General features: G+C 31.9%; 2 protein-coding genes across 2 annotated transcripts; both read left to right on the top strand.

The window, feature by feature from the left end:
- The first annotated feature begins 7,993 nt into the window (after positions 1-7,993).
- Positions 7,994-93,838, top strand: LOC148277852 (ras-related protein Rab-37-like). Its single transcript, XM_088232287.1, has 6 exons — positions 7,994-8,129; positions 60,126-60,500; positions 66,450-66,560; positions 73,134-73,242; positions 80,228-80,338; positions 92,112-93,838. Exons 2-6 carry the CDS (start codon positions 60,339-60,341, stop codon positions 92,381-92,383), a joined length of 765 nt encoding a protein of 254 aa, XP_088088413.1. The 5' UTR covers positions 7,994-8,129; positions 60,126-60,338; the 3' UTR covers positions 92,384-93,838.
- Positions 93,839-105,361: 11,523 nt separating this feature from the next.
- Positions 105,362-118,556, top strand: LOC148277851 (uncharacterized). Its single transcript, XM_088232288.1, has 5 exons — positions 105,362-105,705; positions 106,323-106,466; positions 106,805-106,891; positions 109,336-109,422; positions 113,794-118,556. Exons 1-5 carry the CDS (start codon positions 105,547-105,549, stop codon positions 118,021-118,023), a joined length of 4,707 nt encoding a protein of 1,568 aa, XP_088088414.1. The 5' UTR covers positions 105,362-105,546; the 3' UTR covers positions 118,024-118,556.
- Positions 118,557-128,112: the final 9,556 nt, after the last annotated feature.

Here is a 128,112-nt window from a genome sequence, read left to right as displayed (position 1 = left end):
TCTGATTGGGACTCTTAAGATAATTTTTTATCAAAGCTTTTTGTGCAATTATTATTTGTTTGATCAATGTGTCATTTGCACACCCCCCTCCAATTATTTCATATTCTAAAACCGATTGACTTATTGCGTAATATATTTTTATAAGTTCTTTTAGACTAATTATATTTCTTATTGCTTTAAAAAAGTAAATTGGTTTTTTCAATTTATTTTTAACAAGTTTGACTTGATTATTTCTTCTTAAATTCCCATCTATATAAATGCTTAAATATTTCATTAAATCTATTCTATCCAACGATTTACAATTACATTAAATGTTTGGAATTTGGTTATTGTTATTACAGCTGTGAATAGTTAAGGAAATATTTGAATTAAATAAAGTTTTATTATTATTTTTTTATTAAATAAAAACCGAGCTTTGAATTGTACGAAATTTAATACAAAACTCACAAAGTTACCAGCCTAGGAAAAACGATAACTCAGCGGGTGAAAAATACAGAAAGGCACAAAATAATTTTTAAAATCACTCTTTGATCATATTAATAAAAACACAACATGTTACAGGTATCTAGAATAAACCAATATTAGGTGCATAAACTAAATCAAAATAGTTATAAAAAATAATACTTAGTTACTCATAGGGTTCGTCGGAGGAGATAAGGCAGGGTGGGTTTAAAAAATATATTTATTGAGAATATTGAAAGCAGAAGAGAAGAATTATGGAATATTATATTATTAATTTCAGCTTTTGATATTTTTTTAAGTTTTTTTCCTAAATCATTAATCAGTTTTTTTCGTAAAATTTCAATTTAATTTTATTATTTGTATTCATGTATATTGTGATTTATGAATTCGAAGAAGTTATAACAAGAAAGCTTTTGTGTTAACTCGTGTGTGGCAAAAAATACAAAGTATTTTACTTATTTTATGTAAAAAAATATTATTCCACAATATAAATACCGAAACAATAAATAATTTACCTTTTGATCAAATTATAATGTGAAGATATATAAGTTTAATATGTTTGTTGACAATGGGGTGGTTATGCAGTTTCTACCCCCTTTTACGTATATAATATAACAAGGGGGATGATCCTTATTCCTGTCAAACATTCTCCTTTGTACAATATTGGGTTCTATGTCGTACTTAGTTTAACATACGAAGTAATAGTATCGAAGGTATTGGAGTGTAATACGCAATTATTGTAATTACATTTTGATAGGTTATGTTGTAAAATGTCTTATGTTTGCATAGCTTTATAAAAAACCAATTAGCAAAAACAAACATGTTCGTTAATACTGAGAATAATTTAAACATTTCTTATTGCATTAATAATTTTAATAACTAAAACACACCTTATTCTTGATCTTAGTGGTAGGGGTCAGTGCTATGCAAGCTCTTGACGTCACTGCGACCTGTGAAGATCTCTTGTGACGGGTCCCCGTGAATAGTTTTCGCCCTCAAAGTTCAGGTCTCAACTGTGTGGAAGGCCAGAGTTTACGTTTTGCTCAATCTCCCCCTCCAAGCCCAGATCCGTGAAGTATCGGGCTATTATACACCATCTTTGTTAAATTGTTAATAACTTGTCATAACAACAATTTGTCAAAACAATAAGCTGTCATAATAATAATTTGTCCTTTATGTTAGTCGTCATAACAATAATTTGTCATAACTTCAAATTATTTTTTTTTTGTTAAAACTGTTATTTGTCATAAAAATAATTTTTCGTAACTGTTAGTCATTGTAACAATAAAATTTGTCGTCATGAAAATTGACGTAAATATTAGTCGTTATGACAATAAATCTTGTTAATAATTCATCGTCATAAGGATGCGTCTCGCTAACTAATAAGCTATTGACATTAATGTTTTTTACATAAACATTTACAATTTTAAAATACAGTAAATAATCAACAGTTTTTTTGCATGTTTTCAAAATTTCTTTCATTGTGCAATGTAATTTATTTTTTATAATTATCATTTCTCCATTCGTACCCGATGGTGCGCAGGGCACCCCATTGGCGTTTCAATCGAGGCGAATTTAGATCCCTTTTTTTATATGTGTTTAGTTAGAGTATTTATTTATAAAATACAACCGCCATTAAAACAAATATTTTGCCTCAATTTTGCGAGAAACTGAACCCAGGACATCTAGAAAGAAAAAAAATAAAAACGCGCAAACACTACATAACAGGGTGAAGTTATCTCCACCCGATTTCATTCATAAGGATTTATCTGAGACTCGTCATGGGTTCAAAAGTACTCTAGCAGGGTTCTGGTTATATTTCACATACAGAACTGTATTCTTCACAGAAACAGACAGCTTATGTACTTACATATTATGCGTAGGTGCATACATACATAAAAAATTAAATATTTTTTACTTCAGCTCAATTGGGCGGGTAGCCGCATCAATTCAGCTCAATAAAGTAATAAATACCCTTAGAGTTATAATACGCCACTTGCTAAAGAGTCACCCATTTTGACAAAAACTATTCTACGATTGTCAACCACGAAATTAACTACAGTTTACAGCGATAGAACGGGCCGTAGGTACTCGGGCCAAGAATAGCAGGGGCACACCGAAACCTTCCGTTAAACGTTTTTTGTTTAACTAAAAACCAAACCAAAAATTTGGAACTGTTTTGTTCTATGAAATAGAGCTTAAGGGCTTCTCTAGAGAATTATTACTACAATCAGCCGTATAACCAGTACAAAGTAGCTAGAAATAAGAATAAAAAATAAGCAAAATTTTAATTTTTTATTTATTTATTAACCTTTACAGATTATTACATTCATTTTACAAAAATAGTATAACATTTTTATTCATCGTGTCGTTGATAATAATATTTTTTACGTCTTTTGAAAACTTTGTCTGAGTCTTTTGTTTAGTTTTTTCTGGTAGTTAAATTGAATAATTTCAGTCCCTGATTTATTAGTCTCGATTGTCCTTGTCTTGTTTTGAAATGTTGTATGTTATATTTAGAAAATACTTAAATTTTAACATTGAGGAGAAAAACAAAAAGGATTTAAAAATATTAAAATTAAAACGTAAAGTACGTAATAAGTATAATAATAGGTAAATATCAAGTTTTTTTTATTAATAGAGGTCTATGAAATACTGTCCAGTAAAAAAAAAAGTACTTTTTAATAGCATAAAAAATACTTTTAAATTTGTAATTTTGAATTCCCGCAAAAACTGTCATTTCATTGGCCACGCCCCTAATACGTGACGATTTATGTTTATTTGCTCCTGGCTATTGAAATTTTTGTAGAACAATATCACAAATCATGACTTCACAACAACCAAGGCCAAACACGTCGTATTTTTCTAGCAAAGTGTTTTTATTAAATTTATTTTTTACATTGATGTATGAAAACATTTCTCCTCAATATCCATATTGATTTTGAAAATACAATTAATTATTCTTAATCCATTTTATATATTTTTAATGGTATTCGTAATATGTGATACTTTCCTATTGTGTACTAAATAATAATTTGAGTTTATCCAAATGTTTGCGGTCGTGGTTTTAGATTTCATCCCTAGGCAGTCATATATTTATTTGAATCAATGTTTCCGATATCAGTAAATGGTTAAATACTAATATTTACTTACAATAATTAAAATGTTTTACCACAAAGTTAATGCTTTGAACAGAAATAAAATATAATAATTTATTTATTCATTAACGGTTCAGTGAAAAAATAATCACAGTTGTGAACAAAGTACAATGGAACACATCATAAAAAAATGGTTTTATTAAACAATAATTAAAATTAAACAAATCAATGATAATTAAATAAAAAACATCACAAAGGTAAAAAAATAACGTAACATCAGTTTACATGCTATTATAACAAAAATAGGAAGAATGGTAAATATTATATAGTGTATAAGTTGGCCACTTTAATAAAAAAATGACGGGACAAAAACCCTGTTAATGCCTAAGTTCCATATCCCCTTCATAAAGAGATTGAAATTTTTCTTCTTCATATATAGTACATGTTTTTGTAAAATTCTAAACATATCTACTTTTACACATCTAGTAAATGTTATCACTGTAACTCTCCAAAAAAGAGACTAACTCTTGTGCTTGGAGAGTGACTCACACTGTTTTAGTTGTTTATTTATAAGAGTTTATATAATTTTAAATACGAGTACATGAAAAAGAATAATAAAAATAAAAACATAGAATATATAAAGAAAAAACATAAAACAATAATACATTCATACTAGTTAAAATTTAATGTTGCTTTTACACAAGTTCAAAAAAATTCTTTAGATTAACTTTAAATTTATTTATTGATATATTATTTTTGATAGTTTTTAGTTCATTGGGAAGATTATTATAATTTTTTACACCTTTGAATACAAAGCTATTTTGACCATGAATTGTATGGAATTTAGGAATTTTTATATTATGTTGGTATCTGAGTGACTTATTCATCTCATATTCTTTTATTTGTTCATTTTTATATATTTGTACAATAGAATTTATTTTATAAATAGTGTCTACTGTGTAAACCTTAAATATTTTATATGGACTTTCCGTATTCAATGTTGAGGGTTTCTTTAAAATTACTTTAATAGTTAATCTTTGTACTATTTTTAGAGGGTTTAATATATTGATACAAATAAGATAAAAATATATATGTCTTAGTGTTAATCGACTTTGATTAACTTATCATTTGTTCATTTATTAAATGCTTCATTTATTTCTCTCATAAATTCGAATGAGGTCCATCTCAAATATGTTTGCAAAATTTATACACCCGTATTTTATTTATGTCGAAATGGTTGGCATTATAATCAAAATTAAATTTTGATGGTAAAAACGGGATCAAAATGTATTTATTGTTTACCGTACGCTTTTGTTTTTCAGAAATGTGAAATTTTGTTTTGAATAAATTTATCGTTGGTTGACACAAGGAAATGAATGAAGCAAAATCAAAAATTAATGTCATTTTACTAAGATACTCATTTTTTATCCATCAATTCATGCTATTAATTTTTTTATTTGATTATAAATTCTTTTACACTTCGTGTCAACCGATTTTTCCCTAATTAAAAATTTTATTAACGCTTTCAGACCCGAAGTTTATTTAAATATACACGAATTTTATAATTTCTTTACTACGTACCTTAGAAAATTAAAAAGCGGCGAGTTTACTATGTGATTATTGGTAAACTTGATTTAAAAATATTGTTTTACTGCATCAGTTGGTATTCGGCATAACATAGTAAAGTTCGTTTCCAGTTTGACAACTGGCTTGTTTGTTTTGGAGCAAATTTCTGTCGTCCTTAAATTATATTTAAGGCAATATTAATGTACAATTTAGAAAAATTGAACTCATTTGATCGAACTAATTTCAAATTTTCTCATTTTATTTGTGTATTTCTCAAATGTTTTTTGGCATTTCTTCAATTGACTTTATTCTTTTGAACATAAAGCAATTCTGGGACATATATATATATATATTTTGATTATTTATATTGCGCCGTTTTTGTGAAAATCACCTCGAGGGCGCTGTACAATAAATAAATATCCCACCACGTCTTGCAGCGACAGAGCAAATGAACGGTTGGGATTCTTGTTCCTCGTCTCCAATTATGATATACAGATTACAGCACGTCTTGCAGCCACAGAGCGCATAGACAATAAGAAATCTTATATCTCATAAACTTAGTTTGTTTATTATCAGTTTAAGACCCAGTTTTTATTGAAATGAGTGTTAAATAATTTATTTTAATTTTTAAATACAAGTACAAAAAAGTTCATACATAATAAAAAAAATATTTTATATCCGCTGAAATAATTTCAGTTCTAAAAGATTTGACACAAGTATCTATCGTATTCTTCCATAAAACTTTTTCTACAAGTTGAGTCAGTCGTTACAATTTTTTTTAATAATGTGTATAAATAAACAATGAATAAAAACAATATTTTGGGTATATCTACATCATTGTAGACAGTTTTTAGATTTTACATCCTAAGGTATGGGTATTTTTTCAGTACGATATAATTACAAAAATTAATGAAAATCAAACATTATATTATTCATATTTAAAGCATTAACTTTGTCTCCAAACATTTTACTAAATGTTATTAAATATTTGTAAATAACCACTTACCGACTTTTCTATGTCTACCGGTCTCGAGACGTACCCATCTCTTCGTCAGGACACCAAGTAAACAAACATGAAAAACCCACTAAACACCTTCACCATAGTTGTTGCACAAAAATATAAACCTAACACGACACGCATTTTAACAAGCACATGCACTGATTAGGACAAACATGAAATACTTTGAAAAAATAATTCTGAGATTTCTAATAATGCTTTACTAACTCAATGGAGAATGTTAAGATTGCGGTGTGAAGTTAGTATAATTGAAATCTGTTTTTGCAAGATTTAGAGTCAATTTTGAATTACGGTATTATTTAGGTAGATAGATTTTTATGTATAGTTTGTTATGGCATCAAGAACTAATTTTCTGTTTTTGGTGAAGATTTTAAAGTTTGCTTCTAATACCCTCATATATTATGATTTATTTTGCACCAGCAGCTCAATCGCAAATAACTATCGACGTGCTTAAAAACATGCCAAGCAATTGAGCGATCACAATGAACAATAATGAACATGCTTAAGTTGTCGCAGTCATAAGTCAACGCGTGTGTAATTTCTAAGTCAACGCTCGTGTCAGTTTGTTTTTTGTTTTCCTCGTAAATAAATATAGTTCATTGGTAAAAAATGGCGTTTATTATAAAAAAATATCCAATATTTTTATATATTTTTTATTTTTATTTATTTAGGAAAAACAACAGTTGTTATATAAAAATACAAAATAAAAAAAATAGTTCATACATCCAGTTAAAGTTTTTCACAAATATATTGAGAGAACATGTTGCACAGTAAAGAGAAAAATAATATATTATCTAAGACATGAGAAAAAAAAAGAGCTCGTAAGATGGTTAAGGGATGAGGAAATAGAGTGGAGGAATGGAGGAGTGGAGGAGAGGGATTTTCATAATATAGTTGACTAATTCAAAATTTTGATATTATAATAAAATAAACATAATTAAAGGAACATAAACTTTTTACACACTGACAAATGTTTCATATATTGCGTTTGCAAAATAGTAAGGAGTATCTAATACAAAAAAGTGAAAATTTAATTACAACTACTATGGCGACAGCTTTTCTTGATATTTGGCTTACCAACCGCCGCCTAAATGCAATAAATAGCATAATAAATCATAAATCAATAAATAAAAAAGGCAGTTTTGGTATATTTTCCATAGTTACACCGGTGAAATTCAAATATGTGATTGCGCAGCAGAATTATACGTCCCGAAACGTAAATATTTTGACATTTAAAATGAGGTGTTCACGGATGTTCCATTGTGATCGCGAATACGATAAACTACCACGGTGAGAAATTGTTATCACGTCGCTTATTAGCACGTCGATAGTTATTTGTGATTGAGCTACAGGACATATTTGTACCGTCAGTGAGCAAAGGGTTAAACGCTATTTCAGGAACTAAGCAATAAACATTTTAATCTTATTGGGAATCAAACCTAAAACCTCAAGCGTGGTAAATAAACGTGCTTAGCACCGACCAAGAGTTGATTAATTTAATTTCATCCCTTAAAAATAGTTTAATACTGTATTTAGAGTAAATTTTATATGTTTTTTTTAATGGTTGAAATTTTGTAATATATTTTTCGTATTATATTAACACTTAATGATTTTTTAAATATTATTTTCTCAAGCAAATTTTGATACATATACACAAGACCTACAAAATATATCACAAATCCTAGGACTCATAATGAAATTTAATCAAAATGTTTCGTCATCATATAAATCTTTATTCAACAAGTATGAAGATTTTTCTCCCCCTTTCAGCAAAGTGGTTTCGTTTTGTCAGACTGATGGGGTGTATTTATCTTGTATAGCCAGTATCGAGAGCTTGTGGCCATCCATCAGTCTCGTCCGCGCTTTTCCCGCGCTCGGTCTTATGTTCGAAATTCGAATTTCGGAATTTTCCGTTGCACATCGAGTTGTTACATTCGGTGGCAAATTTAAATTCAGTGCTTAATATGTGGAAATTTAAATAAAAGGTAAAGAAAAAAAAATCATATAAAATAATGATATTACGAAATTTAATAAAGGCTTGTTAGAATTCGGATAAATGTTAAATTATCGTAAAATTATTGCCGAATAAAATTTAATTACAATTTTGATTTACAATTATAAAATTGGGAATGTCAAAAAGAAAATTAAACGTATCAATAACTCTTTATTTATTGTTTATTGGCTGCATACCTATACTACAATTTCTTGTTTAATTTTCCTTTGTTATTTTTTTAATTTCTGCTGATTTTATGTACGTATATTTTCTTCACTTTTGTACAGGTGATTGTTATTTTGTTTTATTCTAATGGTGTATTTCATTATTTCATACTTTGTTAAAGGCGTAAGCCGTCAAAATAAATAAATGAATAAACATTTTATCGTTATCGTAGAACGACGGCTGCGTCCTTTACGACTGAACTGCACGAAAAAACGAACCAGTTCGACATATATTCGACGTTTTATTGATATTTGACGAAAATCGAGACGATAAAAATTAGTCAGAAAATTGCACTAAGAAATAAACAGGACAATGACATAACATTAAAAAAATATGCTGGCATACACAAATATAATACCAGAAAACAACAACATTACCACATTAAATATGAAAAGACAAACGTTGGGCAGTCAAAAAACTATACAATGGACTTAAACGTTTTTTTAAATAACAAATAAAAAATCAAGAAAGAGCCAAACAGTATCAACAATATTTTGAGTCTATTTTAATTGACCTGGATTCAACCCCCATAGGAATTATTAATATTAACATATTACATAAAAAAGGAAGAGCTTTTTATAGAAAGGAATATAGTTTAGGTATTTACAGGGCTCTTGATCTGTCATTAGCTGGTTCAAGTGACCACTTTACACACGGTGTAATATTCACCATTCTGCGTATTTTTTAATTTTTCTCTCTCAATATCAACAATGATTAATAATAATATGAGGTGACCTCAACGGAGTTGCCCGTGCTAAGGACACTTAACAATATACCATTTTTTATATTTTATCATGTGAATACACAAAGAAAACTATTTGGTTTTGTATATTGTATATATACAGAGTGAAATAACGAAATGTTCAGACAGTTTTAAACACAACGTCTTTATGTTCATATTTAATTTATGAATACCTTTACTATTTATATTATAAATCGCACAATAAAGAACAAAAACATAACATACGTACGTTTGTGGAACAGTTGATTCAATATTGGTTTGGGCTAATGAGATAAATCCATTTTACTTATATCCAGCTCTACCATCCATTTTTTATAGCCCTTTTGAATGTGTTCTCGTTATTAATTGTTTTAATACCTATGTTCCTTAACTTCTTCCATTTGTTGATTTTTATGAAGTGAAAAAGCTGAAAACTTTATTGATGTTAGTGAAATTCTGACCGCATTATTTCAATTATAGAAATTCAAACAGAGGCTGAATGGTAAATGTTACACAGTGTGTAAAGTTCCAACTTAAACCAGCCAATGACAGGTCGTAAGTTCTGTAAATTCCTAGACTTCTATATTCCCTTCAATAGACTGTTCTTCATCTCCGTTGTAATATATTAAAAAGCTTTATTTTCCAGATTTTCAAAAAAACCTAATATATATAACTAACCCAAATATCAAAGGATATTTTTTTGTACTTGTCGAGTTATGAAATAAATTGTGAAAAAAGAATCAACGACTATCTGTTGAAAAAAGTCACATGCGTCGTAGTTCTACGATCATGGGGATTTGTGTATTTAAGCTGTTTATTCTAGTTTTACCTTATTTAAAAAGACATATTTATAGCAGCAAACAAACTTTAAAATAATCATCATAATAGTGATACAAAAATTAATGCGCAGTGTATTATGATAATTTGTATTACATGAACGCAAGATGGTGAGTCTTACTTTTCAGGTGTCAGTCCAGGGACAACAAAATATTACAGTGTAAAAATAAATATTCCTTGTCAACCTTGTCAATAACTCAACCCGAGACCCACAGCTTGGTAGGCTTACGGGCCAACCTTAAGACCACGAGGCGGATATCCATTTAGTATATAGATGAACCAATTTATATGCATAACGTTTTTAAGAAGGCAGTATGGTAGAAATATGAATGTTCAAACATAGGCACAATCGTAAATGCTACCCCGTGTGTAAAGTGACGACTCAAACCAGTCTTGAGTCGTCCATTAACACGAAATAACTAGTTTTAAAAATTCATTTACAAGCGGTGATGTAACATCATGTTACCTCAAGCAAAAGGCAGAATATTTTGAAGTTAAGACTTTTGAAAAAAAGAAAACACAGAAAAAAACTTTTCAATAATTCCTTTTCCGTAACTTATAGATATTTATTTATTTAACACTTTATTTACATATACAATATAAATACATATAAGGGCGGGCATATTGCCTTAAGGCAATTTCTTCCCACCTACCTAAACCGTTCAGTTTGGGAAAATTACAAGTACATGGACAAAAACTGAATCTTAAAATTATATACAAAAATGGAAACAAAAATTAACAAAAAAAAAAACTATTAACACTATAATTTGAAGATAGGAGAGGAGATGGGAAGGAAAGAAAATGGAGAGAACCACTTAAATATTTAGATAGTGACATGAAGTAAATAAAGTTAGCTTATTCCACAGTTGAGCAGCTACAACTGCGAAAGAGGAGGCAAGACAATTAGAGCGGTGAAAGGGTATTTAAGGGGTTTTCTCGTTACTAGAAAGAAGAGATAGTCCGTGTTGGGATAGAGGTTGGAAGAGCTCTCTAAGGTTCTAAATTCACCAACAAGCTACAAAAAGTGGCTTGGTGGGATTTTAGTTTTAGTAAAAATATAACAAGTGATTTTTTTTTTAAATTGTAAAAATGTATAATTATCCTATTAAAAAAAAAAAAAGAAGGTAAACAGCCAAAGTGGGATTATTAAAAATATTGTAAAGATGTGATAGAATGTGAATGTTTTTTCTATGGCTGATACTGAGCCAGTGTAGTTGCGTGCAATATTCGTTTATGAGGTCAAATTTGCGAAGATTAAATATAAAACGTTGCAATCGTTCCAACTTATCCAGCAATTCAGAGTCAACATCTGAATAACATACATCTGCATAGCCAAGAAGTGGAAGAAGTAAGCTCTGGACTAATGTTTTCTTAACATTAATTGGCAAGAAATTCTGTAATCTTTTAAGTGAGTGCAAACTGCTATAAAGTTTACAACTAACGTCGTTAATCTGATCGTGCCGCCCTAAATGCTTATTATGATAATACCCAAGTTTTTTGAGTGAAGTCATGAATGGAATTTCTGTGCCATCTATTTCGATAAAACAGGAGGTGTAGGAAAATTCACTTTTAAATGCATTTTTTACCATCTACTTGTAGAATTTGAGTTTTTGTTGGATTCATGAGAAGTCCATTTATAGCGAAATATATTAAAAATCATGAATACGCCAGTCATATAACTAGCGTGCACACTCGCTTACAGCCACTAACCGACTAATTGAACGAATTTGCTCTTTTTTTTGTTTTTATTTTTATTTGTTTATTTTTTCATACATATATTATTTACATAGAAATATAATTCCAAAAATACGCATTAGAAAAATACACCTTAAAATTTAGCTATTACATGAATTGGAAAAAATGCTCACAAAGACTTCAGCGTCTGAGCGTGGGCCTCTTCTTTTTGAACTATTAAAAAGTTTGTAGCACATACTCGTATATATGGTATGACATGACTATGAAAAGAGAAGAAAAGAAAAATAAAATATAAACCAAATTAACATATGCTGATATTACGAAAATATGATTTATTTGCAGTAAGCATTTTTTTTTTTTTTTAAGAATGTGTTTATGTTTAACTTAACATAAACACCGGCCACAGAACAGCGTATCTGTCTTACTTGTAATAAGTTCTATTCTCATGCGTTTTCTTATAAGGGAAAACATGTTTTTTTAGTATTGGCACCACTTTCATTCGTATAATTATTCTTTGCGTAGCGAGGATAAATATTTTTTGTATTAAAATCCAGCATACGCATACAAATTTTACTTTCCAAATCAGATGTAAAAACGTCAATTTGAAGATTACAAAACATACAACTTCATCAATTAAAAAAATAAGAGAGATATATCATGTCTCGTATCCTACGTAGACTCGTCCACACAAGAGTTAAAGGTTATCAAATGTACATAAAAATATTCAATTGATTTCGTACTGCCACCTGATGCGTAACACTGATCACCTTACCTAATCCACAGGTATCACGAGTGATCGATACGCTGCAATTACAGTATGCACCACTGGCTGTGGATAGAGAAATAGTTATGATGATGGTTTTAAATATAGATTTAATTAATACAACTTAAAAAAAAATACAAATAATTTTATATCACTACGAGTATTGTTTATCGTGTACAACAAGGTCCCTTTGCATACCATACCACATATATGTAGTATGTAAAAAAGGATAAAAATAAAATATTTTCATTATAAATATGGTTCGTTGCATGTTACACTATCTTAATTTTATCAACTTAATATAATACTGTACTTCCAATTAACAATTTGTTCAAATGCGGTTTGCGGTTAGACATTTTTTTTAAAATCAGTTATCACAGCATAGTTTCATTTTTCACATCAATTTTAAATTGTATTACTAAAATATTGTATTTGTTTAACGAGGCAGTTCAGAGCTACGAGACTTTGAATAAAAAATGTTTTCTTGCACACGGTAAAAATTAGAACATTTAATTTTACAACGAAGTTTCTTGAAAATGTATGAAAAAATTGAAAAAATGATTTTCATAAAAACGAACTACTTTGAACAACGTCACTAGTTCTCTGAAATCAACTGATGACTTGGAATAGTGTTGTGATACATTTTCGGTTAGCAGCAAGCCAACTCACCGATCAGGACAAATCACCGTAGATAACTTCAATCTCTAGGCAATGAGTACCAGGACGTTGGTGACTCATTTCACATGAAATTTAGTACATATAGAACGGCTCTTCTTCTTTATTTCATTGGTAATAGTTCTAGGTAACTATTTGTTACTATTGTTAAGAATTGTTTTAAACTTCTTTATTGGTGTTTTATTTTCTTTTTTCGTTTCTTTTCTTGAAATAATTTATAAGTACAAAATATTTCTCTTCATCATTTTTTTTACATCATTATATATTTTTATACATAAAAATATACTATTTACCTAAGTATTAGTTTTAAATAATAATACATATATTTTTTTATGTTTTTCAAAATTGTTTTCTTAGTTTTTTTTTTAACTGGTTCAAAGTATTTCTAATACCAAATTATATTTTTTTTCCGATAATTCTATAACTGGTAATATTTTATTCTTTTATATAGTTTATCTTTTTTAGACTTTCTTAATTTGTTAATAAATTTTTTTTTTAAGGCTCTGTATTACTTATGCTTACATTAATGTATGTTTATTGTAATTGTAACTAATATGTAAAAGGCATAAAGTGCCGTTTATTTTAATAAAATAAAATAACTTTTGACGTCACAGGCGTAACTACAAAATCACCAAACTTTAAAAAATTATAGCGCTGATAATACTTTACATAGAAATATATCTTTGGCTTGGTGTGCTAGTCTATTGAATGTTAAAAAAATATGATAAAACCACTGAACTTCCTCAACGTGTGTAGAACTGGGTTTTTTTCCCGTGGTGGCGTTGCGAATGAACGGATCAACACAATGTTCCGGAGGTGCAAGCCTCACTCTACCACAACTTGATTCTCATTTTTCTAGTGCACGGTATTTAAACTGTTAGGATTTGGTCACAACATTGAAATAATTAGGTAAAAAATAAGAAAGAAAATAATTTATTTTTTATAAAAAAAAATAATCGCCTTATGATAGTGTAAACCTTACCTTTCAACTTGGTATAAAGTTACGCCCAGACATAGTGGCAGAATATGAATGAGAATACCAACCTTATTACAGTGGTAGAATAAAAATCGTATTCCCATCTTTATGATACCACTATGCCTAGGCGTAACTTTTTACCAGGTTTATAAGTAAGGCCCTGTAAATAATCACCTTAGTATATTATTGAGGTTGTAGTTTGTTTTTCAAATTAAAAAAATGACTTTTACAGTTTTCATCGATAATTTGTTAGGCTGTGCTATAGATGCTATGGAGACACCATTCAACACAGAAGTAAAAAAAAACTTTTCTGATTGAAATATGCTCAACATTTTTCGCCTCGTAATGCAATGGCAATGTAATCTGAAACATAAGATTGATCATCTTGCCTTTATGTTTTAAGTAATTAAGGACGGCAATTGTAGTATCAAATAGTGCCCTATGCACCACTAGGCGAGGGATAGGGATATTATGATGATGAATGTAATAGTTAGTGAGTTTGAATACCGGTTAAGGGCCAGTTACTTAAACAAGTAAGGATTAAGAAAGTTTAAAATGAAATAATTATTATGTAAATTTTATATTTGAAGCACTAACTTTGTGGTTATATTATTATGTTCTTGTCAAAATGGACGCGTTAATGAATGATTAAAAAAAGGAAAATAAGACAACTTACATTGAACATTTTGATAAATACGCAATAATTTTAAACTATTTTTTTTCTGGTGAAACGGACCCTAAGTAAATTAAAATAAATTGCTACCCTTCGTTTTAATTCTCAAAGCGCCCGCTTAACCACCGACAGTCATGTATTCTAAATTTCAATGCAATAGGGTATTTTCACGTTTTTTTTTTATTTTGCAAAAAAATTGAAAAAAAAATTACGATGGTAACTGTACAGTTTTTATTTTTTTATGTCCACGCGTTAATGTTTCAGAGCGGTTTAAAAACGTATACTTTGAATTGGCGCCAAAACGAACATTCGGATGCCGTATGGGCTTGTGACGTCACGCGTTACGAATTTGACTGACCGTTCAAACAAATTCATACGAATTTGTATAGCCTACGTGTTGTTTTTGTTGTAATTGGTTGTTTTAACTAGTTAACGCGCATAAAATGTCTTTAGTTATAAGATACAAGTACTGTTTAATTCCGATGTGCACAAACACTACAGTGAAGACGCAAAATAAAGCTTTTTTCGCCATTCCTAGTACCTAATGAAAAAATGCAGAAAAAATGGTTTAACGCATTTGAACGTTATGAAACGAGATGTTAAAAAAAACAAACCACTATTCTTTTTTCCGTAGGTCTTGTTCAGTACGAAATACTATATTTTATGGTGTAGACTGTAGACTATAAACATTTACTAACAGTAGGTACTGAAATTAGCACTTATAAAGCTTGACAGGTACTACAATACTAAAATAGTTTATTTTTTTAACGTTATTGTTTATATTTGTATTATATTTCTGTACTTATGTTACTTAGTTTAATTTGTGGAACTGTTGGTTTTCTATATGAATAAAAAATAAAATTACAAAAAAATTGCTGTATGAAAACCTACCTTATTTATTTGTGAAATTTATTGCATTTACAAAATGGCAACTGACCTTGAGATGCTGGACAGTCTTCACACTTGCAGGAATCTATTATTTCCTAGACTTCATCGCAAATCAACGTCACCGAGTACGATTTGGTTCTAACTTTAAGTTCTGCTGGGGTGACTCGACCTTTTACCATTCAAATATCACCCGTCCGTTTTACTTGAATGTAATCTATGGCACTGTCTCCGTAATTTACCCTAGCTGATATATTCAGTAAATCATATTTAATAAAAAAAGGCACTAACACACACTCGAGCAACAGAGATGTTTACAAGAAATGGTATTTTATGGATTATGTTGTGTCAAAGTCACGTTACTTCCCTTTTGCATTAAATGTACGCTAAACAATATATTTATAGTACATGCAAATAATACAACTATTTGAATGAATACATTCTGGAAGCAAACATTATATATTTGCTTACCTTACGGCCTTTACATTTCTATACTCGAACTTAAAAAGTTTGAATTGGATGAGAAAAAAATACCCATCATGATTATATCTATTTTGGGCAAGTTATTGGACTTTCCTTGTAAAAAAACAATTTTAGTCATAATGCTATGGATGTTTATAAATGAAAACAAAAAAAAAACAAAGGAAAAGACGAAATTTAACTAGAAAAAACAAATAAAAAGCGTATCTCAGTATAGGATTTGAGTGAACGTAGGATATATAAGTCACGCGTGACGTCATCAACCCTTTTGGCCAGTTACGGGCCGTTTTATTTCTATCAAACTTTAAATAGGAAATTATAAATGAAAACATTCGTTTCAGATTTTGATAGTTATATGGTTCGAATCGTAAAAATATTCTTTAAATACTGAATACATTAAAAATCATATCCCCAGTTTATGAAAATACCCTATTCAATTTCAATTTTCAATTTCAATGAATTTAGTCATATAGGTATATTTACATCACAAAATAGAGTTTCTTAATTCATACGTATAGAAATGACAAAAATAAAAATTCATTTAAATTCGATGTAAATAAAAATAACACAAGGGTATACATAATATATTGAGAATAATATGTTTGAAAAGTCAGAAAAATTTGTAAGAAAAATTTCAGACACGTAAAAAATGTCAATGTCCAAAGTAATATTGTTCAACATAGAGATAGCCCTTTTAACAGGCATAACCATTGTCAGGCTGATCCTGTATATTGGAATGTGGAACAGTCATAGTGTCCATGCGGCTTGACTGCGCAATCATCTCCCACCCACTATCAAACATATTTCTACAATAGCTCCGTTTAAATCAAGCCCGAAGAAACATCTTCATACTCTTTCTTAATCTCTCCTCTTTTCCTCTCACTTTATTCCTCCTTTCCCATTGAATTTTATTGATATTTCCTATTGATATTAAATATTTTATCTAAACGTATTGCTTGGCCTACGTTTTTTTCCGTTTATTTTTTTTTTCGTGTATTCATTTTGAAGCTAAAATAAAATAAAATAATTTTATTAGTAGGTTGCGAGAAATTGCTATTTCGCAATAAGCCCATCAATGTATTAAAAGTAAAATAATCCATCAATAAAACTCAACCATTTTTTTATGAATGTCGAGAAGTTGAATTTCCTGATTTATAAGGGGTTTCAATAAAATTATAATTCTATTTTACTGAAAAATCTTGTTTCTTTTGACGTCCTGAATTATTTAAAACAGACAAAGAGATCCTTACTCTTCAAAACCCAAGATTCTTTCGAGACACCTTTTCTCAAAACCCAGTATTTTGCTGTTTTGGACCCTGGCGAGGTGCAACAATTCTCACCCATAAAGGAGAATAGGTGTTATGCAGGCGTTATACAGGCGGCATTTGGTTTTCACTGAGTAATATCACTGAGGGCATACATCATACAATTTAGAAACTATTTGTTGGAAATCCTTCTTGCTCCCTATTAAAGAATTGCATCGCTAGCGTAGGTACAACATTCTGTTGACCACAATTTATTAAATCTCTTTCATGCAGTTGTCCACGGATAAATTAAAAAATCAAGATTTAGATTTATGCATTAAAATATTGTTGATTAGCTTATAAAATTCTGTATGCTGCATTTTTGATTTTTTTTTCAAAAAAAATAAATATTTGCGTTATTACGATTTACAGAAAAATTTAAATTTTGGGGCCATTTTCAAGGAGTTGCAAATAACTTACTATTAGAAAATAAGAATTGTGAAGAGTGAAGTTCGAACCGCGGGCCATAGACCCGTGAATTCACAACAGTAGCCACGAGACCACAATCCAACAAATAAAAATAAGACATTTATATAAATGTTCTATTTTTGATCGACACTCGCAAACTCGCGCGCAACTTCGGGTATTTCAAAATAAGTCATATTATTTTTAAATTTCGCTTTAGAAATTCGAAGTTTGAAATAACATAAAAAACACCTTTCCCCCCCCCACCCTTTGTTACTGGTCGGATTAAACTCCTCCGAGCAGATATAGCGTGATGTGCTCTATTGACGGGTTTAATTAAAATGTATCAAAGGGAGTTTTAGCTTTATCAAAAGGAATGGAAAATTACATTTTTTAAATCCGTTTAATATGTCCATGCGGTTGAATGAGCGATGTTCGTTTTTATGTTTTCAATTAGGAAGTTCAGTTCAGTTCAAGATATAAAAAATGATTTTTACGAGGGTGAATCGTCGAAGTTTCTTAAAAATGTATATTTTTTTCTAAATAAATAACTACTTTGAACTACGTCCCTACTTTTTCCAAATCATCCAATGATAAATTGTTGCGATAGATTTTCGGTTTACGGAAACCAATTCGCCAAACAGCAGAACTTACCCAAAAGAGCTTGTGACGTCACGCTAAGTAATTTCGATATATTTTGTTTTTTTGCTTAGTTTGATAGTCTGTTAATAACTTCCACATTGTTTTAAAGAAATTGGGAATGAAAATAATAATGTATGAGTACTTTACAGGTGGGTTGCAGTTTTTTTGAGTAATAACGCCACCACGTATTATTCGTCGTTTTTGATAACGTTTCGGACAGAATTTCAGTGCCCCTGCTGATTTATTAAAATGCTCAAATATTATTTTGCGTTTTTTTAATCCGCATTCCATAAAAAATAATTAAAATATTAGCATTTAAGAAGTCCACCTCGTGGTGTAACGGTCAGGGCATTTGCCTACCACGCAAGAGGTCTTAGTTTCGATTCCCGACATGGTTGACGTGAAATATTTATTTAAAAAAATGTTTTTACACTGGAATATTTCATAATCTTTGGCGTTGGCACCTAAAACGTAAGAATGACAAAAATAATTTTTCGTTTAATGTGATGCATGTTTAAAATGCACCTATTTCCGTTCGATAAATTGTTACTTATTTAGATTGATACGAGTGTCGCAATATTGTTCCGATGGCAATGCATTGTTAAAATATATAAGGTAGATCTAGGTGGTGTGAGTTCCCAATGGATTTATACTCGTAGAGTCCTCGCAAATCATAATTTCCGCTCTGTTTGACAATACGAAACTCATCAAATACAATACTCTCTCAGCCTCGTGGAGAAAAGCAATATTGTTAATTGAGTCACCCATTTCCAAAGTTCATCTTGTCTATCTAGCTTTGTTTTAAGATATTCACAAAAAACGTTTATGTACCTCTGTATTATATATATATACATATTAGGGTGTCCCAGACTATGAGGGCAATTTTTTTTTTACAGATTGAGACACGCATACCCTCTTATTTAGTCCCATTTGACCTTAATAACTGAAATAATAAATATTATTGAAATCGGATAGCGATAACCCGTGCCAACTTGATGTCAAACTTTGAATATAAAAGTTTGTATGGAAACCATAGGGGAATATTTTAACTTAATATTTATTTTTATTTCATTTCATTTTTTTTTTTTTCATTTCATTTTTTTTTGCACCACAACAGGCCAGGAAGCCCAATAACAGTGGTGAATTACATTACAGAACAACCAGGCTTGAGAAAAATCACATTTTTAATTTTTGTGTTCTCACCGGGAATCGAACCCGGATTCTTCCGTGCGTGAGTCAAGCGTCTTGACCACTACACCTCGGAGGCTGCCTTTTTTGTAAATAAAACAATGGTACTTTGATTATGGTATCATATTTATTATATATTATACATATTAATTATTTAAAGGACATTAGTAATTAAAATTTATTTTTAAAGTTTGTTTTTTACAGTCAGGAAATACTTTTCTGTGTTCTTGTACGCAATGTAATAAATATTGTTTTTGTTCCTCGTCCGCTGTGATTAAGCCATGAAAGTCTTGCATCAACTTAACAGCTCTTTTAGCCGTATCATTAACTGCTTTCAGTGACTGCACCTTCATTTAAGCGTGTTGAAACGAAGCATTAACAGGCCACGAAGTAGGACACTCCATGAGAAAACTGTCATCAATTTTGAGTCGCCTGAAAAAGGATCTGCTGTTCATGGAAACAAAGTCATCGATGTTTTTTTCGAAAAGAGGCTCGCTAAGTTCTTCTCTCGATGGAATGTAGCGTTTATTGTGGCCCGATGGATTTTCTTTGGCCAAATTAGCAACTATTTTTACCTTACTTTCTTGGTTAATATCATAGTCAAATAGAGACAAGATAGACACTTCGTCTGCTAAATACCACAAATGCTGGCAAAACTTCTGTAAAGCCGCTTTTGATATGGTTTTGTCGACCATTTCGTATGCCTTCACCTAACTGCCCTAACCTCAAAAAAGATGGTACAATTTGAAATATGGATAAGATGGGTTTTGGAAATGGGTGACTTAATGGTATCATTAGGTTATTAAAAAATGAGAAAATTGAAGAAAAAAAAAACGATGAAACCAGCTTTTGCCTCTTCTCAAGAAAACTTCGCTTATTCTAATTTGATTTATTTCGAATACAAACAGTTGTACAGGTTATAATTTTATGCTAAGGGATTAATAAATAAACATTTAATAATAATAGCAGGGCCTGCCATCCAATTATATGTAAAAACTAATTGTAAAAAAAACGAAGAGATGGTATAAACAATAAAAAAAAATGATTAGAGGTCAAAACAATGTTCTTGACATAAATGAAAATAAAATGAATAAGAACAAAACAAATTTATTCGAATTATAAAACGATCATCGTCATTATTTCATTTATTGCACCGGATGATAAATAGTGCACTACGTTGGCTTAACAATCTATCGCAGCTTATCTTTATATTTTTCGCAACGCAAAGGTCATCATCGTTCCCTTTCCGCACTCAATTGTGCAAAGGGCACTGCATTTGTACGCTAACCGCAGATAATCCACATCATTTTTGTTACAAGAAGGTTATATGATCAGTCTTACGCCTTCGGTGCCAGGATTTTATGACAACCTGTTTAGAAATCAAACCCGAGACCTTTTGCTTGGTAGGCAAATGCGCTGACAATTAGACCACGAGGCGAACGTAAAAGTAATAATAATAAACATAGTAAAAAGTCGTAAGTATTACGCTTCAGGTGGATTGTTAACAGAAATTTACGGATTACAAAATTCAAGGTAGGCATGCGCTGATCTCCGCGCCACAAAGTGGACATATGTAATATGTTACTTTTATCATTGTGGAATTGTCACATTAAGGCAGTAGGGGTGGGTTATGTATTTCTATGGGTTTTTTGGTAAGGGTTGCTCTAATCAAGTTACCGCTGGCGTCCAATTAGTTCCGGTACATTAGGGGTTGGAAAAACCTTTTGTTTGTGACGAGCAGTGGGGGAGGGGTGCAAATTCTCCTTTGATAGTATTTAATAGATAGAAACCGGACACACTAGTTTGAATTTATTTTTTCAAAGTCATATGAGGTTTTCGTGAAAATAAGTAGTCATTGAGGTACAATATTTGTTTGTATAATTAAGTATTCACATAAGGTGATGATATATTATGATTGTTCTTATTCCTTAAATACAGAACGCTTGTTTAGTTATATAATGTCAGTAATTATGTATGTACGTTAATCATTATATTTTTGGAACTTTTACATTATTTTTATATGACTGTTTTTTTTCTTATTTTTTTTATTTAAATTTATTTTATTTACTTTATTTTTATTACTATATATATTTATAAACGTTTTTTTCATTTATTTTATTTGCAACTTTTAGGTGCCTAAAATTTTTTAATTTTTAAATCGCCTTTATTTTGATACCCATAATTACTTTTTCAATAGCTTACATCACTGTGAAAAATTTATATTTACTGTTTTCACAATTTTAGTTAATATTTATTTTTATTTTCAGTATGCAATATTTGTAAAAACTGTTGTTTTTTCTTAAATAAATAAACAAATTGTTAAAATTACTTATATAGCGCTATTTTTTTAATAGATACATAGCCCAATGTCGATGATGTGATATAATGCAATATTAAATCGAATTTGACTTAGAAAAACTTTTCACACTATTCAATAAAAATGTGTTTAAACAGCGAGCTATGGAGCGAGGATGCTGCAGATTAGTCTTACAGATAAAGTAAGAAATACAAAGAACACGTGAAATCAAACATTTAGTTTTTCATTTAGAACATTATTGCGACCTTGAGCATTACCGAAAACACTTAATTGGGTTGAATTAACTAAGCCGTATTAGTTTTATTTCCGTTTTTGAAGCAGTTTTATACACCATTTGACATCGGTGTGGCCATTATATAAAGCAAAGTGTGTTCGCATTAAAAAAAAAAAAAAATATTCAAATTAATCACTCTCTAGTGGGTAGAGAAGATCCAGAATCCACGACTAGAATGTATAGCGTATTTTAGATCATGATGGTTTTTTTTTTTAATCTCTCTGTTGAGATATTCACGTTATTTTTTTATCACAAAATAATAGAATGCTTCACTCTTTAATTAAGTGTTTTAGTTCATGATTAAGTTGGTGAATTTATTTATTCATCGTCTATTTATGAATAAACCTTTAATTGTCATGATATAATTTCAGCAAAAAATCTCAGAAGACAAACTCAAACATTCATAATAAATTAAATGTCATAAATATTAATTCCGAATTAATTCCAGGAAAATCATAATTTTCAGGAACTGAAAAAAGGTACAAGTAAATATAAAAATTAAACAGTCTACAGAATTTTTTTAACGGAATAAAAAAGATTTCGAGACAAATTTTGCCCGCGTACTTTTAATTCTGTATGTACTGCCATTTCAATTTAAAAATGTTAGAAACACGGCATTTTTTAAAATGGAAGCTAACAGTATTATTAAAGCAAAGTTCACAGATATTTTGTACCCTTGTTCCCGTCCAGTGTGCCACAAGTCTAGTACTCTTAGATTTGATTAGATCAATATAAAAGAATTGATTCAATATAAGTTCATCTTCTTTTGCATATATAATTCATCTGTACGTGTGATATCACTGAACTTCTCCTAAAGGGCTTAACCGATTTACGTGCGGTTTTCCGAGAAATATAGATCTTTGCACTGTGCGTGTTCGTAGATATTAAAATCTTCAATCTAATATGTAAAAAATAAGTAAGGAGGATAAATGTTTTATTCATCGTTCTACCAGGGTTGCATTCGAGGAGGAATGCATTTACAAATAAATGGAAAGATGTTAGTTTTTTGTGTTTAAAAAAAGTTTGTTTTTGAATGTTTACAAACACCATGTGTTTTTTGTGGATATCAATCAGATTCTTTCCTTAAATTCCTTATAATTTCTACCCATTTATTTATTTTAACCGGATTTTTAGAAATAGTAAAATAATATTAAATTCACTGCATTTTTGCCTACATAAGTACACCCCTTTCTTGGTTAGAAGACCGGAGTTTGATGTTGATGTTGATGATGCGAAAAGAATGCCATATTTCTTATTTATGGCAGTCGTGACGAATTGTAAAAAATTATGGATAAATATCATATTCGAGTGCCATTATGAACTCCGTATGAGGTAGGTAATGAACTTTTTAGTTATAGCAGTTTGACACAACTAAACCACTGGGTTGTAAAATTATTAGTGTATTTTTATGAAATGAATTCATTTTTAAACATGATGCTTATGATTATTGGCCCAATGAATGTTTTTTTTTCATTTAAAACTAAAAAACATATTTTTAGAATTAACTTTATATAGGCAATAACTATTTCGAAATACATTAGTTCCAATTTGAATTCCAAAATAATTAATTTGCCCAATAAACGGTGAGGTCTCAGGAATATTTCAGCCCCCTCCTTATGTGTGAAGTAAGGGTTAAAAGTGCGATTAACTTGTTACTTAACTCCATTCCAAATATTTGATTTGATTTATGATCAAAGATAGAGTAGACCAAATGATTTTAAGTGGTGTGGATCATATTTGAAAATCTGATTGAAATTTTTATAAATGAAAGAATTGTTGTATGTAGTTGGCGGGCTTATTATTAGATGGCCATTTCTACCGACCAACAAATAAATTAATTTTGATAAAATAATTGACGTATTTTTCATATTTTTAATACGTACCCACGTAAAAAAAAGCAAATAAAATAGATACTGAAATGCAACTAGCTATATGTGTATATAAAAACATGTTTTTTAAAGTGAAGTTGAGTTTTTAATATTTACCCAAATAGTTTAAATTTCTCATACTTAAAGTCATAAATAACTTGAGCCCAAAAAACGGAATTAAGTTGTGTAGAGTAGGATTTAGATTATTTTATAAACATAAACGGCAAATCTGCCTTTTACAAACATTTATAATATTAACATATTTGGCTTAATATATTTTTTTATTTTTTTAAACATGAATTACCTTATACCCAAGATTTATATTTAAAAAAAATCAAACCAAAAATTATACAAGATTTATATTTAAAAAATTAACCTTAAAATTATACAGCATATTCAGTAGAAAGTTTAAATAATAAAACATTCTACAGTAAAACAACAAGAAAATCATAAGTACTGTTTCACACAACTAGGCAAAGTGAACAAAAAACTGTATTTACATATATTATGAAATGCATGAATAAATAAATATAATTACTATTCACCATCTTTGAAAAAGTTCAAAAGGTTTGTTCTATAGGAACAATACCCAACACTAAATTTATCAGAAACGTGAGAATAACTATTTCCGAGTTCATGAAGTCTATTTAATACGGCATTACAAGTATACACTGTCCGTGAATTGTTGCTACAAAACGGTGGCCTACAATTTAAACCTTAAACCTGCACCAAAACTCGGTTCTGTATAAAATCAAACCAATAATATAAAATATAAAACTTACAAAAAATGACTTAATGATTTATTTGGTTAGTTCATTACATCTTAAAAACAAATCTTCTTATTGTTGTATAAAAAAATAAAAACCACGGTTAATATCAAAAATTTTCCAGAACATTGGAAATAATAAATGAAGAGCTTTGTCTTCCCATCGTTTCTTTAATTATCGAACATTATAAGATTGAAAATAGAAAATACACCCTATTTTATTAACCAGAAATAATTTGATATCGCTTCCCAAGGGTTGAGGTTTTTTGAGAAAGGAATGTTTGATGATGCGAAATATCTTTTTTAACATTGAATTTATAGCTGGAGGCAATTATGGGTTTTAAAACCTATTCTGGGGTTTGAGAGGCGAAGTTTGATACCAATAACAAGAGATTGAATTAACAAACACAAATTGTAGCAAAAATAATTAAGTGGTAATGATTTGCTGTGAAGTTCTATGTAAAATCAGAATTTGCGATTAATTTTGAAATTGTATATTATTTAACATAGATCATATCGATGAAGATCACTATTGGTATAAATACATAAATATGTATGTACATTTTGTGTGGCTTTGGTAGGATTATTTTGAGTGACAGGTTATTCTTTGTAACGTTTTTCTCTCTCTCTCTCTTCAACCCGTGCCTTTTGTCTGAGGATGGTGACCACGCCTGACTCCAGGCGAGGTTCACCTGTGAACTGTCTCTTTCCATCTGGAACTGTCTTGTGGTGTTCTGTAGGCATTTGTCAGTGATAATCCTGATAATTCAGTGACAGAGCCACTCCATCTTGTCGGTTGACGTCCACGCGACCTTGTCCCTTCGACACTTCTCAGGAGGATAGTTTTCTTCAAACTATCAGAGTTCCCCCGAAAATATCTCCAAAGAACTCGGGGATTATTTCCTCACACATGGATGTTAGTATTTCTCCTCTGACTAGTTCCTGAGGTATTTATATGTTTGTACATCTGGCTGTCCACGGAATCCGCAGTATTCGCCTCAAACACGATATTTCGAAAGATTCTTTTCAGATTCTGTCTCACCATCCACATCGTACATGAATACTGGGAAAACCAAGGCTTTTACCAGTCTATTTACAGTGTTAATGGTTAAACTGCGATTCTGCCAAATCTTCACCAGCCGACTCATAGCACTTTCGGCAATACCAACACGTCTATGTATTTCACCTTCACACCCACCACCATCGCTGATGAGAGAACCTAGATATATAAAATGGTTGACTCTTTCAAAGTTATGTAACAAAGATAATGGTGCTACTTTATTATCTTAATCTATGATCATTAACTTAATTTTGTTCATATTCATTGAGAGTCCCAGGTCGGAACTAGCAGCATTTATTCGGAATTTTGATTACTCCAAACAACAGAAATAAATTTTGATGCCCGAAGGGGCTATATTTCTTGATGTCCGAGATCCTGAAGGGCCGATAAAACGAAATCTGGAGGGCTGAATTTTTTATCATGTAACAGTCGGCGATAGCCTGCTAGTGTATCAATAACAGTTAAAGTTGCTATATCATTAAATGATTATTTTTTAATTAAAACCCATTTTTATTTTTTCTTCTTTATGTTTTTTCATTATTTTTATAATATGATACTTTATAAATAAACTTAATATTTTCTTATCTTTTCAATTTAAAATACACAACTAGTAAATTTGTAGGTACCTACTACCTACTCTATTTTATCAAATATTTACAAACATTCTACGAGTATATAACAATTTTGAATTGGGTTGTAGTCGGGGTTTGCACCCCGCTCCATCCTTATTTGGTTCCGATTTTCTAATAGCGAGTTACTTACAACTCCTTGAAAATGTCCCCCAATATTGAAAGAACACAAATATCTGCTTTTTAAAAAAAATGTTTAATGAAAACAATTCCATTTTACGTTTTGGAAATAACGTTATTTTACATTCTTCTATATACAAATTTTAATAAAAAAAAACATTTTCATGCATTTCAGTCATCGCTTTATATTGTAAAAAAAATATTTATATAGTGGTTGTAGTTCTATATAATTCTCACGGACTCACATATAAATATTAAGATATATCGTAAGAACGCAAATACTCGTTTATTTACATATAAATACGTACCATACATATATAAAACAACAGGTTTTTAAATTAAAAAAATACTTCTTTGGGGATATATAAAACCTTTTCATAAATTTTCCATCCCTTCGTAATGTTTTCTAGGAAATATTTTTTATGGGTCTAAGATATTTTATTTTCTAGAAGTGGGGATCGGAGATGATTTGAAAGGTTCTGTTTTTCACTTCCGTGAAAGGGTAGTTTAAGGTTGATCTAGGGGTCAATGGAGCACCTTTTAATCGTGGACAGCATTTAAACTACTCTGAGCCAATGTGAAAATCACTTGGCCTGTACAAAATATATTGCTTTAAGAGTTTTAAAAAAAATGTTAGGTGAATAATTTAAAAGCTATGCCATCGATATTTTACACGTTTGGACTAAAAAAAATAATACTAATTATTGATTATATGACATTTCAAATGCGGTGGAGATTCAATTAAGGAGGAATATATGAAAAAACAGGCATTAATTGTCACATTCCTGTTATTCGTCGATTTGAGATGAATCCTAATTTACTTTATATTATTATTTATTTATTTACTTTAAAGAAACAAACAGTCAACAATAATATCATAACATTTAAAAAAAAATACGGTTTAAAGACAGACCAGCGAAGTTTCTAAATAAAAATCATACATATTATTAAATTGTGTTACAACAAACGGATGTGTTTATGTGTATTTGTATGAGAGTAAGTGTAGATGTGTGTTTATGTGTATTAGTGTGGGAATAAGTGTTCAGGTATGTGTAAGTGTGAGCATCATTAAACAGTAAGTGGGGTTGTATCGCAGCCAGAAATAATAAGTCTTAATTTATTTTTATATAAATTGAGGGGCATGTAAAATATATCAATAGATGAAAAAAAAGCATTATGGTTAGAGCAAGAATATTAGTTATAATTTACATAGTCATAATTTACTATTATTGTTTATTGTATATTAAATAAATATACAAAATAAAATCAATGCACTTAATATTCAGTGGTTTCTTTAAATTTTTTTTATTAGTTAATAGACTATCAAACTAACCCAAAATAGAATAAATAAATTGTGTCTTATTATCAGCGCTGTGATTTTTTTTATAGTTTTGTAGTTTTGAAAATACTCCGCCAAGTCATAAGTTCTAGCCTGTAAGTTCTGTCGATTAGTGAGTTGGGTTCCCGAAAACTGGAAATCTATTACAACTCTCTATCATTGGTTTATTCGGAAGAACTTGTGACGTAGCTCAAAGCAGTTTATTTTTATTTATTTTTTTCGTACAGTTTCGAGATGCTTCACTAAACATTTTTTGTCATATCCAATTTCCCGTTGCACTACATTTCTTTATTGACGGTCGTAAAATGTTATACATACTTCCATATTCAATGTAAATCAGTATATTTCGATGAATGGCAAAGTTGTTTCATGTCGGAGCTAGAGCCGTCCAAAAACCCAAAAAAATGCTCAGTTTTATCTGCCGTCTTGGGGCGTACGGTATACAAACCCTATCCTCTTTACAAAAACTTATTAAATGTTTGAACGCACTGTATATCTAATATACACGGTGATTCAGGGCCAGACCGCAAAAATTCAAAGGAACATTCCTCATGTTGAACTTTAAGATAATAAACTTTTTCCAGAAATTCATTTTTTTAAATGATTTTTTTTTGTGATCTGAAAATGTAGTTAATCCTTAATTTGTCAAACAAGTATCCCTTCCACAAACCCCTACCCCTCCCCTACACAGCCGCTTTCCTTGTCCGCGTCTGGTGCGTATCGCTCCGGTGGTCGAATGCGTTATTTATCTGAATTATTTTTGTAGGGGAGGGGTAGTGGTTTGTAGGTGTTAATATATTTATTGATTTATTTGACACTTTATTTACATATACATAATAAAACAAAGATTATGAGTCCAGCAGGACGAGACATTTTCAATAACGATAGTAAAATTGAAGTGGTTGATGAATATATTTATCTAGGACGCAAAGTCAAACTTGATAAAGATAACCAGATAGCGGAGTTACTAAAATAATTAGGGCTAAGTTTGGCTGCTTTCGGCAAACTTAAATACATTTTTGAAAATACACAACTCCCTATATGCTTGAAAAGATAAGTATATGAATCGTGCATATTGCCGATGACAACATACGGACTAGAAACCATGTCTATAACACAAAAAAGGAGCCAGAAAGTAAAATGCACGCAACGATCCATGGAAAGACAGATGGTCGGTGTTTGTCTAAGAGACAAAATAAGAAATGAAGAAATAAGGCGCTGAACCGGAGTCATGGATTTTTATTATTATTATGGATAACTTATATAGCGTCATTTTAGTAATAAAATACCTCAAGGGCGCTTTACATAGTGATTCTATTGTTAAATTAATTTAATTGAAGCTTTTGAATTTGTAATTAAATTAAAACAATTTATTTTGTTATCACGTGCTACGGATTTATTCAAATGATTTAGAGAACAAGTGGGTTTTAAGTTTTTTCCAAAACATCACTTCACTTTCACAGCCTCGCATCTCTGCTGGGAGAGCATTCCATGCCATAGGGCCTGCGACCGCAAATGCGCGTTCACTAAATTTAGTGCGCAGTTTGCGTAGAGGTATAATAACTTTTCCTCTCGCCGTAGACGTAGCTGATCTAAGCCGGAGATGCCTGTCAGCTAGTTCATCTGGAATGCATAGTTTCCTTAGATATTCCGGAGCAGAGTTGTGCAGTGACTTATACATAAGCCAACACAGTTTGTATTAGACCCTCTGTGGAAAACGTAGCCAGTGTAGTTCCCGAAGTAGCGGAGTGATATGACTGAACTTAGAGATTCCGAAAATAAGTCTCGCTGCGGCATTCAATACAGATTGTAGGCGAGTCATTTTGTTCATTGGTAGACCTGCATAGATACCATTACAATAATCGACTCTAGACACTACAAACGCATTTATTAATTGACGGGCGGCATCAACCGGCAAATTTTTGCGTATGCATTTAATTTGTCTCAGCTGGTAGAAGCATGAACTTATCGTTCTACTCGCTCGACACTCGACGCTCAAATGAGCGTCAAGAGATAGGTCAGAATTGAGTAAAACTCCCAGTAGTTTAACAGTGGGTAAAGCGGTACTCCCTACATTGGGTAAAGCCGTATCCTGGATCAAATTCTGTCGTCTAGCTTAAGCCACCCACAGTTGTTAAGTTTTTGATGGGTTTTATGTTAGTCTGTTTTCAGCCATCTACATTCCTATTTTCTTGATGCATCCATCAATTAAATTGACAAGCACACTTCTCTCGCCTGGTTTGCAATAAAAATAAATCTGCGTATCATCTGCATAGCAGTGCGACCACAATCCACATTCTTTGATAATGTTCTCTATATCTTTAGTGTAAAGGAGATAGAGAAGTGGTCCGAGTACTGACCCTTGAGGCACTCCTGTAGACACCCGAAAGTTGGTTGAGCTTTTACCCTGGAACACGACTGCATATTCTCTTTTATTAAGATATGAACTGAACCACATATGTGCCTGATCACGGATACCATAAGTTTTCTCCAGACGTTCAAGCAAAATATTATGGTTTACAGTATCAAATGCAGCATTCATGTCCCGAAGAGCCATCAACACCAGATTACCAGAGTCCACCGCCGTTATAATGTCAGACAGTACTCTTATCACTCCCGTCTCCGTGGAATGAAAACGTCGGTATGCCGATTGCCTTACCGAAAATAAAGAATTCCGCTCGATATAGTTAACGAGCCTATGAGAAACTAATCATGGATCGTGCAGCGAAATTGAAATAGCAGTGGGCAGGACACTTGGCGAGGCAAAATGATGGCAGGTGGACACCCAGAATAATAAAGTGGAGACCGTGGGCAAACAAAAGAAGTGTTGGAAGGCCACAGAAAAGATGGGTCGACGACATTGCCTCTATTTCCGGTAAAACGTGGATGATGAAAGAGGGTGATAGGAAGGAATGGAGACGTTTGGAAGAGGCCTTTATCCAGCAGTGGAGAGAATAAGGCTGCAGAAGAAGAAGAAGATACATATACGATACATAAAAGGGCGGGCATATTGCCTTAAGGCAATTTCTACCTATCCAAACCGTTCAGTTTGAGAAAATTATAAATACATAGACATATTGAATATTACAATCCTTTTCATAGGTCTTACCATGTTAGACCCATGAAAAGGTTCTCCATTAGCCTAGGACTCTATCTCACTATTTTTCAAACGGAACTTTTTGTCATCTATGCCTGCGCACATGAAAATTTGCGCAGACAATACAAAAACAAAAGAATTTATATTCTCTCAGACAGTCCGTACAGCCATTTTTGTCAGCGCTTAGTGTATTTTGACAGCTACGTGGTTCTCGTTTCAATTGTCACCACAACTCGTCGACCACAACTCGTGACGTCACAGGGGGATTAATTTAAAAATTAAAAAATAACCATAGCGATGATAAAACGACATAAAAAAAGAATTTATATTTGGTAGATTATCAAGAAATAGATTTTTTTAAAACCATTTAACTTCCTCATTAAAACGATTTCGCCCATCTGGATTTTTCAGAATTGTTTCCCTACTCCTGTATTTTATAAAAGAGACGCTACCATGGCAATAGAAAGCCTCCAAATTAATTCTCCAGTTGCTAAGAAACTGTTTAAATTTGAATTTTCTCTTTTCTGGAATTCCCAGAAACGCTATTCATTAAGAGGATTCGATTACACACTTGAACATTTTAACGAGAAAATTATTTGGTAACGTAATTTGCAATGCTGAAATGTATGGCCTATTTTACACCGCACGGCTCGTATTCTTCCGCTATAAGCATAATGGCAGCTATTTTCAAAAGTCGTGTTATAAGATTCGACGCTTTTTAGTATTTATCAGAAAAATAACTTTAGCTTAAGAACTGTAAGTACGAGGGTCATTCAAAAACTAATGTAATTTGGAAACTTTTGGACACAGTGCGATGTATGTAAACTTGGTTCTACGCGCCTTCCGGTATTTTATAATTCTATGCCTACAGGATAGGGTTAGGTGATATTTTTATTATTAGTAATCAAGTAAAACGTTTTATACGTTTTTTCTGTTTACTCTCGTCATTTTCACTCATCATTTTCTTTTTAATTTAGATAAGTTAACTATGTTCATTACCATATTTTGAGTTTGTCAAAATATTTGTAGACTAAATGTCACCCCCTTGGAAGTCACAAAGATAAACAAATTACAACAGGGATCGAGTACATTTTAGAGAAGGGAATATGGAAGTATAGTCATTTACAGAGCTTATGACCTGTCATGGGCTGAGCGTTGCCTAGTATGTGAAATAATCTAATCAGGTGAATCTCTTCACAACAATAAAGGTTTCAGCTCTTTAACTTCACCAAAAACAACGAATGGAAGAATTGAAAAAATATGGATGTTCAAACATAGGAAAGGTGTAAGGTGGCCACTTAAACCAGCCCATGACAGGCCTATTTGGATTCGTCTTGACGCGACGTTTCGGCTATCGTTAGAGGAGCCATTTTCGGAGTGTACATTTTATTTTAAATTTAAATAAAGGCTACTGGAGGAATACAACAGATATTAAATAAAAAGGCGTTTTAATCTGAAAATGAATGTAATAAAACAATAAACAGTAAACGAAAAGTTCACCAATATGACAGGACAGTACTATCAAATCTATTTACGTTTTAATGACCTCGGAAAGGAAATGCAACCAAGGTTTTTCAGAACCATTTTTGAATATTTTAATTTTAAAACTGAAGTTGCATAATGTTTGTAAAGCTAGTTTCATAAAAGCTTTCAACGGGAACTAAAAGCTTTTTATTGGCCATGCAGGAGAATACCGTGAATATTTAATTTCCTCATAAACTTCGAAACTTTTGAAATTAAACTGTAAATTATTATTCAATTGGGTCAGAACAGTGTGCATTAAAATCACCAAGTTATCATTTATTATTTCTACCATCAATATAATTTCAGCGTTTGTAATATTATATTAATTAGCGGTTCGATGGTATAATTAATTAGATATAAATATAAAACATATTAATCATGCAAATCAATGGAAACTGAACGAAGATAACAAATTACAACAGGGATAGAGTACATTTCAAAAAAGGGAAAATGAAGGTTTAGGTATTTACAGGGCCTGTCATGGAATGGTTTAAGTGGCCACTTTACACACTGTGTTACTTTCACAATTTTACCCGTTTGAACATCAATATTTCTTCAATTCCTCCATCTGTTGATTTTAGTGAAGTTAAAAAGCTGAAACCTTTTTTGTTGTAAAGAGATTAATCTGATTGGATTATTTCACATAACAGGCAACGCCCAACCCATGACAGGTCATAAGCCCTCTTAATGCCTAGACTTCCATATTCCCTTCTTTGAAATGTACTCCATCCCTGTTGTAATTTGTTGATTTTAATAACTTCCTAGGGTTCACTAACATTCAGCCTTGTATTTACAAACATTTGGACAAACTCAAAATATGGTAACTTACAAAGATAACTTATCTAAATTAGCAAGAAAATAGTGAGTGAAAATGACGGGGGTAAACAGAAAAAACGTACTATCTTTAGTTTAATTCTTATAGCGATAAATACATAAACATTATAAAACAGGAGTTATACAAATACAAAAATAATATTGTAACTAGGCGGCTACCTACACGGTTAAATTTCGAAACACCACGCAATTTCTTATCTCGGCTACGCTATGTAAAATGAAAAAAAATATTTAAATTAATAATTTCATCACGTCATGAAGTCGCCCCTGGGTAGCGCCTGCTAACGTTTTTATTTTCAGTAAACGTATTGACGTTTACTGAAAATAAAAATATTACCTTACCTAACTTAATAACGTAGGCATAGAATTATAATATACAGGGCCGTATTATCTCGTGTATTTACATATAAAATACACGAAAATATCTGTTTTCTCGTGCCGCGAGAGTGGTTCAGAATAGCACCCCAGAAGGCGCGTAGAACCCAGTTTACATACATCGCACTGTGCCCTAAAGTTTCCAAATTACGTCCCCCCCTCTCCTGGATGACATCACGCTTGCGTGCATGGGTCATTAGCCACGTAATGTTGCTAGACCGCGAACAATATATTATCATAACACAATTATAAGTTAGTTTTGTATTAGGTTTTACCACAAAAAATATTTTACTGACTAAACAATAAAAAACCCTATACTTTTATAAGGCAAACGTAAAAAAAATCGAATAATTATTTAGTATCTTGGTAAAACTAATACAGTTTAATATTATACTAACGCTTATAAATAGAAAGCTGAGTACAAAATTCGACTACCCTGGCAATACTTACAAAATGTCCATCTTGTTTTAAATCACAATCTGACAGACGGGAAAATAATCGAATTCTCAAATAACGATATTATTTGCGTTCGCTACTTACCCATGAAATGTGATCCCAGCCTATTCCCATTTAATCCCAGCAGTATTTTCAAATTTTATAAATTTCAAATTAACAAGCTGTAGACATCAATGATTGTGACGCTGTAATTCGATCCGAAACATCAGTAAATTGTACAAACGATATAACCCAGAAAAAGTTATAAGCATTTGGACATACTCAAAACATTGTTGAAATCAGAGTTCATTTGACGCCATAAATTGGCTGAATAATTACTCTCCTGTAATGTTACGATTTACGACATTGGCCCTTTAAGATCCAAGTCACAGAAATGTTCCTTAATATCTGTGTATCTATTGAAATATTTACATCTTGATATTTCTTTGATAGAAACTTTGAGTATGTATGCTGGAAGCGATTGTAAAGGAAGAAGATATTAGAATATTAATCGTAATATTAAAATCTTGTAAAGTGCTTTTTACGGATGAACAGATTTGAATTTTTTGCCATATTACAATGTAATGCGCCAAAGGATTTTTTTTACAAAGGAAAGCGTATTGTATTTTCTTCTTAATTTTCTTCATACATTATGAAGTACTTACTGGGTCCCTGGTAGCGATACAGTCTCTTTGCACCAAACTTTATGGAATATAATGATGTTTGAATTTAAATTCCGAATATTACACTTGTTACCTTCGGAGCACGCGTGTCGTATACTTGATATTTTATTATATGGATATTTTACTCAAATAAGACGTGACACTTGAAAGTTCTTAACTTTCTTCTACTCTGTTAAGATCTGTTGATCTGTAATTGGCCATAGGGCGATTCCCGAGACGACAAGTTCCAGCTGTCCTTCCATGTCCTTGGTGGTTTTCCGGGCAGGCGGCGCGGCGCGGCGACCAGCTAAGATTTCGTGGGCCACGGTGTGAGGGATTCGGGAGCTATCCATGCCATTGACGCGATCTCTCCAGAATCTTCTCCTTGTTCTGATCCACCAAACTACGTCTTGGGTATTGCGAGTCTATCGCGGCTTCTATTCCTTAGGGCGATTGAGATTCATTTGACTTTTATTTCTCCTGCAAGGCAACGCGGTAACGCAACGCCTTAATACATTTATCAATTTGTATACATCTTTTTATACCTGTTAGTTTAATATAAAAAAATCACTGTGTTTCAGTTGCAATTTTACTCTTGATAACTCGCTGGGGAGTAAAATCCAGAATTGTCTACAAACATTTGAACTTTATGGAATTTTAATATATTTCGGTATAATTTGAAAATTTTGACGTAAATAACTAGTTTTTTTGAGTTTACAATAAACATTTACGTCTGAAGAATACAACGTTGTGTGTTAGGAATAATAAAGAAGACGTCAATGTCAGATCAAAGGTTCAGTTTGTCAAAAACAGACAGTTCTTACAAAATAATTAGGGATCATAAATGTTTTGTCATTTAGCAAAAGTTTCTCTTCTAAACGAATAGACAATACACAAACATCAGAGCTCTTTTTAATAAAAAAATAAGACTTCGTGGATTAGTTATAGGCTGTTTAACGAATCAATCATAAAATTTGGTGTACTGATACATTATTTTCTTGTACTCAGTTACTCCCATGTATAACTTTTGAACGATCGCATTAAAATCTAAATTAGGTAGGTACGCAAAAAAAATACTGAAGGAAATTTATTCAAAATCGTCAATAAAATTACGTAGTTTTTATGCATAAATATAAATTAAATGTATTTTAAAAAAACAGTAAGAACAAAGAATTAAAATCAATATAAAAAGTATCAGTAAATTGAATCATATCATGTTTAATAACAATAATAAAACAATTTTGTTTTCCACCAGTTATTTTCTTATTATTTACCACACAAGCCTATTTATCAATGTATAATTGGCCAAATACTCTTATATTACTTTATTTAAGCAGTGACTACTAAATATCAAATCTAAACATGTGGAGCTAATTAAGGCAAGCCTTTTTGTCATGTTGTTCTTGTGAAGATGAAATAGTAGGAATAGGATTCATTAGTAAATTGAACGGTTATAAAAAAGCTTGTTTAGCTTTGAAACAGGTGGGTAAAAAAATAAAAAAAGAATAATTATTATTATTACAATAAATAACCACAAACGTAAATTTTAACTTAATATTTGTATCTTTTAAAAGTACCCCTTAACAAAGTATTACTGGGTAAATAAAAGAGTTTATATAATGTTTTTTTCATAAAAATATATAACTAAGAAGAACCATAATAATGTATGTATTTAAACTATTTAAATTGACATTAAATTAACTCTTGTCTGTACTCGGGCGGATTATGAATACAGTTCTGTATGTGAATTATAACCTAAACCCTGGACTAGTGCTTTTGACTCTATAGCTACTCTCAGGTAAAAATCCTGAAAAAAGAAATGGAGTAGAGTAAAGTCGGGTTTGTAGTGAGTGTATTCGCTGGCGCGTCCAGGGTTCAAATCCTAATAGAGTACATATGCAATATTTGTTTATTAAGTTATTTTACACTTGAATATTCTACTGTCCTTGGACTGACACCTGAAGCGTTAGCCGATCACCTAATATATGATCAAAATACGCTGCATTTTATGTTCTAATGCTTTGCCCTATGAACCATTGGGTGCGAGAAGAAAACTTATATTGATAATGATGATAATATGAACATTTGTGTTTATCGAGTAACGCATTGTTAAGAAGTCTTTTGGACTAAAATAATTTAATTAAATATTTCTGTAGACTGTTTTGTAGATCTGTTGTAAACGTTTTTTTTAAAATATATTAAATTTTTAAGGAAATACATCAGTCCCGAAGATGTCACAAAAGCGATGAAACTGGTAACTTTTTATTCCAAATTTGTGGGTTTAATCAGCATACGTCTTTTACCTCTATAATAAATTACAATGAGCTTCTTGACTTGAAAAATATTTTTTTTCTTTAATACACCCAAAATTATTAAAATATTTTTATATTTTTATTTGCAAAAAAACACTTTCGTTTAAAAAAAGGCCTCCGTTTATTCGGTTGGGCAATTTCAACCCCACGCAGTAAAAATAAAACAGAGGGAAGATAACCCACTGCGATGTTTCTCAAGCGTATTCTTTGTAAGGGGTTGGAAAAGTATACACACCCTTACACATACAAGGGGTAGAAAAACACAGTATCAGTTTACACCTGGGGCAGTTGAGATTGCAGTAACACCTGTGATTTTTTAACTCGAAGATTTATTTCGTCCCCAACTTGATTCTCATTTAATGCTACTTGAGAGGAAACGCGGTCTCATTTTTCTTCATCCAAACGTATTCCTGTATTTTTTCCCTGGATTATCGCACAAGAGCAATGTTTTTTTTACACTACTTCTACTACTACTACTACTACCATCACGCCATTTCCCCGTAGGGGTAGGCAGAGAGAATGGACCGCCACACACGTCTATCCTGGCATACACTCCTAGCCTCTTCCACATTCATACATCTTGTCATACATGCCCTTCGGTTCTGTCTGCTTTTGACATGACCAGACTTAAGATTTTGGTTTATCTAATCATGCCACGTCTTCCTTGGTCGTCCTCGTCTAACGTTGCCGTTCATTTTTGTCATATATACTTGTTTTACCATTCTCTCGTCGTCCATTCGTTCTACGTGACCAAACCATCTCAGAGACCCTTTCTTAATCTTATCAATTATACTTGTCTCAGATTTACACTCTCGCCTGATTTCATCATTCGTAACCCTGTCATACATTGATTTCCCACACATTCGTCTAAGAGATCGCATTTCAACCGCGTTCACTTGGCTTTCATCCTTCCTCTGCCAGTTCCATGTTTCACTTCCATACATAAGTGTTGGGACTAAAACTCCGTTGTGCACTGCCAGTTTAGCTTCGATTGACATATTTTTATTAGAAATTACTGTGCTTAGTGCTCCGTTCATTTTGTTGCCCGCATTCACTCTTCTTTCAACATCTTTTTCTACTCTTCCATCTCTTGAAAACATGCTTCTTCTATTTACTATTGGAGAGTCTCAATTGCTTTGTTTTTTTGATAAATTGTTTCTTATGGGAGCTAGGACCATTAAAAACCCAAAAAGCGCCCAGTTTTATATGCAGTCTTCGGACGTGCGGTATACAAGTATGACAAATATTTTTGAAAAATTAAAAAAATACCAATTCATGATATTTTATTTTGATAAAAATTAATAAAAAAAACAATAAAATCGGTTCAGTTTCGGCGAAACGTTGATTTTTTAATCGACAAAATCAGTCCGACGTGCAGTTGTCATTTACGCACAATCTCGGGGAGGAATTTATTTATTTGTTTATTTATACATCAACGGTTCAAAGAACCTTTTACAAAAAATAATAATTGACAGAAATAATTACAGCAGTGCGCAATAAACATGTAGTACATGGTATGAAATAATAAAATAATTAAAACTAAAAAAAAATAGTGAAGATATAATACAAAAAACAAAAAGTAAAAAAGAAACATAACATCTCTAAATAAAATATAACAATAACCACGAGAAAATCTTATGTTCTAAATATAAATATAACACAGTAAAGTTTGGAATAAGTATATAATAAAAATAAAAAAAATAATGCAACATTAGTATTTAAAAAAATATAAGTTTTTTGAACAATAAAATAAAAATAAAAAATTTAAAAAAACTTAAATTAAATTAACTAAATAATACCTTTATTTAGTGAAGTAATCATCATCAGTTGGTTGGAAGAAGTTGATATTTGGCAATAAATCCGCCAATGAACAATTTAAATTATGTCTAACATGTTGAATAAAGAAATAAAAATCACTTATTCCAGGAAACAAAGTTAAATGAACATTATATTTTAAAATAAATCCATAATTTTCTAATAAATAACGAGTGAGAATTCGTTTTAATTCATGAACAGAATTTGTATTGAAAATATCGAATATTTGTTCTAATTCATTTCCATGCCTATGTATTTTAGGTAAAGGTGAGTGCATTTCTAATTTGCGAGAGAGTGACAGAAAAACAATGTTCGAATACCTATTCATCAAAGTTCCCTGACACCGCCTATCTTTTTAATGCTCGTTTGAAAAATGGCTCTACAATTTCATTGTCAAAAGATTATGCATATGATAAAACTACGTAAATAAGATGGTACTAATAAAGGACTTAAATAATAACACAGTTATTTACACTTGGCTTTAAGATTAATTTTATAAGATTTAAAATATTGTATTGCTTAAGTTAGTTGCTTTGCCTGAGAGAAGACAAGATTTGACTGCCACAACTTGACCGTCCGAGGTTTGGTGAAAAAATACTGTCAAATCGTTTTCAAAATTTTTTCGTATTTTTGATAATAAGTAAAAAAATTCATCATCAAATAAACTTTTCGATTTAGATTGATCATAATAAGCGTAGTTTATTTCGTATTCGTGAATAAAGCAAACTGAGAGATGTGAGTAAATAACGACAACCTGTAAACGTCAAAAAATGACACCATCTTCATTATTCTACTATCGTAAAACGTTTTACTCGCCAACATTGGCGGGTTGAATTTTTAACTAATGGTTAAAGAGTTTTACTATCCACCGTTAGTTACTATAGATGAAACAACCCATTTTATTCATTTTCAAATATTATTACAGATTTTTTACTATTACTAACGATCAAACAACCGGGCCTTAGCCAATCGGCGCAAGATAACGAGATATTGCACACTTTTTTTGGTTTTGCTTTAGGCAACAGCAAATCACACAATGACGAAACGAAAATATTTCAATGTTAAATGTCACTTAGTATATAGTTTATTGAATATTCGAATATTGAAAAAACGTTTGCCGAACCAGGTAATGACAGGCAAGCTAATGTTCGGGCAAAACAACGTCTGTCGGGTCCGCTAGTTTCTAATAAATTTGGGAATATTGTTTATATTTTTAACACGAGTGATTCACAAATGAAAAATTGTCTAGAATTGTTACTATTAATGTATCTTTTACTTTAATTTTAGAATACACAACCGGCCTACAGGCCAGGAGGGCCAATTACAGTGGTGAATTCAATAACAGAACACCCATACTTGAGAAAATTTACTTTTTTTTTTCTCACCGGGAATAAAACCCGGAACCTTCCGTGTGTGTCAAGCGTCTTTATAACTACACCACAGAGGCCGCCATTTTTGCTATGACGGGTTTTAGAAATATCCAAATCGTCTCAGGTAGAGGAAATAAGTATGGTTGGATGTAGGTCTCATCATGGCATTCTACCTAAATATACCCTTAAACGGATTACAAATATCGATTTATTAATTGGAGGGATTTACTTCAATGGCTTGTGAAGTCTCCACTCCATCGAGCATGTAATCTCTTCCTAACTGTAGGGGAATTTAACACAATATAACACCTTAAATAACAAAATGCTATTTTTATAAAATAAATGGTATTAATTTATCTAAAACACTGTAATATAGTTGATTTATTAAAAACTTAATATTTGTATCTATACATTTTAAATATAAGTTAGAGCGGACATATTGCCTTAAGGCAATTTTTTCTACCTACCGAAAATATTCAGTTTTAGATAATAAATATTGAGAACGTGGACATATTTTAGGTATATTTTACATTATCAAAAATTAAGTAAAAATTTACACTATACTAGAAAGAGAGTTTATTTATTAAACAATATTATATCTGGATTCACTTTGTGACACTTCACGATAATTAATTTAATGATTAAATAAATGTTTGAGTTGTTCCCTTCTCTTTCTTCTTTCCTTCCCATCTCCTTTCCACTCCTCATAGTATGGCCAAATTTTTTAGTTAATTTTATTTCAAATTTTGCATGAAATTATAAGATCTGTATAACTACCTAGAATATGTCCATGTACTTGTAATTTTCTCAAACTGAGCGGTTTGGGTCGGTAGGAAAAAAATTACCTGAAGGCAATATGCCCTCCCTTATATTATTTTTATAAATTGTTTATGTACATAGTGTTAAATAAATAAATATATTAAGGGGAGAAATGAAATGTATGAGCACGTCAGTACATAACATGTGGACAACTCGCTCAATAGTATTTAAATATATACAATGTCTCGCAGCAGTCTCCTGCAATGGTCTCTTCTCTTTATTCTTACGATAAGGAAAATAGATAATAATGTAAAAAATGTACTTATTATAAACCGTAAGTATGGTTGCTAGCTATTTTACTAGGTATAACCCATTTTCTTAGATATCTAGCAATAATTATTCACTATTTTTTTGTAAAGCATTATTATGATTGAATAATATCATACAATAACAGTCCAAAAATAAGATTGTTTTGTGGGGACCAGAGAGTTGTTGTCTATGGCCACAGTGCCCAATGGACCTATATAAGGGCGCGTAACACGTCATTCGCCCTTCTCTGTCTTCACCAGTACTCAAATTCACTCCGAAATATTATTTGTGTAATCTTTGTATTTTCGTGTGTAATAAAATGTATATACTCTAAGGTAATAAACCAAAAATTGTAAGTAACTTAAATTATTTTATATATTTATTACTTGCGGTTAAATCCATTAAATCCATTCAATCATAATATGTTTTACATGAACTAACAAATAGGTACTATCAAGTAGAGTTTAATAATAAATCCTCTACAGTTTATTTAAAAAAGGAAAAGTTAAAAAGTTACAAACATAACTAACAGAATCTCTAAGAAAATAATGAAACTGGATTGTCTTTAAGGAATAAAAAAATGCCGTTTATTACAGGATGTTAAAATTTATTTATTTATCTCTTGTACAGTCCAAATTAACATATGGAATATTGAGCTGGGAAGGAGCTACAGAAACAAGAATAGAATCTTTAACGGGGGTAAAAATGCATATTTTTAACAAAATGAACCGAAACCCTCTTCTATACCCTACATCTCTTCTTTTTGAAAAACAAAACGTACTGTGAGTCAAGCAGTTGTTTGTAAAGTCAGCTCTTTGCCTGTTTCACCTAATAAAACTAGTGAACAAAGAATCCAGCAAATCAAATCAAATACAAAAAATCAAAACTACATTATCTGTTTAAATCACGTCTGAAGAAACATCTCCTTTCTTTTCGTTAATCTCTCCTCCTTTCCTCTTTCCTCTTTTTTCCCTTTTCCCATTGAGTAATGGTATTGATTTAAGGTAATTTCTACACAAATACATTTATTTCTATTTTTAAATATCTTAAGCTTTTTTTTTAACCTTTATTTTCTATTAAATATGTTTTAACTTGAATAATAAAAATAAAACTGTTATTTATTGGTTAGTTGGAAGAAATTGCCATTTGGCAATAAGCCCGCAAATTCACAATTAACTTTATGTACAAAAAGTTAAATAAATTTAAAAAATTAAAAAAACTGATACACGAGATTTGCTCTAGCTGCAATATAGTGTTATTGCACCGATTTCGTAATCAGTTGAACTGTCGTTTGAAAACCACAAACAGCTTAAATGCTTTTAAAGTCAATATAACCAAGGACTACTAAAAAAATATATACTTCAGGCCATGCAGCGAATTCATCATAAAATATATTTCTAATTTCCCTTTCGCGCTTCGTGTATTTTTTATTTTATTTTATTATTACAATGTTCCATTGCTGACCAGTGAATTCACAATTTGTTAACATTAGAACAAACTATTGTCTACTTAGGCGACAAATTGTGAATTGCAAATGTACAAGAAATCCATATGGTAAGTCGGGGTAATATGGCAACAAAAAAAGAATTCGGATATGTCGTAACTGAAAAAAGGAATATTATCAAAAGTCAAATACCAGAAAATAGTTTATTAATTAAGCACGACTAACCATTGAAAAGTAAAAATAAAGTTTTAAAATACTTTTTAATTCAAGAAAGAAAAACACAGTCGGAATGCGATACTACCCCCCATTGGGGTAACACTTTTCACAAAAGTTTATTGCACATACAAAACATTTTTTCTCTCATATTCTTGTCCCAAATAGCACTTGCGACCAAAAGGGATCGTCTCAAAATTAATATTATTTATGCGCCGCATTTAAATACGTTTAGGGGTGATTTCCCAAACGCTCTCGCGGCCGTAGAAAACGACATTATTAAATAATTCATTTCTTTAAATTAATAACGATAATTAATATCAAACTTTCAATTGTGTTCATTCAATCTATGTACGAGAATACACTCTAATTTAGCAATAGCAAAGCATTGCATTGTTGGGTTCAGCTCGTAGTCAACAAGTTAAAATTCCAACTGCGTATTTATGTAATAAACAAATTTACTCATAAAATTTATGCCGTTTATTTAACACTTATTTTAATAAACTTGTAAGGTTTAGTAATAAAAACGCCTAATTATTTCCTATTTAGATAAGTTTTCTTTTCGGTTTTGGCCGAAACTAGAAGCGAAACCGAAATTCGGGTTTAGTTAAAAAAAATCTTGTTTCAGTCGGTCACTAAAAATCAAAAATTAATTGAATGCACAAAACACTCTCAGCCGATAGTCTTATTTTATTTAATTTTTACAAAACTTAAAAATAAAAAGAATTTATTGTATTTCCAATTTACATTGTAAACATAAAATAGACGACGATTTTATGAATACATTTCTGAGAATGTACAATTAGGAAGTTCTTCTTTTTAAAAGTTTCGTAATTTTAAAATTACTCCTCTTGTTATGTCACAAGTTTGCTTCGGTGAGTTCTGCTTATTGTTGAATTGGCTTACCGTAAATCGTAAATCTATCGCAACATTCTATCATTGGTTGGTTCGGAAGAACTTGTGACATAATTCAAAGTAGTTCGTTTTTGTTAAAATATTTTTTATTATTCTTTCAATACATTTTTAATCAACTCGGCCGTACAATTAAATCGTTTAATTTGTACCGCGCGTAAGAAAACATTTTTTATATCCAATTTTCCGAAGCACTGAACGTCCACATTGGAAACGAGGAACTGGAATTCATCCGCCGTATTTAATATTTAAGGATATTCAAAATCAAATTTTGTTATTGACAATGAAGGGTTGATTGAATGAAATATTACAATAATACAATTTTCTCACCCCCCAAACATCTCACCCGTAGGTATTACGTCAGGTAAGGGTTCGCTATTTATATTTAAAAGACGACAAAATCAACTTGGCACCGATTTATTTCCGGTTGCTCGAACCTTAATGTAATTGTCTTGCTTAAATATAAGGGTTATTATATAATTTATTAGCATCCACCCACATCTATTCACATCTAAACGGTTTATTTTCGATAGAACTTCTTAGGTTGGACGATGATTCAATTTAAAGGCAAATTAAATTGACAAAGTAGAGTCGGGTTTACTCGATAATACAGTTAGAGTTATAACACTCCACTGGATTATTGAGTCACCCTTACTGAGAAAAACAATTCTACGATAATTAACCGCGAAGTTAGCAACAGATCACACCAATACAACGGGCCGTAGATTTAGAATTGCAAGCGTAAACTGAAACCGTCCGTTACACGTTTATTGTTAAACTAAACACTAAACCAAACATTTTGAAAGCTTTTGTTTAGTGATATATCGCTTTTTTACTACCAGGACTGGCAAACATTATAAGTGAGATTAAGGGGGCATTTCACAATCTTCTTGTAAATCATAATTAAGAAAATGTAAGATAAAAATAGCTATCAGATTTAAATGAAATTTGCAACCGACTGATTTCACCAATAATGCTAAATCAATAATTCGACTAGTTAATCGAGGCATTTATCAACATTCGCAAAAAATCCTGACAGCAAAAATTTATTCGTTTAATGTAAAAAATCACCCATCTTATAAAATCCACATTCCCACGCACACCCAACAACTCCGCCATTCCTTAGTTATTACATTTAATTTTGTCATTATAGTTTTCATGAGTTTTACATATAACGCAGTATTTTAGCAGTATGTTATTCAAAAGTTAATAAGTAAGGTTACTTTTTATGGTGTATGGGTAAATGTATCGATGGTATTTCTTTCGCAGTTCACTTTAGTTTAAATAGTTATTATTATTTTTTAGTTTTTATTTATTTATTTGGTTTACAAACAATGAAAAATAAAACATAATACACAAAAGTATTTCAACAATAAAAAAAGTCACTACTTATTTTTTATCAATTAAATGTAAACAATAGCTTAAAACATATTCAAATAAAATGAGAAAAATAAATTATTAAATTGAAAAAAAAAAATTGTTAAATTGTATAAACATTGTAAAAATTGTACGATTTCATAATAAAATAAACATGAATAAAATACGTATTTGATTAATATTAAAAATTTATGTTTTTAAAATTTAATTATTTTTAAGAAATCATTCATTAATATAAAAGAAATAAAAGCTATCCATAAAATACTAATAAAAACAAAATATGCATCAAAACAACAGCAGCAATGTAACCCATCAAAATTAAATGTAAAAAATAAAGAATTGCATACATTTTGTATACACTTCTTAAACCTTAACAATTTTGGTATTTTGTCTTTAGCTTTTCCAATTTCTCAATATTAAATATTTTAAAAAAAGTAGTTTTTCTTAAGTTTAGTTTATTTCAGTTGAATATGTCAATACGCATAAGAAAGGGACAAATTTTACCAGGAGTTAATGTTATAATTTCGTTACTTACAGTTCTGGTGTTAACTCGAAATTTAACTCGGCTAGGTTGCGAAATCTCGTAGAGATAACGTTTTCTTGAACAAGCTCTAATCGAGTTGAATTGTAATTTGTTGATAGGATACAAACCTAATTGAATATAAAATCTTAGATTCATTTAATTATTTCGATTATAAACGGTTTTCAAAGCCATAATTTTTTTAGCAGAGCCGTCATAACAATAACACACGCGACGCCATTTTCAGATGTGTTTTCAACGAAAGATATTACTTTGGTTAATTTTATCGACGATTAAAATGCGATTTACCTTTTTTTTGCGATATTCAGAGATTGTAAAATCGATTTTAAATTCGATATGGCAGAACACAAAGCTAATCAGGGTTTAAAAGGAAATGGCGAATTACCCCCCTTTCTTTTAATAATTTATAAAATTATTTAATTGGCACTAATGCCTTTTGCTCATCATGATCATTCCCTTTCCGAATCAAATGGTGCATAGGGCACTGCGTTGCTTCACCAATCACAGCGTATCTTGATCATTTTTGTTACATGAAGGTAAGGTGATTAGTCTTACGCTTCAGGTACCAGTCTAGGGACTATGAAATATTCTCGTCTAAAAACTGTATTTTAAATAATATTACATATCAACTATCTCGGGAATCAAACCCGAGACCTCTTGCATGGTAGGCAATCGCGCTAACCATTAATTACACCACGAGGGCGACATATAAAAACAAATAATAACAATTAATAAATTTGTAAATTCTAAATACAAAAATAGTTTTACGTGATTTCTTTCATTTTTCTCAATTAGCGAAATTAAATTATCTATTTAATAACAAAGGATTAAGCTGAAAACGGAAAGAAAAATGTTGAAGTCAAATCAATAACAATAAAGATGACTCGCCGAAGTTGAGCAATAATTGGCTGATAAAATGTAAAGGTGGAAAAACTTAATTTCGTCAAACCCGGGACATTTTTAGGTGAACTTGAGTGTAGTTTTAGTTTTTTACAAATATGAATATAATAGTAGAACATGTTAAACAGCAAGAAGAAAATATAAAATATTATAGAAGAAAAAATGACCACTCTGAGAAGGTTAAAGATGAGGAAATAAAGTAAAGGAGAGGAAGAAGGATTTTTACAATATAACCGAAGAATTCGGATTTCGAAGTTCAAATTAAATGTATCAATTTTACCAAAATGACATTGCAAATGGACCGAGTAACCTACAATTTGCGGAATTTGACTTTTCGACGAATGCTACTTAATCAACAGTAAATTTTTAATTTGCCGAATACGTCTAACCCAAAATATCGACACAATATTTTTTAGAGAATTATTGTCTATTTCACCATCAATAAATCCATGAAAATTTTCTGTTTGAATCATCCATGCGGGTTAACACCTTTCAGCATTTTTGACTTTTAAATTAGAATATTTTCATGTACAAAAATATTGCAACTCCAATGTAAATGATTTTGGCGATAATTATAATATGAAAATATTGTGCTTTTTTATTTCCCGCTTATCATAAAAATGAAACATAAACGAAAAGAAATCACTAAATATTATATATTTTATGATTTTGAACTATTTTTCTCTTCAACCAGTGTTTCTTGCACAGTTAGTTATACATATTTGTCGAAATGAGTAAAATTTATAGACAGTATTTAGAGTTTCTCCATTTTTTTGCTGTCAAGATCTTAAATAATAAATACCAGATATAATAAAGTTAAGTAAATTCTAATTTTATTATTCTGTATTATTTTTAAAATTTGTTGAAACAATCCAACCTAAAACTGTGACCTTGTTGACAAAATAGTCAAAATGTTGAAAATGACACACGGTAAACAATGCTCCTTCATTGTAATTTTTAAAAGAACCTTACTTCTACTATTCAACACGGTGATGTAAATTTTTTTTGAATTCTGCAAACATACAATTATTTCTGCTTGCCAATTTGTAGGTTGGATGGTTTCTGCATTACACAGTTCAAATAACACGTGGTTTATCTTATACAAACTGCTGTTTTCTAACGCTATATTCTAATATCTAAGTAATATCTCACGATTAATCTATTCGTCTCTAAAATTTGTTTCAACATTACGTATTTTTAAGCTAAGAGTAAACGAAAGAAAACGTATTGAATTGGAAAAATAAATTATAGTTATCAAAGGGGAAAATTTAAATTGAATCGTGTCGGAAAGCACTTATCCTCGCGCTTTAAAAATAAATATGGAGAAAAATCATAAAATTCATCTCAGTTCGCGAAAAAAATCTATTGATATTTAAATGTTAAAAACATCTAGGTTTCGATAGTATTTAGACATTTTATTGATGTTTATTCTTATTAACGAACAAAATAATATTTTTACAAAATATCAATTTCAACATTTTCTGTATTCACAACCTTATTACTGTTTTGCTTCAAACCGTTTTTAATGATCCTTCTTCTTTCGTTTTTGTTATAAGATATGGCAGATGAATACATTGTTTTAAAAAACGGCTAATATTCAATACGGTATTTTCACAAGTTGAGAATAACGTTTAAAATATAATATATATGCGGTATTTTACAATTCCAATAATATATATCAATGTATTTAAAACATGTTTTCGGGTTTAAAAAAGGGCGCATTCAAAACGGCTCGCAGTTGGCGTTACGTTATTTTGACGTCACGCGTTATGGACCACTGACTGCGCTTCTAATAATCATTGCGTACAAGTTTGGCGCCAAAACGTCATAAGTGCCGTTTGTTCCACAGGGCGAGAATTTTTTTTCTTGTTTTCTGGTAATTCAAAATATGCATGTTTTAAACCTTTGTAGATAATTTATTTTACAAATAAAGCCAATTTTAAAAAAATATGTGTGTATTTAGCGTATTATCAGCGTAATGATTTTTAAAGTTTTCTAATTTTGAAACCAATCCGCCCGTGACGCCACAAGTTCTCGCCAGTGGATTCTGCCGATTGGTAAGTGGACTTTTGGGAAACTGGATATCTATCACAATACTCTTGTGAACTTGTGACGTAGTTCTGAGTATATCATTTTTATTATTTTTTTCATTACATTATTGAGAAACTTTTTGAGCCGTACAATTAAATTTAATTTTTGCCGCGTGTAGGACATTTTTTATATACAATTTTTCGTAGTACTGAACTTCCTCACTTTGCAAAATTTGCACTAAAAACCTTAAATTTCCAAAGTTTTAATGACATTTATTTAACGCTTTTTTTAACGTTCAACATTTTTTTTGTTCTATAAAGTGCTTTAAAGGAACATAAATAAATTAATTTCACTATAACATTTAATAAACTTATTAAAAACGCAGTAATCAGAGAAAAATTGTTGGTTTATGACATTTAAGGTTTTTACAACAAAGTCTTTAGTTTTGATGTATCATTAAGTACTGATAAAGTACTTGGCTGAAGTGACTTAGTACGCTCGACTGCTACAGAAATATTGCTTTTCGACATCAAAAGCTCCAAATCACAGAAGCTTTTAAATTGAATGTTTTCAACTGAAAAGCCCATGTACCGGAAGAATCGTAAAATGGAAAATACCATTTTGAAGCGAAAACTAAATAAATATTTGTAAACGGATAGTAAAATTTGAATTTTATAGAAGCGATGTTTTGAGTGCTGAACACGCAAAATAACATTTCGAAATATCCGTTAAAATTTGTGTTTTTGCCACTTGTGTTACTTTAAACTGAGTTAATTGTGTGCGGTACCCTGCTGATACCACACCAAACACATATAACTCGCATCTATCATGGTACGGGTTTACCTACATAGATAGATGCCACAAAACACCAATATTTGAAAATATACGTAGTATATTGTACTATAAGGGATATTATTTAAATAATATTTTAAAAAATGTATACATCGTTTATTTAAAAAAAAAAGATATAGATATAGAATATATTGTTACTTTCTTTTTTTCGTTGTAAAAACTAGCAAATAACTTAGGCAATAGTTAAGTGTGCCTATTAAAACATAGGCACACTTAACTATTAGGCAGCTCTTCTACTTCACAAAAGTCAACAGATGGAAGAGTCGAGGAAATGTGGATGTTCAAAGATGGGCAGAATGGTGAATGTTACACAGTGTGTAAAGTGGCCACTTAAATTAGCCAAGGACAGGTCATAAGCCCTGTAAATGCCTAGACTTTCATATTCCCTTCTCAAAAATGTTTTCCCTCTCTGTTGAAATAAATTTAAAGTATTTAAACCGGGTTGTGGTCCCGTGATTAGTGTCGCTGACGCACGGATCAGCGGTCCAAGGTTTAAACCACACTCTACCCCGATTTGATTCCTATTTTCTAGTAGTGCGTTTTTTACAAATCTTAGAAAATGTCCTCCAAAATTGAAATATTTGGGTAAATTATAAGAGCGCTAATATTTATTATATCAATTAAAAATTACGGCGCAATTATTTAGCATTCAGTTGAAGGTTCGAGGTTCGAGGTTACGGGTAAAGAGCAGATTCTTATTTCGGTGTCCGGATTAATGAGTTTCTTGTCTTGAGGTTATACTTATTATTGTTTTTTTTTGCCATATATTAAATTTTTTAAAGTTTTATTTTATTTCAGTTGTACTTGTATACATTATGAAGAAATGTATTTACCGTTGTTAAATGAACTTAATAAGTTCGTAAATAAACAAAGAGTACAGTATTGTATGTAAAAAACAAAACCCCTGACGAGGTTTTTGACTCGATGGCTACTTTCAGGTAAAAATCCTGAACAAGGAAATCGGGTGAAGATTAGTCCGCTTCGTAGTGTTGAGTTTAGCGCGTTCGCCAATCATTTTTGAGTTTCCGGGTTGAATTTCTGACAATGTCGATACGATATTTTTTTGAAGCGTAAGAATGATCACCTTACCTTCTTAAAGCAAGATGATGCTTCTTAGCTTCTTAAGATGATGTTGATAATGAATGTTCGATGTCGATATTCCTTTTCGAATTCAGGTATACTAATTAGATGATCAACATACGTAATATTATCATTATTATTACTGTTTGCACACAACAGGCCAAGAAGCCCAGGCCAGTAACAGTGGTAAATCAAATCTAGATTTGAGTAAATTCATATTTCAATTATTGCGATTTCATCATGAATTGAACCAAGAAACTAAGCGTCAGCATACTGTAATAATTTTTCTTCATCAGCCTTGTTCTCCCTACTGCTGGATAAAGGCTTAGAGTATATACATATACTCCAAGGATAAAGGCCTCTTTCAAACGTTTCCCGTGTTCTCTTCCCTCTATTTGTTCATCCACGTTCTACCGGTTATCGAGGCAATGTCGTCGGCCCGCCTTGTTTGTGGCCTTCCAGCAGGGGCTAATCGTCCGTATAAGGGATTACGCGCAGCGTACCATTATATTTGATTATCGATAATAATATTTTAAAGTAGGGAAAATAAACAAAATGAACGTTATAAATTATCGTCACTGTTTATATATTATTCCGAAAATAAAAATAAATATCAGCTCCCAGTGCCCAGCACGTCCCCTGTAAACGAACAATCTAGCAGATTATATCAGCTTAGTTTTGCATACAAATATGTACACTGTATTTAAATTTTTAAAACCCGGTTAGTGTTTTTCCTTCTTGAGTAAGCTTGCAGATTACAGATATTATTTGAAGATTGTCTATTTGGAAAATAGTATTTTGATCATGATTTCCTAAGGCTTAATTGTCTTTAATATTATACAGTTGACATAAGACATGTGGCGCTCGACGTGGCCCTTTTTGGCATCATTTATTAGATGAAGGACTTGGCGCGGTGCTTCATGTTGACATTTCAATAAAAATGAAAATAACACCCATTTTATGTCATTATGGTATTTTTAATAAACTTTTGTACAAATGTTGTATTCAAATAGTGTAGTATATAGTTACATACGTATATCGCAAAGTCACTAATAATGCTGTTTGAGTTCATTAATCTTCTGTTGTCAACAGCTTAACCTAGCCGGACCGAAGGGGGGGATTCGAATCCCCCGTAGACCGATTTTAATTCGATAACTCAAGTATTATTAAATCTATTTGTCGTATGTTTTTTGTAATCGTGAAATTAACAGAAAGAAATATTTTCCTGTTTTTGTTTTTAAATTTTGAAATAAATGTCTAAAATGTTTTTTTTTTTAAACATTAAAACAAAAAAAGACGTAAATAATGTAAGGGTTAATTTCACTTTTTGTACATAAGAATTTAGCAAACTAACAAAAATGAATAAAATACACGAATGAGTTAAAATATGTGTACGTGAAAACATGAATGAATTATTACGCGGTCATAAACACTTCCAACGTTTTATTCTCCTGACGCCATATACAAGTAGGCGCTGGGGTCGTTTGGCCCCTGCGTTCGGATCATGTGTAATTTTTGGATGCTTAGTGAGGGAAAGGTTAAGCGTAGAGATAATATTCACAGAACCACAGAAAAAGTGCCATTTACATATTAGCAGGTAGAAATTAATGATCATTTTTCGCAGATTGCTTTTAAAAAAATAGCTGCTCACCACTGCCTTCCAGAAACTCTTTTGTTTGCCAATGGTCTCCACTTTATTATTCTGGGTGCCTACCTGTCTTCATTTTGTCTCGCTAAGAGTCCTGTTCATTGCCATTTTATTTTTTGTAATGACTTAATGTAATTAATTAATATATTGTATTTGGATTCTGAGATTTTAGTACCTAAACAAATAATTGAGTAATGAACAAAAAGTTGGAATGATACAAAACCTTCTAAGTAAGTTGATCAAGTTCCCTTTATTCTAGATTCTGAAGTATCATTCCCTTTCTAATAATTGCTTAGCATTTACGTACTCACGAAGCTCTCGCAACCAATTACATTTGGTTATTTTCAAACAAGTAACCGGATGTAAGCTCGCCTGACCGGATATTTGGGTCGGGAAATGGATAATTGGGTTACGTAAATCAAGGCGTACAGTATTGTTTCAATAGAAAAGCTTTCGAAGTATTTGAAATGTCTACTAGCAACCTACGAACTGTTTTAACCCCTCAAAATTTATTCTAAGATTTGATTTATTGAACAATCACATATCAGTGACGTACAATTACCTTTGAAGGTTGTAAGTAGGATTGTCAACCCTCCCGGAATTCCGGAATTCTACCGGAAACGGGCAATTTTTTTTCTATCTTCTGACTCTTAAAACGGAGCAAAATCAACCTAAATATATTCATTGTTTCTTTTAAAAAGTTCAATTTATGGCAAGCGGAATAAAGGGGGTAGACTCATTGATATACATGTACAAACTATACGGCATTAACCACCTCTCTTATGTTCCACTCATTGAGGTTTCTGCGCTTGGCCGGTATTGGGTGGGAATCAGCGTAAATAGGTGCGATGTAAACAAACAAACAATCACGCCGTTTTTCCTTAGGGGTAGGCAAAGAGGATAGAACGCCATATCACTCGGTTTTTGCATACAGACCTCGCTTTCTGGGTGCAATATACAGCTTGGAATTCACGGTAAACTAGCAAAGACAATAGAGAAATATAACACACTACGAATACCGATAAAAATGTATGAAATGGATTTACAATAAATAACTGTATTTTTGAAGTCAATATGGATATTATGGAGAAATGTTTTCATCCATAAATGTAAAAAATAAATTTAATAAAAATACGTTGCTCGAAAAACGCGACATGTTTGGCCTTGGTAGTTGTAACGTTAATTTTTTTATAATTTTCTAAACAAATTTCGATGGCCAGGAACAAATAAACATGAATCCTGACGTATTAGGGGACGTGGCCAATGTAATGACTGTTTTTGCGGGAATTCAAAATAACATTTTAAAAGTATTTTTTATGCTACAATAGTGCACGACTGCACTTTTTATTCCCTTCATTAATTTCATTAGAGACAAATATTATTTTGTAAAAATAATGATGGTGTGCTGTTGCTGTTTTCAATTTTGGAATGAAGATGTTACCAATTGTTCTAGGTAATGTACTTAAGTTTCGTGACGTCAAAACAGTACTATGCTTGTTGTCTTTATGGGTTTGAAGTAAACAATTATTTTTAAATAATGATTTTATATATATTTAGAACCCTAAGATTTAAAACAATTAGACAGTGGGGAAAGTAGACGTTTTTTTTGTGTAACTTTCAAAATTATTTTTCATAATTTTTCGACTGGTAAAATATTTGTTTTAAAAGCACCACCCCATCCAATTTTTGCTTAAAAAACTGTAAATATATACATTTTTAACTATTGTTCGTCAATCAATATTAGTATATAACCACTTACCTTCTTTTGAATGTCTAAACGTTTCTGTCTCCTTCCCGGACCCTCAATACAGCAACATATAAAAGTAAAATACACCATCTCCACAGTATACGAGTGCTCTTGCATTCACGAAAATCTGTATTTTGTAACATGCACATATTGCACATGCACAGTTTAAGGGGTCCGACAACCACCGCGTGCCGGTTGCACTAATTACATTATTTTTAGTTATTATTTATTGAGACTCAAATTAAGACTCATATATCGGGTTGTGGTCCTGTGGCTAGTGTCTCGGACTCACGGACCAAAGGTCCGTGGTTCGAATCCCACTCCACCCCAACTCGATTCCATTTTCTAATAGTGAGTTATTTACAACTCGTTGAAAGGGGCCCTTAAAATTAAATATTTGGGTAAATCATAAGAACGCAAATATTTCTTTTTAAAAAAAATTAAATTTAATATTATTTTTAAAAACGTTGAAAATAAGTTTATGTGGTTTTAGAAAGGTTTTAAAATGTGTCTAACTTCAGTTTTGAATATTTATACGGTTGTTAAATTCATTTTTTAATTTTATTAAATCCAGTACTTACCCTAAAAGCAGACTTTCATATTCTCTCGAAAGTATTTGCAGCTATTTTGAAATATTTATAAATTTTGATAAACTTCCTTGAGGGTTGAATCTAATATCTCAAATTATTTTATCCAATGTGTTCAGGCGAGGAAATAATATGGTTTTGAGTATGAAATAGAACCAGAACCCTAGACGAGTGCTTTCGGCTCGACGGCTTCCTTCAGGTAAAAATCATGAAAAAGGAAAATTGAGTGGAGATAGTCCGCCTTGCAGTGTAGAGGTTTGCGCCTTCACCTGCTGTGCATTATGTTCGATTCCTGACAGGGTGGATGGATACAGAACTTAAGGTAATAACCTTACACTACAATGTTTCATAGCTCTTGCACTGGCACCTGAAGCGTAAGGCTGATCCCCTTTTTTTATTTTATTGTTATACTACTTATACGAAATATTTTTTATGCAATATTTATTTAAGAGTCCTCATTACTAGAGAAACTTGTTCTAAAAAGGACCGTCCAGTGTTTAAATTTTTTATTTTTACATATTTCACATGTTTTTAAAGTATTTTTTTAAAATTTCTTTTATTATTATTTTCTACAGCCAGATTTTGATTTCTCTTTTGACATGTTTTTTGTTATCGGTTTATTTAATTTTGTGTGGAAGCATATTAAACAATTCGGCATAAAAATAATCCTTGCACCTTTATCCAAATGTTGTGTAAAAAGGGAAGAAAATTGATAACGATATTATTTCTTGTCCTTTTTATGACGATGGCTATCTCCAAATCTGTCTGGCAGAATAATTAAGCATATATAAGGCACGTCAAAGGCTTTAAAAAAAATGTAGATGGGGTGCTTATTGAAATATACCTTGAAAATAACTTTTATGTTTCCATTTTGTAATTAATAATAATTCGTTTCAGGTTACAAAAATAATCATGATACGCTGTAACAGAGTACCATTTCAGTGCCTTGTGCAGTACTGGGTGCTGTGGTGGGGGGTGATGAAAATGATTTTGACATTCTATTTTCTTTTAACGTAATAAATTGACATTTTGGGATAAAATTATAATTCAATAAAAAAATATAATACGCATACCGTCAAACAAGATTTACATATTTTTAATTTGTTTTTTAGCATCTTGGTCTAATTACAATATTATTCCTACCCTATAACACTAATAAAGGGGTAGGGAAATTTATATTACGTAAACAAGGCGCCGCAGCGTCATGTCTCGGTTATCGGAGAATTTAATAAGCCAAATAGGAAATGCTAAAGGCTGTTTTAACACACACATACCTCCAATAATACAGCATATTTGTACATACAATATACATACGTATTTAATAAACATTGAAACGAAAATTGCCATGTAAATGTTTTCAGAATATCAATATTTTTATTCCGTGTTCTAAAAGTTTATTACATTTAGTAGAAATATGTTTTTTTTACCAATTCTGGTCGGGGTTTAATAATAGGGTTGCTTTATTTTAAATCAGAAATCATTAATTAGATTTATTTTATACCCCCTTCATGCCATTCTAAAACAGTGAGTTGTAGACATATGACGGGTAAATTTGCATGAAAATAAACTTGTTAACAGCTTGCCATATGAATCGATTAAAACCTTTGAAATTTTTAACTAAATTTAAACTACAATTAAATACATTATTCCATAAACCACCTTCATGAGGAACTTTAGTCCTACGGTAAATTGGATACAAACAATGTTTTTTTGCGCGCGGTAAAAATTGGAGCGTTAAATTGTAAAACAAATTTTCTTGAAAATGTACGAAAAAATATCATTTAATAAAAACGCACTTCTTCGACGACGTCACTGGTTCATTCATACGAACCAACGAATGATATGAGAGCTGTGAAGGATTACTGTAAACGAACCAATCGGGAGAACTGACCACAGATGACTGAACCTCTGACGTCATTCGCGGAGTTATTTCAGAAATAGAAAACTTTAAAAAATCATAACGCTGATAATACAATATACATATTTAAAAAAAAAAATTGGATTGTCTTTACACAAATAAAAATAATAAAAAAAAAACAGAACTTCCTCATTAACTGCTAAAATCTCCATTTTTTAATATTTGAATATTTAATTTTAATTATTAACTTTTACTTACCACCGCGTTATAAATATATATTATACTGTACATTTATTTCTAAACATTTGATTGTATGTAAGCATACATTGTACCACGCACAAGAGCTTGCCTCTTTTTTGATGAAGTATTTTATTTCGTTTTTTTTTAATACATAATTTTTGTTATAACAAATGAAATGAATAAGAGGTTTAATATAAATTTCAGTTTATAAAACCTTATTTAAATGATTTTGAATAAATGAGAACAGACAACAATATTAATTTTTTTTTTTTTTTTTTTTTAATATATATTTACCCAGTAATACTTTTTTAAAAAGTTCTTAAGACAAAAATAATTCAAATCTTTGAAATTAAAAAAAGTTATTCATCATAAGAAAAAATAAATAAATAACCAAATAAACAATATTTTATTATTTATATTTAGTCCAGTCCTGTCTAGTTTTAGAGATCGTACCCATCTCACTTCACACTTTTCATCTTTAGAAGAACAACATTACATAAAGACTTGACTTATTAGCTCCATATTATTGATGTTAACGTTAGTAATCACTGTTAAAATATAATAGAATTGAATACATTAGTTAATTATACGTTGAGAAAAAAGCTAACGTAGCTTTGAAACCAGTCGGTTGGAAAATATTAAAAACAAGTCGTTAAAAACAAAGTTGTTTTATGTATATTCATTTTTTTAATAATTAAATTTGATTACTGTTGTTTAATTTTGAATACTTTATCCTTAATGTTTTTGTATAAATGCATTTAATTTTGTAATAAGGATGCCAGTCTCATAGATGTTGCGAAAGTAATAAAATCTGTCACTGGTTATTCGAAATTTGTGGGTTAAATAACATTCTTCTTTTATTTATATAATAAATGTTTATTTCCACCATTGATTAAAGAATTTATATAATTAACTCGCTACATCAGCTGTCATCCGGTTAAGATTTCCATTGCTCTTGACTCCCGATAAAAAGATTTCAATTTCATTAAAAAAAATCTTGATTTCATTTTTACTAACTCCTCGATCAAAGGAAGTCATTTTCAGAGTTCCAACTCCAATCAGGGACACGATTTTATTTAATTACTCGGGAGAGGGTAAGTTGAAGAATTTTTCAAGGGTCACCTCTCAAATTTGGCTATATCTATTTTTAGCTTTGGATTTTCTGCCTCGTTTAAAGTACCCGCCGTACTCATTTTAATAGACCGTTTTTGATACTTAATGAAATTTATAATGATCGATATACTACAACAGAGATGAAGAAAAAGTTTGAGAAAAGCATAGGCATCCACAGAATTTCATTGACTCAAATTATCACCTTACTTATTATATAAAAATCAATATTCTAGCTATATTAAAACACCATGAAATTATTGTCATTTGAAATGATCAGACAAGATAAAATATAATAAAAGTACCCAGGTAAAATATAAAAAGTTCTATCGTATAATTCTAAAATCAGTGTTGTGATTTGTAAATGGAATTTGAATCCATATAAAAATTATGAAAAGATACGTTTTCTAAATTAAAATCGTGCTAAAAAAAAGTGATAGAATGGTCTTGAAAAATTACTACCGTATTATAACGGGGAAGCTAGTGGTTTTTTAATTTTAAAAATTTAAAATGATCAAATGAGATAAAATACAATTAAAGTACCCGTGTAAAATATAATAAAGCTCTATCGTATAATTCTTAAATCAATCTTGTGATTTTAAAATGGAATTTGAATCCATATGAAAAATGATGAAAAAATACGTGTTCTAAATAAAAATCGTGCTAAAAAAAAGTGATGGAATGGTCTTGAAAAGTTTCTACCGTCTATAAAACAAATACGTAGTCAAAGTAGCGTATTTTCTTCATTATAACGGGGAAGTTAGTGGTTTTTTAGTTTTTAAAATTTTAATTTTTGATTAATTATACGGCATAAGTGCCTTTTACTATATGAAATATAACAATGTAATGAGTTCAGTTATACAAAAATAAAAAATTAATTTAAAAGCACGGATATATAATATACAGACATAGACATGCACTCAGCATACAAAGGATATAAAAAAGGTGACACAAAATAAGTTAACGGTATTTCGTAAGCATAAGTGACTTTTGCAAATAAATCGTTAGTATAGAACATCATTAAATATTTATACAGAGATGATTGAATTCACAGAGACTCAAGTTAAAAATGTCGATATTAGAGGTATGTTCATTCCTAGTCTGTGTATACGCGGTAGATGTGAGTGACAAATAAGTTGGTAGTATTTTGTCTAGTTCTACGGATCAGTATGTTAATATTTGTCAAATCCAGGAATTCGCATCAATCAAGTTTAGAATTAATGTTTTTTTTATAAATATGTTATATTTGTTATCGTCCTGCGATCATCCAAAGTAAGTAAATTCTAAGAATTTGGCAAAACATGTAGTTAATTTGTTCGATAGGAATGTGAAATTTGAAATTAATGAACAATAATTTTCGTTGAAATTTCTTTTTGTGAATTTTGTAAAAAGGGGACCATATGGCAGAGTTGTACTCTAATTAGCCTCTAACCTAGGATAAATACAAGAGTTTGATTGCTCAGAAGCATAATTTCAAATCAGAATTTTAAATTCTTAATAGTTCTAATATTGAAACCCAAAGTTTTCATACTTTTAGAAGTAATTTGAATGATGTTTTAAGTCAATTTTTTCGTCAAATATGACACCAAGATCTTGAATCTCTTTGACTTTTTCCAGTTAAACTTTGTTTATTGAAAACGGAAATAAAATTGGAGATTTATTTCTACAAAAATATTATAATTAACGTAAAAGTAAATATAAAGATGAAAATTTAAAAAAATATCCATGCACTATCAAATTAAGCTAAAAAACATATTTGTATTTAAGTTTATCGTATTATCATCTGTTTCCATTTTCCGAAGTTCTATTTTTTTATATAACTCCGCGCGTGACGTCACTAGTTTTATTCGGTGAGCTGTCCTGATTGGTGGGTTGGCTTCCCGGAAACCGGAAATTTATCGCAACGCATAGGTTGATTTAGAAGAACTTCTGACGTCATTTAAAGTAGTTCTTTTTTAATAAAATCATTTTATAAATTTTTTCATACATTTTACAGAAACTTAACAGACTACTAAATGCTTTGATTTTTGCCGCGTCTAAGAAAACAGAGCATTTATCTATTTTTCCGTAGCACTGAACTTCGCGGTTACTTCATTATCTCGTGATTTTTATAGAACTTGAATAACTATGGTCCAGTGATATAATGTAAAAAATACGCTGTACTGGCGCAGTGAAATTATTTTTTTACTGAATAATTCATATTGTTTGGTGAAAAAATGTGAAAAAAATAACGTGTTCTTAATTTAAGTACGGCAGTGAAATCAAGTGATATCCGAATCGGAATTTAAATTCAATTTTAACAAATTTTCGAATAACAAGTGTCAAGAATGTGGGACGGTCGAAGGGATTCGCAGGAGAGGAGAGTGGTGGTGAATAGGGTTCGACCTATGTGGGCCAATCAGGAGTTGGGTGGTAAGCCCCCGCGTCCCCCTGCCGTGGAGACTGCGCCGCAGCGCCCCCAAGCTGAGACCTACGACATATTTTGTAAGGTTAGTAAACAATTTGATATAATATTATTAATGTGCATGCTAACCCAAAATTTTTTTTGGACGGGCTCCCGAAGCGTAGGACTGATCATCTTATCATCATGTAATAGATAGTCGAAATACGCTGTATTTGGACAGCAAATGGAGTGCCCTGTGCACCACTGGGTGCGGAAAGGGAAATGATGATGTTGATGCACCGGATTGCGGTCAAAGTCCGAGGTTCGAACCTCGGTCTACCACAACTTGATTCCTATTTTCTAATAGTGAACTATTTTCAACTCGTTTGAAAAAATCCACAAAGTTAATAATGTTCAAGTAAATCATGAGAATGCAAATTTTTAAATAAATAATAAAATTTAATGAAAAAAGTACCTCATAATCAATTGAAAAAAAAAATAAATAGGGGTTAGATTTTTAGCCGTCCGTGCGCTTTGTAGCTGCAAGATGTGTTGTAATCTGATTCCTGTCTGTTATGAAATATATCATAATTGAAAAACGGAAATTAGAATCCGACCGTTTACGTCCGTGTATGGGCTCTGTAGATGAAAGATTTGTTGGGGAATTTATTGTACAGTGTCCTTGAGGCGATCGCACACATAAATGGCGCTATATTAAACTATACTTAAAAATAAAATTAATACAAATACCTTTAATGCTGGGGGTGGAGTTTTAAGTTTAAAAATATCAACGGATGTTTGTAATATTAGTAGGTAGCTATATTACCACTTACCAACTTTTTAATGCCATGCAAAATATATCGTCGATATACGAGTATTAATCTTTTCAAGAAGCTAATATTTTTATTAAAAAAATTACAGGATTTAATGATTTAATACTAAATTTTCTCTCTTATTCAGACTACTAACATATGCAGAAAAAACACAGACATACTTAGGAGTACCATTAATTAAAAAATAAACTCGCTGCTTTTTAATTTCGGTAGGTACTCGTATGTGAGTAGATTAGAACGAACACATGCGATGAATGGGTTAAAAATACGTCTGCTAGTAAGGGAATCGATGGTTGACCAATAGCAAGACCCGGGGAGATATTCTGAACGCAAAAACGCGCGAAGAAAACGTATTTTTAACGCGTATTTACGTACTTAATACACGCTAACAGAGCGATCTCTTCGCGCGCAATTTTTTCAGAATAACAGCCCTGCGGCTCTATCACAAATGACTATCGACGTGCTAATAAGCGACGTGATAACAATTTCTCACCATGGTTGTTTATGGTATTTGCGATCACAATGGAACATCCGTGAAGTTATCGATCGGGATTTTTATATTTTTTAATATTGTCACACCTCACACTTCAACCTAATGGTTGGCAACACCTAATATTTAATTTCAAAATATTTACGTTTCGCGACGCATTATCCTGCTGCACAATCACATATTTGAATTTCACCTGTGTAAATATGGAAAATATTCCAGAACTGCTATTTTTATTTATTTATTTATTATTTATCATGCTATTTATTGCATTAAGCCGGCAGTCAGCAAACCCAATGTCAAGGAAAGCTGTCGCCGTAGTAATTGTTTGTAATTTAATTTTCACTTATATGTATAAGATACTCCTTACTATTTTGCTAATGAACTGTATTTAATTACGAGGAAAACAAAAAACAAACCGATACGACCGTTGACTTAGAGATTACACACGCGTTGACTTATGACCACGCTAACTTAAGCATGTTCATTATTGTTCATTGTGATCGCTCAAATGCTTAGCGTGTTTTTAAGCACGTCGGTAATAATTTGTGATTGTGCCGCAGGGGTGGTATTCTGGACGGAATTACGCTGCGATTGGTGTACCAATGCAGTGCCCTATGCACCATTAGGTGCAGAAAGGGAATGATGATGAAAAAAAAATTATATATGAAATTGTCAATGGGTATATTTATGTTACTAAAAAAAAAGAAAAAACAAATAATATTACTCTGTTATTGTTCCTTAATAAATAATAAAAATGTTCGATATAATGTCTATTTCTAAATGAATGTTGTTAATGAAATTAAATCTGAATCGATCCAGTAAATTAACGTTTCATCGGAAATACTTTTGAAATAAAACAAAGGTTTCATAGAAAGTAGAGATCCCTGGAAAATTATTAAATTTGAAGAGATGACTCCCGACAAATTCAATTTTCACACAATGTGATCAAAACAATTTCTACTTCCTTCTATCGTCAATCGCTTTTATCTCTTTATCTTCTGTTTCTTCTGATATCTTCAGATTTCGCAGGTTCAATCATCTTCATATCATGAACTTTAAATCAGAATATCAAAGGTTTTGAATACAATCAGAATAAAAGGGAGGTACAATGTAAGAAACAAATAACAGGGGATTTCAGGAGAAGATGTTTGAAAAAGAGAAATTTCTAGAATGAAACTTATTTTGATTTTTTAAAATAATATACATCCATTTATTACGCGTGAAACAGGGATTTGTAATGTCACCATGGTCGTTTAATATGCACAACTTTATGAAAGAGAAATAATGTGTGGGTATTGGAGCAAAAAATGATAATTTTGAAGTAAGCTGTTTGTTGTGCGCTGAAGATTCAGTTTTTTTTAGCAAGCAGTAAAGAGGATTTGCAACAAATAGTCTCTCAAATGTATGACGTTTGCCTGGAGAGCGAATTGGTAAACAAAAGTAACTCAGAAGTGATGGAATTTGAAAGGGGAAGTGAGGTTGGTGATCGTTTAATAAATGTAATCAACGAATGTCTCAAACGAATAGAAGAATTTATTTATCTGGGAAGCATGTTTTCCAAAGACGGAAGAGTAGAAAAAGATGTTAAAAAGAGAGTGAATGCGGGAACAAAATGAACGGCGCACTAAGTACAGTAATTGCTAATAAAAATATGTCAATAGAAGCTAAACTGGTAGTGCAAGGATGAAACCAGAGTGAAAGCGTTCGAAATGCGATCTCTCAGAAAAATGTATAGGAAAATCAATGGATGGCAGGGTTATGAATTTAGAAATCAGGCAAGTCTGAGCCAGGTATAATTGAAAAGATTAAGAAAGGGTCTCAGAGATGGTTTGATCGCGTAGAACGAATGGTTGACGAAAGAATGGTGAAACAGGTAATGTGGCGAGAATAAACGATAACGAGGGACGAGGACGACCAAGGAAGTTGTGGCATGACCAGATACCAAAATCTTAAGTTTGACCATGTCAAAAGTAGGCAGAACTAAAGTGCATTTATGACAAGATGAATGAATGTTTAAGAAGCTACACCAAGAACGTATGCCAGGATAGACGCGTGTGGCGGTCCATCGACTCTAGGTCCAGATGGAAGTAGAAGTAGTACTAATTTATTTTTAACTTTGCATTTATAATAGTAAAAATTAATATCTGTTCCACTACGAGACTGCATTTCTAATTTACACATTTATTCCAAAAAATTGAAAAAAGGTACAAATAAATATTTCATCGCCATGGGGGCGATAACAATCGTAGGCATATCTTCACAATGAAGGTGTAGTTAAAGATGAATTCTTCCGATCGATAATGGAAATACAGTATCGACCTTCTCCGAGAAATATTGACTTCTTATAATTGGTACATTGAAAAAAAAACACCGGGCGAGTTTCTTCTATGGGGGCTGCTTCATAAGTAAAATAAGAGAGAAAATCTCTTTTAAAAATAAAAAGTTACCGACCCTTTTGTCATACCGGAATTTGAATTTGTAAAATTCAAAATAAATTAAAATTCTGTTTTAGTCAAAGTTCACGCGAATTTCTCGATTTTTAATTATAAATTGCACAAAGTACACCTCGCGCCATAATCGAGTAGCTCACTCCATAAAAAATCCCAACAAAAGTGCGTGTCTGTATTCAAGTAACATTTTAAATAAAAATTTCGTCGGTGACAAATTCTCACAATTAAAATATCAAAGGGATTCTAATATAAAGAAGAAAAATTAAAATATGAATAAAGGAAAAGTTTTTCGGCAATTTGTGAAAATTTAAGCCGCGTACAATTCAAAAGAATCATTTGAACGAAAATTTTAATTTTCTTACTTAACACCTAAGAAACAGATTTTGTAACAGTTATTCAAATTGTGATTTTTAGTACCTAATATAATACAATATTTTTGATGAGGGAATAAAGAAGTCTAATAAAATAGTAATAAACAAGAAATAGATGTTTATCGTTTTTTTTAATTTTATAAAATTTGAAACCTTTAAAATAATTTGTCCTCACTGGGGTAACCGGTGCCGACGACACTTTACCATTATTGTTTTTTTTTAAAAAAACACAAAACATGAAAACAAAATAACCCACTGTTTAATTATACAGAGAGTAAATCAATATAATAAATTTATTTTTATATTTTATGTAAAATTTATATTACAAAACATGCAAAAAAAATAAAAACCTTTTACAAGATTGTAGTGGAGCAGATATTAATTATTATTGTAGTAGATACAGAAATACACATATATTGTTACTTTTTATGAAAATTGTTTGAATTTTAACGCATTTACAGGGCTTTCGACTTGTCATTGGCTGATTTAACTGGTCACTCAATTATTTTATTTTTTATTATTGAATCGTATATTTAAATTATTTTTGTCTCGCAGGAGTTACAACAAACTCATTTTGGGACACAAAAAAGTAATAATAAAAAAGCAACAATACCAACTAATCAATGATTTATGATTTTTGCTATTTCGAATATACCGCGTTGTCTTTATTTTTATTATTTTTCTACCTAAGTATGTTAAGTATTTAAATCTCAAAATTATTATATAGAACATTTATAAAACAACAGTGTAATATGTGAAGATATATTGTTATTTTATTATTTCATAATTTTGTAATAGAACACTGTATGTTAATTGTATTTATGTCTATGTTTATAAAAGGCATTTGTGCCGTGTATACACTAGTAAATAAATAAATAGTTAAAAAATATGGTTATAATAAAGATGAAGTAATAATGCAGTTCAGGAATGTAGGGCAAGACGGGGTTTCAAGGTTAGACACTACATAGGCATTTACTGGGTTTATGACCCGTTGTTGGCTGGTTTAAGTGATCATTCACTGCTTTTGAGAAAAATCTTCAGTGAAAGTTTTACTCCTTTGAGAAATTATTTTATCTTTTTTTTTTTAGAATGGCGAGTATTTATCTATAGAGAAATAATCAGCATTATATTATCTTTATCTCTATCTTTGGAGGTTTTGATTACGGGAATATGCCATCGTAGCTCACGATGATTTTCACAAGCAGCCAAGAGATTTCCTAACTATGTGTAATTTATTCTTTCCTATTTTCAATTTGCCGGAATTGCGGAACACTACATCCCCAGTAAATGCCTACACTACATAAAACACTTTTTTTTATAAATTCTTTGAAAAATGTTTATTAACATAAACTTCAGTCCTTTATCTTACAAAACATGTTACATAAAAGTAAAAAGAAACAATTAAAATTATTCAAATACGAGAGGTCATAATTATCTCAGGTCAGCTTCCCTCCTTGGTCTTCCTGACGTAGTTCTGGGCCATATTCTGCGACATAACCATAACAAAAACGGTTACCTAATTTGCTAATTATTTATTTTATTTATTAAAATTGGAAACATACCATACAAAATTTTATAAAATATTCCCAAGGAGTTTTTGTAAAAAACTCATTTAGAGACATGCAGATATAATATTTATTTACAGACATTTTTATATTTTAAACCATAACATTATTTACAAAAGCAGAATAAAAATTATGATACACTAGAAATTTACAATACTGATAATACGCTACATAAAAATTTTAAAAATCTTTTTCTAATTTAAAAGTCTATTAGGTAATATTTTTTTAAACCACTGAACTTCCTCAATACGGCCATACGTGCCTCAACTTTCCACATGACTAAAAACTTTTTACCATTTTTCATGCATCTATTTAATTTATTTTTTTTAAACATTTGTTGTTTTAGGTGATGCTGCTTGGCGACTCCGGCGTAGGAAAAACCTGTCTCTTGGTTCGATTTCGAGACGGCATGTTCCTTGGAGGGAACTACATCTCAACAGTCGGAATCGACTTCCGGGTTAGACGGAAATACGTCGTCAGAAACATTGTTTCCCCTCTCTTATTTCCCATCCATTTCCGCTTGCCTCTGATCATTCCCCAAAATGAGCGTCCTATAAAACTGTGCATAAAAGTAGAAATTTCGTTTGATGTGCATGTCTACCTGTAGTTAACTAGAATATTTTCGTGTAATGCGTAGCTTTTGTTTTGGTTATACCTTCTTGCTAACCTTAAGTTTTATAGGATTTTTTTATTAAAAGGAAAGTAATCAAAAATTAACAGTAGGCAAACTTTCGACTAGATTTTATTCTTTTAATGGTGTTTTTTTTTCCAAAAAAGGACTTGTTTTCTAGTGACATATTTTTTAATAAAAATACTTGATAGTTTAATTCCACTTTTATTTATAATTATTTTATAATTTTTTTACCAGTGACCGGGTCTCGTCGTGACCGACATCATCAGACTGGTGGGAGACTAAACAAATTTCTATGTTATACACAAGTGCAAGCAGGGGTTGTAAATCATGATTTTATATAATTATGTCAATTGAAGAATTAAAATTAAAATCATGTAAGTATAAGGTAATAACAATTATAAAAAAAATAAAATAATAATTATAAATAAAAGTGGAATAAAACTATAAAGTATTTTTATTATTATAATTAAAATGCAGTTCCACCAAGAAATGTCAGTAGTAAAACTCAATACATATTTTTTAAATATATTTGTTTTAAAGTTCTGTATGAAAACATTCTCCACAATATCCATATTGAATTTGGAAATACAATTAATTTAATTAATTCCATTTCATATATTTTTATCGGTATGCGTAGTATGTGATATTTTCATATGGACAAAATTTTAATTTGATGAATGTTAATGGGTAAATTACGTTAGATTTTTCTGTTTCCTGGTTTTGTTCGAACACTAATTGAACGTAGTTATGCAGAAAATAGCCAGTCCACAAAAAAAAAAAAAAAAAAAAAAAGAGATATTAATGTTATTAGGTGCAGTAAGGTCAATTCTATGTTCTCCTTAAAACAGCCAGACCGCTTTCATACAAAAAACTGTATTAATCACCTTCTGAAAATGATGTCGATTACAAAAACAGCATTTTTCAATTTGCTAAAAACACCCACAGCATTAGAAAAATCTTATGGTTCTTTAAAAATCATTGAAACCGGTCAAATACATAATTCGATTATTGTTTGTTATATAAAGAAAACTAATGTTTTCATTGTTTATCATTTGTTAAAGTCAAAAACATTCCAACTGTTGTGTAGACTTGATTATTCAGTCTTTTCACAAAAATGCTATTATCTCAGTTTCACTTTTCTATAGCTGGCTGCTTTCTGCATAACTACGTTCAATTACAGTAACATGCAAATCGTATTATACACCTTCACCATAGCAGCTGTATATATATAACTAACGTGATGATAGGAAACATGCTGGAAGTAGCAAAAACTAACAAACATCGAATTTATAAAAAAATGTTTTTTTTTTGTGGGAGTAATATTTGAAAAATAGGGGATTGGGAGGAAGGAAAGGAAACGATGATGATGAAAAAATAAAACTTGGCTATAAATGAAATATTTTAAGTTTTCGAGACGTAACCGTCTCTTTGTCAGGACACTCACTACACTAATCTGCAAATAATAAAATACGCTTTTCCTTTATGAAATTTTTATTTACCACTTTTATTCCTCATAAGACTTTTAATTTCAGCAGAATTTGTGTGTTGGTGTAGTGAGTGTCCTGACGAAGAGAAGGGTTTGTCTTGAATCCGGTAAACAAAAAGGCCGGTAAATTATTGTATACTTACATTAACTAACATAAGCTAAAATGTTAAATAACAAATATTTATAAAATAAAAAATGCACATTTTAGGGATCGGATCAAATTTTTACGAATTAGAATTAAAATTAATGAATTCTGCGTTACAAATTGTAGCTTTACCCCCTCTCGTAGCCTATGGGGGTATTATATTGACATGCTGGCTAGGTGGCTAGTAGTCAGGATTTCTATCCCCAGAAGTCAGAGTATTCCGGGTCGTCCTCTAACCTTTCTTACCTAACTTCTTGGTACTTTTTGGTAAGGACACCCACTCGGGGTTCTCCTAGCGAACCAGCTTGCTTTCCTTTTCTGGAACTCTTTGGTACTAGGTTACGCCCTGGCTCTCATCCCGTACAGTCATATTATACTGTCAACCCTTGCTAACCTAGTTGCTTGCCTTGTTTGGCACCTCCGGGTTCTTTGGTCAGACATATAATTTGATTAATCGAGATCCTAGTAATTGATCCCGAGTACCTACTCAGTGAAGTACGAATGCTGGCTGTTCGGCCCTTTCGCCAACTTCTAAGTTCGGTGCGAGACATCATATTAACTAGGAAGAGCTAGTTCGGTTGTCCGAGGCACTCACGTGTTTTGGCCACCCGGAACCCGAGATCACCCCCTGTTGTGAACAACAATTCCTCTGCCTCTCAATCTGTAAAATCAGTGCTTGTCAACCCGTGTAACCAACGATATTGTATTAAGTTAATTTCCTAGTACTTGTACTGTATGTAAATTGTGAACTGAATCAATAAATATCTTTGAAATACAATCAGACGTGTTATACTGTTAAAAATGGATATAAAACAAAATAAAAAATCAGTTAAACCATATTTAATTCATTAAATAATGCAGGTGTTTACCAATTTAAATTAAATACTTATTCAGTTTACGTTGGAAGAACATTAAGAAATTTAGACGTGTTAAAGAACAAATGAGGGTCAAACGGAAAAATCAACATTTCAATTTCAATCATGACACGGACTATCTCTTCGTTCTAGTAACGAGAGAACCCTTTTAATACCCTGTCATCGCTCTAATTTTTTTGCCTCCTCTTTCACAGTAGTAGCCGCTCGATTGTGGAATAATCTACCCACAAATGTTAGAGACGCCCCTTCTTTATTTACATTTAAGTCAAGATTGAAATGTCACTATCTAAATATTTAAATTGTTCCTTTATCCTTCTTCTTTCCTTCCCACCCCCTCTCCTCTCTTCATAGTAAAGTGTTATTTTTTTATACATATATTTATTTTTGTTAATCTTTGCTTTTAATTTTTGTATAAAATTGTAAGATTCAATATGTCCATGTATTTATAATTTTCTCAAACTAAACGGTTTGGGTAGGTAGGAAGAAATTGCCTTAAGGCAATATACCCGCCCTTATATGTATATTTATTGTATATGTATATAAAGTGTCAAATAAATAAATGACACTAATAAAAATACAGAACTTAAAATCTTACAAACTCGTTTAAATAATAATAATAAAAAGTAAGTAAAATATAAATATTTCACATTAGGAAGGCTTAAAAAATAATGTTCCTTTGATCAATAATGAAACAACATTCATGTTCTTTTGTAATTGTACCTATTAAACTCACGCCCCTCCCTTCATCCCCTCTGTTTCTTTAAAACTATTTCTCCTACATCAAACCTTTTTTATAACCTAATCAGTGCCTGCAAGGGTTGCCAATAAAAAGCATGGCATGTTGGTTTTATATTTTTGTACGGCAACTACGGTGAAGGTGTTTAGTGGGTTTTGCATGTTACGTCTCGAAACCGGTAGACATAGAAAGCTCGGTAAGTAGTTATTTACAAATATTTCATAATATTTTATGAAAAAATGTTCTACAATTTAATACTTAACTAAATTAATTTACTAAATAGAATGCCTTATAATATTCTCGAAGAGTTTTTGGCAAAAATATTTATTGATAGGCAGTTACTAACATTTTTCGGAGACGTACAACTTTTGAATCTGTTTATACCACAGGACCTATAAAAAGGTCAGGAAGCATTTCACAAGAACTGTTAAAAGTGTTATGTAAGCTTTTTTATCATTATTAGAATCATAAGTTAATATACCTCATTTCTAAAATCAAATTAGCTTCATTAATTGAATCACTTACTCTAATAATGTGTGCTTATCGCGATGAAGTAATTATAATATTAAAGTTTTATAAATAGCTACTTTCTTATATGGATTTGTGTACATATCAAAAATACTAATACGCACGTTGCTCTTTCTGTTGACTTGTGGTATAATTATCGTGTAATAATTCAATTACAAATCTCTCGTTAACATGTTATGCTAAACCCGAGTATTTATATGGATTACTTATCTTGTTAGTAAATTAATTACTAACAATATACATAATATTATATTTGTAGTAAATATAATGTGTGTACAATAATATATAACATGGTTTCTCTGCGGAACTTTCTAGTCTTGTATAATCTCTGAGTAATTTTAGTTCAAATTGTAAGGTTCTTTTCCAAAACTTACTAGGTATTTCCATATTCGAACTTTTTCGAAAATCGATATTGATTATTATAGACTGTTTAAAGTAAACATGATAAGATGTAAATATAGTTTGTGAAGGAATAACGAGTATTTTTGTTTCCTAAAAAAAACAGATACCACCAAATACAGCAATAAATCGGTATTTGAAAAAATCTTTTTTTTCGTTTTGAATTTTCCTAAACTGACTATTTCTGGGAAACAGTTTTTGATAATATTTTTATTTATTTTTTCTCTCATCCTTTGCCTCATGACTAAGGATGGTGGTGACACTCGATCGTTCGTTTTGTGGTCTGCCTTCAGGTAGTCCTGTTATGGGCAGAGCGAAGAACATTAGTCACTAAAGACCCCAGGGTAGATTTAATAAGTCGCTCCATCGGGTAGGTGAGCAATCTCTGGATCTTTTACCCTTCACTCTACCTATCACAAGCTTTTCGAGGCTCTCTGGTTCTCTCCTGGTGATGTTTTGTAGGATTTGTTTGTAACATATAGTTGACAGCCGATCCCCAATATTTTATTAATTAAATATAAACAAAGTTGTATTTTTTTATATCCATATCAAAAATAGTTCATTTAAAAAAAATATTTATTTGTTTAAAACTCCAAGTACAAAGAAATAGTACTTTGGCGGACTTATTGCTAAAAGCAATATCTTTCAGCCAACTAAAAAACAGACTGGTCAAAATTTTATACTAAAAACCATAAATATACTCGTGTATTAAAAGATACATACATATGTTAAAATAAAATATAAAAACAACCTTATTATTTAATATAAAAGATATTTTTTTAATTGGGAGATAAGGCATGCACATATCAAAATTAAGTTTTTTTTTTAAGTACATTATATTATACGTATTAAATGACGAGGAAAATGTGGGATCAGATAATGGGAGAGAAAGATGAACCAAGGAAAGAAAAAGGGATAAAAAAAAAGGAGTAATACCTCAAAAAGTTCAGGATTCTGGGGATATATAATAATGTTTCAGGAGTTTCTTGAAGGTGGCTAGAGAAGGTGCATTTTTATATGAAAGGGTAGCTCATTCCAAAGTCTAGAAAAATTATGTGCTATGTCAAGGAATGGAAAGTGTTCTCTCCTGAGAATTAATAATTTATTTTTAAACTACAAAAATCAAACATAATTAGTACGTTTTGGCAAAAATGAAATAGATCAACATGTTTCGCTTCCCAATTCTATATGATGTGATATCAAACTCGATTTTCGGAAAAGAACCCTACAAATAACACCAATGTTAGAATCATACACTTCTTGCCAACAGTGATAAGGTACGAATTACATAGACTAACAAATATATTTCTTTAAATCCAAACATATTTAAAATAAAATAAATATTAAACAACTCGGTTTTTAAACACACATTTTGTGATAAAATAAAATAAATAAAACAACTTTGTTTTAACCACACATTTTTTTTCACCTACCGGTTTTGAAGCAAACAAACAATATTTCTTTTAGTCCTCTCCTGTCTTGCTTCGAAAATATTGTTATCAAATTACCACCCTTGTAAGAAAAAAAAAGACTTGCTTTATTGGGTCCCCGTATTTAGTTGACACGAAAAAAATATGTAGGAAATAATTTATTAGTTACGTAAACCTTAACGAAGAAGCTCGTTTGCTTTGAAACCAGTCGGTGAAATAAAAAAATAGTGGTTAAAAACAAAGTTGTTTTATTTATTGTATTTAATAAAATAAATAAAACAACTTTGTTTTTAACAACTAATTTATTTATTCTTTTTTTTCCACCGACCGGTTTCAAAGCAGAGAAGCTTTTTGTCAAAGTTTACGTAACTAATGAATTATTTGCTTTTTTATTTTTATTATGTCAACTAAATACTACACGTGGACCCAATAAATTAGCAAACCAGTCGGTGGAAAAAAAATATTTAAAAAAATTGTGGTTAAAAACAAAGTTGTTTTATTTATTTTATTATAATGAATAACCACAATTTTGTGCTTCAAATAAAATATATATATTAATAATAAATGTACAAACATAACGCTTTAGATGCTCCCTGCATTCTCAGCGGGAAAAATATGCCATCATGTTTAATAAAGTGGCAGAAAAATATTCTTTGCATCTTTGATCAATAATCTTTGGTTGATTTGAATTATGTCTTAAAAGAAGAAATATTCACATGTACTTTATATTATTCCCAGTTGCATATTCAACGAATCAGTGCATTTTGTTAACTTTTTGTATTTTCTCTTGTTAACAGAACAGGGTGGTGACAGTGGACGGTGCAAAAGTAAAATTACAAATATGGGACACAGCGGGGCAGGAAAGGTTTCGCAGCGTCACACACGCCTACTATAGAGATGCTCATGGTAAGTTTTATTTATTTATTTTTTAATTAAAAAAAACTAAATAGAATAAAACAAAACTATTAAAATGAAATTAAAATACCAATTAAATATGAATATTTCAGTACACGTGCTACACGAAGTTTGGCAAACAAAAAAAAAATGAAAAGTGTGGTATGTTTCCACAATACCCTGAGAAATTCGTATGAATATGTGGATAAATAAATACGCAAAAGTACTCACAATGAATTTCCATCAACAAATTAATGCAGAAAATTACATTGTTTAATCAATATTATTGACTGTAAACCCACCTTTAATAAACATATTGATACTATGATTAACAAGACACTAAAACTCTTGGGTTTTGTTAGCAGAACATCTAGTGGCTTTACTAACATGTTCACGGTTAAAACACTATATTGCTCACTTGTTCGTCCTCTTTTAGAATATGCATCCGTGATCTGGTCTTCCTTCTATCTAAGCAGGATAAATCAGATCGAATCGGTGCAACATCGTTTGCTAAGAAAAGTGGCGTGAATGATTGGCCTCGAGAGGGGAGACTACACTTACGGAGAAATGCGGTCAATGTTAAAAATCTCAAGTCTACAAATACGTAGAAATAACATTGACTCCATATTTATGTTTAATTTACTGAATGGCTCAATTGATGATCCATCGTTACTGGAACAAGTGGCATTCAATGTTCCAATCCGCCGGTTGCGAAATAATAATGTGCTGTTCCTCGATCAACACAGCGCAAACTATGGCTTGCATGCACCAATGTCCCTATTGAGTCGTATTGTAAACTCGAGACAAGATCTGGACTTTCTTGTTGTTAGTCTTTATAGTTTTGAAAAATCACTAAGATAGACCGGATCTTGTTTTGAGGTAGTAATATTTTTTTGTCCTAGCTTTAATTTTATTGAGTTGTATTTTATTTTATAAGTGCTTGTCTTTATTATAAGATATTGTATTTACCATCGTTAGAATAGACTGCGTAAGTCCGTCATAATTATAAAGTCGTGCGGAGGGCTAATTTACACTCAAATGATTTCGAGTGATCACAGAAATGTAGTAAACAGTTTGATTGAAATGATCGCCGTAGTGCAATAATATCTAATCAATAATGTTAACAATTACTATTAATCTCGCTCTTCTCATTGCATCGTTGATGTAACGTTCCTCCCAATCCAAAATTGAATATTCTAAATTAATCTTACAAAGCAGGTAGGTCGGCTTTTCATCAAATTCCCAAACCCAACCTAACCAAAACAGTGTGTGTTAATATATTTGAAGTACTCATTTTGTGATTTCCTTTGTCGAACAATCTATGTTTATCAATATGTTTCTTTTTTGGGTGATACCGTGTGTGGATTTGTTCCAACGTTTCGGCTACCATGAGCCGGGAGCACAGGAGCCGTCTTTAGGGTAAAAGGTGTTAAAATAATACTAATTTGTACCGTGTCGAAGTCAGCAGAAGGCACATTTCTTTCATTTATTTCTGTAGTATGTAGTGCTGGAAACCATGTTGAGTTTAATTTAAGCCCGTCATCTTTGTTTATTTATTTATTTATTATTTATTTATAATATAAACGGCCTAAGCCAATTACAACAGTTACATGAAGAAACATAAATGCAAGAAACTGAACAAAAATAACATAAAACTATTTAGCAAATATTCAAAAAAACGAAAGACCTAAAACTTTGTGCTAAACCATGCCAATCCAACTTCATCCCACACTGTTTAGTCGCGAAGAGATCTACGAAAAGCCAGAAGATCTATCCCAAAAAATTCCAAGTCGTGTGATGAATTGACTAATCCACACATTCTGGACATTGGGGCATAAAAACCAAAGTTGTTCTTGGAAGATTTTATAAATAGCAGATTTTGACTTCTGGTGACACGGTTGGGAACATGAAAAGAAATTGATTGCAACAGAGATGGGACATCACTTAAAGCATTAAGTATTTTGAAAATGCATATAAGGTCCATCTCAGTTCTACGTCTCTCCAATGAAGACAGATTAAGAGATTGCTCTATTTCAAAATAGGAATAATTACCCCTTTGTAATCCGAGCAACCATGCCACTTTTCTTAGAAAACGGTGTTGGACAGACTCGATATGGTCAATATGAGTCCTGTAGAATGGAGACCAAATAGGAGAAGCGTATTCTAGATGGGGTCGAACTAGTGAGCAATAAAGAGTTTTGATGGTATTGATATTTTTGAAGTCCGCCGTTGTGTTATTTATTTGTCCGTGTATTTCAATTGTCTCTTTTATTATTCGTGCACTGTAATTACTGGGTTTAGGTAAAAATTTTGGTTCGAAGACGAAAAAATGTCTGGTGTCTATAAAGTGTTCCGCTATTGCGGATTCGTCAAGGTGCCCAAGTTTACATGCTCTTTTGTGTTCGTCAATCCTTTTCTTTGCTGTGCGCCCTGTTAGTCCTGTGGACACTTTATCACATCCTTGGCAACTTGTTTATAAACAGCTTCCGTTTCCAGAGGATTCTAATATTTTTGGTTTAAAACGTAGCCGAAACGTCGAAACAAATCCAACACACACGGTATCACCCAGAAAAGAAACATTGATAACAGTGGCCGTGAAAACCTCCGCACCTATTTAATCTATATTTATGTTTTTTATTAAACAATTTCATGCATATACTTAAATTACCACGAAACTGCATTTTTTCATAGATTTTAATCATCATCATCATCATTCCATGTCCGCTTTCTATTAGGAGCATATGCTATCCACAAAGAGCCTCCATGCGTCTCTATTGGCTGCCAACTCCTTTACATCCTCCCAAGACAGGTTTTCGTCCCGAAGTTCTGACATAAACTGCCGACGAACAGTCAGCAGTGGATGTCCAGGACGTCTTGTAAAGCAGTCAAGTGTGGCTAAAGCTCTCAGGAGGCATCTGCAGTATATGGCTTAGCCAACCGTATCACCTCCGCTTGACGACAGTTTTCACCGGAGTTTGCTGCGTCCGTTCTCTTATTACTTCATTCCTCATAAAGTCAAACCACCGCTCACTCGAGATTCTTCTGAGACACCTATTCTCAAAACTCAGAATTTTGCTGTTTTGGGCCCTAGTGAGGTGCCACGATTCACATCCGTAGAGGAGAATAGGTGTTATGGAGGCGTTATATCGGCGGCATTTGGTTTGCACCGAGTAAATATCCGATCTAAGGCAGCCTTCATACTGTTGAATGTATTAATTGATGGATTTTAAATCTCTCTTTAAATCTTTAAGAAACACAAATAATGTACACAATTTAAAACAAAATAAAAATAAGTATTTTTGGGGAAAAGGAATATAAAAAGAGTTAATAAAGAACGCTGTCTGAAAACAAAATCCAGAAATCTTGTTTATTAATTATTAATGCATATTGAAGATAAATTATTTTTTCAATTTTCTTTTCACGTTCAATTGTGTGCAGGGTCTAGGGTACTGCATCAGTGCTTCAATTGCACCGTATTTTTGATAATTTTTGTTTCATGGAAGGTAAGGTGTTGTACAGGTATCTTTAAGTACGTCTCTATTTTTCTTCATAAGTTAGTAGTCGGCATTACGCCGACATGCTCATTGTTTGGTTTGAAATCTGACTTCTAGTTAATTTGTTTGTTACGGAGCGCATTATAGTCGTTCTTCTTTATTACATTATTGGCATGATTTGAATATTAATACACATATCATAAATTTTTTTATTTTATTTTTTTGAAAACACACACATTGCAAGATGATAACACACATTCTTAAAATAATTATTACAATATAAAGCCTATTTATTGATTAATTCGACATCCAATGTGAACAAATGAACGTTCGATAATTTATTTTTAAAAAATGGTTTAGTACATACGAAATCCAAAATATTTTGAATATTCACATGAATTTATTCAGGTCTGAATAGTTGAGAAAAACATGAAAGAAACATTAGTTTTTTATATGTTTTGATAAAATCTTGTTAAGCGATAAATACTTCGAAAACAGCCTTCTGAAATTCTACGCAAAAATTTAGCAATTTAAATGTGAATTTTAAGAAATATACCCATAAAAATACACTGAAATAAATACCATGGAATGTTTATGGCTGGTAAAAATACATACACATCAAGCATAATGAAATAAAAAGGGGAAAAACAACAATCTAAAGGTTCGGAAACAAAAATCAAAACATTAAAAATACGGCTGTTTTTTGAATGAGATGACCATAAAATATTTTATACGCTATTACTTACAGTAATTTGGAGTGAATACGGCCAATCACCGGATATTTTGAAGCCAAATTACTCCATTTTGGTTAAAGTTTATAACTTGATTTAAGTTCTGTTTTCAAAATACAATACATTTTTTATCTGACACTAACAAACTGCTGCAGAATGAAATTCTTACATTTTAAAAAATCAAGTTATTTCAATATAACCGGTAAAATTAACCGGAACATAACGTAAGTTGTAAATCTATGAAATAATCCGTTTTAAAAAAATAATTCTAGGTCACCAAAAATAATTACTTTATGTTGGCTCATGTTTTGTTTGTAAGCAAAAAAAAATAATTTATAATCGACTTTATATTGATTTTACTGTCAGGTATCACTAAAAATCTATTTTCGGGTGAATAGGGACAAGATATAAGGTGATTTAGAGTTTTGTGGCAAACAGATACGAGTTTGCAAAGATCCAGTCAGTATGGCTATTTAATGAAAATTATGATTCACACTTTTAAATGAAGATTAACTTTTTTTTTAAATATATTTTTTTATTTCACAAGCCAAATTCACCTTGCTATGTTTGTTATGATCTCAGGAAAAATTTTTTTTCTTAGATTGTCGTGTTTACTAATTAATTAAAATTGAGTTTTTTTCTTCCCCACAAAACATGGAATTCGAAAAAGTATATTTACTGTCTACTTAAGTAGACGGAGTTCATTGTATAAATTTAATTTTCTCTCTGAGTAATGATTCAATCCAATTTTGGTGAACAGAAATGTAAAGAGGAATTATAGACTCAACTAAGGACATTATAAAAATATTCGTATTCCTTAAATGAGTCGATTTATGACAATAAACATATTAAAACCTGTTCCTATTCACCCCAGATTACGGTAAACAATAAAAATAAATCTTCTCCTTTTTTTACCCAATATCAATCAAACTTATCAAATTTTGTCGATTAATTATTAGATTGAGACCGAAATTTAATAAATAATTAATGTTTAAGAATTTCTTAAATGTATTTTTTTTTTTAATGAATGGTATTGGATATAAAGGTTGGGTGTCATTTTTTATGCGTTTTAAACTAATATGGCATCTGCAGCAGTTTACATCATCTATATTTCTGTTTAATAAATTTGACATAAAGACTCTATTTTATAAAATAATTGAAGAAGAAAAAAATGAATAAAGCGGGTAAATAGTGGACGTCTGTTAAGTACTGGAAATAAAACGATAGTTAAATATTAATGAATATCATTTTAGATTATGTAAAACGGTATAGGCTATTATTACTATTATTATAGGCTACATTAAGGAGGTTCTTTATATTTAAAAGTCTGTTTTATTGTCCATAGGTTTGAAAACTTAAAAACACTAGACATTTCTCAAAATTTCTTTTTTTGTCATTTATCCTTATACCACCCCGTACCCTTCAAATACAAAATATAATTAACATTCACAAGAATTAATTAACGCCTGAAAAAGTAAAACAACGATAAAATAAAAACCAATAGTTTTTATTGTTTCTGTTAGCTTTTACATTTTTTTGAAGTAAATAACTCGTGTGAGTAGTTAATCCATCAAAACAGCGTACAACATTTTGCTTGATAATAAAATTTATTTAACATTTTATGTTATTTACGCTTCAACACAATAAAACTTAAAAGTTGTTATTTTGTACATTTGTTGAAAGCGTATTTAAACGTTTTTAAGAGTTAACTTTACTAGGATTTGCTTCTGTAATGACGTTTTTTTATCGCTGGAGAAGTAAATTTTACAATTGAGATTCACACGAAATAAAGTTTTATTACTTTTCGCGAAGGCTAAAATTTGTTTATGCATAAAGATCTGAAAATCGGACGTGAATAAAGTATTTTTACAAATCGGAAATAACATCGAAAATGCATCAAATGTGAACAGCAGATTTCTGCTGTTCTAACGAAAAAAAATAGTAATAATTACAATGTCTAAAAAACAAGTTTTCATTCTTCATTTTCGGGTTTAAGAACGAGTTGGTACATACAAAACGTCTCGCAGGTGGTATTATGCTTATCCATTAGTACTCCTAGATTTTTTACGGATTTCCTGTATTGAATATTGGTACCATTGACATTAAAAAGATTAAGTGAAGATGCGTCTAGCTTACTAAGAAATCTTTGACTACCGGCAAACATAATTTGTGTTTTTCACTGTCTAAGATTATCACCGTCTGAACATTTTGTGAATTATCTGTATTGATAAAATTATTTTTTTTTGAGTAAAGATACAACTTAATCACATTAAAAATTCAAACACGTTTTAAAACTACCGAAATGCAAAAAGTTTACACTCCGCGGAACTGATTCCATTGAGCACCTGGCTAATGTTGACGAAAACAATGGCTCATTAAAACAATGCTACCCATTTATTACAAAATAAAGTGCAACTAACGCCCTTAGATGCTTACTCAATAAAATTTAATGCACATTATAAAATTTAATTGGAATGATTATCTTACTTAAATACGAAATGACAGCCGGCTTAGCCCAAAAAATCGTCTTTTTCTAAAATTTCAAGCTCTGGCTGAGGGCCAAAAGTAGTATCGAATAATTTTTTTAAATATTTTTTGAATTCCGAGTAATCCAAAAGGCACCTTTTAAGACCCCTTTCATTTCAAAACTTCGAAAAAAAAATATCGGTCTATACTATTGTACAGTCAAAGAGGTGAAACATTTATTGATGCGGGTGAGATTAAGAAGGAACGCCTACAAATATTTATAATCCTTAACCTGTTTTGTTCCAGCCCTTCTCCTGCTGTATGATGTCACGAACAAGACCAGTTTTGACAACATCAGAGCCTGGTTAGGTGAGATAAGAGAGTACGCCCAGGAGGACGTCGTCATTATGTTGCTCGGTGAGTGTCCTTTTATCCTTTTCGCCTTTTTATTTTATCCATGCATCGACCGCTCACAAAAAGGTTACCTAATTTCACGCAGAATGAATATCTACAAAGTACCAATACAAATAGTTTCAGCAACCCCACAAGTCACCAAATAAATACCGCAAATCAAGCCGCTCAAAATTCTTTTTAAAATATAAACTCTTGACCGTAATTTTTTTTGATAATATAACAATGGTCTTACTTTTTTTTATAAAATCGTAATAAAAAAGATCAAACTTTCATACAGAAAAAAGTGTGTAAATATTTTTTGTAGACCTCTTTAACTCTTAATATGTTTCTTTTTTTGATAAGTGTAGAAACACATTTTTAAATAAATGTTTAATGTCAATCATGTGGGGAATTGACACTGATATATATTGGATGGTAGTACCTACTTTAGACTAAAGAAACTGGATTTCACTTTTTTAATTTTTTTTTATTAAATCATACAAAAATTTTTGTACTCCCAGGAGTTACGACAAACTCATTTTGGGACCGAATAATATTTAAATAAAGGTATGGTAATAATAACTATAAATTAAAAAGTAATAATATGTACATAAAACTGAAATAAGAAAGCAAACAAGTATATAATACAAAGAAATTAAAACAATTCATAATCAAAATTAATATTAAACATTTGCATATAGTAAGAAAGAAATATTCGAGGAAAAAGAAGAACTAAAAACTAAATTTTACCTTTTACGTACCTCCTCAAGTAGTCATTTTTCCAATGAATATAGTCATTTTTTGACGTTCTATAGGAGTCCGGTAGCCTGTTGTACTCACTACAAGCAAGGTACAGCAGAGACCTTAGACCATACCTTGTCGTGTGTGATCCAGGTACGTGAATATTTTGACTCTGTCGCGTATTATACTGGTGGGCGTCACGATTGAAGATATAGCCAATATTAGTGAGAGAGTCTTTATTTACACCTTGAAGCACCGTTTTTGCAATCTCATAATACGGTATGACCAAAAATGGGAGAATGTCAGTAAGTTTGTAAATGTCTTTGACGTACGTTTCCATTGGTATACCGTATATGTTTCTTATAGCTCTATTTTGTATTACTTGTATTTCTGATTCACACCTTTTTGTGTCAAATCCCCAGCTGCACTTTTTTTAAAAATCTCAACAGGCCAAAAAGTCCAATTTCAGCACAGAAAACAAAGGCTTTTAAAACGTAACTTTTTTGTGTTCTCATCGGGAATCGAGCCCAGAGCTTTCCGTGCGTAAGTTTAGCGCCTTAGTCATTACATCACAGAGGCCCGCTAGCGTTATAAAATACTCAAACCAAATGCCTGTGTTATTTGTAATTTTGTATCTTATAATATAATTGAAAGGGATTCGTGATTAATCAGTAAAACTGCGCCTAACCACGGATTCATTGGCCGTCCATTTTGATTGAATACACTATTTGATTAAAGCACCATCGATATCCACAATATTACGTTGATAGTACTATTGATAATATTGTTTAATTATTAGGGTGCTTTTGTATATTATTATAATATCTAGCGGATATAATATCAACACTAATAATATTAATGCGGTAAATGGTGCGGCAGGAGCGTGCCAGGCGATTACTTACATACCGCTTCATAGCGTTTTTATTAATTACTGGCTGAACCTGACAATGCTTTTCGATTGCTACAATTCAGACAATATAAGAAAGTACTTTTGACAGATTACAATAGTGTTGTGGCAGTTTTTTTTCTTCCAATTTTCGATATCGATTTCGAATAATTTTGCGTCAGATGAGGTAAATAGAAACGGGGTTTCATGACTAAATAGCTTAGTACGTTATTACGCATCGATAGTTCAACGTCAAAATTATCGTCGATTAATTTTAATGAATCGTATTGCAAGCACTTTAAAATGAACACGCACAATGAACACGCACAATATAATTTAATATTCAATATAAGGTCGATATTGTCGATCATTAGTAAAGTTTTCTGGTACATAATGGTAATATGTGGTACGTTACTATTTCGGCGACTCAACAATAAAGTACGGCATTTGTTTCCTACACTTAACTGTCAATATTTTCAGAACTGCGTAAATGAAGTATTAAATGAGCACAGTTGAAAGTTTGATATAAATTATTGTATTCAGTTTTTTTTTATAAATAAAGTCATAATAGTGACATGGGTAATGTAAAAGGAAACACAATACCTTGTAGATCAGAAAATTTTCTTTAGAATATATACCATTTAGTTTTTTTTTTGGTACTCATTTTCAAAATAGAAAAAGACCGGCAGATTTTAAATTTCTCGCAACAGAGAGGGAAAACATTTCTGAGATATGGGTTAGGCATTTACAGGGCTTATGACCATTGTCGTTTGCTGGTTTATGTGGCCACTTTACACACCGAGTAACTTTCACCATTTTGCCTGTGTTTTCGTCAACATCCGAATTTCCTCAACTCATCAATCTGTTGACTTTTGTAAAGTAAAAAGGCAACCTTTATCATGTGGGTGAAATTCATCCGGTTGAACCATTTCACCTACTAGGCAACGCCTGAAAACAGTTTATCAATTTCTATACTTCTTTTTATACCAGTTAAGTTTAATTAACAGTTATGAAATATTTGTAAATAACCACTTACCGACTTTTCTATGTCTACCGGTTTCAAAACACACCCGTCTATTCGTCAGGACACCAACTAAACCAACATGCAAACCAACAATCAAAACCCACTATACACCTTCACCATAGTTGTTGCACAAAAATATAAAACCAACACGACATGCATTTTAATAAGCACATGCACTGATTAGGACAAATATGCACTGATTAGGACAAACATACACTGATTAGGACAAACATGCACTAATGAAATTATAATATATATTTTTGTTTGAGGGGATGTAGTAGACATAGAAATGTCGGTAAGTGGTTATATACAAATATTTGATAACATTTATTAAAATGTTTGACCACAAAGTTAATGCTTTAAATATTAATAATATTAATTAACAGTGTTATAAATATGTCCGAATGTTAAATTGGGACAGAATTTATGTTAAATGACCCCCAAATAATGAAAAAAGTTTGTGAGAAATATGATAATGTTAGATATTTTCACGAAACGTATTCGCTTTTTATTTCTTAATAAATTTGGTAACTTGGATGAAACAGAATATTCAGTAAAGTCAATATGGAAAAAGTTCTTCCTATCAAAGGGAATCAATCAAAAGAGCTTTAGTAAGCTTTCAATATAGAATTACTTCATCTTGTGTAGCTTTATGCAAAAGCTTTCTACGACTTTTACGTTTGACTTGTTGCATTTACTGATTACGAGGTTTTAAAGTTGAACCGGAACAATTAGTCTTTAATATATATTATAACTACTTTATAATCAATAGGTTGACCTCAACAGAGACGAAGAAAATACTTTTGAGAAAGGAATTCGGAAGTCTAGTAATTTAAAGGGATTATCAAAACATCAATATTAAACCCTTCGCTCCCTGACACATGACGGTATTTATTAGTCCAGGGGGTGCCATTATTAATCCTATCGCGGGGAAGAGAAGAAAGAAGTTTAAGGATTTTTATTTTTGGCATGCGACAACATTTTCCTTAATATTTATCCACAATGATGATGAAACGTAAAAAAATGAACGCGCGAACCGTGGTGATTTTCATTAAGATACTTATTGCGACCTAAAGCATTACCCAAAACACTCACTAAGGTTGAATTGACCAAACCGTATGTGTTTTTTTCTTTTTATAATTTATATTTTATTCATGTTTTATTTTATTTTATTTTTATAAACATAAACGGCAAATCTGCCTTTTACAAACATTTATAATATTAACATATTTGGCTTATTTTTTATTTTTTTTTAAACATGAATTTTCTTAAACCCAAGATTTATAAAAAATAAAATAAACTAAAAATTATACGAGATTTATATTTAAAAAAATAACCTAAAAATTATACAGCATATTCAGTAGAAAGTTTTAATAATAAAACATTCTACAGTAAAACAACAAGAAAATCATAAGTATTGTTTTACACAGCTAGGCAAAGTGAACAAAAAACTGTATTTATATATATTATGAAATGCATGAATAAATAAATATAATTACTATTCACCATCTTAGAAAAAGTTCAAAAGGTTTGTTCTAAAGGAACAATACCCTATACTAAATATACCAGATATGTGGGAACAACTATTGCCGAGTTCATGAAGTCTATTTAATACGGCATTACAAGTATACACTGTCCGTGAATTGTTGCTACAAAACGGTGGCACCTGTCTATTCATTCTTCCAGGTACCCTGAAGTTGATAAGAGATAATAGTTCAGGGCAATCCCATATTGAATTTACAATTTTGAATAAATTTAAAAGGTCTATAATTTTTCTTCTATCGTTAAGTTTTAACAAATTAAATGTTTTTAGTAAATAATCGCTATTTAAAAATTCATGAATGATTCTAAGTTATAGACGTTAATTTGACGTTTCTCCCCCGTTGGAATATTCATGATAGCACCCCTGGGCCGCGATTACGAACAAAAAAATTTAGGCAACCTCAAAATCATAATTTTTAGTTATCTACTAAAAGCACGTTTTTGTATCTTCCTACATGAACGCTATGAATAGCAAAGTACTGATTCATTACAATCATATTATGATGATTTGAATGCATGACCTGTATATTTGTAGCAATCGTGGTGGAGAGTAAAACCATATTTTTAGTGGGTAATTCACAAATGCTTATTTCAAGTTACCTAGTTATTGTAATTACACCGCGATATGTAAATCTTATTTTAAAAAAAGAAAAATATTTGTTTAATTTTCCATACATATATTTACGTGACGAATGTGTGGGAAATCAATGTATGAAAGGGTTACGAATGATGAAATCAGGCGAGAGTGTAAATCTGAGTCAAGTATAATTGATAAGATTAAGCAAGGGTCTCTGAGATGGTTTGGTCACGTAGAACGAATGGACGACGAAAGAATGGTAAAACAAGTATATATGGCGAAAATGAACGGTGACGTGAGACGAGGACGACCAAGGAAGACGTGGCATGATCAGATAAACCAAAATCTTAAGTCTGGTCATGTCAAAAGCAGACAGAACCGAAGGGCATGCATGACAAGATGTATGAACTTTTGAAGAAGCTAGGAATGTATTCCAGGATAGACGTGTGTAACTCTCTGCCTACTTCTACGGGGAAATGGCGTGATGGTAGTAGTAGTAGTAGTAGAACACTTCAGCGTCTGAGCGTGGGCCATTCTTTTTTTAATTATTAATAAGTTTATAGCATATAAATATGGTATGACGTGACCATGAAAAGAAAAGAAAAGAAAAGAAAAACAAAAACAAAATTAACATATGGTGATATTATGAAAACAGGATTTATTCGCAGTATGCATTCTCCCTAAGGGTGAACATAACTTTCTAACGGGTGAAATTCAATTCTTGTCTATAAAAAAATAGATTCACTCAAAATGTTGTTGATAAAATTCATGTATATCCAAAAAAATATGTTTTTTTGGATAGCACCTAACTTCTTTATTAAAATATTCATAGTATTCGGGTTTTTTCTCGTAATATTTTCACCAAAGAATTCACATACCGCAGTATACCGGGTAAATTGGGTACATAATTTTCTTTTCAACTCGTACCGTATTATTGCGGAGGGGAGCTTAATGAAAGCTCTAGATTATCTTTACACTTTACATGAGCTTTTTACTCTCAAAGGGAGATTAGTTTCGAGTTCTGTGCTAGCTTGAATATCTTTAATATACAACTGAAAGATATTTCAACAGAGATGAAGGAAACAAACTTTGATGGATATACATAAATATCGTCGGTGGAAAGAAAAAAATTCTCAAGCGACATGCTGCAGATTTTCAGGAGAGCCAATTAAGGTTTTTTTGCTTTTTTTATTAGTAAAAAAAAATCAAAGATACCTATTATTTTTGCGCGATTCTACATAATATAAATATGAGATTTTTTATAAAATAAAAAAAAAACTTTCATTGGCTCTTCTGTAAAGTTGGCTACATGTGGCTTATGAAATTTTCAAATGTGTATGTATATAGTGACTTCTATATCAATATTAAATCCGGTTGTGTTCCCGTGGCTAGTGTTGCGGACTCACGGATCAGAGGTCCGGGGTTCGAACCCCACTCTACCCCAACTTGATGACCATTTTCTAATTGTGAGTTATTTACAATACGTTGAAAATGGCCTCAAAATCGAAATATTCGGTAAATCATAATAACTAAAATATATGTGTTTTTTTTTGTCAATAAAAAAATTATAGTTGGATATTTGAGTTCTTATGATTCACGAGTTTTCTATGAGTTGTAAACAACTATCAGAAAATGGGAATCAAGTTTGAGAAGAGTGGGGTTCGAACCCCGGACCCCTAATCCGTGAGTCCGCGACACTATTCACGGGGCCGTAACCCGGTTTATTAACCGAGATAAAGGGATTATTGGAGACTAGAAATCTAGGCATTTACAGAGCTTAAGATCTGTCATTGGCTGGTTTAAGTTATCACTTTACACACTGTAACATGAATTATTATGCCAAATTACAGGCGACATCTTTTTAAAAAGTGTTGATGGCAGTTTTCTTTCGATGTTACTAATTTATTGACAACTATTTTTAATGGCATTGCATTGTAATTGTCTTTATTAGCATTTTTACCCTGTAACGGGCATCTTCAGACCGGTGGATATCTGAAGATGCTAGTTTTAGCGACTGCTGACTGAAGCGACCAGTCTGAAGATGCCAGATAGAAGATGAAAGCGCTAATTGGTGGAGTCAATAATTAAAAGTGTACTGAATATTTTATTTTAAAGGTTTTTTGAAAATACTAGTTTTTACCTAATTGTAATATATAATTTTTATTTCCTTCGTTTCTAATGAGATATCGGCCTCTTTAGATGATATTCTAGGAGGGTTGTTAGTCAACAAATATTGAAAAATTTAATAATATAACCCTATGTCCGGATGCTGTATACCTAATCTAAGCCAGGAGAGACATGGTTGAAATGTATGAAGAGTGAAAATCAGGCTCATGAAAAATGTGCTGGTTTGATAAAATGAAACAAGAAATTTGTTGTAATGTGCGCTTTTAATATTATAATGTTGTGATGTAAATTAAAAACTTGTCATTTCAGTTTTTAAAAATGTTCAAATAATCATCCTATCGAAGAATATATCGTATGTCATTTTGTACACCTGGAGGGCAAAACGGTTTTTTGTAGCATGTTTTTGATTTGATATTTGATATGTATTCCTATTTAAAAAGTATTGATATGATAAGAAATAGCATAAATAAAATAGCATAATAAAGATAAGAAATAGCATATTTTAAATTTTTTGACCTAATAAAAAAGTGTTAACATTCCATTGAGGTATAATTAAATAAATATGGTGTTTCATAGTCGGCCTCGTGGTGTAATGTTCGGCGAGTTTGCCTACCATGCAAGAGATTTCGGGTTCGATTCCCGATATGAAATAAATATTTAAAAATTGTGTTTTTACACTAGAATATTTCATGGTCCCTGGACTGGTACCTAATGTGTAAGACTGATCACCTTACCTTCATGTAACAAAAATGATCAAAATACGCTGCGATTGGTGTACGGATACAGTGCCCTATGCATCATTAGGTGCGGAAAGGGAATGATGGTGATGATGATAATGTTTCATAGAACGATTTTTTAAAATAATTTTTCGAAAAATGAGTGTTGTCGCGTGAACATTGCCGTGCAAAACGCGTAGTAGAGTAAAAAAGTCTAACTGTCTTTTCCAGTTTACGGGAATCCAAAGCTGGATGTTGCGCCTTTTTACGCTGTTACAGGTTAACTGTCTACAAGTTAGGTTCCGGAAATTAGATTGAACGGAAAATATACATATATGTATATCAAAAAAAAAAATCAAAGACAAAAACTTGAGTTCTTATTATTTACTCAAATATTTCAATGTTCAAATCATTTCCTAAAAGGCTTAAATCGAGTTGTGGTAGAGTGGGATTTGAACCTGGGACCTTAGGTCCGTGGGTCCGCAATACTACCACGGAACCACAACCCGGTTTTTGTGCTAAGTAGAAATTCGATTACCTGTCGGTACTCTGTTCCGAGCACGGAGAGTATCATCCCTTAAGTCTTTTATGCGTGGAATTAGAATTTACCCAGCTGTTAAATGTTAGCACCTAACGCGGCGGTTAGCTTTTGCTTTGGGGCCGCCAATATATTTAATTAGGAACTGGAGCATTTTATGCTACTACCACTCAACATTAGTGGCCTAAAACTTCTGTATTCTGCGAAAATACTAAATTTTATTTATTATACTTATTTATGCTTCAGTTAGTTCATAACATCTAAAGAACTAATATAAACATTAATAACATTACAATTTTACATTAAAATTTCTCAAAAACATATTTTTCTAAAGCATTCTGAAATATTTCAAGGATTTACATTTATTTTATTTCTTCGGGTAACTCATTGTACAGTTTTAATCCCTCGTGGAATGAGTTTAGAGACTCTGTTTTTCTCCTCATTGGTAATCTATTTATCCATAATAATAAAAATAATCTTATCTTTTTTATCTCTAGTTTCGTAGGTATAATATTGTTGGTTAAATGTGACTACATTTTTTATTTCATTCATCCACTTAACACTCTTAGTACCGGCCGAATACACATAGAATTTACCCTGTGCCCGGCCCATTTTTGTGAATTTTCATGCTTTGTGAAGGGTTTCTCAAACGTGTCATAATTATGAAAATGCTAGGTTAAATTCTTCTTTCTCATATTTTTTTGAAACAGTTTAATAAGTCATTTTTGCATGATAGTTTTACCAACAAAGCCACATTGCAATGCTCGCACATATACCTACAGCGTCTCACTCCTTTTTTGTACTTTGTATCCCGGAGCCGTGTAAACACGTGATTAAAATAACCACGCGCTGTGTCCCGGTCCCGTGTTTTCACGTAGTTTACCAGCAGTGAAAACGTACTAATAAAAGTCACTAGATGTCAATAAAATACACTTTTTTGAACAGGTGGTAAATCACGTGAAAACACGGGACCGGGACACAACGCCTGGTTATATAATCACGTGTTTACACAGCTCCGGGATACAAAGTGTAAATTATTTTTTGTATAAAAATTGCTGCATTATATTTTATTTGTTGCTGTGCTGTGAAGAATTCAATTTAGTATATATTTCTACATTAGAATACGCATTTCTTTCAAGTTTTATCCTCATTGCTTTTTTTGAAGAATTTGTTAAATTTAACACGTTTTATTAAATCTATAAACGTTTATCTTTCATATAAACATTGAAATTAACTGTATTGTCTTTGTTTACTTCCACACGCAAAGTTACAAATACAATACATATTGCAATTTCATCATCATACCTTATCTATACATAATAGTTCATAGGGCATATCAACAACAGTGCCTTGATGAACTTAATTCGACTTTGTGTGGCCGCAGTTCGATCAACGACGAATTTTGCGAAGGTCGTCCAAAATCGGTTGTTGTTCCGAAAAATATTGAAGCTGTGCATCAACTGATAATGGAAGATCGTCATTTAACTTACCGTGAGATTTAGGCATCCTTGGGCATAAGTGGAACCAGCATACAATCAATAATACATGAACATTTGGGCGTTAAAAAAATCTGTTCACGTTAGATTCCACATAATTTGACAATCGCTTAAAAAAATGCTCGTGTCAAATGGTCGAAAGAAATGTTTAAAAAATATGATTGCGGTGCTTCAAAACATGTTTTTAACATCGTGACAGGTGACGAATCTTGAATATATTAGCATGAGCACGAAACGAAACAGCAGTCGATGATATGAGTGTTTTAATATGAGCGAAAAAGTTGTTGCGGACTTCAAAACAAATGGTCGTCTGTTTTTTTTCGGAAAACTGGACGTGCCGCACCGTATCTTTGGTACAACGTAAAACAGTTAATTCTGAATGGTACACAACCATTTGTTTGCCAAAAATCTTCGCAGAAATAAGGAAAACCAACCGCCGACAAAAAATCATTTTCCACCACGACAATGCTAGCATCGGCACAATCAATAGAATATTTAACCGGTCAAAACATCGAATTAATGACTCATCATTGGGTACCCAATTACTTATTTTTATTGCAGAACATCAAAAATAAGTGCGAGGTCAACATTTTTCGGCACCTGAAGAAGTTGTTGATGCGTTTAAAATGCACGTTTCAGAGGTACCTCAGTCTGAGTGGCAAAAGTGCTTTGAACATTGGTTAAAACGGATGCAAAAGTTTATTAGTAATCGTAGATATTCATTTGAAAAACAATAAAGCCATTTCCGATGGTAAATTTTTGTTTTTTACTAAAATCCCGAAATTTAAAAGGCAACCCTCGTATATAAAGATAAGGAACAATTAAAGCATGTTTTATCAACTTTATAAACTAACGGATATGTTAGGAGTTAATATAACATTAACATGTGTCCATTTTTTTCCAAATTTGAAAATTTGCACCAAAAGTAAAACAAAATGGTAAAAGTTTAACTCATTTCAGAAAATTTATTCTCTCGATTGAAAGCGAATAGAAAGAGATGTCGAAAATACTCACTTTTATCTACTTAACATTCCGTTTTGAAGCCTTGGATCAAAATAAAATAATGTGTGTAACGCCAAAAGAAAACGCAATATCTTATAGAGCAGAAATTTTTATTTAGAATGACGTATAATCATTAACTTTTTAAAAACTTTTGATGCCCATCTTTACATTTGGAAAAAAACAGACACAACTTTTGTTAAAACCTAATATGTATATTTACAACAAATGAGATACTTTGCGATAACAGTAAAAATCCACGTCGAAAGTTGTAAAAAATAATCGCACGAAAATGCTGACGTTTTAATTCTATTTTTAAACTGATATCAAATTTTGAAAAAACTATAAATTACAGACTATAACAATTGAAAATAGCTACCGTATAAAAAACTTTCTGAGTAAATATAGCTTCTAAAGTGTCAAAGTCTACGAAAGAGGTGTCAGTTCCCAGACAGCAGCACCAGTGTTGCCAAATCTCGAAATATAAAAGGCAAACCTCGTATTTTTTAATCTTTTCTGTTTCTATTGAATGTATATATTTTTTTAATTTTCTAATTTTATTATTTTCTTTATTTTAAAATATATATTATAAAGTAATGCCTTGTAGGAGAAGACCCGTGCTAAGGCTGACTAACATAAATGTTTATTTATAAATCTTCATATTCATACACACACACACGTGTGCACCCTTATAAACATTCAAATTCATACACAAATACATACACGTACATACACACACACATGCATATATACATACAGATATGTATACATACACATACACCCATAAATATTCATACACACATATATATATATACATAAACACCTTTACATACACACCCTTAAATACACATACATACATACACACATATATATACACATATATATATATATATTTATATATATATTTATAAATTTTATCCTTCTTGTCATTGTATTGTTTAGTGTTTAAATTGTCGTGGATAGTATATAATCTTAATCTCTCTCTGGGTCGTTGTCTACAAATATTTGCGTATTCAACATATTTTAATTGTTTTCGATGATCATTCAATAAAATAATCATCTTAGGGGCGAATTCCTCTCTCATTCCATTTTTAGAAAAGGTTATCCATCTCGGCTATAACATTTGTTGATCTTAATTTATCTTTTTTTAGGTAATAAGGCTGACAGCGGCTCTGAGCGGGAGGTCCGGCGTGAGGACGGGGAGCGCCTAGCGCGGGAGTACCGCGTGGCCTTCATGGAGACCAGCGCCAAGACGGGCACCAACGTGGAGTTGGCCTTCACGGCCATAGCGCGCGAGCTGCGCGCGCGCGCCGCGCAGCAGGCCGGACAGCCCGTGCCCGGGGACGCGCAGCAGCGCTTCTGCGTGCAAGACTATGTCAGGGACCAGACTCAGAGAAGCGGCTGCCCACCGTGCAACACGTGAACAGAAAGAGGACGAAAATTAGTCAATCTGAAAAGAATCTGTAGTAAGGGAAACGCGTACAAAATGGCCCCTAGCACATAATTTCAAATTCACATTTTTTTCCTTTAATAAGGCACTTGTTACGCAGTTACGCACAAAAGGCGGTTATTATTATGCGTGGTGTCGTACTCGCAAAAGTCCACAGTGGTATGTTTAAATTCGCCATTTTCCATTAGGACAAATGCAAAATTTGGTCATGTTTGTAACTCAATGTATATTAACAATGAGTATTTGGTATTTCCAGTATTTTTATAGCATTTGCTCACTCGACTGTAAAAATAAAAAACAACACTATAGCATCATAGTGCTGTGTTTTTCTTGATATTTTACTCAATTGATTTCTAAGAATACTGAAGTTTGTGGTATTTCTCGACAAAAATAATCGTAGAGATACTGCAGTGTTTTCCTAAGAAGGAGAAAAAAAATGTGATTAACATAGCCGGACCGAAGGGGGGGATTCGAATACCCCATGGACCGATTTTAATTCGATAAGTCAAGTGTTTTTAAAGCTATTTGCCGTATATTTTTTGCAATCGTGAAATTAATAGAAAGAAGCATTTTCCTGTTTTTGTTTTTAAATTTATGTTTTTTTTATACTAAAACAAAAAAAGACGTTAATAATACAAGGGTTAATTTAACTTTATGTACATAAGCATTCGGCAAACTAACAGAAATGAATACAATACACGAATGAGTAAAATATGTGTACGCGAAAACATAAATAAATTATTGCACGGTCATAAACACTTCCAACGTTTTATTCTCCTGACGCCATGTACAAGTAGGCGCTGGGGTTGTTTGGTCTCCCCGTTCGGATCATGTGTATTTTTTGGATGCTTAGTGAGGGAAAGGTCAAACTGCATTGATAACTCAAAACAGCTAAATTAAGACATAAGATATTGTACTTCTGGGAGTGCGATATATACAGCGCCATTTTGTGAAAATCGTAAGGGCGCATGTCCCTACATCGTTGCATCGGTAGATGAATTTATAATTTCTTGATTACGGTTTTGGTTATTAATTATTTTAGAAACCGACAATGTGCGATTTGGGATATTTTGTCTAGTACAGTCAGCGTTGCAAACACTACCGATTTTGAGAGCATTCTACCAATCTACCGATCTACCGAATTCGAGGGAAATTATATTGGCCATTGGCCATTTTCATGAAATATCAGCAGCCACCCCTTACCCCCGCCGCTCACCACAGTTTTGTTACTGTTTCTGGTATGCAACCTCCCCCCCTCGCCATTAAAATTTAAAAAATGTATTTTTTGTGAAACTGTTCTAACTGATAACGAATCTGCCGATTTATTTTTCAGAATCTACCTATTTTTTAATGATGGCGGTTGGCAACGCTGCTTACAGTACCTCTTATTTTTCTAAGAACGGTCGCTATCTGACAAAGGAATAAAAACAGTAATATTAAAAATATTTTAACTTGAATTCACACATAACGTCAGTAGATATTATAATATTATCTTCAACTGAAAGGTCATAGAAGATTGGCTGATTTAAATAATAGGAACTTTTAGATATTCGAGTAATTTGTCTTGTCCAATTTGAAGATATTACCCATAACTTAAAGGACGCCTCATAGCTTAAGTAAGCTCCTCAATCTAACATACTTTACTAATTTTCTGCGAGGTCTGACTACCAATCTATCAAAATCTTTTATGCTAAGAAGAAGGAATATGCTGACTCCTAAATTGAATCCACAAAATGTCAACTTTAGTCCCGTAAATCAACTTTTTATGGAAAAATATTGTACGGTTTGCATATAATATGTATGTCTAACTAAAACAATGTATTGTAAACAAACCATGTCATCATAGTCGCGGAAAAGTCAGACCATAGTTCTTAGAAAAAATATTGTACCCACTGCAAAGTTGTTTAACGATCGAATAAGAATGTTATCACTAATTTGTTTGTAAAACATCTGTTATTGAACTAGGTAGAACCAATTATTTACTATTAAAATACTTTTTAATACAATGTAAAATACTATCTTAAATGTTGTTAATCAAGATAATTATTATTTCAATTAGATGCCCTGATGTTGTCGCATTATTACACAAATAAATCAAAAGGTCAACTCTTTCAAGATTTCTTCTAGTAAAAACTTTATCTGCTTATACGGGGTAAATTGCTATCCCAGTAATTGAATCCCTTAAACTGTAAGAACGGAGATTCAAATAAATTATCAATACGAGAAAATTGATACTTAAATTGAATATTTTGAAATATATATTATTATAACAAGATTTATCTCTAAATTAAAAAATATATATTTACGAGAGATGATGAAACAGCCGACTATCGCCGTTTTACAATCAAACTAAATAAACTGTTTTTTTAACATGGTGTGACAGGAGGATATTAAAAACATCCTGGGTGGACAGAGTCCGAAACGATGACGTTCTTTGACGGATGAAAAGGGGTACTGAATACCAAAAAGAAACGAAAACTTCAGTACTTTGAGCATGTAGTGAGCGGCAAAAAATATAACATTTTACGGGGAAGTATTGAAAGAAGACGCAGTGCAGGTAGAAGGCGCATCTCTTAGTTAATGAACTTGCTTGACTGGTTCCATTGTAGCACTTGGTCCTTGTTCAGGGCAGCTGCCAACAAAGTAATAATTTTTGCGATGATTTTCGAAAGATGGGAAGAAGAAACTCAAAATTGTCATTTTAAATCTATGTCTAGGGGTTATTTTGTACACAATTCTCGCATATCTACGGAATATATAATATGCATCTGCACATTTCATAAATTACGCTTTTTAATATTAAAGCTGAGGTAGTCGTTTTGTTTAGTATGTTTTATATAGGTTAGGTAGGCTGGTACAAGAGTCCGCGGCTTTGGGTTTTAGAATTAATGCAAATAAAACGAGTTAAAAAGTTAATTTCAACTCCTCGCTATCTAGCTGTTACAATAAAAAATGCGAATAGTCTAACTCTTACCTATTACAACACATAATAAAAAAGTCAGTGCGCGCACTCATAAGTGCCCCGAGAGTGCGCAAGAGGGTGTACACCAGTCCGCAAACAGTATATGGGGCGATAATCAAAGACAAAAATCACAAACATAATCTCCAGATTCCAAATAACCAGTGCATATATCGTGCTACCATTCCTAGCATATTTTGCACTGAATCAATGGTTCCTTAAATATTTCTGCGCAACCTGGGCAGTTCCAGATTTATTCGGTTTCTTCTTCGTTTAAGTATTTCTAGTTGCTTTATCTTCTTCTAATTTATGCGCACTTTTGCACAACTGGCGAATATTTTGTCAAAAACATACGACTACCGCCATCTAATGAAACCTCTAAAATTTTGGTCGTATGACAGCTGATTAGATAGATTTGTAATAGAAACAACAATACAAAAACAATATATAGCATACAACCTCCACATGAGAGAGTTTCCTGAAAAGATACTTATTATAACGAACAAGCGGAAAAACGATTCTCTTACTTAAAATCGTTTATTTTCACCTAGCAACACTCATCAGGCAACGGCAACACGGCATCACTTTATTTTACCACTTGGTGATTGAATTTCTTACTAAACGTAATAGGCGGTAAGTTTAAATCGAAGAAGCGCTCTTGTACCACCCTACCCTATTCAAATTTAGGACTTTATTAGTCACTGATTAAAATCAGGTGAAACATCAAGTGATGAATATTTCAAATGTATTATCATGTTCAGTAAACCTATCAGCATCGTTTATCAAACTTGAGATTGATCTTTTTGTTTTAATTATACAGCTTGAAAAGGAAAGCGTTTTAGCATTTACTTTTTGTGTTCAAAAATGTGTTTTTTTATGTGCCGTTGCTGTGACTATGTTTTAAAACATTTGGGATCAATAGGGGAGAAAGAAAATTTTATAATATACGAGGTAGCTCAATATTATATAACTGCTTGTAAGTAGAACTCGATATAGTAATAAAAATAATTGTAAACCGTATTTTACTTTTGTAGCTTGAAAGCATATATATTTAATTATAAGTAATTAATTATAACATATAAATAATACATATATCATCAGTGGATTAAATTCTTCCATGATGTATGGAAAATTTTATTGGATTGATCCTAATAAACAAATTAATTCTTTTTTTTATGACGGATATTGACGAATTAAAAATATAAACAATGTTTTTAACAAAAAATCAAATTCATCCCTTCTCCTGTTAAAATATGATAATCATATATGTTGTAACATCATAACCAGATTAATTTGGTTCATCAAAAAGACAGAGTACAGAAAAAAAATATTTATTCATGGTAATATTATAAACGCGAAGGTGTGTTTTGACAGCTTGCTTGTATTTCTTTCACGTTGCAACGGAGCTACCGGTTGGATATTTGTTTTCGTACGGATAGCCGAAGAGCTGACAAGTGTCACAAGCTACTTTTCACATCACTCATCACAAAATCACTCCTTCGAGAAATTCTTAATGGAAAATTGCGTTCTTATTGGAAAATCATTAAATATGAAAACAGAAAAACGATGGTAAACGATAACAGAATAACCATGGAAAACGATGAAAAGTAAATTAATATGAAAAGAATGAGAATAACGATGGTACGTAGCCATAGACTAACGGGTTGTCGTTTTGCATGGCGGTAGTTGGATGACCGGCAAACAATACAGGCTCCTTTTTATTCCGAGAAAATATATCATTCCGTCGGGGATATTCTTATTGCTAAACAACAGAACTAATTAATTTAATAATTTCTCCCTAATATTACGCGAGCGAAGCCGCGGGTAAAAGCTAAATAGTTGTAATAATAATTATTATATATACAATGTATAAATATCATTATCCGTATAATAAACATATTTTTTCTATTACCTAAAAAAATCATTTAATGCATTAAAAATACTTAGGAAGATAAAAAGAGAATTTTTTTCCATTTCACAGAAGTTGTGAATAACTGTTGCAGTTAAATGGAACCTCTGTTATTTTATCCAAGAGTCTTCAAAATTACCACTACCTCGCTATTTTGAATAAAAAGAGTATATTTATTTATTTATTGTATTTTTGTGGTTGGGTTGCTCGAAAAAAAGAAATGTTGATAAAATAGTTATTTGGCGAAACGTTAATTTGAATGGAAATAAAAAAAATGTCTTTCGGTAAACAAAAACATGAGACGAAGGGGGGTCTTATCAAGAATCAGTAAGAATTTTGTCAGGCATGGGTTTTTTTTCATTCGAGACATTTTTTATACAAACCTTTAATTTCTTTTAATTGAAATATACACTTTTTCCATTTATCTGCCTCATTTCGACAAGCTTTTACGGGTAAGATTTTTTTATAGTTATTTTAATAATATTCTATGGAGTAATAAAAAAATGTATTTTAGATATATTTTGTCATTCGCCATATAAAATTCACCAGAAAAAACTTTCAAATCTTAGGTAAATTATACATTTTTGGTAAATATTCTGTATAATAATTATGACATCAACAGAAGTTGCAAACACGAGTTTTTTGAAATGTATAATATGTGTAAATCTACATCCTCAAATGTCTATTTAATTTTATTTAGGTACAAATATTTAAGTCACCACCGGAGTTCGTCAAAGTTGCGTCCTCGCACCGTTCCTTCATCCAAAGGAAGTCAATTCCACTAGATCAAGGAACACCCTTCCCAAAGACACTGCCGCCTAGAGTATGCCGATGATGCGGTTAAAGTTGACAATTCAGTCATGGGTCTTCAGGTCACTTAGATAAGCCAAATACGTACTTTGCATGCATGGGTTTGAAAATAAATATTGCAAAAACCCGTGTACCGTAACACTTCATGTTTTGATCCTCAAAATCCCTTGATTCTATCGAATCAAATTATCGAAAGGGTCGATATCTGGAAAATAATATGTTATCGAAAATGGCAGCTTTCAAAAAGAACTGGGAGTGCGGCAAGGAATTGCAGACAACAGTGTGAAGGCTGTCTAGACATCGGATATTTACTCAGTGAAAACCAAATGCCGCCTATAATACGCCTGCATAACACCTATTCTTCTCTGCGGGTGTGAATCATGGCACCTCACTATGGCCCAAAACAGCAAAATTCTGAGTTTTGTGAATAGGTGTCTCAGAAGAATTTTAGGTGTGCGGTGGTTTGACTTTATGAGGAATGAAGTAATAAGGGAACGGACGCAGCAAACTCCGGTGACAACTGTCATCAAGCGGAGGCGATATAGTTGGCTGGACCATATACTGCGGATGCCTCCTGAGAGCCTTAGCCACGCTTGCATACTTTACAAGCCATCAGGTTCTCGACGTCCTTGAAGTCCACTGCTGACTGTTCGTCGGCATTTTATTACAGTAACTACGGGACGCGAACCTGACTTGGGAGCTGACAGCTGACAGACATGCGTGGATGCTCTTTGTGGACATCATATGCTCCAACTAGTGAGCGGACATGGAATGATGATGATGATGATACATATTTCTTGTTTAATAGTTTACATATTATAAATTATACATTTGTTTACTAATTGCGGTGTGCTAAAGTACAAAATGGAATGTATTTTTCCAAGAAAAAGTATTCAACCATTTTGGATCAAAAATGCTAAGTACGAGTATTATGAATTCCCAGAAAAAAATATTTTTAAAAATGGAGTACACTTTACCGGCAAAATGGAGGGATTTATATGACTGGTTAATCTTTTAGGATTCAATTCTTCCGCATTTTATTTTTTGTAGGGTCAGAAAGGGTTTTGAACCTTTAAAATGCTTTTCTAGTCGTATATCGTTAATAATAATTAGTCATCCGAACGGTTTATCGGCGGCATACAAATCTGCTAATCGAATTAATCAATAATTTGCTATCGAGTAAAAAGGTAATGTGCTACAAACGCAATGCTAAATATTATTTTATAGATTTATTGATTCAGCCTACTCAAATTTTACATTTGAAAATTTGAATACTCGTATGAAATTTAAAGAATACTTTTTACCGAGCAAGGCACGAATACAATTTCGTACCAAAACTCTTTTTACGAAAATTATCGATAAAGATATTTTGATTTTCATAAAACCATCGTTATCACGTAACCGGTAAAAAAATATTTAAATAATGAAATCATGCTTATAATTTTTTTTTAATAATTAATTTATAAACACGTGAAATAAAAAATAAAAAAACAATAAGTAACGTATTATTTCAATGATAAATAATCTAAACTTCTAACTCAATTGGTGACTGACATTTTATTTAAGTTTTTAAATATCGGTCATATTCATTGGAAATCTCAATTTAAATCTTCATTTAATTTTCGTAAGTATTATAATTAGCTTTGAAAGTTTTTTTTTATATTACATACCATCATCATCATTATTCCGTTTCTGCGCCTAATGGTGCAAAGGGCACTGCATTGGTACATCAAGCAGCGTATCTTAATATTTTTTCTAAATATTGATAACTCTTGCTAAGCAAGTAACCACTTAAACCAGCCAATGAGCCAAACCTTGAAAATGACTAAACCTCCATATTTCCTTCTCCAAAATGTTCTCTATCTATGTTGTAATTTGTTTATCTTGCTAAGTGGTATAAATATATTTTTTTTGTGTTTTTGGTACTTGTAAGTTTTGAAATATATTTCATATTTAGTTCTTATTCAGGCCAACCTATTGTGTTTTTTTATTTATTTTGATTCCGCAGAAACAAGTATTAAAAAAAAACTGTAATAATCTCAGAGTAATAATGCGCCAAGCTAAAGAGGAGCCCAAATGTAGGAAAACCATTTTATGACTATTGGGTATTAAGTTAGCTACAGTTCGCAGCAAATCAATGGGCCGTACTCAGATCGAGAATTGCCAAATGGATATTTATTTACATTGTAAATACTTTTAAATATGTACCTGTGTATTTATTATTGCAGGGTTATTCCAATTTATTTTTCAATAATTCGCCTTTATTTATTTTATAAAACTGAAAATATATGTGTGCGTTTATTTTTTATTTTATTTATTCATTTAATTCACAATATACTTATTTACATTTATTGAGACATAAATCTCAACTCCGTGGAACCAAAGCCCTTGTTGAGTTTGTTTGTTTGTCTATCACATTTCCGAAACGGTGAGTCGTAGCGCCCTGAAATTTGGACACGTCGTTTTAGATGCGATTTCAAGGTTAACGTTGCTATTTTCGAGTAAAACTTTAAATGGATGCCTAGTGCGGCCTTGACATATTGCCCGTAATCAACTGTCATTATCAACAGTAAACATACTTTGATTCACAAATTTATCCCCTAAATTGAGAAAAAACAGTATTTGAAGTAAATATGTTGATATAAGGAAATTTTTTGAGCAACATAATACACGTGTCGGGACAATAAATGTCAAAAATCAATGTAAATCATGGGAAAATATTCGAAATCAATTACCTGTGAAAACTGTCTCCTTTAACACCTTTGACGCTCCTACTGTTGTAACAAGGTTGTAACCAAACGTACTGCAATTCACCATTGTCGATTTTTATTTTTTATAGCGTAAATATCCAAGTTATTTATAAACAAAGCCAAGCACAGCGACAAAAGCATCCGATAGAAGCGTTATGCATATGTTGTCAAACAAAACAAAATAACCGTCAATTTGTTGCTAACCAAAATCGCTTGCGTACTATGAAACATAGTGATAGGTATTCTCTATAGGTTGACGCATTATTACTCTGAGGAAATAATGGATTATTTGAAAATAATCTAATAAATACAAACATTGTCTGAGTGGGGGGGATTAATGGTTTTAAATATGTAAATAAAATAAATTAGTATTAGCAGGTGTTAAAATACCAAATCAAATAATTACATTTTACCTTTATAAGATGACCAAACATATATACGTGGGTAAGTACCACCTTTTAATATTGATGTTGACATATCCTGCTAAAGCTTTTATTTGACTGGTCAGTAATATAAAATATATTAAAAATAATTTTAATGGATTTAATAATAAAAATAAAATGCGATCTCTCAGGTGAATGTGTGGTAAAACTATGTACGATAGGTGCGCAAATGTCGAGATCCGTACATTATGTAAGGCTGAGATGAGCATTATTGACGAAATCAAGAAAGAGGCTCTGGTTTGGACGTGTAGAGCGAATGGACAACGAAAGAACGGCTAAAAATATTTACGATGCTAATGTTGATGGATGCAGAAATAGAAGAAAACCGAGAAGACGTGGCGTGACCAAATCCAACAAATGCTTGAAGACGCACATTTACGTCGGAATAATCGGCGCGCGCGCATGAAAAGATGTATGAATGTAGAGAAAGCGACATCTGTATGCAAAGACAGAGAAAATGGCGTTCTATCGTCTCTGCCTACCTTTGCGGGAAAACGGCGTGATGGTATGTTGTAGTTGTAACAAATGTATGGAAAACATTATTAATTTTATGTGTGACATTACAGTAATATTAAACTGATTAAGTTTTCGTATCTCCCAACAGCCACGTTAGGGTAAAATTTAATTCCCTTTTCGCACCTAATGGTGCATAGAGCACCCCATTGGTATACCAATAGCAGCGTATCTTGATCATTTTTGTTACATGAAGGTAAGATGATCAGTCTAACTCTTCAGGTGCCAGTCCAGGGACTATGAATTATTCTTGTGTGAAAGTACCCTTTTAAATAAATATTTCATACAAGCCATCACAGTTTTAAAAATTATTTATGTATTTATGATTTTCGTGAGAGCGGTTAAAAAAATTTGACACTACGTCACAACTTGATAAGTACTAAGTACAAAAGTATGTAATTTAGGTTGGTTATAAATATGATTTTTTTAGACCTGTACAAAAAAGCCCATTTATAACTTTTTCAATATCAAATATGAAAGGAAGCCAATGTCGCATTTTTCGGACATCCGCCGTTGTTCTACGATCCTGACGATATTTAAATTGTACGTTTGTTGTTCCTCAATGGAATTTTTTTAATTTTGCTCCAAAAGTCATTATCCAGGGTGTTCTTTAAACTCTGCCACATTCGAAACCACGATGGTCAGCATGAGCAAGAAGACACAAGGGGGGGAGGGGGGAGTTTGATACACCGTCAACCGCACCGCCGCACCCCCTCGCTTCTCCCCTTCAGAAGTAAGCAACCATTTATTTTTTTAAATATTTTATTTTTAAATATTTTCTTCGTTCTAAATATTTAAAAAAAATAATAATATGTCTTCTTGCTCAAACTGATCATCGTGCTTTTGGATGTGACAGGGTTTAAAGAGCATCTTGTATATAAATTTTCTATAACCCGGTCATTTAAGCGGGTATTTAAATATTTGGGTGTGCAAAATTCACATTATTTAATGTAAAGAATACTTTTAAAAATATTTTGTTTTTTAGGTTGTAATCATAGATTATTTCAACAAAAAACAATATCTTGGATTTAAGAAATTAAGTAAATATTTCATTAGTTTTTAATGCGACATCAAACATCAACGCCAAATTCTATACAAAACGGCATAGACAATAAATATATAATATAATAATTGGTAAAACATATTTTGAAGGTTTTTGACTATTGACAAATTAATATTATTTGGGGAAAACCTTCCATTCTATATCAAACTATAATATATACCTATCCAAGCTTTGCATAATAACACATATTTGTATAATACTTTTTTATACCCTACTCTGTTATTTAAAGCACAATACATGATCGTAAATAGTGTATTTATTTTCTAAATAAGATTTATTATTAGACGTACCTACCTACCTGCAAATCTGTTATTTTTTAAAAATATTACTGTATCCATTATGCAATTCAAGAAAATTATTATAAACAATCACTTGTAATCAACATCAGAATACATAATGATTTATTATTGCTTAAAAAAAACTATAACTAAAACTATATTAAAAAAGTAAATGTGTTTGAAATATTTGTAAATAGCGAAAAAAAACATTGTATTCAAAACTGTATTGTCGTGTATAAAATATAAATGTTTATAAAATATATGTTTACCAGCGTTATAATAAATAAAATTGTAATAATTAATTGGTTTTTTATTTATAATTTGAAATTCCCGACCTTAGAAGAAAAAAATCTCACACATAAGCAAATAAGTACCTACATATAAAAGAAACACGCCGCCATAACGCAAAAAATACAGCTAGCAACATTAGCAGTTTTGATACTGAAAAAAAGTTATATTTAGAAAATCTGAAAACAAACATGCTTAATGAAAAGTTACATCGCTGGTAGGATACTAAAACATGTATCAATTAATTCAAATGATTTTCCTCAGTATATGCAAATATAATAATAATTAAATAATATAGTGCAGTTCATTGTCCGTTTAATAAATACGTACCTATAAGTATCGCGTATGTGTGTTTTATTTACATATTTACGGATACCACGTGATTTTCTATGACATTTGTAACCTAATTTAAATACAGAAAGCGCGCGTAAATTTGAATTTCGCGCGCCTGGCTCGTAAGTCAATAAAAAAATGCTGCCACTTGTAGGCAAAGAATGTCAAACTGTGGGGTTTATAAAACCGCAGTTTTACTGAAAATACAAATAAATCTTAAAAGTTCTACACCTTTTGACTGAGGTATTTCAATAACGACATGTCCAACTGGGTTTTAGTTTAAACATCTAGTCAAATACTAAAAGGCAACAAAACACAACAAAACACAACAGAAAATTCATATAAAAAAAGTCTAAAAGGATAACGAACAAGCCGCAAATAAATAAATAAAATTAATGAAAAGCACTAACTTTGTGATTTCCCATGTTGGTTCATTCAATTGCTTATTCATTTTGTATGAAATCACTCAAATAAATGTATTACGCCTACCTATGTTTAAAACCGGAACAGTTGTGTTTTGAAACCGGTTGGCATATTAAATTGAGAAACTAACTAAAATAAATAGTTGGTTAGTAGTTAAATGATTAAAAAAAATATATCTACAAATATTTTAATTTTATACGTAAAAGCCTAAATAAGAAACTGAATTTCATTAAATAAATGCATAACTTTTCTTTTTGTACTTTGTTTGATACGAACACGCCCATGCCAAGATATGCTTTCAAATACATTTTTCACTGTTAAAAATTCACTATTTTAGTGTTTCAAGAAACAAAAATGAAATGTCAAAATGAAAAAAGTTAAAATAAAATAGACCATTTTATGAAATATGAATTATTCTAAGACATATTGATGATTGGTTTTCACAGCATGAAACGATATTTATGATGCAGTTTAAAGGATGCTAGTACCAGATTATTTATCAATTGATTATTAAAATTTATAACTAATTGGTTAAAAAGCTTCAAAATATATCTCACACAAAAAAGAGCTTTACCTGAAATTGATGAAATAATATAACCCTTTTATAATGAGCATATAAATATACAATTAATCCACTTAATTATATAACATTTAAAAAAAATCAGTTTCTTAACGAAATATTTGTATATGAATATTCAAAATAGACAGGAAAGTTGTAAAAAAATACTTTGAGAACCACCGTTCACTAAAATGACTTTATCTTGCAAATAGTTTAATAGGTCCATCAGAAAATAATATTTGAATATTGGTTTCAGAAAAAATATTTTATTTGCATTTTGTATTATTTAAACATCATTTATCTTTATAAAATCAACACATACTACATTTCAAAATAAAAACTAAATTATGAAATACCAATCAATAATTAATATAAAAATAATTTATTGAATTACTATTTTTCATTTGATAAATTTGAACAATTTAAAGGCTTCAAATTTTTACAAAGATTGTTATACATAATACAGTTAGACGGTAAATATACAATAAAAACGAAAGCACATTTTATCCAAACGCCTTATATTAAATATTATTTTTTTAACACGGCATGTATCAATGTTTAAACATCAACAATGTTTAGTTGGCTACACCGCCAGTATTTATTTTTTCAATGTTGGCAACCCTAACCCTAGCGGTCATGCGCAGAACGACAGGTGCTCTCAGCTCAAACCCGACCATCCAAGCCTATCGACTTCCCATCTCATCATCAGCGGCGTTTGTTTCCATCATATTCGGTGTTTTGTTCTGTGACGTTTTGTAATGGTGTCAAGCGCCAAGTTTCTATTCGCGATATAGTGATTTCGGGAATCATGGAGCGAACTGCGTCCAGTTTAAACTACGATAATGTGTGTAGACTTTGTCTGTCAACGCGAGGAGAAACTCAGCCGATATTCTCAAGTGGCAGCAGTTCAGACGAAACGGCTTCACCCGTGCTGGCGTCTAAAATCGAGGAATGCGTCGCCGTCAAGGTAATTGTGAAGTTTTTTAAGGTTTAAGCGGGATTTTTAGAGAGAACGAAGCTAAATTCCAAAGTATAGTGGGTCGAGGTCGGCTGAGCTTGGAGAACTCGGAGCCAGCGTTCCCCGCGAGGAGATTTCGTAAGGTGTCCACCATTTTGAAACGAGTCATCGTTATCGCGCGAGTCATGGATGCGTCGTTATATTCTCGCAGTCTAGAATTTTGGACTCGATTAACTCGAAAGAAGTAGTGTTTCGACGATGTTTTTAAAATATTTTTTGTCCTGGAATCATTCGAGTGGAATGGGTGATCTCGGGCGGTACGTAGGCGTTTCGTCATTATCGATTGGCCGGTCGTCCAGCTGTCGCTACCGCCGGTCAGGGCGGTAGCGCGAGGAGCTAGGCGCGTATAGCGCATGGCGGGCGTGCAGGAGTTGTCTCGCGGCTTGTACCTTGTCACGGCGGGCCGGATGTCGGTGCCGGTCCCGCGCTGCAGCTGCACGCGCCGCGTCTCCTGTCGCCCGTTGCCGTTGCCGAGGGCGATGCGCGCAAACTACTTTCCGCTATCTGCTGGACGAGTTCTTTGTTGACGTCGCTTTGTTTTTACCGGATTTTCGTATTGTTTTCAGATTGACGAGACTGACGGCCTGCCTACGCAGATATGCAAAAAATGCGTATGCAATGTTAATAACTGGCATATCTTCAAGAAAGTTTGCAACGATGCTCAAGTCAAACTGCGGGATTGGGTGAACTCGGAAGCTACTCCCGGTCAGGTTAGGAACATTTTCATTTTATCAATGTTTTCGTAATTATTTTATATCTTTACTTAACTCTGTCAGCTGTTTTTACTTACCTACCCATACACATAAAAAATATTCAATCTCCAGCAAAAAGTGAAAGTGTTTCATCTGTCAGATTTATTTCGTAACACATGTATTATTTTTTGCCTGAAACATGGTGGATCTTGTTATTTTAATTTAAAACGAAATTTTTTTTTTTTTTTAATGTGCTTGTTACCAAAAATAATATGGTATTTTGTATTATTAATCCCCACATTTAAAACAAGTACTGCTTTTTTAAAAAGTAATTAATTAATTTCCCACACTTTCAGGGTGTTAATATCAAGAAGGAGCCATTTTCTGAGGAATTAAATGACGATGAAATAATGATAGATGCATCATACCCTGGAATGGAAACTGTAAGTATTTTAATGTACACATTTTTATTATTACTTGTGTGCCGGTAAACAATTGATTTATTGTATATTCTTTTGTATTTAAAGCACTTACTTTGTGGTTATTGATTAAAATAAAAATATTACAAATTTTATAAAAATAAGTGATTAAAAACTGGTTTCTTTGTTCAATTAATCTATCATTTAGTCATTTACTCTAAATATCTTTTATAACCTTAGTATACCTTCTTTACTAATTACACTTTGTTGAAACTAATCAATATTTACTAACATATTACAACAGAGATGGAGAGCATTTTAAATAAGGGAATATGGAAGTGTTGGCATTTACATGGCTTTATGACTTATATCCTTCTTTAAAATGCTCTCCATTTCTAATGTAATATGTTAGTCTTAATAACTCCTCGACAAGATGAAATCCAGTCCTTCTTTACAAACATTTGGACTGATCAATATTTAGTTTCACTGTATTTTTATCTAATTTTACTCCAAAAAAAACTTCAAATTAAAAAAAAAATTGTGGCTATTATATGAAACTGATTTGTGATTTTATCTTTTATGATTATAATGTTAAGTTTAATTTTTAAATCAACATGCTTTTCATTAATTTTTTTTTCATTAAGTTATTAAAATTTTTAAAACAAAAGAAAATACTATCACCTTACATTATTATTTATTGGATAGGTGAAATAAGTTATTTTATTTTCTATTTATTTTTCATTGAACCAAATGCTTGTAATTGTTTAAAAGCTCTGATGAAAAAACTATATTTAATTATCAACATTCATAAAATAAAATGACCTTTTATGGGGTATATTTTGACTTTTTAGGCATAACCCGCATTAAATATACACTGTACAATACTTTACACATGCTATATTAATCATTCATGTTTACTAGAGTGGGCGGATGATGTATGAAGTTATTTATCTTATTAGACATCAAAGTAAAGGGGTCTAAAAAGTTATATTTTGGATCACAATGAACGTAAAAATTATTTTTTAAATTAATCCGTACTGCTTTTGGCCCTCAACCGAAGTTTAAAGTTTAAAACTCTCTGAACATTTTGTTAATTATCAATATTAATAAAATCTTTTTTGTTAGTGAAGATATAATTTAATCACATTACAAAGTCGAACACGTTTTGAAACTATCGAAATGCAAAAAGTTAACACTCCGCGGAACTGATTCCGTTGAGCGCCTGGTTAATATTGACGAAAACAATGGCGCATTAAAACAATGGTACCCATTTATTACAAAACAAAGTGCAACTCATGCCCTTAGATGCTTATTTAATAAGGTTTAATGCACATTATAAAATTTAATTGGACTGATTATCTTACTTAAATACAAAATAACAGCTGGTTTAGCGCAAAAAATATCTTTTTCGAAAACTTCGAGCTCTGGTTGAGGGCCAAAAGTAGTATCAAATATATTTTTTGAATTCCGAGTAATCCAAAAGGCAACTTTTTAGACCCCTTTCATTTCAAAATTCAGAAAAAAAAAAATTGACTCATTTTACGGTTTACCCAGCTGTCAAATAAAAAATAAAATAAAAATTTTCAAGACATTTTATTACTTCGTAACTTTTCTAATAAGTAAATCTTTTAAATTATTTTTTTTATGGATCTGATAAAAATAAATTTCAATATTGGTGGAGAGAGAGGGGAGATGCACAATTTGCATTTAAATATTTTTTTTTCCGTTCAGATGACCACATCTCTATCCATATTTACTATTTTATTTCTGTATCTAAACATAATTATTCTATTTTATTTATATATAGAAATATTGTGTTTTTAACCACTTATTTTTTATTCAATTACCAACTGGTTTCTGACCTGTACTGCGAGGCATAATTTGGAAATTAATATGATTATATTTTATAATTTTAACAGTGTCCACCAATAACTAGTCGACTTCATGGTGTAATCAAAAATATTAAAAAAAAACTTTAATTTGCTCTTCTGTAAAGTTGCTACAAGTCACTTGGTAACTTTTCCATTCCATCGTCAATATGCTGGCGAATCAAGTCTTGGTGTCTATTGATGTTTGTTTTAGTGTTTAGTTGAACTGTTAAAATTATAAAATAGCATTATTTTCACTTCTAAATTATATGTTGAAAAAGGAGCATGTTATAGCTCAAACGCCCTTGTTAATTAAATAAACAATAAGTTGTAAAATTGTTTTTATTTTAATTATACAGTATAATTTTTTATTAAATATATAGGTTATACCTTCTCACCGTGTAATTTTTTTTACATGATACTTGTAATCAAGATCGATGATTTATTTTGACCTATTCTTGCTTCGCCTTGTGAGTCACATTTCTGCTGATATTGTGTTCCATTGTCTTTAATAATATAGTGGCCTTATAAATAAATGATTAGCGTGCCATTTTTATTTATTAATTTGTTTTTGTCTGAATGTTATGTTGAAATTTTCAGATCCAACAAGGAACAGAAAGTCTCCGACTTCAACCTGAAGGTCCTCCTATTCTGGCCTCGTTAGGACTCGCACCACGAAATGAAAAGGTAACTTTATTCCCCAAATAAATTTGAATATTTTTTGAAGTGATATTTTGATAAACAAAAGATAATTTTTATCTTTTGCGATACTCGGCAATGTCTATCAAATTTTTCTATGATGGTAGTAAGTTTCGTGTGTGAATATTTATTTGATTAGCGGATCGATCAGTGGATTCAAAATGAATAATTTTCAGTGGACTGCTCTCCAAAGTATTTAAAATTGAAACGGTTTCTTGTTATGATCTGGAGAATATTGAAGATTTTATATTGCCTTTAGAGAATTTACGCAACCGAGTGCAGGTCATGAAAAAAATTACAGGAGATTTTTTTACTAATATTAATGGTAATTTTTATTTATTTGTCGGGCTTAGTGGTTGCAAACGATATGGTTAAAGGGAATTACGTTTCTAAATGTGTATTGCAATGCTTGTGATGAGATGTTTGTATGTGTAGGAGATAAAGAAAATGAGTTGAAAAAATTCAGTTTTCTAAATAAACCACATCTCCCAATATGGAATGACTTGATTGTCAAAATAAATACTGATGATATTTTTTGTTTAAAAAATGAATGGCAATACCTAAATACTGCTTTTGAGTTTTAATACTTAAAATTTATATGGCAAATGTGAGAACAATTTGAGTAGGAATGTTTTATTAGCCACGATTTTCGAGAGATGTTGGTGTCAAAATATAAAATATAGTTTAATTTGGTTCTTTAGTTTTCTCAATGTCAACTGAGTGCGTTATTTTTAATTATTATAATTAGGATTACTTGATACGCATTTGTGGCTTGTTACATCGGTGGAATGCCTTATTTTGGCCCACAGAACAACACTGACCCACGCGCTGATTGGGATCGGGTTGTTGTCATTCAGAGGCTCGTAGACAAGGACGAGGCGGTGGAAGGAAGTGACATCGGGGCTGATGAGGATCACCTGGACATCTCCGAGGTGGACAGCGACTCGGACCAAGAGCTCTTATCTCACGACGAGGACTCTCCTGCCAAAGAATACAAATCTAAGGATGGTTATACAACATGGTCCAAGAAGCCTTTCAAGAATGCTAATAAGGAGTCACTGAAGAGGAAAAACATACCCGGTTGCGCGGAAGTAGTCAACGGTGTTCAGACTCCGGTTCACGCCTGGTCCTGCATCATGTCTGACGCTATTTTAGACACCATTGTGGAGAGCACTAATGAATTTATAGATCTAAACTACCCTTCGGTGGGCATCACTGGAGACATGAAGGAAAATTTGACAAGCCGCTCGGAGATTAGGGCCCTGTTGGGAATTCTGTATATAACTGGGATTATGAGACCCGTTTTCCACCAATCCTCCGAGTTGTGGTGGGGCGATGGATGTGGTTTGAGTATCGTGCAAACAGCTATGACACTCGACAGATTTAGATTTTTATTGAAATGCTTGAGGTTTGATAACTACAAGCCGGGGGATTTCGGTCAGTCTTCGGATAAATTATCTTCTATAAGACAGATATTGGACGAGTTTACTGCAAACTGCAAACGATTCTACAATCTCGGAGACAGTGCTGTAGTCGATGAGAGAATTATTTCCTTCGAAGGAAATTGCCCCTTTCGGAAATCCTTACAATCAAAAACACACATTAAAAATGGGATCAAACTGTATTCACTAATTGAACCAGATACTTTTTACACTGCCAATATCGAAATTTGTTCCGAAACAAAGGCGAATGGAGAAATTGCTCGTATGCATTCTGTATCCAACACCATCGGCCGCCTCGTAAATCACCTAACAGGAACGGGAATCACTATAGTAACAAGAGCTCGGGCAACTTCATTGAACTTGGCTGCTAAAATAACTAATGACTATGGATTACACTTGGTGGGTTCGTTACATTCCAAACGCAAGGAAGTGCCATCAATTTTCTCCAATAAACAGAACAGGACATTGGATTCGTATTTTGGATTCTCGAATAAAGGTACCGCCCTTATCTCTTACACTCACCACAAAAGGAAAACCAGCTTGTTACTGTCCACTCGCGCAGATCACTACAACACCAGGATGTACAGTAAGAGCAGAGCCCCCGAGGCCTTGGTGTGGTACAAGCAGCGCCGGGGAGCAGTGGGTGTGGCCACCACGCTGGCAGGGGCCTACACGGTCTCCCGCCGCTGCTCGCGCTGGCCGCTAGCCATTTTCTTCCACCTCCTGGATATTGCTGCCATCAACGCTCAAGTACTGTGGATGTCGCATCGTACACACACAGATGTTGTTTTTCGTCGTAATTTCCTCCGCAGCTTGGCGTTGGAACTTATCAACGATCATGTTAAGGAAGCGAGAAGTAGTTTCGAGTTAGATCCACTGCTGGCTATAAGAGGTGGACCGAAGGGTACGGCCACTAGAGATTCTGTTCTTGGAAAAAATCGCAGGTGCAAACTTTGCCCGAGAAATGCAGATCGTAAAACCAGATCGTACTGTATTTCGTGTAATGTCCCAGCTTGTAAGGAACACTACAAGCCTCTCTGTGTGTGTTGCGCTCTCAAATTTTAGTATTTTTGGATTATTATTACATTATTCTGTTAGTGTTTAAAATTATATGATATATTCATTGCTGTTTATGTTTTACTTACCCTCATAATATTATGTAATTGTTTTAATATTTTTAATAAAGTTTATAGCCATAGTAAAAAAAAGAAATTTTTGCTTTTTTAATTTACATTTAAATTTTCCCCAAATAACATATTTTTCAGCTTATTCTTTATTCTTGTGGCTGTTGTCAAATCAGATTGTAAAAGTAATAAAACATGTAACCACATAAAATATTGAAGATTTACTATTAACCATTCTTAAGTTCATTTTAATGAAGAACTATTGTATTAGGATAGTTTTGAGAGATGAGAGGGGACCTCTTTCTCGCATGACTAGATTTTAGGCAAAATTATCAAACTAATGGATGTAAAATGTGGAATTAAAAGTTTTTATAAAAAATTACTCGAATAATGACTTTATCTACTAAATCACTTATTTGACCATGTAAAAACTTTTTTGGTTAAAAATTTTGGCTTTTATAGGTTTTTATACCAATGATTTATACTAACTTTTAAAAAAACTGCAAAATATAGCTTCATTGTGTGTGACACAGTTACTAAAACTTAGCCCAGCTAAATATCTAAAATATTATTTTTATGCTTACAAAAATGGTAGAAAATGTTAATATTTTGTTTTTTGATTCTTCATTTTCTTAATCTTCATGTAAATGACTATGTAAAATAAGACAAGATAATTATTGAATATTTTGTTTGCAATGGAAATGTTAAAAACGTTGCTATTAAGAGGTTGCCCCTCTTAGAATGGCGTTATAGGGGTTGCTGTACCCTAATGATTTTTTCCTGCTATTGCCATTAGCAAATTGTTTTTGTGGAAAAAAGGTTCTAAAAATATATTTTATGTAGCTATAATATTTTGTTGAAATTTTTATATCTTAAATATTATACCTACAATATGTGTTAGTAGATGTTTGACTATGAAGTTAATGATTTAAATTAATATGAGTTATATTCTGCCTACATAATAATGATGGTTAATACCAAAATCGCAAATATCCAAAAACATTACCTTGTTATACTGATGAAACCTTCTAAATTGATTATTGCCTCTTTTAAAAAAAAAAAATTTGAATGTTTGACTTTACAAATCTTTTCCAGTCTTCCTTATTCATATTTTGGACACACAAGTTTTTTTTATCAGTCTGTGAAGCTGAACAAATAACGTGTAACTGCATTTTTAACTTGTTTTCCCAAATTTTGCCATTTACAGGGTTTTATACAGAGTAATAATACGCCACCGGCTAATAGAGTCGCCCATATTGACAAAAACCATTCGATCAAGTATTTATCAACTACAAAGTAAGCTACAGTTTAAAGCAATACAACGGGCTGTATGTACTCAGGTCGAGAATTGCAAGTGCAAACCGAAAAAAGCTAAAACCAAACCAACAATTTGGAACACTTTTGTTCTATGCAATACAGCTAAAGAGCTTCTTTTTAAGTGGAAACAAATTATTAATCTATGATTTTATAAGTATACCATCGATATGTGATTAAAATCTGCTCCTACTAGGCAATTTTATTTTGGTGTTTTGGTAGTGTACTATGAATAAGACTATTTTTGTATGTACCGTATTTTGCAGACTATAAGACGCATCGGACCATAAGACGTACCCCAATTCATAGTTGAATTTGCAGAGTAAAGAAGTGCATCTTATGGTCCGAAAAATATGGTATATCACAAAATTGTCCAAAATATAGATTTGCTATTGTATTGGTCCAACAATATGTAATTTATTATTTGTGTTTTTCATATTCATAAAGAAATGTATCATTTGTTTTTTAAATTTTAATAGGAAATAGAAGAAGATGATATAAGTGCTGAAGAAGATGTGGTCATGCCTGTGGTTGCTCCAGCGGCTGTCCCTCCTGCTGCCATCCCTCGCCGCCCCGTAGCCGTAGCTCAGCTGGCCTCCAAGGACTGCCTCGTGTGCGGCCGTGCCTATCGCTATTCTCACAATGCACGACGCCATGAACTTACTTCTCATAGTTACGATCGCTACACCAATAAGGTCAAATCCCCGAGTCCCACTAATGCTAAACTGCGTCCCAATCCTTACAATCCGAAGGCTCGTCTGTTGCCAAACCCTATTAACCCAAAAATATCAGGATCCCTCATGGCTAAAACAGTTCAGAAAACTTCCTACAAGTCGGCTCAACCTTACCCCGTGAGAATACGGTCTTTAGCGGATCTACAAAATAAAAGTCGGCAACCGGAAATACTTAAGTCTTTATTGACAGCTAGACCTGAAATTTTAGTATCTGAACCGGAAATAGTAAGGTCTCGATCTGAAAGCCCAGAAACATTGATATCAGAACCGGAATTAGCAGCTTTCCAAGTTGAAACTATTATTTCGGAACCTGATACTTATGTTAATAACTTTGGCGATGAAAGTGACGAAGATGAGGAGGCTAATGAAACTCTACAGCAATCTGGCTCTGCCCCGGAACCTGATTCGGATGAAGAAGTAGAGATATCGCCCAACTTGGATATCAACAAAATTATTGGAATAGAAGCGCAAAGTAACGAACAGAAAGGCGACGATCCTGATGTATTGGAACAAGCTGCGTCTGAGTCTGATCATCGCGTTGAAGATGAAGACCATAATTCTAATCACAGCGACGAAGAATCAGATGGGTCTCCCGAGTTCGAAACTCATAAACCTATTAGTCAAGAAACTAACGAAGAGGAAGAACAAGGGAGTGATAGTGGGGCCCGAGAATGTAATGATGATGAGGATGATGAGGACATGCCTCCTGTTCCTCTCGCGCCGATAGTAGAAATAAATGAAAATCCAGATGTTGAGAATAATGACAATGAATTAGAAGAGAATGCCGCTCAAGAGTCTATCAATATTAAAGAAATATCTCTTCATTCCATGACTATTACTCCCACCCAGAAATCATTCATGACCAAATACAGGGATGTTATTGAACAAGTTAACACAATGAAGTGTAACTGTTGCGATAAAGTGCATCCTAGGAGAAAAGCAGTTATTCAACATTTACAGAAAAATGGTTTAAAGGTTCCAAAACATACTTGTTATAACTGCGTTATAACTTTCGGGCATATTGGAGCGCTGTTAAGTCACATGAGAGCCAATGTGTGCACCGATGCTTGGAAGCTGATATACGAAGAAGGGGGTATACCGGATAGTATGATTTCTGAAGCGACAGTCACCGAAGAATACAAAATAGGCGATGCTTCGGGTAGAGAGGATATTCTCAATAAATCTCAGTACAAGGATATTTTGAATGCGCGAAGTTACGCCTGTAAATTGTGTCCTGCAAAGTTCCAACTGAAGCAATTCATAATGAAACATATTCTGGATGTACACGAGAACGGAGGGCAACGTATTCCATTATGCTGCATTCACTGCAAGTATCGCTTCAAGGATAATCGTCTGTGGAAGAAACACATTCGTAATGGAGAATGCACCGTACACATTGCTTGCGAGTTATGCAATGAGAAGTTCCGTTCTCTTCTGCACTTCAATGACCACGCTCTTGCTGTACACGCAGGAGGGTACGTAGATCAGTCAGCGGAGAACTTGTCTCGCTCGGTGGATGGCCGGCCCACCGATTGTCCCATCTGCCATAAAAATACCTCCTCATACCACAACCTCGTTAAGCACTTGAAAGCCATACACAACGAAGAAAAACCGCATATGTGCCAGCACTGTGATCAGAAATTCGGAATAGTTACAGAGCTGAATCATCACATTTATAAGGAACACTCCGATAGGGTTCCTAATGGTGACATAGAACATGAAACTGAAGATACGGATCAGGACCAAATAGATTTGAGCATAGTCAAACAAGAAGTTACTACTTATAATTATTCTTGCACCGATTGTTCTTCTATGTTCGATTCTGTGGATGGTTGGACCCAACACCAGATTGATGCCCACAATCACAAAGCGTATGAATGTGATCAGTGTGATAAAAAGTTCTTGCAGGATTCGGAATTGATAGACCATAAAAACTCTCATTTACGGGTAAAATTCTACTCTTGCACAGTTTGTTCCAATTCCTACAGTTCACCTCAACGTCTCTCCGAGCACATGATAAAGAATCATCCCGGAGAGTCCTCTCTTGATCCGACCGCTGATCCCTTCTACTGTGAGATGTGTATGAGGTCATTCAAGAGTCGACAAGCCTTCTCTAACCACATGCGTATCCACGCTAAAGTGCCAACCACCAATAAAAAACCGGGTGAAGTGAAGCGTCCCGTTGAAAAATCTGTTTCTCAATCTATACCTCATAATATAACTTACAGAAATTCACCCAAGTCAGTAACAGACGCTCCTTACAGTTGCGACATTTGCGGGAAAGGATTCCTTCATAAAAAAAATATATGGAAGCACAAAAAGATTTTACATCCTGAAGTAGTCCGGAGAATGGAGTTGGAAAACAGTGGCAGTCACTTCATGAATACAGGCTCAATGGAAGAGGATGAGTATATTCATGATGAACAGAATAATAGCACGGGACTCTCCATACCCCAGTTCGATAGCTTCACTTCCGCCGCTTACGATCAAACTGACAACAGTGTATCTGATCCTGGCCAGTTATATCAGTGTGATCTTTGCGATAAGAAGTTCGCTGTAAAGAGCAGTATTTGGAAACATAAACGTGTAAAACACGGAATAGTCAATCCGAATATGCAGGATGAAGTTATCAAAACTGATAGCAGAACTTGCTGTACGATTTGTAAAATTAATTTCAACGATAAAAGAGCCTACTATAGGCATAGAAAAAATGTTCACAGAGTTAACACCCAATCTTGTAAAATATGCGGCAAAGGTTTGAATTCTACTCTCGAATTATACGAACATTACAAAGCTGCTCACGCTAAAGAGTTGCTAGGATATAATGCCAATCAAGGAAATTCTAAATTACAGGCTGATTCCACTCTCGAAGTTGATAACTACAGCGAGGATGACGAAGAAACCCCCGAATCATCTCAACCAGAAGATCAATACCAAGCTCGGTACCCTTGCGATACCTGCGGAAAAACTTTTGTAGGTATGATGGCTCTACAAAATCATAACTGTGTTCGGTTACAGAATTCGGCATCAGAAACATTTGATTGCGAAATATGCAATAAAAGTTATACTTCTATATCGGCATTGAAGAGCCATAGAGGCTGGCATTTGCGATCTCCCGATGGTAAAGCGGCATTTAGCAGCTCCGGTCTATGGATGCCACACAACAAGGTTACCAGTAAAGTCAGCAAACACGAAGTGCTAGAGACCCCTCGCCAGAAACACTCTACTCCCATAGCGGATAGCGGAACTTTACAAATCAAACGTAAGCTCCCGCCCGATGTACAAATGACGTTACTCAAAAAGAAAAAGATATCCAATGAGGTGACTGTAGAGCTCGTGCAGAAAGTTCCAAGGTCGGAGGAAGGCAAGGCGTGCCTCCCGTGCGGGAAGGAGTTCACCAAGCGCGCTGCCTACATGCGCCACATGGAGGAAGTGCACCGCCCCAACTCGGTGTTCTGCCCCATCTGCAACAAGAGCTTCACCCGCCGCTCCACCCTCATCGTGCACATGCGAAAGCACGGCGGCGAGGAGTCGGCGCACGAAGGGGAGAGCGAGGATATGGACGCGGAGGCGGAGGCGGAGCCGCCGGCGCCCCCCGAGCGTCTGTACCGGTGCGACCTGTGCAACGTGCGCTACACCACCGCCAAGTCGCTGCGCCGCCACTGCGTCAAGCACCACAACATCGCGGCCGAGGACGTCGTGGTCGAGGTGGGGGGGACGCGCCACAAGTGCGGGCAGTGCGGGGAAGAGTTCGCCTCCGACAAGGAGATGTGGCAGCACCGCCACTACTCGTGCACACAGTGCGGCATGTTCTTCTCCCGTCAACAGTACCTCACGGCGCACATGCGAGCGCGCCACCAGCAAGCTCCTGCGCCGCCCGTGGACAGCGAGAAGATGTTTTTCCCCTGCAATATGTGCGACCGCTTTTACATGAACAAGAAGAGTTTGCAACGTCACGTTGAAGTCTCCCATTGATCCCGACATTTGTACCTTCGATCATTGTCGTCCAAATGATTTTTTATATCGGAAGGAACGAGTCTGTTAATTCCGCATTATTAATTACTCACTTCTATAAACCCTAAAATGTATTTCTATGATTATTGTGTTTTCAAATGCTTGTGGTCGATCATTCCATAATTTTAGTATTGAAATGTAATTGCCCTGTAAATATTGTGTATTGATGTTCCGACCTTTATTTATTAAGCCCGTCTCGATTCACTCTCGCTGTGGATTATGATTAATAATTTGACAGTAATAATTCTGCCTGTCACCAAAAATTAGTAAATTTTTCTTAATATATTTTATTGAAAGTTTACCCATAAATTATATAATAAATATTTTCATTTAGATAATCTCGAATTTTTATACACATACACAAGTACATTTAAATTCCTAGTAACTGGTCTACAAGTAATCTATTTCTTTAAAAATGTTTTTCTTTCTAAATAATGTTATACAATTATTACATAATATATATTGTTGCTTTTAATAGCGCAAAATTCAATAAATGAAACTGAATTTTTAATGTCACAGTTTAAGTACTCGGTGCAGCTTGGAAGCCTATTAACTTTTACTGAAAATCCAACCATTCAACAAAAAATAAATGTGTTTTTCTCACCGTTGTTAAGCTCTCAATGGTTGGAATAAAATAATTTTAATTTATGGCCGAACATAATACACATTTCTCTTTTTACTTAACGGAGATAACAGTTGATCTGCACAAATATTACAGTTAATTGAACGCCCAGTAAGTCAAAAGTCGAATGAGTATAAAACAATTAATACCTATAAAAACTTCTTTAAAATTATGTACACCGATAAGTTTAGCAGAGAAAAGCTAGTCAATCGTGTATACAATAATTGAACGTAGTTATGCAAAAAGCAGCCAGTCCACAATTTCGAAAAAATGTGATGTTGGTGTTATCGGGTGCAGTAAGATCAATTCTATGTTCTGCTGAAAACAGCCAGACCGCTTTCATACAAAAAACTGTAAAAATCACCTTATGAAAATAGTGCCGATCACAAAAACGGTATTTCTCAATTTGCAGAAGGCACCCACAGGACTAGAAAAATCTTACGGTACTTTAAAATTAATTTACACTGTTTAAATACATAATAAGATTCTTGTTTGTACTACCAAAAAAACGACTGTATTCATTGTTAATCATTTGTCAAAGTCAAAAACATTCCAACTGTTGTGTAGATTTGATAGTTCACTCTTCTCACAAATGTGCTATTATCTCGGTTTCACTTTTCACAGTTTCTACATAACTACGTTCAATTATTGTGAGTTCTCATATTTTATCTCTTAATTATGTTTTTATTCTAATCGGTTTCCGTGAGTGTTTTGCCTCAGTTAAATTTCTGAACAATAATTATAATTTATTACAGTATGTTTATATATTTGTATAAACCACAATTTTTTCTTTATTCGCTACCTACCGACATTTGAATCCTACTTGAAGGTATGATCATCAGTCTTACGCTTCAGGCGCCGGTCAAGAGAATATTAAGTATTGCAGCGACAAACCATTTATTAAAAAAATATTTCACCTCGACCTCCCCAGGAATCAGTCTTGGGACCTCGGACAGGTATATAAATGCGCTAATATCTACTCATTTTTAAAATGTATTTTTACCTGATTGACTTGAAAACATTCTTCTAGGGTTCTGGTTTTATTAAACACAGAACTGTATTTGTTATTCCGCCTGGACTCGAAAAAGAATTTCAAACCGTGTGTAATAAACATTTTTTTTATTTATTTGATACTTAAGCAGCTCGTATTATTATATTTATACATTTAGATTAGTGGTGTAAAAACTTACTTTTGTTTAAATAACTCCATTTATAGAAGGCAGTTCAAATTACTTCACTGCCAATGTATAGTAACTGTGGAGTTTACTTAATTAGCTTTATATTTTTTTTTTTTTTTTCATAGTTATTTATGTTAATAATTAGTGTGTGATTCTGAAATATCACGTGGATCGTGCGACAGTACTATGGTTAAAATACCACCTTTACAAAATAAAGGTATTTTTCTCTTGCCTTTGAACTTTTTACTGTTATTCGAATTTTGATGTTAGCAGATGTAAAAAATTGATCAGTTTTTGGAAAAAGTTGTTCATTCAAATTGTTTTACATTTCAATTTTTTTTTTTGTTTAATGTGTTTTTAATTTATTATAACACTTTTATTGTATCAATTTAAACTTAGCTGATGAGCCATCTTGCATTATGTTTAGTTTATTTATTTAAATTATTATTTTTTAAAAAATAAATCTGATACAATCAACATAAAATCAATGATACATTAAAACAATCCATAATAAACTAGAAATATTTTTTTTTTTCATGTTTAATAACTTGATTTTTTTTACAATTTATGATGAGCTAATTTAATAAAATGAAATACCTCATGAATTTATTATAAACTTTGATTTTTTTTACCTCCACAAAAGATATCATCATATCTGCATCTTGTGGTGTATAGGGCACTGCATTGGTACACCAAATGCGGCGTATATTGATCATCTTCTACGTGAAGGTAAGGTGACTGATCTTACACTTCAGGTGTCAGTCCAGGAACAACCAAATATTGCAGAGTAAAACCACTTTTTAAATCAATATTTTTTGTCCACCTTCCCAGAAATCGAACAGGTAGTCGAATACGCCAACCACTACACCACTAGGTGGACTTATTTCCACTCGATTTCCCCTTTCAGGCTAAGAGTAGCCATAGAGTAAAAACGCGCATCCAGTCAAAAGATCTACTTAATGTATTTTTTTTTTTACATAGGATTGATCATAAATCATTGATAGTGACAATAACAACGAATATTTATGATAACATTTTATGATACCTAATGGTACTTAAGGCACTGCACCGGTGATACATTTGCAGCGTGTCTCAATCTTTTGTTACATGAAGGCAAACTGATCAATCTTACGCTTCAGGCGCCAGTCCAAGGACTAATGAATATCACCTTCTAAAATGAATTTTGTCAACTTTTCCGAATTTCTTACACCTCGGGTAGGAACTAGAAAATATTGGAATTTAAAATAAATATAAAATAATTACCGTCAACTTTGTTGGGAGTCAAACACAAAAACCTGCCTGTATGGCAAACGTGCTGATCTATGTTCAACTGAATTCATCCATTTTTTGCACTGATTTTATGTGTAAAAAAATAAATTATTCATAATCAAAAATGGCATTTTAACTTTCTTAATTTATTTTTGTGTTTTTCTATAGATGTCTGCAGATTGAATGCAACACGTCGAAACAATTAATAGGTCAATTCTTTATATTGTGCGTAAATAATATAAGAGTGAACTAGAGAAATCGGATGCATCCGAATATGTCTTTGATAAAATCTGTCTTTAAATATGTTTTGTATTTTATTTTCCTTAAGATATGTGATAGATATTATTGGCCAAATAAAAAAAAAGTTAAATAATAAAATGTCAACAACCAGGGTGTAATCTTATATGTTGCGACTCAAAAGTATAAAATATGTCAAAATATATTATGTGTCATGTTAGGAATGCCGATTCTTCATCGAATGTTTATTTCCTATGCGTTAGTCTAAATTACTACATAATTGAGTTAAGAATTACATGTGTTTTGCAGTTTTAGTGTACATTGAGTAATAATGATGGGAGAAATGTTTATCTGAGTCATATTGATAAGAAAGTTCCTTGTTACAGTTTTATGTCATGCCAGTATCGAGGGATTTATATTTGGGTGTATTTTCACTTTTCCAGTGTCAGCATTGTGAATCCTGCGTTATTTTAATTTATATTAATAAAGTGTATTTTATTTCTATATTGTTGTTTTTATTTTATCCTTTCACAAGTTACAGTATTTAACTTGCATTGTCCCACGGCCATCTAAGTAGATGGATGTCTTTAAATCAGACTTTGACGGCCTCTGTGGCAAAATGGCTAAGTCGCGTGGCTCCTGTATTTGTTCCAGGTTTCAATTCTTGGTGAGAACACAAAAATATCTCAAACCCGGGTGTTCTGTGCTTATAGCACATGACAAATTCACCATTGGCCCTCTCGACTTCATGAGCAAAATAAGGTCAGTAGATATGGAAATGTCGGTAAACTGGTCCAAAATTGCTTTTTTTTCATCGGGTTTTGAACATTTCATGCTTAAAAACAAAACTCTTATGATAAAACAGTAGAAATGGTCGTCTGTGTGCATCTCTTCATTCGAGGTTGTGTTTTACCCTTTGCAGACCTTATAAAAACATTGACATGCTCTTTTAGATAAAGTCAATAATTAGATCGGTTTGAAAAGGCCGATCTTCTTTGGTCGAAATAATATCTTGTGGCGAAAAATGTTTGTTTATGGAAGACAACCGATTGTTGAAAATACAGTACCTACCTATAATCCGATAACCCAATTATATTTTCAGTTATGAAAATATCCTTTAGCTTTCATAAAAAATATTTCAAGAGGATCTTCCTCCCTATCTATATATTTTTGAGGAGTTCCGAAAAAAATGGGCTCGATTTCAGTCATTTATAAGGTTTTTTTTTCAAGAAGCTATTTTTTATTTAGCAATTCCAAATATTTTACCTTTCCTTCCTTCGATTCCTCATGAAAATTCCAAAAACTTATCCGATTTTTACTGCGGTTTTGTTCATCATAATATATCCCTTTTCATTTTTCGAAATCGATTATTTTAATGACCTAATATTTTTTTACTAATCAATATTTCATAACCGATTATGTTAATATCTACGAATATAATGGCATAATTTGGTTACGCGAGTAGTTGTTTGATTTTTATCATCGGGTACGCACACGATATTTCCAGTTTGAGAAGTTTCATTGAAAACAATTAAAAATATCAATTGTGGTATAAATAATAGATTTCTGGAATTAGCTGTAATGAGAGAAAATAATTGAATATGTTTTGAAATAGTCGGGATTTTCATTCCAAATTTTCTTCAACATTTTTTTTCGATTCCATTTTTGTGATTTTTTTAGATTGTACATATTTAATATGTATGAAATAAATTAATTCATAGTGGTTATTCATAACTTGAAAAATGTTATATTTTCTCACAATGTTAGTCGTTTCGACGTTATTTCGACCATTGAGCTTATTTTTATTTCTGATTTAAAAAAACCTATTTTAAATGACACTATCTTGTTTTCTTCGGATTTATTTTGTATAGAAAAAGATAAATTATTAAGTGCGTTCTTATTATTTACCCAAATATTTTAATTGTGAGGCTGTTTTCATTCCGAGTCGAAAATAACTCTGCTTGAAAATGGGACTAAAGTTGTGGCAGATCGCTGTTTTAAGCTCGATTCTCTGATGCTTCCGAGAGACCACAGCTCAGTTAAATGTTTGAAAGTGAATTTTGTTTTATCTGTTTAACAGCCCGAGAAGTTTACATATAAGTTAATTATAAAGCACAGAACGCTTCAGGCCTGAAAATATCTCCCGGGAATCGAACCCGGAACACTCGCAACGGGCCATCCGTTTTTAATTTTAAATAAACAATTTAAAATTTAAATCAATGAATAATAATATAGGTTACCTACCCTACACATGTGCCATTTTAATGTGTACAGTATTGTACTGTTATTATTCGTAATCGTGAAATAATATTTGAATAGTGAAGAAATTTTAAGACCGAGAGACATTTTCAATGTTCTTTCTATTGTGTTCCGTTGTTATTTTTCCTTTAGATTTATGAATAACACAGCTCGAGTTACGCTGAAAGGTTGTTGAGAGAACGGCCAGGTGAGGTACCTACCCTTAACTCTATCCCTCTTTCCCTTACTACCCCTTACGCCTCTACACTGCCGTATTCATATTGCGTACTACGGCATGAAATATACCTTCTTAAAGTTTTTTTGTGTAGAAAAGTCTCCATGTCATTTTTTCTTTGTCCACAATAGATAATAATATTTCGTTACTGAGTTAATACCTACTCATACAAAGAGTATAATTTTTTTTTAACATTGAAGCGTATAGTCATTGCAGTTTTTTTTTAAATCTTTGAATAACTACAGAAAGCTAAGACAAATGAGATTAAAATAAAACATATCCAACAAACAATTATTCTTTTGGTCAACAATATTTTAAGAAAGTCCAAATGTCTATCGACGAGACCGATTTACTAAATGTTTATTTTTATGCTTCCTCTTTCTGACCTCAAACTCATTACCTGATTCAATAGTCTTCATCCATTAATATGTATAGTAATGTACTTTTATTAAGTTTATATATGCAAGCCTTATTTTCCCATTAAAAAACAGCGGTTTTTAAAAATTAATTATGTTTTTTCATGTATGTATCTCTTGATATGGGTATAATATTTTGTTTTTAGTACAATATTTTGAACAACTCTTCTTTTGACCAGTCTGTTTTTTGGTCGGCTGGAAGATATTACTTTCTTCTTTTTATGGTTATTTATTTATTCTAAGAATTAAAATAAAACACAGTGTTATGAATGCACAAAACATTTTAATATAAACTTAAAAATTCGTACAACAATATGAAAAATTATAGACTATATTTTATTAATAAACGGGATGGGAAATTCCGTTTTCACTAAACCACCCGATAGTCTTCAGTATCCTACGAATTATTGATAAAAATTCATAGTAATAATAATAATAATAATTAATAATCTAGAGTGTAATTAAGTATACAAGTAACAACTAAAATAATATAAATCAATTATAAAGTGTATTTAATGGAAATGAAGTTTTTCTATTGAATTCTTCGGTTTGTAATACACACACAAAGAGCGCTTTTTACAATCGTACCCGTTTATAAACACTACATCCAAAATATTTTTGTTTGAATATAAATATAGATGTATTTTCGTTATATTTAAGATTACCGTCCCTTCTGAGTTGATTCAGACATTTAGGTACATTATTACAAGTGATATACGGATAATGTATTCATCCTGCCTACGGACATCGAGAGGGTTTGTAAAAGTATCAGTTTTATAACATTCACGAGAAAGCTTTAAGCGAAAGTATACAAAATATGTTCTCGAGAAGGGTGAAAGCAAAACTTGCTCCGCTCTGTCTAAATATTACGGAATGATCTCAAGAAGGAAATATTTCTGGACTATTACAGTACACTTACAGGTGATATTAAATCAATGGCGACCTGAAGTTAGATATTTTTACTCTACCATGCAAAGAGTGAGATCATATTGGCAACTCTATTCTCTATAAATACAAACATTAAAGTATCCAATCGCGATCGTGTAAAAATGTTTAACTACGACCAAAACATCGGTATCCTATTATTCCCGATAATATTCGCCATCCGAGAAAATCACGAAATCCACCCGTTAATCTAAATTATGAGATGAACATTGTCTTCTACAATTGATTCTTGATTGAATCAATATTATAAAATTACGCTAATATCTTCAATGATTAATTATTATTTACCTCTTCTAAGATTCATAATTATAAGCGTACTTCAAATATTATAAGTGTAAATATAGTATAATAAAATAACAATGCAATAGGCGGTACTGTTATTCTCCGTTGCATCCTCTACACCTACATACTGATACTCGAGACATTAAACCACTTTGATAAAAAAATAATACATTTGATGTTTCGTATGCGGTCACGTCTACTGTACAGAGTAATAATATAATTATATTTGTCGAATTCTTCAACTACAAACCGTCTCGAAGTAAAGACTAATTTTCTAGCCGACTCTCAATTCCCTTCCGGATATTTTTGCGGTAGATTTAAATGTTCACGAAGGACGCTAAGTTTTCTGTATTCCTAGAAGAATAAGAAAACGCGAGAATTATATGTTTGTTTTATACTGCGGCTGTATTTGATTGCGGTTATTTATACTGAAGGTACTATGTACGAGTATACATACAACACCACAACCCTCACTGCTTATTGCGACTGCAATTTTCCGAATCACTACTTTGTACAAATCTGGCTCAATAAATTATTATTGCTTCTAAAGTAATTATTTCAACAAATTAGCGTTTGTCAACTTGTGCGGCGTGTTGTCCTGTGAAAACAATCAGTATTGTTCGCTCCTTGATAATCCGCACAATCCAACTAACATTATTTCTCTCTCGGGACGTTTGAATATCGTTGAAGACTATAAATTTGATCTAATATATAATATCTGATTAATGTATAAGTATATAGATATCTGTTTTAATATATTTTGCTTCTGTTAACTCGTAACGCGCCTCTATCGATTCGTTTAGCTAATATCGTAGGAAGTTCTCTAGTAGCGACACAATTATTATTAATACTAACTCACACGGGTTGGGAGTAGAACCACACAGCACCGACGCCGACGTGAGACCAGGTAAGGAAGTTTAGTATAAAGTAGAAACTTTATTAAGAATATAGTAATATATAATCTATGTCACAACTGGCGCTTTGTGTCATGGTATTAAATGTATTAATTGTATTCCTTTACACATCTAACCCGGCATCTTCTGTTTCTTACGTATGTTTATAGTTAACTAATTTGCACTCTTTTCTTATTCCAGACATCATTCGGGAAGTTGAGCATTGCTTCTATCAATTGGTGAAATTAGGTACTCGGTATTTGTCTTTGCCTTCATGGAACGGAGTTACTCTTCTCGATCTAAAGTAGAAGGGATATCCTAGAATCTGAATAGAATCATCATACGATGGAAGGTGCGAAGGTACTTCTCTAATTATTTAAATTTAGATTAAACACAAAATGAGATTCACTCAACCAGAACGTTCTTCCTAAGTTGACGCAATCCAAAGCGTTCGCTCGAAAAGTTGAACTTTCTTTTCGAGGCATTATTAATTCGTTTTACGCGCTACGAAATCTCGTTACTTTTAAATTCAGTCATTTAAAAATAAACTCAGAATACGAATATTTATTTTCGCATGCGTATCATATTTCTCAAACACATTATTTTAGATGAGTATATATAATACAGAACTGCCAGAAAATGTAGTCGTTACGCTAATATAGAAACAAACGATAAAACAGCAATATGCCAATAGTATAATATTTTGAACCGGAAGCTGGGTATTACGCGTGTAACGATTTTATAAACGGCAATAACCTACAAGAAATCGTGATCACTCTCAAAAATACAATTATTATTGCTTATTTGATATGGAGAGCATCTCTCAAATCAAACGAAAAAAGGCTACACCTTATAAAAACACTGACAAAAGAAGATACAGTATAATATTAATTATTTATGTCAAATTTGATTTCCTCGACCGAGGCTCGGTTAAATAATTTGACTACACAGTGATAGTACCACCACTCGGCGAAATATTAACAAGTCTTACATAATGTAAACATTTAGCTAAGTCAAACAATCCGAATTGGGATAATTCAACGTTACGAAGAATTCACATCCTCTCCGATGAAATATTAGTCTGAAGTCGACACTAGACTTAGGTAATAAATAACTTTACTAATAACATTGTGTTCGGTAGGAAGTAGGAACCTACCTTATTGCGTACATTTTTATTCTGGATATTTGGTATTAAATTTGCACAATCTCCAGTCACAAAGGCGACACTTAGTGTCTAGAATAATGTTACATATGAAAAAATATATATTCTGTTCTCGACTTTCGACGTGTTCTAGCTGCGGTCGATCCGATACTTCTTATTTAATGTAACAGAACCATCTACATGGTTACTCCATTTAATTATCTCCTCGCGATCACACGACAAAGTATTACTATCCATCTGGCGTTCCAATATATCTTAGATATTTCTCGAGATGTCAAATCGATCGGTATTCCACCAGATAATCGATGGCCAGATGGATAATAACGTGTCAATTATAAACTAATCATTTCGTGGTTTTTAAACATCCTAGAGGTGTTGAAAATGATTGACGTAAACTCCAGACACGATTGTAGAATCTATGCAGGTTGCAAATGGCGTAAAGTCGGCGATCTGTCAGTACTATCCGCCCTAATTCATTACAAGGTATTTCCTACAACATTTTGGAATACATTATCTTAATAAGTTAATACACAGAGAGTAGTAAAAATAAAAAAATACTTTCACGAGATCGAT

The sequence above is a fragment of the Micrasema longulum genome, unplaced genomic scaffold, assembly GCF_059751315.1.
Source record: "Micrasema longulum isolate JH-2025_06_02 unplaced genomic scaffold, ASM5975131v1 h1tg000969l, whole genome shotgun sequence".
In the NCBI taxonomy this organism is placed as follows: Eukaryota; Metazoa; Arthropoda; class Insecta; order Trichoptera; family Brachycentridae; genus Micrasema; species Micrasema longulum.
This window is presented reverse-complemented; position numbering and strand designations above follow the sequence as displayed.

Bases quoted from the DNA above. Each gene is read 5' to 3' on its own strand.
- LOC148277852 (XM_088232287.1), top strand. From the start codon at position 60,339: ATGTGGGACGGTCGAAGGGATTCGCAGGAGAGGAGAGTGGTGGTGAAT. The intron at 60,501-66,449 runs GTTAGTAAACAA...TTGTTGTTTTAG, and splicing joins CCTACGACATATTTTGTAAG to GTGATGCTGCTTGGCGACTC. The intron at 73,243-80,227 runs GTAAGTTTTATT...GTTTTGTTCCAG, and splicing joins CTACTATAGAGATGCTCATG to CCCTTCTCCTGCTGTATGAT.
- LOC148277851 (XM_088232288.1), top strand. From the start codon at position 105,547: ATGGAGCGAACTGCGTCCAGTTTAAACTACGATAATGTGTGTAGACTT. The intron at 106,467-106,804 runs GTTAGGAACATT...CCACACTTTCAG, and splicing joins CGGAAGCTACTCCCGGTCAG to GGTGTTAATATCAAGAAGGA. The intron at 109,423-113,793 runs GTAACTTTATTC...AAATTTTAATAG, and splicing joins TCGCACCACGAAATGAAAAG to GAAATAGAAGAAGATGATAT.